Source organism: Lithobates pipiens, unplaced genomic scaffold (assembly GCF_037356315.1).
Source record: "Lithobates pipiens isolate NorthernLeopardFrog02 unplaced genomic scaffold, aLitPip1_a1.2 Scaffold_25, whole genome shotgun sequence".
In the NCBI taxonomy this organism is placed as follows: Eukaryota; Metazoa; Chordata; class Amphibia; order Anura; family Ranidae; genus Lithobates; species Lithobates pipiens.
In genome coordinates this window covers 5689296-5814427 of record NW_027507787.1, presented here as the reverse complement: position 1 = coordinate 5814427, position 125132 = coordinate 5689296, and the positions used below count along the sequence as shown (strand labels likewise).

Below are 125132 nucleotides of genomic sequence, written 5' to 3'. Positions count from 1 at the left end.
TTGTAAAAAAAAATTTTTTTTTTTTTTTTTGTCATTATTCAATCCCTTAGGACAAAAAAAATAAATATTCAATGGGCTCAACATACCCATCAGCAATTTCCTTGGGGTGTCTACTTTCCAAAATGGGGTCATTTGGGGGGGATTTGTACTGCCCTGCCATTTTAGCACCTCAAGAAATGAGATCGGCAGTCATAAATTAAAAGCTGTGTAAAATCCAGAAAATGTACTCTAGTTTGTAGACGCTATAACTTTTGCGCAAACCAAAAAATATACGCTTATTGACATTTTTTTTACTAAAGACATGTGGCTGAATAAATTTTGCCCTCAATGTATGACTAAAATTTAGTTTATTCGATTTTTCTTATAACAAAAAGAAGAAAATATCTTTTTTTTTCAAAATTTTCGCTCTTTTTCCATTTATATCGCAAAAAAAAAAAATCGCAGAGGCAATCAAATACCATCAAAAGAAAGCTCTATTTGTGGGAAGAAAAGGACGCAAATTTCGTTTGGGTGCAATATTGCATGACCGCGCAATTACCAGTTAAAGCAGCGCAGTGCGAAATTGCAAAAAGACCTCTGGTACTTAAGGTATTTATTGGTCCGGAGCTGAAGTGGTTAATATGCGTACAAGACCCAAATAGGCTGGTAATGGGCAGGGAGGGCTACCCATGCCATTTTTCTCAATGATTTTCAACCATATTGCAGGAACCAGATATAACATTAAAACCGCAAGCAGTTTTAAATGGTGTTATTTCCGTTTAATGTCATTTTGTGCAGGGACTGTTCTAAACACGGGAAACACGTGGCACTTCACAGGCATACTACAGACACCCCCCAGGCACCATATTTAAAGGAATATTTCACTTTTTTTTTTTCACTTTAATCGTCATTAAAATCAGTGCTCCCGCCAAAACGGCAGTTTTTAAAAACTTTTTTTTGCAGTGACCCATGTCCCCTGAGGCAGGAGGCAGGTCCCCAAACCCTTTTTAGGACACTATCTTGCATATTAGCCATTAAAATTAGCACTTTCCAATTCGAACGTTCGAGTCCCATAGACTTCAATGGGGTTCTAACGTTCGTACCGAACGCGGGGGTCGTTCGCAAGTTCTGGTGCGAACCGAACCGGGGGGGTGTTCGGCTCATCCCTAACCAAAAGCATGGAGTTTTTTTAGGAGGATGAGGTGGTCAACCGTATCAAAGGCAGCAGAGAGTTTCAGGAGTAGGAGTACAGAATAGTGTCCCTTATGCCGCGTACACACGAGCGGATTGTATGGCGTACTTAGTCCGTCATACAATCCGACGGACAATCCGTCGTAGTTTCCACTGAACGGACTTGACCACACACGGATACACAAACAGTCCGTCGAAAGCTTGCGCGATGACGTGTACAGCACGTACGACGGGACTAGAAATAGGAAGTCCAAGACACAGCAAAGCACCCTTCCACCGTGTAAATCCTTTCTGGGCATGCGCCATTCTTAGTCCGTCGAACTAGCATACTGACGACCGTATTGTCCGCTGAAACCAAAGTACGACGGACAGATTTTTGGAAAAACCGAAATTCTTAGTACTCCGGACTGCACGCTGAAAAAGTCAGCTGAAGCCCACACACGAGCGGATTGTCCGCTGAAATGTGTTTCAACGGACTAAGTATGTCAAACAGTTCGACCGTGTGTACGCGGCAATAGTTTTTGCCGTTTGTAAGATCATTTATTAGTTTTAGGAGAGCAGTTTCTGTGGAATGTTGAGGACGTAATCCAGACTGAAGGGGATCAAGAAGGCTATTATCAGCAAGATGGATGCTCAGGCGACTGTAGACTAGACGTTCAAGAAGTTTGGATAAAAGGGGGAGCAAGCAGATGGGGCGTAGGTTGTTAAGATTGGATGGGTCCAGTGAGGGCTTTTTAAGTATGGGGCTGACAAGTGCATGTTTTAACCACTTCCCGACCGCCGCACGACGATGTACGTCGACAGAATGGCACGGGCAGGCATAAGGGCTTACATGTACGTCCTTGCCTGCCCGCCGGTCGGGGGCCCGATCGGGCCCCCGCCCGGTGCCTGCGGCGGTCGGTATTCGTTCGGGAGCGATCCCGGACGAGGGGAAGGCCATTCATTCATGGCCACCCCCTCGCGATCGCTCCCGACGAATGAAAATGTCCCGTGACATCATTTCCTCTGTAATGTAAACACAGGAGAGGAAGTGATGTATTCTCTCCTCCGTGTCGGTATTTTTCGTTCCGGCACCGAGGAGAGAGGTTCGGTGAGTTGCACCAACACACCACACATACAGTAGAACATGCCAGGCACACTCACACCCCCCCTTTACCCCCCGATCACCCCCCCAATTACCCCTGCCCCCCCAGTCACAGTGACACCAATTGCTTTTTTTTTTTTTTTTTTTGCATTGGTGTCATTTGTGACTGTAATAACTGTTAGGGCAGTTAGGGTTAGCCCCCTTTAGTTCTAATGTGCCCCCCTAACCCCCCCAATAAAGGTTTAACGCCAGTGTCACTAAGGCTGGGTTCACATTGCAGCGGTTTATGAGAACGAATGTGATTCGCACCGCACTGCAGTGCAAATCACATCCGATCTCTGTGCGATTCGAGTTCAGCCATACAGATAGTATGGCTGAATTCGTGTCGCACCCGCCGCACCCGCCGCAAATTTGCACGGGACCCTTTTTTTGGCCCGCAGCAGAATCGGATCGCATGGGTGTTCACACCATGCGATCCGAGTTTGCAGATCGCACTGCGATATGCGAACTGATCTGGGGGTGTCATTAACATTTCACTGACACTCCCAGCAGTTCGCATAGGGCAGTGTGAACTGCCGCCGGGAGGCATGCGATGCGGGAACCCGCCGCGGATTCATGGCGTTCCCGCATCGCTCCAGTGTGAACCCAGCCTAATAAGCGATAGTTTTTCTGATCGCTGTATTAGTGTCACAGGTGACGCTAGTTAGGCAGGTAGGTATTTAGGTTCGCCGCAGCTTTTTATAGCGCCAGGGACCCCCATATACTACCGCATAAAGCCCCCTGATTGCCCCCTAGTTAACCCTTTCACCAGTGATCACCATATAACTGTTACAGGTGACGCTGGTTGGTTAGTTATTTTTTTATAGTTTCAGGGCACCCGCCATTTATTACCTAATAAAGGTTTAACCCCCTGATCACCCGGCGGGTGTCATTTGTGACTGTAATAACTGTTAGGGCAGTTAGGGTTAGCCCCCTTTAGTTCTAAGGTACCCCCCTAACCCCCCCAATAAAGGTTTAACCCCGTGATCACCCCCCGTCGCCAGTGTCACTAAGGCTGGGTTCACATTGCAGCGGTTTATGAGAACGGATGTGATTCGCACCGCACTGCAGTGCAAATCACATCCGATCTCTGTGCGATTCGAGTTCAGCCATACAGATAGTATGGCTGAATTCGTGTCGCACCCGCCGCACCCGCCGCAAACTCGCACGGGACCCTTTTTTTGGTCCGCAGCAGAATCGGATCGCATGGGTGTTCACACCATGCGATCCGAGTTTGCAGATCGCACTGCGATATGCAAACTGATCTGGGGGTGTCATTAACATTTCACTGACACTCCCAGCAGTTCGCATAGGGCAGTGTGAACTGCCGCCGGGAGGCATGTGATGCGGGAACCCGCCGCGGATTCGTGGCGTTCCCGCATCGCTCCAGTGTGAACCCAGCCTAATAAGCGATCGTTTTTCTGATCACTGTATTAGTGTCACAGGTGACGCTAGTTAGGCAGGTAGGTATTTAGGTTCGCCGCAGCTTTTTATAGCGCCAGGGACCCCCATATACTACCGCATAATGCCCCCTGATTGCCCCCTAGTTAACCCTTTCACCAGTGATCACCATATAACTGTTACAGGTGACGCTGGTTGGTTAGTTATTTTTTTTATAGTTTCAGGGCACCCGCCATTTATTACCTAGTCTCACTAGTGTACCCCTAAATTTAGGGGTGTCTACTTTCCAAAATGGGGTCATTTGGGGGGGGTTTGTGCCATCTTGGCATTTTATGGCCTTCAAAACTGTAACGCCCTTAGAAAGCCTGAAGGCGGTGCTTGGTTTTCGGGGCCCCGTACGCGGCTAGGCTCCCAAAAAGTCCCACATATGTGGTATCCCCGTACTCAGGAGAAGCAGCAGAATTTATTTTGGGGTGTCATTTCACATATGCCCATGGCATGCGTGAGCAATATATCATTTAGTGACAACTTTGTGAAAAAAAAAAAAAAAAAAAAGTTTGTAATTTTCCCGCAACTTGTGGCAAAATATAAAATATTCCATGGACTCAACATGCCTCTCAGCAAATAGCTTGGGGTGTCTACTTTCTAAAATGGGGTCATTTGTGGGGGTTTTGTGCCATCTTTGCATTTTATGGCCTTCAAAACTGTAATAGGTAGTGAGGAGTGAAGTCAAATATTTACGCCCTTAGAAAACCTGAAGGCGGTTCTTGGTTTCCGGGGCCCCGTACGCGGCTAGGCTCCCAAAAAGTCCCACATATGTGGTATCCCCGTACTCAGGAGAAGCAGCAGAATTTATTTTGGGGTGTCATTTCACATATGCCCATAGCATGTGTGAGCAATATATCATTTAGTGACAACTTTGTGTAAAAAAAAAAAAATAATTTTTTTTTTGTCATTATTCAATCGCTTGAGGCAAAAAAATAAAATATTCAATGGGCTCAACATGCCACTTATCAATTTCCTTAGGGTGTCTACTTTCCAAAATGGGGTCATTTGGGGGGGTTTTGTACTGCCCTGCCATTTTAGCACCTCAAGAAATGAGATAGGCAGTCGTAAACTAAAAGCTGCGTAAATTCCAGAAAACGTACCTTAGGCCGCGTACACACGCGCGGACTGTTCGCCCAACCTTGTCCGCTGAACAGTGTTTGGGCGGACAGTCCGCTCGTGTGTGGGGCTTCAGCGGACAGTTTCAGCGGACAGTTGGCCGAACAAGGTCTTACGGAAATTCCGAAAAACTGTCCGCTGAAACAAGGTTTCAGCGGACTGTTCGCTCGTGTGTAGGCTTGTTCGGCCAACTAAGTCTCGCGCATGCTCAGAAAGGATTTCCACGTCGGAAGGTTGCATTGCAGTGTATAGGACGTCGTATTTTTCGTCCCGTCGTACGTGCCGTTCACGTCATCGCGCACGGTTTCAGCAAACTGTTCGTCCGTCGTGTGTGGCCATGTCCGTCCATGCTAAGTTTGAGCGGACTGTTCGCTCAAACTGTTGGACGGACAAAGTTGGGCCAACAGTCCGCGCGTGTGTACGCGGCCTTAGTTTGTAGATGTGACAACTTTTGCGCAAACCAATAAATATACAATTATTTACTTTTTTTTTACCAAAGACATGTGGCTGAATACATTTTGGCCTAAATGTATGACTAAAATTGAGTTTATTGGATTTTTCTAATAACAAAAAGTAGAAAATATCATTTTTTTTCAAAATTTGCGGTCTTTTTACGTTTATATCGCAAAAAATAAAAATCGCAGAGGCAATCAAATACCATCAAAAGAAAGCTCTATTTGTGGGAAAAAAAGGACGCAAATTTTGTTTGGGTACAACATTGCATGACCGCGCAATTACCAGTTAAAGCAGCGCAGTGCCAAATTGTAAAAAGACCTCTGGTCATTTACCAGCAAAATGGTCCGGTCTGAAAGTGGTTAAAGAATTGGGGAAGATGCCAGAACAGAGGGAGAAATTGAAGATGTGGGTTAGAGAGTGTAGAATAGAGCTAGAGGGTGAATGTAGCATTTGCAAGGGAACAAAATCCAGTGGACAGGTAGTGAGATGGACGTTAGCAAGTAATTTAGCCACTTCATCTATAGTGATGGAGTTGAAAGAGGGAAGTAATGATTGTAGCTGTGGACATGAGGTGTAAAACATGGAGGGTACCTGAACAGTAGAGATCTCCCCGCAAATTGTATCAATCTTCTGTTTGAAGTGATTGGTGATCTCCTGGGCAGTGAGTGAGTGGGTGGGTGGAGGCAGTGGAGGGCGAAGTAGAGAGTCGAAGGCAAAGAAGAGTTGATGTGATGATAAGCTTTTAATGAGAGTAATGAAATAGGTCTGCTTGGCTTTAAGGAGGCTGGAATTTTATTTTTGGAGGGCAGATTTATACTGGCTGAAGTCTTTCTGGGACTTTGTCTTATGCCACAGGCGCTCGAGAGCACAGTGTTTTTTCCGACTTCTAGTATCATTCATCTGTTTGCCAGGGTTGAAGGGGACAGGGCCTGATTCTGTGTATAGTGAGAGGGGCCAGTGTGTCTAGTGAGGCTAGAAGTGAAGTGTTGTAGACAGTTGTGGCTAGGTTGGTGCAGGACAGAGGTGCGTTTTTGTCATAGAGGTGGTAAGTCGCAGAGTAGAGAAGAGTAGGGTTGAGATGGTCAATGTTTCTATGGGTAAACTTTCCGTGTATGGAGGGTGAGGAGGTGGAGGTGAGGGAGAGAGTGAAGTTAATGAGGTAGTGATCAGAGAGAGGATAAGGATAGTTGGAGAGGTTGCATGGAGTGCATAGGTGGGAAAAGACGAGGTCAAGGGTATTGCCTTCAGAGTGAGTAGGATCTTGTATCCATTGCTTCAGGTCAAAGGAGGAGGTTAGACTGAGAAGTTTGGAAGTTGCAGAAATGTTAGTATTAGTAGGGTTTTTGAAGTCCCCAAGAATGATTGTGGGGATTTCAGAAGAGAGAAAGTAGAGTAGCCAGGCAGAGAAGTCATCAAGAAAGGATGATACTGGACCAGGGGGCCTGTTGATCACAGCTATCCTTAGAGAAACTGGGTAAAAGAGATGACAGCAGCGGTGGCAAGGAGAGACAGCTGACAGGGAGCAGAGGGATCATGGATGGAGCACACCAAGGACTGGGGAGGTGAGGGGACCCATCAATAGACAGAAAACTCCTAGGAATTTCTAGGACTCCTGGGATCAATGGCAATGCTGGGGGAGACGGGGGTGTGATCAGTGGCAATGGTGGGGGGTTGATGGGATAAGTAACAGCGGTGGGGGAATGGGATTAGTTAGGAGGCAGTACATTGTGGTCATAAGTGTGTGCAGCCTATAGCATTAGGGTGCGCACCTCAAAGCTCAAGCACATATATGTGTATGCATATACAGTATATACTGGTGGTGTCAGTAGAGCAGTGGGTGGTGTCAGTAGGGCAGAGATTCATGTCAGTATGGCAGTGGATGGTGTCAGTAGTTTTTATTTGTATTATTTTATTTATTTATTTTTTCAATAATTTACATTTTTTGTACAATTTTTTTAGGAGCTTAGGGGGCTTTGGTGAAATATCAGGGGTTTAAACAAGGGGAATCTGGGCCACCATAGGCTGCTCCAAAACCTAAATTTTGCTGTGTTTGAATCATTTGGAGGTGGACTTACTGTTGTGTTTCGGATCATTGCCCTGCTGCATAACCCAAGTGCAATTGAGCTTGAGATCACGAACTGATGGCCGGACATTAGGATTTCCTGGTAGAGCTCAGAATTAATGGTTCTATCAATTATGGTAAGTCGTCCAGTTCCTGAAGATGCAAAGCAACCCCAGACCATCACGCTACCACCACCATGTCTGACTGTTGGTATGATGTTCTTGTTATGAAATGCTGTATTAGTCTCATGCCAGATATAATGGGACCCACACCTTCCAAAAAGTAGCATTTTTGTCTCATCCGTCTACAGAATATTTGCCTAAAAGTGTTTGGGATAATCAAGATGTTTTTTGGTAAATGTGAGATGAGCCTTTGTGTTCTTTTTGGTCAGCAGTGGCTTTGGCCTTGGAACTCTCCCATGGATGTCATTTTTGCCCCAGTCTCTTTCTTATTGTTGCATCATGAACACTGATCTTACTGAAGGCAAATGAGGCCTGCAGTTCTTTAGATGTTGTTCTGGGTTCTTTTATGACCTCCTGGTCATAAAACCGAGTCGTCTTGGAGTAATTTTTGTAGGCCGGCCACACCTGGGAAGGTTCACTACTGTTCCAAGTTATCTCCATTTGTGGATAATGGCTCTCTACATGGTTCACTGAAATTCCAAAGCCTTATAAATGGCTTTGAAACCCTTCCTAGACCGATACATGTACATTACTTTGTTTCTAATCTGTTCTTGAATTTTTTTAGATTGTGTCATGATGTGTGGCTTTTTGTGAACTGTTAGTATGCTTCACTTTGTCAGACAGCTTCTATTTATGTGATTTCTTGATTTAACAGGTCTGGCAGTATCCAGGCCTGGTTTTGGCAAGTGAAATTTTACTCAGCTTTCCAAAAAATTGTGGTTAATCACAGTTCATTCATGAGTTAGTATGGGAGGGGGCAATTACTTTTGCACAGCACTGTATATATTTTTTAAAAATTGTCAATTTTGGTTTCGGTTTTGGTCAAGTGCATCCTGAATTTTTGGTTTTGGCATCAAAATTTTAATTTCTCTGCACCACTAATGCGGAATGTATGATGACAGGTAGTATGTTTAGGAATGGAGAGTGTAGTATATGATGGCAGTTAGTATGCTCAGGAGAGGAGTGCGGAGTGTATGATGACAGGTACTATGTTCAGGAGAGGAGAGTGGATTGTATGATGACAGGTGCTATGTTCAGAAGAGATATGAAGACAGATACTAATCTTCTTCAAATCCATTTCCAAACAGTAGGGCATGCTTAACAGCAAGCACAAATGCAGAACAAGAATTTTGTTCTTACACACAGGAGATTAAAGCGGGAGTAAACACGCACTTTTTTTTAACAACAAAACTTGCAAGGCAAAGGCATAATGAGCTAGTATGCTCATTATGAAATATGCGCATACTAGCTCATTATGAAATACTCACCTTAGAACGAGGCGCCGGTATCTCGCCCATTCCACGCCGAGGGAGCTGACATGTTGCCTCAGGGTGTCTTCCGGGCATCGCGGTGCCGGCACTGTGAGTGGCTGAAGCCGCGATACGTATCTTTTTTCCGGCAAGGTCTGGCAGTTCTGCCGGACATCAGCCGGGTCTTAACCGCGCATGTGCCTCATGACGTTAGCGGCTGCATTAAACGTAAATATCTCCTAAACCATACAGGTTTAGGAGATATTAATTTTTACTACAGGTTTATTTTAGTCTTACCTATAGGTAAAAGTAAAAAAAAAAGACTATACAACCGCTTCAAGCAAAGCATGCCTTGCTTAAGCTTCCGAAAAGACTAGTTCTCTTTGCAGCACTAACCCCGCCAATAACTAGACAGCTCTTCTGGGAGGACTTATCTTCTGGTGAGGAATTCGGAACCTCCACTTACAGAATTTCTAGGACTCCAACCTGCTTACAGAAGTGGATGAGACCGAGCTGTCCCTTACAAACAGGTTCCCTTATCTGTGTACTCACTTCCCAAACCAGGGCCCTTTTGTGACACAGATTGTGCTATTTATAGCATATCTGTATTCAAAATGTCCACCAAAATCTTGGCACAGGCTCTTCCAAGATGGCACACAGAGCTCATGGCACACATTAGGTTCTGCGTTTTACACATTAAGTTCAAGGACACAAAGTTCTATGCTGGGCTTTCGTCAGCATGAGTAGTTAGCCGAGGTTCACACCTACCCTGTTTCCCCAAAAATAAGACCTAGCGTGATTGTCGGTGATGGCTGCAATATATACCCTACCCCCAAAATAAGCCCTAGTTAAAATCCTTGTAGGTCTTATTTGCAGGGTAGGGCTTATTTTCGGGGAAACAGGGTAGGGCTCATTTGGGGGGGTAGGGCTTATATTGCAGCCATCACTGACAATCACGCTAGGTCTTATTTTGGGGGGAAACTGGGTATGCAGCGTGGGATACGCCGCAATCCCTGTGCATTTCCCACACCGCACTACAATCGCATTGCCCTTGCGCTCTGTTGCGGGTGTCAATACAAAGTTAACAACGCCCCAAAAGCAGGTCAAACACAGTGCATTTGCCTGCACCGGAATGCACCAGATAGCATGGTATAAAACAACAATGAATGGGCTCAAATTGCACCACACAGAATCGCATGTAAATTGCACAGGAATGTGGTGCGATTCACATGCTGTTCATAGTGTGGGCTAAGCAGCATGTGACCGCTTTGTTTACTAATGAAAACAAAAAGAAAAAGTGATTTAATGATAGGATCAGTGAATCCCCTGCACTGCTATATAAGGGAAGCCATCCCAAACTACCTGTCTGCATAGTCCTGCCCCGTTCTAACTCTTGATTCTTGTATACTGATTGGTTTGCACAAAAGGTATAGCGTCTACAAACTAATGGGATATATTTATAGAATTTTTTTTTCACTGCACCCCTCCGATTGCTGTTACAAAAGAGTAGACCATTGGTTAAAGAGCCAACCACTGTCCTTTTACCTGGGGGTGGAACCGCCCCTCTGAAAAATGCCACCTAAAGCAAATGCTTTGTTTGCCTTGTGGTTGACATGCCCTTGCAGTGAAGCTCAAAAGGAAATTCGTTTCTAGGTGTATTTATGACAGCTCAGTGGATATTTTTCTGTTTTTATAGGCATGTTACTCTTCTCTAATGCTTTCAGTGACTCACAATTAAACATAGTGCATGTTAATGCACATTACATGCGTTAGCAAAATGTGTTGCCAATGCAAAAATTCCTTCTGGTTCAGTGGGGCTCTTGCTGGTCACTTTTGGCCCACTAGGCCAAAATAACTCGTCTTATTTACTTCCTCTTGTTATACTTCTATATGTGAAATATTCTGATCCAGGCATACCCCAATTTTAAGTACACAATGGGGTTTATTCACTAAAGCTGGAAAGTGCAAAATATGGCTCACTTCTGCATAGAAACCAATGAGCTTCTAACCCTGGCTTGTTCTATTAAAGTGGTTGTAAACCCTTACAAACCACTTTGACCTACAGGTAAGCCTAGATTAAGGCTTACCTGTAGGTCCAAGAAATATCTCCCAAACTTATACGGTTTAGGAGATATCTGCCCGAAGACAGGCACTGCTGTCTACGGAGCATGCGCCGTAGACAGCGGCGCGCAGGCGCACTGAGCGTGGCATCCTCGATAACGAAGATGCCGCGCAATGCCGTGCGTCTCGGCTCCTGTGCGCAGGCGCGGGAGGGACGTCATCGCGGCTTCGCCGAATGACAGCAGCGGAGCTGCGAGACCCCACCAACAAGATGGATGCGCCGGACTACAGGGGACAGCGGTGACTTCGCTGGCTCCTGTGTCAGGTAAGTGACACATAATGGACTACTATGCGATGCATAGTAGTCCATTATGCTTTGCCTTTGCAGGGAATGAAAGAGGAAGTAAACTCATCAGGGTTTACTTCCTCTTTAAGCTTTGGTAATAAAACCTGGAAGCTCATTGGTTTCTATGCAGAAATGAGCCTGATTTTGCACTTTCCAGCTTTAGTGAATAAACCCCATTGTGTACTTAAAAGTGGGGTATGCCTGTACACCATATCTTGTTAGATTAGTTCAAAATTTTCCTTTCATAATAAATGAAAATGTAAGATGACTCAGAAAACTCCAATTCAGCCAAAGTCCACCCATGCACCTTGTTCAAATATATATAAGAAGAAACTATTGCTTGCACAGCTAATGTCACCATTAGGGATGAGCCGAACACCCCCCGGTTCGGTTCGCACCAGAACTTGCGAACGACCCCCGCGTTCGGTACGAACGTTAGAACCCCATTGAAGTCTATGGGACTCGAACGTTCGAAATGGAAAGTGCTAATTTTAACGGCTAATATGCAAGATAGTGTCCTAAAAAGGGTTTGGGGACCTGCCTCCTGCCTCAGGGGACATGGGTCACTGCAAAAAAAAGTTTTAAAAACTGCCGTTTTGGCGGGAGCACTGATTTTAACCACTTCCCACCCGGCCAATGCATATATACGGCCGGGTAGGAGCCGTCTACTCCTGATAGGACGTTCAGGAACGTCCTTCAGGAGTAGCGGGATCGCGCGCGCGCGCGCCCGCGCAGCGGCGCGATCCCGATGTGCTCGTGTCACCCGGACACGGCACATCTCAGATCGGCAGGAGGGCTCTGTGATTGGCCCTCCTGATCACATGACGGCCGTGTCCAATCACGGCCGTCATGTGATGTAAACAAACAGCCGGTTGCTAGGCAATCGGCTCTCCTCTCCTCACACGGAAGTCACCGCTGAGGAGAGGAGAGCAGAACGCTGCAGCCGGCTGATGATCAGTGAGTATGGGCTGCTTTTTACAGCTTTTTACTCACTGATCATCAGTGTAGTGTAAACACACAACACACCACACAGTACAAACACAGTCCCCACATATGTCCCCAAAACACACATGTCCCCAAAACATACATGTCCCCAAATAATAAAAACACATGTCCCTAATAATAAAAACATGTCCCCCACATATGTCCCACTAAAATCACATGTCCCAATGATTATCTGCACACATATGTACGTGATCACCTGCACACATATGTACATGATCATTTGCGTACATATGTCCGTGATCACACAAACCAATTATTATACACTTAACAGAATTTTTTTTACCAAAAACATGTAGCAGAATACATTTTGGCTTAAATTTATGACAAAATTTGATTTTATTGGATTTCTTTTCAAATAGAAAAAAGAAAATATTGTTTTTTTCCCAAATTTCCGCTTTTTTTGCGCTTATATCGCAAAAAAAAAAAAAACGGAGTCGTGAATAAATAACACCAAAATAAAGCTCTATTTGTGCAAACAAAATGATAACAATTTCATTTGGGTACAGTGTAGCATGACCGCGCAATTGTCACTGAAAGCGCTAGAGCGCTGAAAGCTGAAAATTGGGCTGGGAAGGAAGGGGGTGAAAGTGCCCTGTATTGTAGTGGTTAATGACGATTAAAGTGAAAAAAAAAAAGTGAAATATTCCTTTAAATATGGTGCCTGGGGGGTGTCTATAGTATGCCTGTGAAGTGCCACGTGTTTCCTGTGTTTAGAACAGTCCCTGCACAAAATGACATTAAACGGAAATAACACCATTTAAAACTGCTTGCGGTTTTAATGTTATATCTGGTTCCTGCAATATGGTTGAAAATCATTGAGAAACATGGCATGGGTAGCCCTCCCTGCCCATTACCAGCCTATTTGGGTCTTGTACGCATATTAAGGGGAACCCCATACCCATATTAAAAAAAGGAAATGCGTGTGGCCCCCAGGCCCTATATACTCAGAACAGCAGTATACAGGCGGTGCAAACAAGACAGGGACTGTGTAGGTTTGTTGTGTTAAGTTGAATCTGTTTGTCATTTTCAACCGGTACATTTTTAAAGTGTAGCTCCAGTCAAAAAAACGATTTTTAAGCTTTTTGGAAAACATAGGGAAGGGTTATCACCCCTGTATAATTTGTTTTGTCGTCCATCTTTTTTCATCTCACTTGCTGCTGTCTCCTTGCGTTTGCAAGTAGGAGATGTTTGTAAGTTGGATGTTTGAAAGTAGGGGCCTGCCCTATATTATAGCGGTATGTACTGGGTACAGAGCACGCAGACAGCACGCACTATCTCCTAACACTACTGACTGCAAGCTCTATTATTAACCACTTGACCACTGGGCACTTAAACACCCTTAATAACCAGACCAATTTTCAGCTTTCGGTGCCCTCACATTTTGAATGACAATTACTCAGTCATGCAACACTGGACCTATAGGAAATGTTTGTCCTTTTTTCACACAAATAGAGCTTTCTTTTGGTGGTATTTAATCACTGCTGGGTTTTTTATTTTTTGTGCTATAAAAGAAAAAAAGACCGAAAATTCTGCGAAAAAATGAATTTTTCTTCGTTTCTGTTATAAAATTTAGCAGATTAGTCATTTTTTCTTCATAAATTTTGGCCAAAATTCATACTACTACATATCTTTGGTAAAAATAAGTACAAATTGGTGGATATTATTTGGTCTTTGTGAAAGTTATAGAGTCCACAAGTACTGAAGTACTGACGGCCTATTTCCTTTTTTTTTTTTTTTCACAAAATTGTCATATTATCAGGTTATTTCACACACACAGCATATGCATACCACAAATTACACCCCAAAACACATTCTGCTATTACTCCCGAGTACGGCGATATCACATGTGTGAGACTTTTACACAGCGTGGCCACATACAGAGGCCCAACATGCAGGGAGCGCCATCAGGCGTTCTGGAGCACCCAGGCCAATTCTGACATTTCTCTCCTACATGTAAAAATCATCATTTATTTGCTAGAAAATTACAGAGAACCCCAAAACATTATATATATATATTTTTTTTTAGCAAAGACCCTGGAGAATACAATGGTGGTCGTTGCAAATTTTTATCTCACACGGTATTTGCACAGCGATTTTTCAAACGCGTTTTTTGGGGGGAAAAAACAGTTTTGTGCTTAAAAAACAAACAAAAAAAAACAGTAAAGTTAGCCCAATGTTTGCATAAAGTGAAAGATGAAGTTATGCTGAGTAAATAGATATCAAACATGTCACTCTTCAAAATTGCACATGCCCGTGGAATGGCGCCAAACGTCGCTACTTAAAAAATCCCCATAGGCGACGCTTTAAATTTTTTTTTACTGGTTACATGTTTTGAGTTGCAGAGGAGGTCTAGGACTAGAATTATTGCTCTCGCTCTAACATTCTCGGCGATACCTCACATGTGTGGCACATGCGAGCACATGGGGACATGGGTGCTTTAATTTTTATTTTATTTTTTTATTGTTCATTTTACTTTATTTATTTTAGTTTGACATTTTTTTCCCCAAAAATATATTTTTGATCACTTTTATTCCTATTACAAGAAATGTAAACATCCCTTGTAATAGGAATATGGGGTGACAGGTCCTCTTTACAGTGAAATCTGGGGGGTCAATATGACCCCACATCTCACCTCTAGGCTGGGAAGCCTGAAATAAAAAATAAAAAAAAGATTCTGGCTTTGATCGTACTGGCGAGTTGGTAAAAGCACCGGAGGGCGGTGAGGGGTGGGGGGCGTCTATGGCTGGGTATTTCAGGGTATCACCGAGTATGGCTGGGTATCTCTGAGTATGGCTGGGTATGGCAATTTATGGCAGGGTATTACAGAGTATTGGTGGGGTATTGGCGGGGTACTACAGAGTAATAGCAGGGTACTGCAGAGTATTGGGGGGTACTACAGAGTAATGGCAGGGTACTGCAGAGTATTGGGGGTACTGCAGAGTAATGGCGGGTACTGCAGAGTATTGGGGGGTACTGCAGAGTAATGGGGGTTACTGCAGAGTAATGGGGGTTACTGCAGAGTAATGGGGGGTACTGCAGAGTAATGGCAGGGTACTGCAGAGTAATGGGGGGTACTGCACTGCAGAGTAATGGCAGGGTACTGCAGAGTAATGGCGGGGTACTGCACTGCAGAGTAATGGCGGGGTACTGCAGAGTAATGGCAGGGTACTGCAGAGTATGCACTGGTATTGCAGAGTATTGGCAGGGGTTAAATTCGGTGAGCAGCGATGTGGGCACTGCAGATGCAGCCCACATCGCTGCTGACACCGATCTCTTTCCCCTCCGCTGTACCGATCGGTACAGAGAGGGGAGGGAGGAACCGGCGTCATAACATGACGCCGGTTTGTTTCCAAGTGATCACTCCGTCATTTGACGGAGCAATCACGTGGTAAACGGCCGCTATGAGCGGCCGTTTACCGTGATCCGTGATGCGCCGGGTCCTGTGGATGCACGGATGCTCTCGAGTGCACCTCGGGGCACGCGAGAGCAGAATTCTGGGAGGCCGTTAATTAACGGCCTCTCAGAGTTAAACAACCGCCCTGAAGCCGTTAATCGGCAATGGGCAGTTGTTAAGTGGTTAAAGCTAGATCACTAGCTATATAGGTGAGGTGAATATAGTGGTGTATACTGCAGTCAGGGCACAGACAACAACCACTACACAGCAGCAAGATAGGGAATCAGCCAAAAACGATCGGTGTGTACTGTGTTGAAGGTACACAGAACACCCACTGCTTCAGATGCTAAGTAACACACTACACGAGGCCGCCGTCAAAGGCGGCCTTATATAGTGTGGGGCGTGCACTACACAGCCTGAGCTATGATTGGCCACAGGCAGGATGCCTGTGGCCAATCATGGCTCTCCTCGCTGCCGGCGCTGCGATTGGCCAAGCATGCGGGGTCACAGTGCATGCTTGGCCAATCATGGGGCAGCAATGCACTGCGCCACCGCAGTGCATTGTGGTCCGCGCGCGCGTCACTCGAATTTTGACGCGAACGGCCCAAACGTTCGGAATTCGCCGAACAGCCAATGTTCGAGTCGAACGTACGTTCGACTCGAACACGAAGCTCATCCCTAGTCACCATATCTTTCTGTTCAGGCACACAGCACCACCTAGTGTTCTCTACAGATAATAGACTGCAATAAGTGTAAGAAATAACAGAAAGTAAATATCTCCATATGGGCTAATATATACAGTGGCTATAAAAAAATCTACACACCCTTGTTAAAATGTCAGGTTTCTGTGATGTAAAAAAATGAGAGAAAAATAATTTCAGACCTTTTTTCACCTTAAACCTCTTCAGCCCAGGACCATTTGGCTGGCAAAAGATCGGAGCACTTTTTGAGATTCGGCACTGCGTCGCTTTAACTGACAATTGCGTGGTCGTGCAACGTAAATCCCAAACACAATTGACATCCTTTTTTCCCCATAAATAGAGCTTTCTTTTGGTGATATTTGATCACCTCTGGGGTTTTTATTTTTTGCGCTATAAACAAAAAGATTGCAATTTTTTTTTTAAAAACGCATTATTTTTTACTTTTTGCTATAATAAATATCCTCAAAAAATATATAAAAAATAATCTTTTCTTTAGTTTAGGCCGATACGTATTCTTCTACATATTTTTGGTAAAAATATCGCAATAAGAGTTTATTGATTGGTTTGTGCAAGTTATAGCGTCTACAAAATAGGGGATAGTTTTATGGCATTTTTATTAATATTTTTTTTTTTTACTTTTTTTTTTACTGGTGGCAATCGTGACTGCGACATTATGATGGACAGATCGGACACTTCTGTTGCTATTTTGGGACCATTCGCATTTATACAGCGATCAGTGTGATTAAAAATGCATTGATTACTGTGTAAATGTGACTGGCAGTGAAGGGATAAACCACTAGGGGGCACTGTAGGGGTTAAGTGTGTCCTAGGGAATGATTCTAACTGTAAGGGGAGGGGCTATCTGTGACACAACGCTGATCATCGCTCCCGATTACAGGGAGTGATGATCACTGTCAGTGGGCAGAACGGGTTTCTTACTTTAGCATTTCCACGTTCTTTTTCTCTGTGGGATGATCGCAGGTCCCGCGATATTGATGTCCACAGGGATACCCGCGATCTCGATGTCCGCAGGGATACCCGAAATCTCGATGTCCGCAGGGATACTCGTGATCTCGATGTTGGCAGGGATACCCGCGATCTCGATGTCCGCAGGGATACCCGCAATCTCGATGTCTGCAGGGATACTCGTGATCTCGATGTCGGCGGGGATACCAGCGATCGTCTCATGGAGAGGAACTCACGGAGCTTGCGGCGGGAACGCAAACCACTTCTTAAAGGGCAACGTACAGGTACGTTAACATGCCTGTACGTCCCCTTCTGCTGACGTATATTGGCATGAGCCAGTCGGCAAGCGGTTAATGTGACCTATGAACTGTACAACTCAATTAAAAAATAAACTAAAATCTTTGAGCCGGAGGAAGTAAAAATAAAAAAATAAAAGCAATGTATTTGCATAAGTATGCACACCCTCTTATAACTGGGGATGTAGCTGTATTCAGAATTAAACAATCACATTCACAGCTCATGTTAAATAGGAGTCAGTACACACCTGCCATCATTTAAAGTGCCTCTGATTAACCCCAAATAAAGTTCAGCTGTTCTAGTAGGTCTTTTCTGACCTTTTCTTAGGCGTGGCAAAAGCCATGGTCCACAGAGAACTTAAAAAGCATCAGAGGGATCTCATTGTTAAAAGGTATCAGTCAGGAAAAGGGTACAAAAGAATTTCCAAGGCATTAGATATACCATGGAACACAGTAAAGACAGTTATCATCAAGGGGCGAAAATATTGTCACAGCAGTGACATTACCAACAACTGGACATCCCTCCAAAATTTATGAAAAGGTGAGAATGAAACTGGTCAGGGAGGCTGCCAAGAGGCCTACAACAACATTAAAGGAGCTGCAGGAATATCTGGCAAGTACTGGCTGTGTGGTAAATGTGACAGCAATCTCCAGTATTCTTCACATGTCTGGGTTACGGGGTAGAGTGGCAAGACAGAAGCCTTTTCTTATGAAGAAAAACATCCAAACCCAGGTAAATTTTTGCAAAAACGTATCTGAAGTCTCCGAAAAGCATATGGGAAAATGTGTTATGGTCTGATGAAACCAAGGCTGAACTTTTTGGCCATAATTCCAAAAGATATGTTTGGTGCAAAAACAACCATAAATATCACCAAAAGAACACCATACCCACTGTGAAGCATGGTGGTGGCAGCATCATGCTTTTGGGCTGTTTTTCTTTAGCTGGAACAGGGGCCTTAGTCAAGGTAGAGGGAATTATGAACAGTCCCAAATACCAGTCAATATTGGCACAAAACCTTCAGGCTTCTGCTAGAAAGCTGAACATGAAGAGGAACTTAATCTTTCAGCATGACAAGGATCCAAAGCATACATCCAAATCAACAAAGGAATGGCTTCACTAGAAGAAGATTAAAGCCTAGCCAGAACCCAGACCTTAAACCCATTGAAAATCTGTGGGGAGATCTGAAGAGGGCTGTACACAGGAGATGCCCTCGCAATCTGACAGATTTGGGGTGTTTTTGCAAAGAAGAGTGGGCAACTAATGCCAAGTCAAGATGTGCCGTGCTGATAGACTCATACCCAAAAAGACTCAGTGCCGTAATAAAATCAAATGGTGCTTCAACAAAGTATTAGTTTAAGGGTGTGCACACTTATGCAACCACGTTATTTTATTTTTTTCTATTTTTACTTCCCTCCACCTAAAAGATTTCAGTTTGTTGTTCAACTGAGTTGTACTGTTTATAGGTCACATTGGAAAAAGTTCTGAAATGATTTATCTTCGTCTAATTTTTTACATCACAGAAACCCAACAGTTTAACAGGAGGGTGTAAACTTTTTATATCCACTGTACATTATATATATATATATATATATATATATATATATATAGATATATAGAGAGAGAGAGAGAGAGAGAGAGAGAGAGAGAGAGAGAGAGAGAGAGAGAGAGAGAGAGAGAGAGAGAGAGAGAGAGAGAGAGAGAGAGAGAGAGAGAGAGAGAGAGAGAGCTGGTATATATTTAAAATATGATCAGTCCTGATGTACTCATTTCTTGAGGCCATAAAATGCTAGGACAGTACAAATACCCCCAAATGACCCCTATGCATATAATTTCCTGACTTCCTATCACACCTCTTTCAAAAAAATGCGAAAATGCAGAAAGAAAATGAAGAAGTATTATTTTTTTACATAAAGTTGTAAATTTAATAAGATGTTTTTCACCCACATCATGGGCATACTTTGAATTAAAATACAAAACACATTATGCAACTCTTCTTCAGTTTGGCGATACCATGTGTAAGACTTTTTCACTTTTTGAACTGATTACTTAGCAGATTTTGCATCTTCTCTATCACACATATCAACCAATTGTGTCAAAACCAATGTACTGTAATGGTCACCTCTGTGCAAGTGGTCAGGGAATATAGCTTAGTGTAGCATCACCCAGGCCCAGTTCCTATAAGCCAAGGGAGCCTAGCTTACTTGCATGTGGCTGCCCCAAGGAATGCCATGTTCACTGGCCATTTATCTCGCAGGAACATAATCAGCAAACTGGCAATGGATGAGTCCAGGCAACTATAAGAAACATGGTCAATAAACAGGCTAGGGTTAGCTCAGGCAGAGACAACACTGCACTGTTGTGGTAGTGATCAGGAACACTGTAACTGGTGTAGTGGTGATCAGGGACAATATGATGTGGCGATCATCGTGAATACTGAGACTGGCGTGGTGTAGCTCAGGGACACTGGGAGTGGACAGCAGTGATTAGGATTACTGACTGGCAGTAGTGATCCTGTGACATTGTACTGCTATGGCAGTGATCAGAGATGATGGCTGGCGGCATTGACATACAGTGATATCAGAAGAGCCAGCCATTGTACATGATCATCGCCACAGCGGTACAATGTTACTATATTGACACTCCACTTGCTCTGGTGACAGTATGTAAAAAGAAAAAATGTTTTTTTACATATTTTCTCCAGAGCAGTGTCATGTCACCATAGTGACACTGTACTACACTGAGGGGGGTTTTCAGGATTTTTTTTAACACTAAGATTATTACAGTGATGATAACTGTATAAGAAATCAGTAACACTGTTCAAAGGCTTCATTCATGAAACCTGTTTACTACAGTGATTCTATGATTGGTCACAGCTATCACATGCTACAGGACTGATGTGATTGGCCCTGGTACCATGTGATCACTGTGACCAATCACCGAGATCTCACAGTAGTAAACAATTGTATCATGAAGGCAGCCTTGTTTACTACTGTAATAGAGAAAGAGACAGCGCCCTATAAATGCAGCAATAAAGTTGCTCAAATTTATTAAAAATGGTTAAAAAACACTCACATTAAATTAGTGGTGTACAGGCACATCAGGGATGTAATGTTTCATCCGTATGTCCATGGGGGCGACTCACAGGGCTGTAAGGCAGGGTTCCCGGCATCTGACTTTTTGACCGATGGTTGGTGTTTTGGTCTATTCCATATATTTCCTCGGAATGGTCAGAGCAGTCGGGGTAGTGCTGGTAGCTGTGGTGCCTTTGGTCCGATGTTCAAGGAGTCAGTGTCCTCAGGAGACGGGCTGGGCAAAGCGGCGCTTCGGAGCATGCATGCATCTTTCTCTATTCCATTGTTTCCTAGAGCTACTTCTTGCTTTAAGACTGGCAGCCCTTTAGGGTACAGCCTGTACTGCTGATCCCCCTCACGGACCACTTTGATGATCTACAAAGACCCTGAACTTCTCATCGAGGATACTGGTGTGTGGATATACCCAAAACTCACACAAAAATCGATATACTTTGGCTATATAAAGACGACCAATTTTTTTTATTTTTTTTTGTTTTTTTTTATTTTTTTATACTAACATTTTGTGATCATATTACAAAATATTTTTGGGATCCCCAGCGAGCGCCATATTACCCTCCCTTGTTTACTACTGTAACTGCTGTGATTTATCACAGCAATCACATGGAACCAGGGCCACTTACAGTGGCCAGCTGCAACAAACTAGTGATCTGCTTTCTCCAGTGGACACAGCAATCACAGAATGCACAGCTGCACTCCCCGGGGTGCATAGTAATTTATTCTCACCAATAGAATGCTTTAACATATCTAAACGCATCTAGCATTATGCTCATTATGAATGAACACATTGTATTTACTGAGAAATATACAAAAAACAAAACAAAATACACGGTGATCTGTGAATGGTGATAGGGCCAAGCAAACCTGCATTTAGGAGGCAGAGGGGATGCCATTCTGCAGAGCACACGGAAAGTTACAACTATCACTATTGTCAGCAGCCTCTCTGTATGAGATATGCAAACTTATATTGCTCCAAGCTTGACCAATGTACAGTGCCTTGAAAAAGTATTCATACCCCTTGAAATTGTCCACATTGTGTCATGTTACAACCAAAAATGCAAATGTATTTCATTGGGATTTTTTCATGATAGACCAACACAAGGTGGAACATAATTGTAAAGTGGAAGGAAATGATAAATGGTTTTCAAAATCTTTTACAAATAAAAATCTGAAAAGTGTGGCATGAATTTGTATTTAGCTCCCCTGAGTCAATACTTTGTAGGACCACCTTTTGCTGCAATTACTGCTGCCTTTTTGGCAATGTTTCTACCAGCTTTGCACATCTAGACAGTGCCATTTTTGCCCATTCTTTGCATAATAGCTCAAGCTCTGTCAGATTGGATGGAAAGTGTCTGTGAACAGCAATTTTCAAGTCTTGCCACAGATCTCAATTGGATTCAGGTCTGCACTTTGAGTGGTCCATTCTAACACATGAATATGCTTTGATCTAAACCATTCCATTGTAGCTCTGGCTGTATGTTTAGGGTCGTTGTCCTGCTGGAAGGAAAACCTCTGCTCCGGTCTCAAATCAAGTTTTGCAGACTCTAATGCCACGTACACACAATCGGTTTTCCAGTCGGAAACTGTCGTTCGTACACAGGATCACACCAAAGTCAGATAGTTAAGAATGCAGTAACGTACAGCATGTACATCGGGACTAGAAAAAGGAAGTTTAATAGCCAGTAGCCAATAGATTCTGTCTCGTACTTACTTCACAGCATGCGTCGTTTTTGGTCCGTCAGCATACAGACAAGTGGTTTTCCCGATAGGAATTGGTTTCATCGGAAATATTTAAAACATGTTCTATTTCTAGGTCCGTCAGAATTTTTGTAAAAAAGTGTGATGAGGCATACACACGATTGGAATATACAATGAAAAGCTTCCGTCTGACTTTTTCTGTTTACTTTTAAGATTGTCCTGTATTTGGCTCCATCCATCTTCCTATCAACTCTTACCAGCTTCCCTGTCCCTGCTGAAGAAAACCATCCCCACAATATGATGCTGCCACTACCATGTTTCACAGTGGGGATGGTGCGTTCAAGCCGATGTGCAGTGTTAGTTTTCCACACATAGCATTTTATCAGTAACGGCCCCTGCCATGGAAAAAGAGGATTTTAACAGGAATTCCAACCTTTTATCTGTTGGATATTTAAGCATTTGTACATTGTCTACTGGGCAAGTTAGACTTTTATTCACACTGGAAATCGCAGTCTCAACTGCTGGCACATTCCATTTTTTGCAGAATTTTTTCCTCCATGGAATAGAGAGCTGAGAATCTCTTTGGAGGTAGAAAGTGCTTATCCGGGTGACCCCATTCAGCATAAATACGTTTTTTTACTAATGCATGTATAGGCAAAAAAAAGGAAAAGGCTGTGAAGGTTTTAAGGAACCTAAAGAAGAAACAGAACTTTCAGCTGACTCCGTTAGGGGTAGCTTGAAAGAGGAACGAATCATCTCCATAAGAGATTGTACCAGCACTTTCTCAGTTTGTGAGGCCGAAGAGGAGTAATCGGTTTGCTTTTCCTCCTGATCGCCTGAGGGTAATATCTCACCCTGTACCCACTGTTCCCTTGATAGGGGGTCTGAGGTGGGAGAGGGGGATCTAACACGCTTCCTATCCCTTTGGATGGAGGATGCGATTAAAGCCGCTAATCTTCCTTCTAGGCCCTGCAGGAAGGAGGAAAATGCATCTTCAGTCACGTATACAGGGGCTGAGATGTGAAAAGCAGCTGCACCACCAACCGGTTCCAAAGACTCACCCTGGCTTGCCAGAATTAGTATTTCAGGAGAGGATGGCAGTGTGGAGGCACGACTGGAGTTCCCAGTGCCTGGGGGTGGAATTTTTGGTACCCTGTTTGTGGTGTATTTTTTGGAAGTCATAGTGCTAAGCACAAAAGCATAGGCACTAAGTAAATGCACTATTTGCTGAGCAATATTCTAGCAATACAATGCCACTATATAAAGTTCAGCTTGGTGCTGAGTAACAATGTATTTCCTGTACTGGAAATGCCTGCATACATCCCTTACGTGCCCCAGCTCTCTTGTGACCTGTGTGTCAGACTTCCATCTCTTCAGTTTATATCTGATAGAGATCTTTGTTAATGAAGCTTCTGTTTTTAAAAGCCTCAGGTGCGAACTCTACTCGCGTCCCCAGCACCTGCGCCGTGTTCTTCACATGGACGCTACGTCCCGCACACGCCGCAGACTGTGCAGACCCATAGAAGAGGAGGCCCTGTCCTCATATGTATAGATAGGGCTGGGGGATACCACTGTTTGTACCTCCCAACCCCATTAGTTCCCTCAGGGGGAGAAGAACATGTGCTTTGACCTGAAAAGGTGCTGCAAACTTTGTTCCGGATTAAAAAATCCCTCCTGCTGTTGCTGAGACCACACACCTGCTATTTTAGCTGGACACTGAGCTGACTGAGAAGCAACATATCAAGGTATGTGCATTTACCCCCTCTAGTGGAGCTTTAAAGGCATGACAACATTTTACTCATGGAAGAAACAACCATAGGCAAACTTTTTACAGTTCCTAGGCTTCTTCCCTTACCTTATCCTCACTGCAGGATGCTTCTGTAACAGACAGATCCAAACTTCACCCATTACGGCGGGCTGCGTTTAGCAAACCTTCAAGGACCGAGTCCCTTTTATAGGGGTTCCACTCCCTTGGACCTGTATTAGCACCCCGCCAGGAAAAACTTTATTTAATGCAGCATGAACAAAGCCCTGGGTCCAGCCCTGCAAAGTGAGGCGTTACAGGCAAAATCTTGTGCTTTGTATACGAGGCCCAGGTACCATCCACCTTGACCTCAGTGGCACTTTGGATGGATCTGGTCTATGGAGGCTATTTAAATCCATCAAGGATCCCTCCTGGAGCTCCTCAGAACACATCTTCACTCGTGACCAACACCTTAGACACTGGTGAAAAAACTAAGGTACTCCTTGTAGGAGGAGGGGTTATATAGGTAGTGAACTTCCTGTGTTGGGTATAACAGTGTCCATCACCTGAAGGTGCCTATATACCCACATAGTGATTACTATGGTGCTTTGTGTCCCATCATGTATAATAAAGAAAGTAACATTTTGGTCTCATGTGCCGGGAGCACCTTCTTCCACGTTTGCTGTGTCCAACACATGGCTTCTCGCAAACTGTAAACGGGACTTCTTATGGCTTTCTTTCAACAATGTCTTTCTTCTTGCCACTCTTCCATAAAGGCCAGGATTTGTGGAGTGCATGACTAAAAGTTGTCCTGTGGACAGATCCTCGTGCCCGAGCTGTGGATCTCTGCAGCACCTCCAGAGTTACCATGGGCCTCTTGGCTGCTTCTCTGGTTAATGCTCTCTTTGCCCAGCCTATCAGTCTAGGTGGACAGCCATGTCTTGGTAGGTTTGCAGTTGTGTCATACTCTTTCCATTTTTAAATGATGGATTGAACAGTGCTCCATGAGATGTTCAAAGCTTGGGATATTTTTTATAACCTAACCCTGCTTAAAACTTTTCCACAACCTTATCCCTGACCTGTCTGGTGTGTTCCTTGGCCTTCATGATGCTGTTTGTTCACTAAAGTTCTCTAATAAACCTCTGAGAGTCTCACAGAACAGCTGTATTTATACAGAGTGTCATGGTTATGCAATAGAGTTGGTCTGCTTACCTGTTTCCATGTGTTCATCTCTAGAGACCAGCCGACCCTCACCTGACTGCTTTTGTAATCCATCCTCTGGCATGACTCCACCCTTGCTCCTATCAGAGAACTCTATATTAACCTGTGCACTGCAGGCCAACCCTGCTGATCAACCATTGTGTATTCCTTTGTGTGTTTAGCTTCCTGTTACCTGCCGTGTGCTCTTCTGTTGTTCCGTTACTGACTTTGGCATGTCCTTGACTATCCCCATTTGCCTGTGATCCTGACCTATTGGCGTGTCCCTGACTATTCCTGTCTGCTTGTGGCCCCGACCTTGGCTTTATCCCTCACTATCCCTATCCTCCTGTTGCCTACTGTGGGTGTGAGCTGGGGGACCCTGGGGGTCGCGACCTGGATCCAGTTGCAGCCAAGTCCATCCTCACCACTAGTGGCGTTAGCGAACACCTGCTGGCTCTTAGACTCTGTGCCCCAGGGAATCTTACGCTCTAACCCCAGTGGGATCTGTCTCCCGTCCGCAGCAGTCAGCTGTGGTGCACTCCTGGTGCACTCCTGATCCCTACGGTGTGCATCTGTCACCTCGCCTCAAGGTGACCTGACACAGAGATTGATTACACACAGGTAGACTATTTACTAATTAGGCGACTTCTGAAGGCAATCGGTTCCACTAGATTTTAGTTAGGGATATCAGAGTAAAGGGGGCTGAATACAAATGCACACCACACTTTTGCGATATTTTATTTGTAATAAAAAAAATTGAAAACCATTATCATTTTCTTTCCGCTTCACATTTATGTGCCACTTTATGTTGGTCTGACAAATAAAGCCCAAATAAAATATAAGTTTTTGGTTGTAACATGACAAAATGTGGAAAATTTCAAGAGGTATGAATACTGCTCATGGTAATCTAATGAAAACGAAATTCAGAGAAGGGTTACCCAGTTGACTTGATTGAGGAAGCGTTGATCTCTCAAATGGACTTGCCCCTTAAAATTACAACTGACAAGGTGAAGCAAACTGAGAACACGGCCAGATTTGTAACCACGTAACCACAAGTACAAGTCATCTCTATTGTCATTCGTAAGCATTATAACATTATAACATTTTATTATTAGATCAGCACATTGCCCGCCTTTCCGCAAATTACTTTTAGAAAAAAATTTTTTTTTATATATCTCCCAGTAAAATGGTAACCCTGAACAAGAAACCTTTGCTCGATATATGATCGTACTTTGACCATAAGATAGGTGTCTTTCAAAGAATGCACCATTTAGTGTCAATATATTTGGTAAACATAAGCTATACATTGTGCTATAATTTATCAGATATTTGTCTTGCAGACTCTAGATCAGGGATCTCAAACTTGCGGCCCTCCAGTTGTTGTGAAACTACAAGTTCCATGAGGCATTGCAAGGCTGACCATTACAAGCATGACTCCCACAGGCAGAGGCATGATGGGACTTGTAGTTTCACAACAGCTGGAGGGCCACCAGTTTGAGACCCCTGCTCTAGATGAAGATTATCCCAACTTACCTTTGAGAAGCCAACATTTTATCAATACAGCTATTCTTTCATGCACTTTGCGATACATAAAAGTATTTTAATAAACCATGAGCCTGTGTTCTGGTGTTTTGTAACAATATAATGTTCACCATTTTATTTTTTTAAATAATTTACATCACTTTATATTAGTAAAACGGTTTAAAATTGCCAGTGAACACAAAAATGTTATTTATTTATTTATTTTTTTAAACAAAAGTTAAATGTGCATCTGGTTTTATGCTTCTCATTTCATGAGACACTGCCTAGGAAGAAATGATACATAGGCTGCACTTGGCACAAGATGAATAAACAGCCTCAGACTTGGACTGTAAACTGATTTAATTGTACATCATATTTTGACATATCTGTAAAATTGATATAAATTTCAAGCACAATATAAGCACATCACTATTGTTTTTTCCTTCAACTTATTGGAACATGACACAAAATATTTTCAGCATTACAAAGATTGGCCACAGCATGATATGGGAGTTAATATGTGTGCAAACAATGTAAAAACATACAAATAGTGGATTGCTATTTTAGAAACTAACATTATAAAAACACATTTAATAAAAAGATTGTCATTTCTTTATGGCCATTATTATAGGTTTGTCTGAAAACATACCAATCCTATTGTAAATAAAGAGATGCAGTTTGTACAGAAACATTGCTATTATAATCCAATAAAAAAAGGCATTACATGCATGGTGACTTAAAAAAGATTTTGGTGACAAGAATACATCTTCCACTCAGGATTTGTTGAATTCTAGGCCTAAAGCATTCTGGGACTGAACAGCTCTCTATTCTTGTCCATACATTATAGTCACTGCCACTCTGATCATCAGAACACAGGGAGAGTTATTCCTGAAGATGGAGCAGAAATTTGCATTCATACCTAACCTATCCTAGAATCTGGGCAACTTCTCTCCACTTTCATGGCCCACCATATCCACCTATTTTACAAATAGGACTTATTTGTAATTATTATAGGACTTATAGGTATTTTCAATTACCTGGGTATGTATGGTTTTCCACTCTGCCTGTAATTAAACTTGACTGCCATTTATGTCTACACTAACCTGTTCCAGGCCATCACCTGACTGGCTGCTATGAAGCATACAACTACCATTTTGTGCTCTAGTAATGTGTGTATATGTATATGTTTCAATGACTTGTATATCATGCCTTTGGGGTCTGGTAAATTGTTAACTGTTTTCAGATGTTGAACTAGAGTCAAAATTGTAAATGCTGTCTGCCACCTTTATGCTGATTACTCCCCATGCCCTGCCATGTCCAACATCCTACACCAGGACAAGTCACCCCCAATAGGGGATACAAATTGCCACAGAGGACACTGCTGTCACGAGTAGTGTTCCCGACTTGTTTTGTCTAACCCTAAAAAATAAAAGGGAAGTGAGGAGAAATCTCCCTAATGGCAGCCCTGGCAATAAAATGTTGGCAGAGCTTGTAACCCTTCCGCATTCTATTCACAAAAAAAAAGGAGGGAGCTGAGCTTTATTCACAACATCAACTTGTGAAGTACAAAATGATAAGTAAGCCTGAGTGTTGCCATAAGGATTTTCCCAGTTAGACATTTTCCAGAAACAGAGGACTCTATGCGATTTCATCCGAGAATAGTTGTGGCCTATGCACTACACTGTCAATGTTTTAAGGAGAGAGAACGGCATTGAAGAAAACTGGCTGTTTTGTAGACAGAGTAAAAAAAACACAATATAATTAGCTGAACAATCTAATATAAAAAGAGATATGCTAGTAAAACATGTTCCAATGGTGGGGCTTTACTAAAACTGGTGCACACAGAAATTGGGACAGCTGTGCATAGTAACCAATCAGCTTCTATTGTAAAAGCTGTAGGGCTCTTTCACACGGACGTGTCCGTGCACAGAGCGCACTCTGCTCAGCGGGGGATCGCTCCGTCGATCCCCACTGAGCAGGCAGGTGACATGTTCATCTCTGCACACTGTGTAGGGATGGACCTGTCAGAGCGTCGCTCTCCCCTATGGGGGGATCGGATGATGGACCGTAGAGTCCATTGTCAAACGATCCGATGATGGATGGAAAAACTGTTTTCCTCTGTCACACTTTTTCGGATCGGAGCAGGTTGGATGTCAGTGGGCATATCACCGCTGACATCCGACACTCCATAGAGGTCTATGGAGCGTCCGTTCAGGTCCGCCTAACAAACTGACAGGCGGACCTGAACGGATCGTCTTTGTGAAAGAGGCCTAATTGAAATTGAAGGTAGAAGCTGATTGGTTACTATGCACAGCTGTACCAGTTTTAGTAAATCTTTGTGAATGTATCCATTTACAGGGATCTGACTATACACATAATTTCTCTACACGTCAAGAAAAAAAGTGTAAGACATATTTGTTTTTATTCAATGAACCAGGGCAAAAACAATAACGGTGCTGATTTACAAAGATCAGTAATCTACTGCAATTAATGCTAAGCCATCCATTTACCTGACTGCAGTAACCTGAAATCTAACTGCCTGTTCTGGATTACAGCACATTGTAAATCATCACTGCTTCTGGCATTGATTTACTGGAGTAACAATTGTGGAGGACAAGGTCATGGTTCAATAGTCAGATGTCAAAATGTTTCTTTTCATATATTATAGGGTACCCAACTCAAGGCATGTCCATGCTTCAGCAGAAAACGTGAAGGGGAAAAAAGCCAAGAAAACATTCAGGATGAAGGACATGTACTTAGTCACTGCCATTACAAAGCTTCAGTAGGATTTTCCTGTAATCTCCAGATGTGTCACCCTATAAAAGAGAAGGAAAGCTGTAAAAATAGTTTCTATGGCGATTATCTCAAAAATCCCTGCAGGATATAGATACACACACACACACACACACACACACACACACACACACACACACACACACACACACACCTTAAAAATCCCTTTTCTTTCCATACTATTATTATTTTACATGATTTATATAGCGCCAACAGTTTACGCAGTGCTTTACAATGTATAGGGGAGACAACACAATTACAGTACAGTGCAATACAAAAGGTACAGGAGGGCCCTGGTCATAGAGCTTACATTCTAAAGGGAGGAGGTGGTGGTACAAAAAGGTAATAGCTGCAGAGAATGATTCGATGGGTGTGCCTCGGGGACAGTTGTTGTTAGGTGGGTGTGGGATAGGCTTCCCTGAATAAATGAGTTTTCAGGGATCTCCTAAATGTGGACAGGTTAGGGGCTGAACAGATATACTGGGGCAGGGAGTTCCAGAGGATGGGAGAGGCTCTGGAGAAGTCTTGAAGGTGAGCATGGGAGGAGGTAACAAGGGAGCTAGAGAGCAGGTGGTCCTGGGAGGAGCGGAGGGGACGATTTGGGCGATATCTGCAGATTTAGTTGGTGATGTAGCTGGATGTATTAGACCAAGTACAGTAGAGAAAATTTATTATTTTCAACCCCAGGGATGACAGTTCCTAAATAATTATCATTAAATAAGGTTCATAGAACAGACTCACAATGTACTGTATATACTCGCGTATAAGCCGAGTTTTTCAGCACTTTTTTTGTGCTGAAAAACCCCCCTCGGCCTATCCTCGAGTCTCACTGTGCCCATCTGCAGCCTCATGCACCTGATCTCCCAGTGCTGTGACATGCAGTCTAGTCGGCAGCCGTCCAGTGTAACGAAGTCCCGCCTTCTCCTCGTCCGTGACAGACGGAACACTGACTCACTGCTGGGAAACGGAATCAGTGTTCTGTCACGGTCGAGGAGGGGCTCTGTTACACTGGACGGCTGGTGACTAGACTGCATGTCACAGCGCCGGTATTCTGGAGATCAGGTACATGAGGCTGTAGATGGACACACTGAGGCATGCAGATGGCCACAGTGAGGCATGCAGATGGGCACAGTGAGGCATGCAGATGGGCACAGTGAGGCATGCAGATGGGCACAGTGAGGCATGCAGATGGGCATTGCTGACCCTCTTTTCCACTCACAGTAGCTGCTACATTTCTCACCCTAGGCTTATACTCGAGTCAATAAGTTTTCCCAGTTTATTGTGGTAAAATTAGGTGCCTTGGCTTATATTCGAGTATATACGGCAATTGAAATTTTGAAACATGATATAATTTAAAGATAAGGACTTATTCTGCATATGCCTTTATGAACTATGCTTTACCATCAATTGCCATGCAGCTTCTGAGTTAACAGAAAAGGACATTTGCAGTTACTATACAGTTCTAGTTTTTACACTGCACTGCTGTGTGCCCACTGCAGAGTAATGTGTTAAAAAGGTTGTAAACCTCCACAGGTAAGTTGTACCTATAGGTAAGCCTTATTCTAGGCTTACCTATAGGTATTGTAAATATCTCTTAAATGTTCGCCGTTCAGGAGATATTTACTGTTTATTGTGCTGATGATGTCATCGTCATATGCGTTCTCAAGGAACGGCCTCCCATGCTGTTTTTCAGGGCGAATGTGCCACGCATGCACGGGAGTGACTTCACATGGCTCCGGCCAGTCACAGAGCTAGAGTCCACAGCCCCAGAAAGAAGACGGGGAGAAGATGTATGCAGCCTGTAGCGCGGACGATGATGCATACTAGCACATTATGCCTTTACTTTGGAGGGAAGAAAAACCCACCAGGGTTTACTTCCCCTTTAATATCAATGTATACAAAGGTCTTACCGTGATATCTGTGTACAGTGACTTGCCATACATCCTCTTGTACTCCTGGCGGATATCCAGCAAATCTACTTCGCTACGGGATACCATGATACGAATCAGGGTTTTATCTTTTGTGCCAGCACCCTGCACACAAAACAAAGATAAGTCAGGTTAAAAGTTTTCCTTACACACCACTGACAACATGACAAAACCATGGCATACTATACTATTTTCCACACAGCACTGCCACATTTCTCATTTAACTCAAAACGGATTTTATTGGTACAAAGATACACAAAGTCCATCACAGAATCAGCACAATATACATGTTCAAGCAGCATACAGATAAAGGCACTTTTCACTTAGCAATGTCATGCACCACAATTGTTATAAGTTATCTCCCTATTTTAACAGCATACCACATGCAAAAATCAGTACGGTTCATTCGGGCCACAACCCCTGTGCCACCTGACCTGCCCTTACCACGTCAGGTGTTGTATCTCTATAACGCCATATTCCCCATTATATCTCCCCTTACACTTCCTAAATAAACAACCTACCCATAACCAGCTCCAGGGGTGACAGCCCGGGGGTATCAAGCCAGGGACCCCATAGTCGTTCAAATCTTCCCGCCCGGCCCCTGTGTTGATAAATGTACTTTTCCATGCTTAACATGTTCCCCATCTGAGTTATCCATTCCTTCAACCTCGGGGGGTCGCTCGCTCTCCAGTGTTGATGGATAAGTTTACGTGCTTGAAAAAGAGCTCTACCTATGGCCTCCTTAAAAAGGCACCTCCAATGGGAGATCGTCCATTATACCCAAAAGGCAAACCTTTGGATCCTGTGGCATCTTTACCCGGAAGGCCCCATTGAGAGTATCAATGACCCCCGACCAATATAAATGCAATTTGGGACAGCGCCATAGCAAATGAATGAGGTCTCCCCTGTCCCTGGCGCACCTGGTACATAGGTCCCCCTCCCCAATCCCCATCTTATACAGTCTAACCGGCGTGCGATGCACCCTCATTACAATGTACAGTTGTGATGATCGCTGTGCCGTGTTCAGCGAGCAACCCTGCATTGCCTGTAGGGCCTCAGCCCATTGGTCCTCCTCAAACACTCCCACATCCCTTTCCCATGAGGCAATTACCCTTGCGTGGAAACCAGGCATAGATGCATTTAGTAACATACTGTATGAACTGGATATAAAACCCTTGAAACTGGTAACTTCTGTCACATAACGAAAGATTGGGGTGGGAGATTGTATCCAGGGACTATTTCCTGCCTGTGCCTTAACGGCATGTCTCAGTTGCAAATAATAGAAATACATACCCCGGGGGACGCCATATCTTTCCCTCAACTCTGCAAAAGAGAGCAGTTTACCCCCAGAAAAAATATGAGTCGGGAGAGTGACTCCGTATCGTCTCCAACGTTCAGCACAAGTCAGACCAAGCAGCTCCCCATAATACCGATTATTCCATATCGGACTATACTCCGTGAAGCCCTCCACATTTTGTAATTGACGTGTTTTATTCCATATTTTTTGAATTAGGGCATACGTTGGGAACAGCTTGTTAGACTTGGCGAACGATAAGGTTTCCAGGCCGGCCACTACCCCGCCCGAGCCCGTGATGTGTTTTAGGAGAGCAGTGGTGGGATCACCCTCCCCTCCCCCAGTCTCCCGTCCGTTTGCTATGGCACGGGCAATATGTTGCAGCTGTGCAGCTAAATAATAAAGCCACGGGTTGGGAAGGGCCAGCCCTCCCGCCTCCTTGGGTTTCTGAAGCTGTTCCAGTCTTATTCTGGGAGGTTTGTTAAGCCAAATGAATGCTCTAAATAAGGAGTTAATAATTCTAAACATTTTAAGTGGAATTACTATTGGCGTGTTATGTTAAATATACAATAATTGTGGCATAAAAATCATTTTGATAAGGTTTACTCTGCCTATCAGCGACATTTTCAATTTAGCCCAAACTTTCGTTTTATCTCTAATCCTACTCAATAACGGGGAGAGATTCAGTGGTATGTATTCGCATGGCCGTGGGGTGACCCATATCCCAAGGTATTTAAATTTTATAGCAACCGGGATATCGTGTAGTGTGGGATCCTGAGGGGAGGAAGAATCTAGTAACATAATGTGTGATTTGGTCCAATTAATCACTAGACCTGAGAACGACCCAAAGTTCTTAACCACTTTCATGGCCTCAACCAGGGACCCAGACGTATCCCCCAGTAGCAGCATGGCATCCTCAGCATATAACATTCATTTTTCATGCAGCTGCCCATATTTAAAACCCATTATCAAGGGGTTACATCTCACCAAGGCTGCCATGGGCTCAATGGCAATAGCAAAGAGTAAAGGAGACAGAGGGCAGCCCTGTCTAGTCCCTCTAAATAAAGGAAAAAGGAGCTGACACCCTTCCCGCTTCCCTTATTACTGCAGAGGGGGAATTATACAAAAGTTGTACCCATGATAAAAAGCCAGGTCCAATCCCAATAGGTACCTCCATTCAATGCTATCAAAAGCCTTATGGGCGTCTAGCGATAACAGCGCCCTGTCTCCCACATTGTCTGCGCGGGACTGCACATTAAGAAATAAGTGGCGGAGGTTGATTGCCGTAGACCTTTCAGGTATAAAACCCGATTGATCCGGATGGATGATAGAGGAGATCACAGTATTTAGTCTCGGGGCTAGCACTTTGGCAAGAATTTTAATATCATTCTGTAAGAGCGAAATCGGCCTATACGAACCGGGGTCTAGCGGGTCTTTCCCTGGCTTGAGAAGCAGTATAATGCTGGCTCTTCTCATTGACTCCGGGAGGCAGTGTGACTCCCTTGCTAAGTTTAGGGTGCAGAGCAATTGAGGCAGTAGTACATCTCCAAACTGTTTATACACCTCTATCGGAATGCCGTCATCCCCCGGGGCTTTAGAATTGGGGAACGAGTTGGTAGCTATCAACATTTCCTCTATCGTAATGGGCGCCTCAAGAAATTCCACCTGGGGCTCCGCTAAGCACGGTAGCTCTATCCCCTGTAGAAATTCCCGAACCTCCTCCATAGTACAGGTCAACTTGGACTCATAGAGCTCAGAGTAGAAGGCCACCAACTCCTGCATCCACATTTCTCATTTAAATAAAACATTTTCTTATGCATAGCTAAAAAGCTACTAGATCAGGTTCCTGTATGGATAATATAAAGGTTCATAAGGGAGCTGTTAGATGCTAATAAATAGTTGAATATATCTGTGCTCCAGTGAAGGATCTTTGTTTGGAATATCTTTGTGCGACTTACCTTCATTGCCTTGTAGAGTCGTTCTGCAAAGAATGCTGGTGTGTTTTTAAGGCATTTTACTGAAAAAGACAAAGTATGCTCAGTCAGTATTCTGAATAGAGTTCTATGCTAAATGTGTCATGGTTATTATAGCCATATAGCGTTATCCGGGAACCTGAAAACGTGTATATGCCACAACAAAATTACACGTTGTAAATATTCAGTATCTATTTTATTACCAACAGGATTTATATTGTTGAAGCGCAAAAAAAAAAAAAAAAAAAAAAAAACAACAGGTGACTACTGCTATTTACAAAGAGACTGTCACTGGGGGGCATTTAGAGGTGCACATACCTGTAGCAGTCCCCCCAATCCTTTCTGCCATGGCCAAAAGCTGGGTTCTTCTGCCAGGTACAGATCTAACTTCATACCAGCAGCAGATCACAACCCTACCACCCTTGACAGAGACTCCTCTACTTCATCTGTGCATCAGTAACCCTTTGAAAACGCTTATATTACCAACCCATGAACCTAGATTTTATATACGATTTAATACACATTTTAAATGCAATTCTAAAACTACTTTATTGGCCATTTTACCGATGGACATACAGGTGCCTCGTACAAAAAAAAAAAAAAAAAGTCCTATATTTTTCATACTGTAGTGATTGAGCACAGCACAAATAAAATGGAAGATTATCTTTGAAAACACAACTTTGATAAACTAAAAGCTTCATTCAAATGCAGCATGATCCTTTATGCAGAGGCACATATTCGTGGATAATGGATATTCGTCCATTAAAAAAAACAAATATTATATGTATTATATCAGTAGAATATCTTTAATCTAACAGTGTGTCCAATGATCATACCTTACCTTGAGAAAATAGACAATATGATCATGAAACAAATAAATACAACAGCAATGAATGGTAAGAAAAAGTCTCACACTAAGGGCTCGTACACACAGCCTTTAAATGGCAACGCTTGGCTCCTATTCCTGCTACCAGCCAAGAGTCTCTGTAAACACCTGTACTGAATGTGGCTCAGTACAAATGTGTGCTGCTTCTATACTGTATGTAACGTTCAGGCTGCTCTGAATGTGGCTCAGTACAAATGTGTGCATCTTCTATACTGTATGTAATGTTCAGGCTTCTCTGAATGTGACTCAGTACCAATGTGTGCAGCTTCTATACTGTATGTAATGTTCAGGCTTCTCTGAATGTGACTCAGTACAAATGTGTGCAGCTTCTATACTGTATGTAATGTTCAGGCTGCTCTGAATGTGGCTCAGTACCAATGTGTGCTGCTTCTAATGCTGATTGTGATGTTCAGACTGCTCTGGCCATTTACATTCAGTGGCCGTCTGTACAAGCCCTTACAGAACATTAAGCAACATTCATAAAGCCAGCTCCGGGAAAACAGAATTGTCCTTTTTTTGTCAAAACTACATTTCTCTTGTTCTAATACTGATAATTTGGACACTGTTGCAGTGTCTATGCTAGATCCAAACAAGATATTGCTAGGGGGGGGTTTCTATACATAGACAGAAACTGCACATATAGAAGTGCCATAGCCAACAGCAGCCTCTGGTGTTAGATAGAAGCTTCAGAAGTTATAACTGCGAGGAGAGATTAATTTTAAAATAAAGATATAATGGTCTATAGCTTATACAACAGGAATGCAAGGACTAATAGCCAGCATACAAATGACCTCCGTGTTCTAGTCACATACACGTTTTTCATTACGAAGAAAACATGAATCTTTTGAATCAGTGCTGGCTTTATAAAGGCCACTCAACATGTCACTACAAACACTGCAAAATGGATCCAAAGTGACGTGAGTGAGCTCGGAATTACCAGATATCTTCAGGAAGCTTAAACAATTAAGGAAAAAAGGGAGAAACAATCCACATTAGCATCAACAAAAGCTGTAAAGAGATCAGCAACAGCACCAATAGAAGTAACCAGAGCGCACAATATAATGCTGATATTATAAAGAAAGGTAACAGTCTATAATAAGAATTGTATAACAGGTAAACACAGGACAATGTAGTTATAAAAGACACAAATTCCAGACATATGGCCACAAGCTAAGCTTGACTGGCATTCCACTGCTCTGCAGAGTATTCGGGAAGTCAAGTGGCAATGTATAGAACTAGGTCAAGCCACTTACCTACAGCAACCATTCCTCTCTCCAGATCCCCAGACATTTCCCGGCAGATGCTCTTCTCCAGCTCTCGGTTGTACGTTCTCTGGTATTCATAACACACTAAAATAAAAATAACATTCATTAGTTTTATACATGCAATATATATTTTATACTATATAAAAGTGATAATTGATCATCATTGTTCAAAACTGGATTGCTGAGGTCTAGTGTGTTTCCCCTAAAAGGGCCAACAATCTAAAAGATCACACTCATTTAAAATAAATGTGTCAAAAAAGAAAAATACCCTCACCCATCGCCCTCGTTCTGAGCCAAATACTCTCTGGTGCTTATACCTGCTCTGATTCCTAATTAAAAAAAGAAAAGCACAGTATTTCTGGGTATAGGGCAATATGTGACATGTCTCTCTACAATGGTTCTGGGCTCCTCCCCTCTGCAGAGTTCCCTCCTAGCAAGCCGCTTGCTATGAGGGCACTCGTGCGTGCTCTCTCCCAAGCCTCGTTCTGTATGTCCAGAAGATGCACAGACCAGGGCTCAGCCCCACTCCCTCACTAGCTTCCGCTGCTGTCTCTCAATGTCTGCCAATGAGGAGGCAGAGAGCAGCAGCTCTTTTGCACACTGCTGTATTGAGATCAAGCTCAGGTAAAGTATTTGTAATGTATTGCTAAGGTAAGTGTTTTGGGGGGGGGGGGGGGGGGGGGGGGGGGTGCACGCAATGATTATTTTTTTTTGCCTTCATGCATAGAATTATTATTATAACACAGGATTCATAGGGCGCCAACAGAGTTTGCGCAGCTCTTAACAAAATGAAGGCAGACATTACAGTTACTTTACAATTTGGTATAAGAGTAATCTGAGGGCCCTGCTCATTAGAGCTTACAATCTAAAAAGGAAGGGTCAATTGATACAAAAAGGTAATAGCTGTGGAGGATGAGCTGATGGAGAAAGTAAAAACGTGTACTAGTTAGAAGCAGGATAGGCTAAATTTAAAGAGAAGGATTTTTAGGGATTGTGTATAGATGGATAGATTAGGGGACAGACAGATTGGGATAGGAAGTTCCAAAGGATGGGAGAAGCTCTGGAGAAATCAAGGGGGCAAGCATGGGAGGAGATGGCAAGGGATCTAGAGAGCAGGAGGGCTTGGGAGGAACGAGGAGTGCAGCTTGGGTTGATATTTTATGACTAGGTTAATGATGTAGCTGGGGGCAGAGTTGTGGGTGGCTTTGTAAATTATTGTTAGTACTTAGAATTTTATTCATTGGGTGAGTGCCAGCCAGTGGAGGGATTGGCAGAGAGGGATGGGGACACTGAATGGTTGGTAAGGTGGATGAGTCTGACAGGAGCATTCATTATGGACTAAAGGTGGGATAGTGTTTGTAAAGGCAATCCAATGAGTAAGTTGCAGTAGTTGAGGCGAGAGATGACCAGGGAGTGAATTAGAAGCTTGGTGATGTCATTGGTTAAAAAGGGGCATATTCTAGAGATGTTGTGGAGGCTAAGGCAGCATGATTCGGACAGGGATTGGCTGTGGGCCTGAAAGGACAGTTCAGAGTCTAGGGTTACCTATAGCACGTGGGGATGTTGTGCCATTGATCTTTACAGAGAAGTCAGGGGAAGGGGGATGCGGGGGTGGAAATATTAGGAGCTTGGTTTTAGATAGATTCAGTTTGAGGAAGTGGTGTGACATCCAGGCTGATATGTCTGTTAGTAAATCAGTGATGTGTGAGGAGACTGATGGGGTGAGCTGAGGGGAAGAGAGATAGATTTGGGTGTCATTGGCATATAAATGGTAGCAGAAGCCATGGGAGGCCATCAGCTGACCCAGGGAGGAAGTGTAGATCGAGTATATAGTATAGGTCCAAGGACAGAACCTTGGGGGACTCCAACATTAAAAGGGGTTGTAGAGGAGGAAGTGGAATTGTAAGCGACACTGAAGGTGTGCTGAGATAGGCAAGATTCGAAACAATGGAGAGCGCAACCATGGAGACCAAGCAAATTTTGTTTTTTGAAGGGAAGGGGGTGGTTTACTGTATCAAAGGCAGCGAAGAGGTCCAAGAGTTAAGGCCCGTAACACACGATACGAAACTCCGATGGGAAAATTCCTACGACGAGCTGCCGCTTTTTGGATCGTTCGTACGGTGTTTTCAACAGCCAATTTCCCTTTTTCGTCAGACAAAAGCTGGATGAGCAGACTAGTACATTTTTGACGAACAACAGCTCAACGTCTGATTTTCAGGTGGTCAGTACAGAAATGTTCACACAAAAGTCGAAAGTACAAACACGAATGATCGGAATCAAGGAACGACCTGGAAGAGTTTTTACTGTTCGTAAACTAGAATTAACATTCGTGTCAAGACAATTGATGAAATGTTGAAATGCAGCACGCATTCTCATCTTCTTTAATGGGTTAATAATGAAACTGCTTTGCTGGCGATACTGATGTAGTTGTGCCAAACGTATTTTAAAAGGCATTTGCTTTGTAGTGATATAAATAAGATTAATATTACGGCTGTTTGATTTTTTTGGGGAAGTTACCACAACACAATTATCCCTGAGTTTTTAAGATCAAAAGATACAACTATGTTGGTATCCCTTGTTAATATTCTATTGTGTTGTTTTTAATGTAACTGCTTACTCCCAAACTGTCATTTGAAGATCAGAAACGATCTGAAAACTGGCCTCCATCACATCCATCCTGTCCTGTAAGGCCGCGTACACACGCGCGGACTGTTCGCCCAACTTTGTCCGTCAAACAGTTTCGGCAAACAGTCCGCTCAAAATTAGCATGGACGGACATGGCCACACACGACGAACGAACAGTTTGCTGAAACTGTGCGCGATGACGTGAACGGCACGTACGACGGGACGAAAAATACGACGTCCTATACACTGCATTATAACTTTCGGCGTGTAAATCCTTTCTGAGCATGCGCGCAACTTTGTTTGACGAACAAGCCTACACACGAGGGGACTGTTCGCTGAAACAAGGTTTCAGCGGACAGTTTTACGGAATTTCCGAAAAACCTTGTTCGTCAAACTGTCCGCTGAAACTGTCCGCTGAAAGCCCACACACGAGCGGACTGTCCGCCCAAACACTGTTCAGCGGACAAAGTTGGGCGAACAGTCCGCCCGTGTGTACGCGGCCTAATTGTTGAACAGAAGTGGAGAGTGTAAGTCAGTTGCACTGCCTCAGTGTGAACTGACACTAACCAGAGATTTTATCATGGAAATACTTGTTACACACATTTCTACACACTTCCACAATGTAAACTGTGCTAGCCTTCCATAGGAAACCAACATTTTAACCAGCCTTTCTCCTTAAATCCCATTAAGTCCCAGAACATTTTTCTTCTTTTTGTCAATGTTTTGGTGGTACACATTATATCCTCTAGGTTGTGGAGGCTACTCTAATGTATTATACATTTTTTTTTTTTTTTTTTTTTTTAGAACAGGACTTTAATTTGGTAGCAAATTTGGATAATTATATATATTTTCCTCATTTTTTATTGAAAATAAATAGTATAAAAATGATGAATAAACATGCATTTTTCTGTAATTATTTCCAATGCAACATTTACTTAATTTAAGCAGCCCCGTATGTTCACATAATATAATCAACAATGTCTACCAATTGAAATGATATCAAATAAGTGTGACTTAAGTAATGTAGCAGAATGGTAAAGCTCGAAAATTACCATATGCATTTTATTTTGCATCCACCTACACCAATGTTGGGGGTTATTACTGCATCTACTTACACCAATGCTGGAGTTATTTTTGCGTTCCATTGATACCAATGCTAGGGGGTTATTTTGGAAAGCGGAGTTGTTCAGACTTCCCTTTTCAAACCCATCTCAGCCACAGCCACCTACCAGTGCGGAGCATGTGTCTTAGCTTACTTCATTGACTCAGATTCACGCACTTTCCACTTCTGTTCAACAATTACAGGACAGGATGGATGTGATGGAGGCCCGGCCAGCCAGAGTTGAAGTTCCAGTAGCTCACACAGGCCCTGGGCCATCCGGATCATCTGTAGGTAACACCAGTGTACCACTACCTCTGGCTGTTCCTTCTCCCATCTATCTCCTGCCCATTTCATTCCTGCTAATCTGAAGAAAGACATCTTGGAAGGCAAAGATGTCAATTTGGCATCCCTGCTCATAGCGTCACTGGACGTTGTTGAGGACAAGGCTTATGCTTGCGGGGAAGTCTCGTGTTCCTCAAAACCGTGATCCTAGGCTTAACTGCAAGCTGAGCATTGCCAAATTTGTCCTCTCTTTTGGTATCTACAGGGAAGTTATTTGTGCAACCAGTCCCGGTAGATGAGAGGAGCTGGACCTTTATCTCCACAAGGTGGTAGATCTGGACCACAAATATGGTGGTTCCACATTCTACGATTACCACCGGTCTTTTTTCGGCTAAGGTCGCTGCTACTTGGGAGCAGTTTCAGTTGGTCACATTTTGGAGCAACATTGACACTGAGCTGTTCTGTAGGCATTTTGCCAGTCAAAAATCTCCAACTTGTGCCAACTGTCAATCATCTGCCCACACTGCTAACTGGTGTCCTAACCAGTGGTTCTTCCACAGGGTCTTCTGGTCAGACTCAAGGCTCAGCTGTGTAACAATTTTAACTACATGGTCTGTAATTACAACCAGTGCAGACTTCTCCATATTTGTGCCAATTGTTTCAGTGCACACCCCAAGTCTGCCTGTCCCATCAAGGCATCCAGTTCCTCATGACTGAGCCAGGTTAATATACCTAGGTTAGAGTTCTGGTTGATCCACCACCCTTCCCCAGCTCTTATGCCCCCTACACTTGAGCGGATTTTCTGTCGGAAAAAACTTGGATGGTTTTGCCGAAGGAATTCCGCTCAAGCTTGGCTTGCGTACACACGGTCACACAAAAGTTCTCTGAACCTTCGACCGTCAAGAACGCGATGACTTACAACACTACGATGAGCTGAGAAAATTAAGTTCAATGCTTCTGAGCATGCGTTGAATTGTTTCCGAGCATGCGTAGCAGTGTTGTACATCGGAATTTGTACAGACGATCGGAATTTCCTCTGATCTCAATCTTTTGCTGGCTGGAATTCTGCCAGCAAAAGGCCAATGGAACATACACATGGTCGGAATTTCTGACCAAAAGCTCACATCCGACTTTTGCTGGCAGAATTTCTGATTGTGTGTATGGGGCTTTAGGCATTTTCTTGTTGAAGGCTTTTCTGAGAATTTTCACACAGGCCTTTGGCATCGTTTGAGTGTGCCAATGTATTATCTGCTGCCTGCAACGCTCAGTTAGTAGATTAATTATTGCAGGACGAGTTAGCCAAGGGTTTTGTCATTGGGCCTTTTGTGTCTTCACCACTTAGCATGTGGAGGGTTAACCCCATTGGTGTGGTTAAAGGTGAAGCCAGTTCCACCTTTAGCCCTGTTGAGATTGGATTAGGCGCACTCGGGGTGCAGGTGTCTATCCTGTAGATGTATCACTGTCAAGAAACACGCTCAGGACGTACAAGACAGCATGGAGGTGTTTCTGTGGCTTCACGTCCCTCTATCCCTGCAACTGGGTGGGGGATGTTAACTACATGATGACTTTCATGGCCTATTGTCATGACAAGTTGTCACTGTCATTTAAACAACATTAAGCTATATCTTTCGGGTATTCAGCACTTCTAACTTCTCCATCCTGACAGACCGTCCTTTTTTGCAGCTCATCCTATCAAAGCCAAGGTATCCAGAAAACGCAGGGGAAACTAAGGGTGACACATTTGCTTATCCCCGGTCAGTTGTTCTGTGAACTAGCAGAGTTGTTGTCCCTTTCACCCTTTGGGGTGGATCCCAGCCTGGTCCTCACGGCAGCTGTCTTCCTCAGTTTCTTTGGTTTCCTCAGGCCTGGGGAGGTGTCCCGAGCTGGACTTAATGCACCAGTACTTATGAAAGGTAGTCTTACCAGGTTACCTGATCATTTTGCACTTCAACTCCCCAACAACAAGAACCAGCAGTTAGGGCAGGGTTTTGTGATCAATTACTACAAAACCAACGCTGTCTGGTGTCCAGTCAAGATCTTGGATCAGCTCTCCTCCATGTTTGCAGCAGCTCCTTGTGATAGCCCATTGCTTCCCTTCCCCACACAGACTTACTTCCAATCAGTTTATCTCATATGTTAGGATTCAGATTGCAAATTTGGGGTTGGACTCAAAACAGTTTTCGGGTTATTCTTTGAGGATTGGGGCAGCATCCGCAGCTTCCAAACAAGGGGTTCCATCCCATGCCTTCAAATGCATGGGAAGCTGGCAATTGTCTTGTTAGTCGGTACATTCCTGATCCCCATGTGGAAGTCAAACGTGCTTTTGCTACTTTGTTGGATTAATTATTTGTCATGTGTTACATTAAAATTCACATCACTGTACCTGTTTGGTGTCTCTTTTTGCCCTCTTTAAAAAGGTGACCATTGAACACCTCAGGTCGCCATTGGTTGGGGTTACGTCTCCTCCAGTATCCAGACTCTTGACTACAAGTTAAAAGGCTAACCATTGGCTAGCCTGCATTTGTAGGAGGAGTCGGCGTCATATAATCCCCCCTCCTCCCCTGCATACTCGTCGGCCAGCGTTTCGGGGTTCCCTCCCACCCATTCCCCATTTTTTCCACATTCCATACTCAAGGTATGCCCTCTTTTAAGCATACTCTCAAGGGCGACCATGGCACACCTCAAGTCGCCATTGGTTGGGGTTGCGTCTACCCCTGTATCCAGACTCTGACTACAAATTACCACAAATAAGGTTTTAAATAAGAATTACAGTTATTCTTTATTTGTCAAAACAGGGGTGCTTCTAATTACCTGCATTCAGATGTGCTCTGCTGCGTGTACAAAGAATGGCATTAAATTTGGACTCATCGGTCCCCAGACGTTTTTCTCCTGCAGCATACAGCTCCTGTAAATGCATTATTAACCTGTTAAATACTTACAGTTGTGTTCATAAGTTTATATAGCCCTGGCAAAATTTGTAAGATGTGGCCATGTTTTTAAGGCCCCTTGCACACAGGATGTCTAGCCCCTGTGCTTTCAATCCCGGTATTTGAATGCACCCAAGGATGCACAGGTGCACAGCCTATGGTAGGCTGAAATACGCTGTGGCTGCACAAGGCTAAACTTTGTAATGAGTGGTACTCTCAATTAGCACACTATGGCATCCCATACATTAATTAGTCCCTGAAAGTATGGTTGGCCTAAACGCAAGTACCATTAACCACTTGCTACCCAGGCCAATTCTGATACTTCGCTCTTACGTGTAAAAATTATTTTTTTGCTAGAAAATTACTCAGAACCCCCAAACATTATATAGAAACCCTAGGGAATAAAATGGTGGTCGTTTTAATTTTGCACAGTATTTGTGCAGTAATTTTTCAAATGCATTTTGTTTGGAAGAAAAAAAAAAGCCAGTAAAGTTAGCATAATGCGAAAGATAATGTTACGCTGAGTAAACAGATACCCAACATGTCACGCTGTAAAATTAAAATTTAAAAACACCAGTGGAATCGTGCCAAACTTCAGTAACTAAACATCCCCATAGGCGACGCTTTAAACATTTTTACAGGTAACCCGTTTACAGTTACATAGGAGGTCTAGTTCTCGAATTATTGTTCTCGCTCTAACATTCGAGACGATATTGAATGTTGTAGTTTGAATGTTGTTTACATATGTGGGTGCAACCTACATATGCATTTGCTTCTGTGCACGAGCACGCGGGGACGGGGGTGCTTTAAACGATTTATTTTTTATTGTTTATTTTACTTTTATTTTTTTATTTTGACACTTTCTTTTTTTTAAATGTAAACATCCCTTGTAATAGGAATAGTGTGTGACAGGTCTTTACAGCAAGATCTGGGGTCAATAAGTCCCCAGAGCTCGCCTCTAGGCTGGGAAGCCCGAAAAAAACCCCCCAAAAAACGATCCTGGCTTCACAGCCAAGGTGGCGGCATTTTTTCAAATGCAGAGGGTGGGCGTGACGTCCTAACATCGTGCCGACCTCTGAATGATCATAGAGACATCCGGCCCGTCGGATTCTCTATGGTAAACTTCCAGAACGGTCCGAGTCCTTCTCCCATTCTCTTTTAAAGATCGTGCCGGGAGAAGCACCAGATGGTGGCAGGAGGGGCGACATCCCCTCCCGCTGCCTGTAAGTATGATCAAGCGGCTGAACAGCCACTACTATTGTTCTGACAGTGCAGGGAATTGCCAGCTCTAAAAGAAGATATCTAAATAATGGCCATAACTGCAGGCATCATTCAGATATCCCCCACAGAATGTCGACAACGTCCTATGACGAGATATAGAGATAGAGATAAAATATATATATATATATATATATATATATATATATAATCACAAAAAGGGTGGATCAATGAGCAGCCATGGCATCTGGACTGCTGTTGAGCCAGCTAACGAGCTACAAAGGATACATGGCTTCTCTGCTCCCGCTCAGCTGCCCCGCTCCCAAAGAACAGCAATCGATGGATAATGGTCCCCTCAAAAGTGCAGGGTCGCAGGATGCCTTTTTAGAACTCTTCTTTAGTTCAGGCTGAAGAAGAGTAGGACTTCTCGAAAGGAGTCCTGCGACCCTGCACTTATGAGTGGACCACCATCCATTGAGTGCCGTCCTTTGGGAGCGAGGCAGCCGGGAAGCCAGGCATCCTGTGTAGCTCATCACCAGTTAGCTAGCTCCACAGCAGTCCGGATGCTATGGCTGTTCATCCACCCAGCCTTCCCAGGATTACTGTGCGATGCAGTGGGCTTGCTTTCCCTTGTAATATATGTGCTTTTTATATAACCTTTGTAAGTATATACTATTTCGTTGTTTTACTAAAGCCTTGGATTTTACTACTACACTAGAGGTCTGCGCTGTGTAAATATTTTTGTTTCAGAAGTTTTAAGGGTTCTCTATGTGCAGTTTACTCTATTGTAGGCAGGCTACTTTGAGGATCAAAGCAATTCTAAAGATCTACTGAATGGCAGCAGCAAACCTAGTGTAGACAGGGGATACTAAGGCCAAAACACCCTTGCTTGTAGTACAGATGTGATGCAGTATTGCGTGAAAACTAGCTTTTCATGTTACATACTGTTGTTGGTCTTTATGGGAGGGGGAATATTACTTGTGTTGTATGATGCTCACCTGTACATCGCGTTGGACCAGGGACATGTCTACATTACTGCTCTCATCTCTGTTGCCCTGTAAAGAAATAGAGCAAGTTCCCAATTTAAAAAAAAAACACAACTTGATATTGTAACAAAAAAATAAAATGTAATATTGTGCAGATTACCAGTTCTTAGATAGTGGCTGAATTCATATTTTCAGCCTCTTTTCCTTTATATTCATCCAATAGTCCTGCTAATAGCACAAAGTCTGTCCCTGGGTGCTTCACTCATTCCCTTACTTATATATCTATGGAGGGAGCCATAGATCATGTCACACAGGCTGAACTTCAAGCATGTCTGCCTTTGTTCATTTCCATTACATGGAAAACCGGGGGGGGGGGGGGGGGATTAGTATTTTACACAAAAAAAACAATATTGTTTAATACTTCCAGTTCAACTCACATGAGATGACAATGGCACTGTATTTTTGGAAATCAACTGGTATTTTTTATATTTGCTAAAAATATTTTTTAGCCTGAAAAATCAAAATCAAAATGCAACCACCACATCGAAGGACTATATATTACATTTTTTGTTCTGTTTAAAAACGAAACCCCTCAAAATCGGTATACTGGCTATCCATGCAGTCCTGCCGCACACACATTAATTATATGGTTGCCTGACAAGGGGAGGATTATGATTTTGAACAATGAAATCCCTGTGTATAGCTTCCTTCGATATTGAATTACAGGCTCTCATTTGACTAATTCCATCATATCAAATAATTATCTCACTGCCTTCTTCAGCGTATGAACAAACAAGAGGTCTTTCCTGGGCCAAGTGTTTGTGCTTATGTCCAAATTCGGAATAAAATGTGATGGTGCAAGGGGCATCTGCCCTCGAAGGTCTAGGTGTAATAGAGTGGCCCCTCTCCAATAACACAGGAAAGCTGCAAAGTCAGAAACGCATATTGTAGATAGATGGTTAGACAGACATCCAGAGATCACCAGGAGTTCAGCCATTATTTTAGTATTCATCTTCAGTGCGGCCAGTAGTAATTTCTTTTGGTGTGGGAGGGGGGGGGGGGCAGCAAACAATGCCACCCTCCACCCTGGTTGGTCAGGTCTGGTACACTTACACCATCTATGGTGGGCAGCGCTTCTCCTGGGCTTCAGCGGCGGCTTCCCTTACTCGGCGGCGACAGCTTTTGCTCCATGGGCATTGCGGCAACTTCTGTTTCCTCTCTCCTCCTCCGCAGCCAACCGGGACTCTTCTCTTTTTAGCCAATCGGAAAATGGGTCTCAGACCTGCTTCTGATTGGCCGGATTGAGGATCAGCGTTTCAATAGTGAATATTCATTTGCTGTTGTAACACCTGGGTGGGCTCCTGGCGCAATGCCCTGCGCCACAAGCTCACCCTATTTTAAAGCCCATTAGAGCCTCTGGCCCCGCTGCTGTAATTCACGCGCCCGGCGTCCTGAAAGGGGCCAGACGCATGAATAGGGGGTGGCGGTGTCCTGTCAAAATAGCGGCCATGGACAGAGCATGGGGTGGTGGCTCTGAATAGAGGGGACGGAGCTCCGGTACCCCTAATGGATGGGCTGCCATTGTTCATCTCATTGATCTAAATTTTACCAAAGCTACATGTAAGTGTTAGGCACAATGGTTCTGCACTTGAAACACTATGCTAAAAACTACAAAGGCCTACAATTATAGCTGAGCCAATGATATTATGGACTCCGTAAGAACACCAAAACCAGTCACCAATGCTGATATGATACAGGATATAAAGTAGTCATCTCTGCTATTCTGGGGTGGATGACATGTCATTCTAGAAAGAGATGCAATAAATACCATTTCTAGATTTTCTCAGTTAATAAGCAAATTGTACAATTACCTGACACAGTGAAACAAGTAGCCGCTCAAAGTGGCCAGAAGTATCACTCTTCAGTGCTTGCTCCAGGGTCTTCTTAAACTCTGAAGAAGAAACACACAAAAAATAAAGTCAATTGTCATATAAAACTCTGTTTTCAAACTGAGAATGTAAGAGATTCAGATGCAACATGCCATTAGCCTTTCTGCTGTCCTCATTTATGGCCAGGCTTTAAAAGGACACTGTCACTACAAGGTTGATACAGAAATGAAACCTGCCTGGAAAAGATGCTATATACTTACCTTTCTGGCAGTCCCTGTGTTCAGACTCCCCTGCAGGAATTCAACATTTCTAAATGTGTGAATACTTGCTCCCCCTGCTGCATGCTGTATATGGATCCCACTGGCTCATACGTCATTGCAGGACGGGATGAACCACAGCAAAGGAAGGGGACATACCCAGAAACCTTGGCAAAACAAATATGCAGAGCCTGCCAAAATGAATGTCCTATGAAAATTATCAGGAGTATTGTCATCACATAAGATCAGTAATAGGGTGACGGGGAGAGCAAGGATCCATCCCATAATTCTAGCTGTACAGAGATAGCTGTGGAAGAGAAGCCCCTGTTGGTAGAGCAGGCAAAGCTGTTAGTGGTGGGGAAAAATCTTGGATGGTGACCACATGCACGCTGTGAAGAAGTCTGGGGAATGTCTTCTGGGTACTCACCAGGTGAATGGTGGCTAAGCAACGCGTTTTGCAGGGGATCGCCATTCTCAAGCCTTACGTGTCTCCTAGCAACCATCCCCAGCCTCTTGGCTACCCAGAAAAAGCTCCCCAGGCCTCTCCACAGTGTGCACAATTTCAGACTGTAGCCTCACCTTGCTGTGCAGCCACCATTCAGGATTTTACAACACTGTTGACAGCTCTCTCCTCCTCTGACAAGAGTTGTTTCTCTGCCATAGCCATCCCAGTACAGCTAAAGCTATGGGCTGGATCCTCGCTCTCCCCACCACCCTGTAAGTGACCTTATGTAGTGACACTACTCCTGACCATTTGAGGATATTCCTTGCATCAGACGTTGATTTTTTTTATCTGGTATGGTTTAATAGGCTTTCCCCCAGCCATCTGATAGCCCTGGGTTGTGGGACTACCCTTTTCACCTCCATCTTGTCATCTTCCTCAACAGTCTGATTGCACCAATCTATTGCTTTTGCAATATTGTGATTATACCCAGAAGTGGAATCTGAAGACATGGCTGCTAGAAAAGTAAGTATATAACATCTGGTTAGATGGGCACAGTGTTCATAGAGAGCAAAGCACTGATAATGATAATTGCATGTATCGTCACTGTATTTATAAGATATAATCACTCACCTGTTTTGTATACACTGTTGATTTCATGTATCTGCTGATTTGTCCGAGATGAAAGAATTTCAATTAGACATTCCTCGTCTGTACCAGCACCCTGGTGGGAAAAAAAAAAAAATAGTGACCAATTCTGTGCACTGAATTTCTGCTATATTCACAGGACAGAGATTGCCACTTACTTTTATTGCTTCATAAAGCTCATATGCATCATACAAAGCTGGTGGTTTCATCATAGCCAGGATTGTCTTTTCAAAGTTTCCAGAGATCTCAGACTTCAAGTCCTTTATCAAATCCTATCAACAAAGATGTAATAATACAGTTTACAGGAAAATGTAAAATACCTCTAGAAACTATGAATTTATGCAGTTACTTTGCCTTACAAAATAATTAAAAACCAATCACCCCACAAGTAAATATTGCCACACTGAGCGACCACCCCATTGTTGACAAACCAGTACAACAAAGCTGTGATGATTTGGGGAGCCAAATGCTTCTATACGGTCTATGTCTAACCTAACCACGCCAATTGAGCTGGAATATCCTGGGAATTACCATTTTAACCACTAACTATTTACTGGATTGCTGTAAGTTTTTAGCAACCTTTTCGCAAAATAAAATAGTTTTACGGTTTTACACTATGTGGACCCCTTTTCTCTTCCTAATTAGTCACATCTGAGGAACATCAGAGGTTTGTTTGGCCAGTCATGTCAAGTTACCTTCCTTTCCGGTCTAACCACTGAGGGATTCGCTTTGAGTGCTGGATCATTATTTAAACGCCTGTCTAGACTGCTATACCGCGGAGTCTAGAGATCTGGTAAGCTCACATCCTGTTTATTATCACGGTGGAGGGTGCACATCCATCTAAACAATCACATTTCTTTGGACATTACTACAATGAACTTTTTTTTTTTCATCTGCCACTATGCACTTTAGTGTTCAAGCACTATATGGACTATTTTTTTTAATGATTTACTTTGAACTTCATTTGTTTAGCACTGCAATTTTTATTATGTACGGTATGTCTTTGCACAATTGGTTTTGTAGTGATATGGCAAGCAGATTTTTTCACTTAGGTTATTATCACCGGCACAGAAACATTTATCTTTTGCAATATATACACACACGATCTACACACACAGTGGGGAAAATACAATTTGATCCTCTGCAGATTTTGTAGGTTTGACGGGTCTATAATTTTTATCATAGGTGTATTTTATATGATAGAGTCTGAATATCAACCAAAAATCACATAAAACACATAAAACAAATTCTATAAATTAAGTTGCGGTTCAGTGAGTAAAATAAGTATTTGATCCCCAAGAAAAACATGACTTGTACTTGGTGGAGAAACCCTTGTTGGCAAGCACAGAGTTAAGATGTTTTTTGTAGTTGTTGACCAGGTCTGAACACATCTCAGGAGGGATTTTGGTCCACTCTTTACAGATCTTCTCTAAATGCTTAAGGTTTCTTGGCTGTCTCTGGGCAACTCGCAGTTTCAGCTCCCTCCATAAATTTTCTATAGGATTAAGGTCTGGAGACTGGCTAGGCCACTCCATGACCTTAACTTGCTTCTTTTTGAGCCACTCCTTTGTTGCCTTGGCGGTATGTTTCAGGTCATTGTCATGCAGAAGACACATTCGCCACCCATCTTCAGCATTCTGGCTGAGGGAAGAAGGTTCTCATCCAAGATTTTACAATACATGGCCCCAACCATTGGCCCCTCAATGCGGCAACGTTGGTCTGTACCTTTAGCAGCGAAACAGCCACAAAGCATCATGTTTCCACCTCCGTGCTTGACTGTAGGGATAGTTTTCTTAGGGTCATAGTCAAAATTGTTCTTCCTCCAAACACGGCCAGTCGAGTTAATGCCAAAGTGTTCAATTTTGGTCTCATCTGACCACAGGACTTTCTCACAATCCTTCTCTGGATAATTTAGATGTTCATTGGCATGACTGTGCATGTGCCTTCTTGAGGAGGGGGACTTGCAGTGTTTGGAGGAAGAAAAATGCTGGATATGACCCTAAGAACACCATCCCTATAGTTGAGCATGGAGGTGGAAACATTATGCTTTGGGGCTGTTTGTCTGCTAAAGGTACCGACTTTGCCGCATTGAGGAACCAATAGATGGGGCCATATACTGTAAAATCTTGGATGAAAACCTTCTTCCCTCAGCCAGAACACTGAAGATGGGTCATGGATGGATCTTCCAGTATGACAATGATCCAAAACAGAGCCAAGGCAACACAGGAGTGGCTCAGGAAGAAGCACATTAAGGTCACGGAGTGGCTTAGTCAGTCTTCAAACCTTAATCCTACAGAAAAGTTATGGAGGGAACTGAAACTTCACGTTGCAGCGACAGCCAAGAAAAATTAAGGATTTAGAGAAGGTCTGTAATGAAGATCAGACCAAAATCCCTCCTGAGATGTGTGCAAAACTGGTAACCAACTATAAGTAACTTCTTACCACTATGCTTGTCAACAAGGGATTCTCCGCCAAGTTCCAAGTCATAGTTTGCTTATGGATCAAATACTTATTTTACTCAGTGAACTGCAGCTCAATAATTTATATTATATATATATATCCATATCCACAATGGGACTGATGTCACTGGTGAGGTATGACATTGCTCAGTGTCTCCGAGTCACCAGCTAGGATTCTCTGTACCCCCCCCCCACCTGGAGATGTCTACTTACCCCACTTCACCTCCGGGAGACCTTCCCACAGCACCTTCAGAAATTGCTAAAACAAATCCCTTAACACCTCCCCTGGGGGCCCCTGAAGGGCTGCAGGCTCCAGATTTTGTGTCACTTGGCTTTGCCCTCCCAGATCTAAGTCCCCCCCCCCAAAGCCCCCTGACTACCCCCTCCACCCTGCATGCTATGCCCTGCTGCTGAGCTCCTTTCCCATTACAGCACTCTATACTGTTCCTCCTCCTAAGGGCTGAAATCACATTCCTTTACAGCACAGCCAGTTAGCCATGATCTGCTCAGGGTGCATCTGCCTACTGCAACTACACCGCCATTCCGACCAGAGAATTTCACAGGTCAGAAGGGCAACATAAAAGCCAGATACACCCTGTGAGGCCTGACTGTGTGTAAAGCAATGTGATTTCAGCCCTGTGTAGTGTGGGTGAGGGCTGTATACAGTGCTGGTATAGGAAAGGAGCTCTGCCAAGTGACCTGCCAGGCGTCCCTGTCCTCTGATGTAAAGAGGAACTCTAGGAACTCAAAACTCTTGTTTACAAACTATTTTATTTGGTACAAAAAGCTTTGACATATGCCATAGAAAGGTATAATACAGGTATTTTACACAAAAGATAAAATAAGAAAAACTTTTTGATATATTTGTGTTTTAGTATTTTGAAATTATATTATTGTACATTATGCATATTGTAAATACATAACTCTACTAATGCTTTTCTGATATATTGTTATTCAGCGTTGAAAAAAAGATTGGTATCATTTTGCCATGGTTCCCATTTTTTGTTATAGAAATGATTAGTGTTCAACTCTAGTAGTTGGGGGGGGGGGATTAATGGTGTGACTAACTATATACCTTATTTAGGAATTAAACCAAGTAACATATATATTGAATCATGCAATATAATGAGTCTACACAGAAAATATAACAAGCACTTAAAATTGTAGCAAAAGGCACTAAATAAATATTTGGTTATCCAACTTGGATGTGTTCCATAGTCATGTGGATCTATAATCTAGTTAAAAAAATGTATATAACCTGTTGTGTTTGGCAAGTAGTACCACCAAACACAACCCATTCAAGTGATCGGGAACACGCTGCAAATGCAAAGTAATGCGCACAGCTTTGGAATCGGGCAGCAAGCTCTCACCGTTTAAGACAAACCTTCAGGAGGCAACATTGCATCCAAGCTACCTGTTAAATGTGTCTGAAAAGCGATCCACTGCATATCACTTTTTAGCCCTTGTACACACGGTCGGAGAATCCGTTGGAATGTGTCCTATCGGACCGTGTCGTTGGATAATCCGACTGTGTGTGGTATGCATCGGACTGATTCCGTCGGAATATCCGTCGGACCCAATTTTCCAACATGTTGGAAATATTTCCCGACCAACTGGTTTGATCGGACATACTCCGATCATGTGTAGAGAATTTTGATCGGACCAAGTGCCACGCATGCTCAGATCAAATTCCTACATCAAAGCTATTGGCTACTAGCCTGAACGTAGTCCCATCGTAACGAAATTACGTCATCACGTTCTGAATGATCGGATTTTTCGACAACTTAGTCCGACCGTGTGTATGCAACAGTTTCGGACAAGATCCGACGGACAAAATCCCACGGACAAAATCCGACGGATTTGGTTGTCGAAATCTCCGACCGTGTATACAGGGACTTAGAGGGGTAGAAACACACTACACATGTAAAGAGCCCTAAAAATAATGTGCCTAGCAGTCATTGTTATGTGAGACCCATATCTGGATGTTGGGCCTTTGCAGGGGAGTGTAGTGAGGTAAAAACCCATGTACCTGATGGGAATTATGATAGCAGCTGTATTATTTTGGATTCCTGATACCAAATACAAATTTTAACATTGGACTCCGTGAACACCAGCCTAAATGTACCATTTGCATAGCTTACAGTTTGATAAAACAGTTATTGCAATATAGATGCGAAGAGACAAGACTAACTTCAGAATTACCTTTCCATAGGCAGTTTTGAAGGACAAGCTGATCTGCTGCCTCTGTTTGTTTGACCGGCTTCCCAGACATTCAATGATGGCCTTCTCATCGGTTCCTAACATTCCAAGGGTTTGATTAGACACCAGTTAATGTGACATGACACTGACCTACACTCAGTTTGTACTGTACAGTGCCTTGAAAAAGTATTCATACCCCTTGACATTTTCCACATTTTATAATTTTAAAAAACGTAAATCTGTTTTATGTGATAGATCAACACGAAGTGGTAGATAATTGTGAAGTTGAAGGAAAATAAAATGGTTTTCATTTTTTTTTTTTACAAATAAATATCTGAACAGTGTGGTGTGCATTTGTATTCAGCCCCCTTCACTGCTCCATGAGATGGTCAAAGTTTGGAAAAGGTTTATAACCTAACCTGCTTTAACCTTTTCACTGCCAGGTCCGTACGGACCTACTGAAGTGCCTGCAGGTGGCCAAGTCTGTAGCCACTAACATCCACCTAAAACTACTCCCCCACTCCCTTACTAGCCCCTTCACCCCCCCCCCTCTCCCCCTCACATGATCCGACCCCCCCAAGCAAACCCCATCCCCTGCAGCTACCATCATTAGCCAGCATCCCTCTTCCACTCCCGCCGGCTTCAGGTGCTGCATGGGGCTTAGGGGGGGTCCAGATGTATCCCCCCCCTTCATTCTAATCACCCCCCCATACTGCCCCTGCACCCCCCGGTCCATGGCCACGCCGAGCGGCATTCCTCCTTCCTTCCCACGGCTTCTCCCTGCACTCATCTCCACAATCAGTCAGGCTGGGGAGTGTGGCAGTGGGGGAGCGTGGGATGAACATGGGGCTTGGTAAACATGTGTTTACCAAGCTCCCCCCTGTAGTAGAGTGTACAGAGAGATTATATCCAAACAAGGTGGAGATAAATTGGGATACTTACTACATAGCCTCAAGGCCAGGTCCAGTATCCACCACAGAAGACAGGGGTAACAGGCATGATGTCTCCTCCGGGGGTTGAGACGGGGTAACCCTGCAAGGATGGAGAACAGTGCCCGGAGCCCATCACGGTGGTCATAGCATGATCCAATAGACTGTGTGTGCACGAAAAGTACATAATGTTCCTGGAGAAAATGTGTCAAAAAGGGATTAATTAAATGTGTAAAACTAATGTGGCAAAATATCTGTGTTCTCACAATGGGACTACATGAGGGGATGTATGTGAAATAAAACCAAGTAGAGGGTAAAAAAAAAAAAAAAAAAGCATACCAAAAGAGGATGGCTGATCTCCCAGCGAAGAGGATAACCTGTGTGTGGGATCAGTGTGTGCTTCCTTGTGATTGAGTCAAGCAAATGAACCACTGGCTGCTCCAAGGCTACTATATACTCCCATTCCCAGGGAGGGGCCCCGTCAACGTCATGCCTGATTGGCCAATTTGCACCAAGGAGGTGGAGAGGAGATTCCAAGCTGCATGTGGAGCAGCCATCAGCAGTGAGTCTCCACCCATCTCGTGCGTGGCTAAGGATGGTAAAAAAAAAAAAAAACATTTAAATTAACGTCGATGACACCTTCAATTGTGGCATGGAAGCATGACACCGATCAGCAGGAGGCCAAGCCATGCCCCATGCTTTGACGCCGCAACTGGTGGTATCATCGACGTTGATTTAACTTCTTTTTTTTCATCCTTATCCAGTTTTGGTATTTTTTTTTTTACCCTCTACTTGGTTTTATTTCACATACACCTCCTCATGTAGTCCCATTGTGGGAACACATATTTTTACACATTATTTTTACACATTTAATGAATCCCTTTTTGACACATTTTCTCCAGGAACATTATGCACTTTTCATACGCACATGGTCTATTGGATGATGCTGTGACCACCATGCTGGGCTCCGGGCACTGTTCTCCATCCTTGGAGAGTTCCCCTGTCTCAACCCCGGGGGGAGACATCATGCCTGTTAACCCTGTCTTCTTTGGTGGATACCAGACCTGGTCTTGAGACTGTGTATAAGTATACCAATTTATCTCCACCTTGTTGGGATATAATCTCTCTGTCCTCCCTTATTCTAAGGGCATTATCATTAACCCCGTCCAATTCCTTTCCAGTATATTACTTCATAACACTCCTGATGAATGGCTGTAATGCCAGAAAACGCGTTGAGTGCCACTAGATGCCCAAAGGTATCTGTTCTTAGAATACATGTTTTTTTTATTTATCTTATCATGTACATTTATTATGTCTAATTTATATTTATATTGCATGCTATGTAGCAGCATATTTAGTGTAAGTCATGTGACTACCTATACATTTGATACAATATTTTTCTTCAATGTAATAATAAATCATGTACTGTAACTTCAACTTTATGTTGTTTTTGTCCATATGTGACATGGCGGTCGCCTCATTTAAAGTCCCACAGCTCTCTTTCTATAAACGAATTTCGGGATGGAGGTTGCCATGTGTGGTATTAGTGTGTGTGCCAGGTCACATCCAATTTACTGTTTGTATTAGAGCGGGCACAAGCAGCGATCACTACAGATCGCTCCTAGGTGTCCCACTGACAGCTGATACATAGTAACATGTGAGGTTACTATATATCAGACTGTCATTTTATGAATGAGGAATCTCTATACCGATTCCTCATTTTATTCAAGTAAAGTGCTGCAGAGAAAAGGACTTTGTCTCAAAAAGAGATATGGGTGTCTGCTTAGACCTCTGATATCTCACCAAAGATTCCTCCCCCCAAAAAATTTTTTGTGGGGGGACAGCAATTCCCCCGCACTCATCCCTCCTCGGCTTCCTTGGGAGAATTCGGGAGGGTTTGGGGTGCCATGCTCTGTGCCCCGAGCCCAACCTTTTTCAAGCCAATTAGAGCCTCAGGCTCTAATCATGTGGTTTAAACATTGTCCATGTCTTTTGGACTCCAGCAATGTAACTCCGCTCTACACCCTCTGTCACCTCCAACATGAGGTCTCACGTGGTCTCTTATTTATATGATCCAGAATACTGCATGAGAAAAACCAACTCCCCTGCTTGTCATCATAATGCCAACTATTTTTCAGTCAGGTACTCAGGAGAGGAGACCTTGCCACTGGCCGATCCAAGACATCGTTTATCTCAGGGTAATTCAACCAGTAAGTAAAGAAAACTGTAGCAGAGATAAGGTAAAGGAAATGGAACAATCTAGAAACTTATGATGTACTTTAACATCTTACCAAATCCTTTCATGGCCTTTCTGAGCACCTCTGCATCTCTGAGGGCATCAAAGTTTGGTGCATCGGAAATGGTACCCTTTCCAGCCTAAACAAAAAACAGAAAATTTGTCAGGTCATCGTTTTATCCATGTTATCAAAGCAGCATGCTACAATGGGAGGGAAATTACATGATTGCCTGCTTATCTATATACATAGAAAACCAGGTAATAGAAAGTGCATCCACTCCATATACAGAAGAAATAGTCTCCACATTGCACGTCACCAATGAAGAGACTCGCCCTTTGATCACCAGAAATTAACAAAATCTCTCATGCAGACAGCAATAAAATAGCAGTTTCTGTTACAAGGAACAGTTAAAACCGTGGCAGTTTTTTTTTTCTAATTGGGTGCCTTCTGGGAAAATTTATTTTACTTCCTGTGTGATCACCAAGGCTTTTTTTTTCCAGCGGGAACGCGGGGGAACACAGTTCCGGCACCTCCAGCACTGAATGCATGTAATAGAGTGGGGTGTGCTGGAGGGTCTATTGATGTTGGCTGCTGGGGGATCTATTATCACTTGTGGGGATCTGATTTTGTGTGAGGGTCTATTATTGCTGATGGGGAGTCTATTGTTGCTGAAAGGCATCTACTATTGAGGGAGAGGTCTATTTTTACTGGCTGCTGGAGGATCTATTGATGCTGGCTGTTGGGAGATCTGTTGCTGCTGGGGGGGGGGGGGGGGTTCTAATGTTGCCTGGGTGGATATTTTGTTGTGGGTGGTTCACTGTTGCTGCACTGAATCTATTGTTGTTGGGGTGGAGTCCATTGTTGCTGGGAGAGTCTATTGTTGTGTGGGAATCTATTGCTGGGAGACTATTGTGTGTGGATCTATTGCTGGGAGACTATTGTTGTGTGGGGATCTATTGCTGGGAGTCTATTGTTGCTGGCTGGGGGATCTATTTTACTGCTTTTCTTTTTATCATTAACATGTTCCATACAAAAGATTAAGCACCACAAAATGATACTTGGTTCTGTATTCTCTAAAAGGGTCAGTACTCGTAGGTGGGTAAGGGGTGGAATCAAGGGACGGTGGTCAGAGGTGGGTAGGGGGCAGAGACAAGGGGTGACTCAGACGGGGGGAGTTCTTGCACCTATTCTCAGATAAAAAAAGCCCTGGTGATCACATATGAACATGACATGAAGTGAGACATGAGACATGAAGTGAACCTCTGTTATGGGGACACAAACAAACAATAACTGGCTGACAAGAGTTTCAAGCTGAAATCGAAAAAAAGGATGAAGTCATTCTCCACTTTACATAAAAAAAAAAAAAAAAAAAGTCTAGAAGCAGGGGCGGACTGACCACTGGGCCACTCGGGCACTGCCCAAGGGCCCCATGCCACTAGGGGGCCCCCCCATCAGGATTGCCAGCCTCAGTAAACCAGGGACAGTATGTAAAAATTTTTTTTTTTTTTTTACATCAGTCTCTGAAATGTCCCTTACCGACATACTTTTGGTCTAAAAATCCAGAGATTATAGCTGCCCCACCTCTCCAGTACCTTCTCAGCCAATAGAAACATGTCTGTGTATACTGTGTGATTGTATACTGTGTGGCCCCATAATCTCCTATTGCCCGGGGGCCCCATGAGTTGTCAGTCCACCCCTGCCTAGAAGGTATACTGCTGCTAATATTTTGACAAATTTACTGAATATCTGTATGAATTCTACTTAGTGTTTTATAGGCAGAGAACAAAGAAGATCGTCTGATTTAACTCTGTTTTATGGTTTAAAGCAAAAATCCACTTTGTTGAAAAGTGCTAAGACATTAAACCGTTCAATTCTCTAGCTGCTCGATTTTCTTTCTTGCAATTATTGCAACAACAACTCTGTTTACAGACAGGCTTTCCAAGAACTCACACAAGCCCTTGGGAACGTCATTGGCTGTTTGTTCCAAAAATCTATGGTAAAGATTAAATAAAATGCCAGGCATCACCTGAAATGCTTTTATGTTTTGGTATAATATTTGATAATACAGTACCTTATTGGGATTTTATGTGATAGACCAACGAAAAGTGGACATAATTGTGAAGTGGAAGGAAAATGATAAACAGTTTTTAAATTTTTTTACAAATAAATGTGAAATGTGTGGGGTGCATTTGTATGGAGCCCCCCTGAGTCAATCCTTTTCGGAACCACCTTTCTCTACAATTACAGCTGCAAGTTTTTTTTGGGGATGTCTCTACCAGCTTTGCACATCTAGAAAGTGATATTTTTGCCCATTACTCTTTGCAAAATAGCTCAAGCTGTCAGATTGGATGGAGAGAATCTGTGAACAACAATTTTCAGGTCTTGCCACAGATTCTCAATTGGATTTAGGTCTGGACTTTGACTGGGCCATTCCAACACCTGAATATGCTTTGATCTAAACCATTGCATTGTAGCTCTGGCTGTATGTTTAGGGTCGTTGTCCTGCTGGAAGGGGAACATCCGCCCCAGTCTCAAGTCTTTTGCAGACTAATGCCCTGTACACATGGTCGGACATTCCGACGGAAAATGTGCGATCGGATTGTGTTGTCGGAAAGTCCGATCGTGTGTGGGCTCCATCTGACTTTTTCCGTCTGAATTTCCGACACACAAAGTTTGAGAGCTGGATCTAAAATTTTCTGACAACAAAATCCAAGCGTTTAAATTCCGATCGTGTGTAGACAAATCCGACACACAAAGTGCCATGCAAGCTCAGAATAAATTACGAGACGAAAGCTATTGGCTACTGGCCCGTTTATAGTCCCGACCAGGGGCGGACTGACCATTCGGCCACTGCCCGAGGGCCCCGGGCCACTAGGGGGCCCCATCAGGGTTGCCAGCCTCAGTAAAACAGTATGTAAAAAAGGGACAGTATGTAAAAAATTTTTTTTTTTTTACATCTGTCTCTGAAATATCCCTTACCAACATACTTTTGGTCTAAAAATCCAGAGATTATAGCTGCCCCACCTCTCCAGTACCTTCTCAGTCAATAGAAACATGTCTGTGTGGCCCCATAATCTCCGATTGCCTGGAGGCCCCATGAGTTGTCAGTCCGCCCCTGGTCCCGACATACTTGTTTTACGTCGCAGCGTTCTGAATGATCGGATTTTCCGACAACTTTGTACGACCGTGTGTATGCAAGACAAATTTGGGCCAAAATCCGTCTGAAAAAAATCAAAAAATGTTGTCGTCGGAATGTCCGATCGTGTGTACAGGGCATAATTTTAACTGTATTTGGCTCCATCCATCTTCCCATCAACTCTGACCAGCTTCCCTGTCCTTGCTGAAGAGAAGCATCCCCACAACATGATGCTGCCACCACCATGTTTCACGGTGGGGATGGTGTGTTCAAGGTGATGTGCAGTGTTAGTTTTCCTCCACACATAACGTTTTAATTTTAGGCCAAAAAGTTCAATTTTGTTCAAAGTTTAGGATATTTTTTTTTATAACCTAACCCGGCTTTAAACTTCTCCACATCTTTATCCCTGACCTGTCTGGCGTGTTCCTTGGCCTTCATGGTGCCGTTTGCTCACTAAGGTCCTACAGGGCTGCACAGAACAGCTGTATTTATAATGAGATTAAATTACACACAGGTGGACTCTTGTTTACCAATTAGGCGACTTCTGAAGGCAAATTGGTTCTACTAGATTTTAGTTAGGGGCATCAGAGTAAAGGGGGCTGAATACAAATGCCCGCCACACTTTTCAGATATGTGTAAAAAAAAATTGAAAACCATTTATCATTTTCCTTCCACTTCACAATTATGTACCACTTTGTGTCGGTCTATCACATAAAAATCGAATAAAATACATTTACGTTTTTGGTTGTAACATGACAACAACATTTAGACAATTTCAAGGGACTGTAGTTCCACACAACAAAGTGATTCTAAAGGAAAAAATTTATTTTAAAAAAACAAAAACAAACATGTGATACCTGCTATGTGCAATGGTTTTGCACAAGAGCAGCCCTGATCCTCCTCTTCTTGGGTCCTGCGCTGGCGCTCTTGGCTCCTCCTCCCTGCTGAGTGCCCCATGGCAAGCTGCTTGCTATGTGAGCACTGGTGCAGGCCCACTCCCGAGCCACATTCTATTTACACACAGCACAGCTGAATGAATGACTGACTTGTATAGCGCTACCTATGCAAACGAATGGCCTCAGGGTGCTTTGCCACCGGTGTCCATCTGCAGCTTTTTAATGCGGTCCATTAACCTGTAGGGTCCCGACGCACTTACAACATTAACATACACATATATTATGGCCAATTTTTTTTTGGACAGGGTCTAATTAACCTACCAGCATGTCTTTGGAGTGTGGAGGAAACCCACACAGGCACAGGGAGAACATGCAAACTCCAGGCAGATAGTGTCGTGGTTGGGATTTGAACCAGCAACCCTATTGCTGCTAGGTGAAAGTGCTAACCACTACACCACAGCTCAGCCCCTTCACCTGCTCTCTCCTCACTGGCTCTCTCCTCACTGGCTCTCTCCTCACTGGCTGTGAATTACAGCTACAGGAGACAATGGCTCCTTCTGCTGTATCTAAGCAAATATGGAGAGAAAAAAAAAAAACTTGAGACTTTAGAACCACTTTGCTAGGGTTGTAGTATTTCATATACCAAATACTGGGTAATTCCAGGAAACACTGGCATACCAATCTACAGTAAATACAAGAAGCAGCTAGTGAACTGGATAAACATATATACACACACATACATACATACATACATACATACATACATACACATATATATATCCTGGAGGGGATTGTTTTAATCAACAAAACTAAAAAATTTCACTTTTTGAATCAAAGGTTTGGACAAATAAAAGGCTATTGTGTGCAGTGACAGTATGTTGATGGCACATAGAATGAATTGGTTGCTACTGACAACAAATTAAAAAAATACATACCTTAAGTGGGGGAATAGAAGGGCTCACTGATGGCTGAGATGGGTATTGTGGTACAGAGGGATTAACTGCTGGAGCCTGTGGATAACTTGGAGTTGGTTGCTGACCAGGGTATGTTGCTGGTGGCTGACCAGGGGCTGGTGATGGCTGTCCTGGGTATCCTGTATCAAATCCAGGCATCCCAGGCTGTGGCGCACCCCCTGGAGCAGGATACATGCCAAAGCCTGGTGCTTGAGGCTGCTGTGGTGCCCCATAGCCGCCACCGGGTGCAGAGGGGTAGCCACCGCCGGGTGCAGAGGGGTAGCCACCGCCGGGTGCAGAGGGGTAGCCACCGCCGGGTGCAGAGGGGTAGCCGCCACCAGGAGCAGATGGGTAGCCGCCACCAGGAGCAGATGGGTAGCCGCCACCAGGAGCAGATGGGTAGCCGCCACCAGGAGCAGATGGGTAGCCGCCGCCAGGTGCAGATGGGTAGCCGCCGCCGCCAGGTGCAGATGGGTAGCCGCCGCCGCCAGGTGCAGATGGGTAGCCGCCGCCAGGTGCAGATGGGTAGCCGCCGCCAGGTGCAGATGGGTAGCCTGCTTGTGGTGGGTTCATGTCTCCAAACCCAGTTGGTGGACCTGCCTAGAATTTAAAAAAATAAAATAAAAATAAAAGTCAATATATTGTTGTTAGATGACAATGCGGTATTAAACCCAAAACCAAAAATGTATTATATTGCAGCTAACCAATCCTTAGATGTGGTGGCTATATTCGTTTTTTTAAAGCTCCCCCCCCCCTCTGTTTTTACCTGGTGATCTGACCAGTAACATGCCTTCTGTATTAGAGAGCTTCCACTCTAGATGAAGGAGCATAAGGCCACCTTTGGAAAGCAGTACTGTCAGTCTAAGGGGAGGGGGAATGTTAGATGGACTAGCAGGTTTAAATACAGTAACAAAATTGAAGCCAAACTCCATCTCACACTGCGTTACACAAGTAGTTACAGCAACAGTTTTTATTCTTTTGGGATAAAGGTTTAACATGAATATATACAGTATCTCACAAAAGTGAGTACACCCCTCACGTTTTTGTAAATATTTTATTATATCTTTTCATGTGACAACACTGAAGAAATGAAACATCGCTACAATGTAAAGTAGTGAGTGTACAGCTTGTATAAACGGTCTAAATTTGCTGTCCCCTCAAAATAACTCAACACACAGCCAATAATGTCTAAACCGCTGGCAGCAAAAGTGAGTACCCCCAAATTGGGCCCAAAGTGTCAATATTTTGTGTGGCCACCATTATTTTCCTGCATGGCCTTAACACTCTTGGGTATGGAGTTCACCAGAGCTTCACGGGTTGCCACTGGAGTCCTCTTCCTCTCCTCCATGACCTCATCACAGAGCTGGTGGATGTTTTTAGAGACCTTGCGCTCCTCCACCTTCCATTTGATGATATCCCACAGATGCTCAATAGGGTTTAGTTCTTGAGACATGCTTGGCCGGTCCATCACCTTTACCCTCAACTTCTTTAGCAAGCAGTCGTTGTCTTGGAGGTTTGTTTGGGGTCGTTATGTTGGAATACTGCCCTGTGGCCCAGTCTCCAAAGAGAGGGGATCATGTTCTGCTTCAGTATGTCACAGTACATGTTGGCATTCATGGTTCCCTCAATGAACTGTAGCTCCCCAGTGCCGGCAGCACTCATGCAGCCCCAGACCATGACACTCCCACCACCCCGTTTGACTGTAGGCAAGACACACTTATCTTTGTACTTCTCACCTGGTTCCTGCCACCCACGCTAGACACCATGTGAACCAAATAAGTTCATCTCGTCTCATCAGATCACAGGACATGGTTCCAGTAATCCATGTCCTTAGTCTGCTTGTCTTCAGCAAACTGTTTATGGGCTTTCTTGTGCATCATCTTTAGAAGGGGTTTCCTTCTGGGATGACAGCCATGCTGGCCAATTTGATGCAGCGTGCGGCGTATGGTCTGAGCGCTGACAGGCTGACCCCACCACCCCTTCAACCTCTGCAGCAATGCTGGCAGCATTCATACATCTATTTCCCAAAGACAACCTTTGGATATGACGCTGAGCACGTGCTCTCAACTTCTTTGGTCGACCATGGCGAGGCCTTTTCTGAGTGCAACCTGTCCTGTTCGACCACTGTATGGTCCTGGCCGCCATGCTGCAGTTGTTTCAGGGTCTTGGCAATCTTCTTATAGTCTATGCCATCTTTATGTAGAGCAACTCTTCTTTTTTTCAGATTCTCAGAGAGTTCTTTGCCATGAGGTGCCATGTTGAACTTCCAGTGACCAGTAAGAGAGTGAGAGCGATGACACCAAATTTAACAAACCTGCTCCCCATTCACACCTGAGACCTTATAACACTAATGAGTCATGTGACACCGGAGGGAAAATGGCCAATTGGGCCAAATTTGGACATTTTCACTCAGGGGTGTACTCACTTTTGTAACCAGTGGTTTAGACATTAATGGCTGTGTGTTGAGTAATTTTGACGGGACAGAAAATTTACACTGCTTTACAAGCTGTACACTCACTACTTTACATTGTAGCAAAGTGTCATTTCTTCAGCATAGTCACCTGAAAAGACATAATAAAATATTTACAAACATGTGAGGGGTGTACTCAATTTTGTGAGATACTGTAAAAGCTGATCATGTTAAGCATTACTTTCAGTGGTAAATAATACATTAACTGATACATTTGCAAGAAGGCATGTTCTGTTAAAAAAATAAAAATAAATAAAAAACACACACGCACACACACACACACACACACACACACACACCTAAGAATTTGTAAACTGCAATCTAATAAACGTTTGCGTTTGGGATTAATACTTTAAAATTAAAAGATACATTATTAAGACTATAGGGCAAACATATTGAAATCTCCTTGTGTAAAAGGCAATGATAATGTTTATTTACACATACAAATAGATTTCATAAACATTTAAACCACCTCAGTTAATTTCTTCAGTTAAAAGCCATCTGTACTGAAGAACATATGATTTGTGTTACCAGCGCAAAGAGAATAGGTATTGCGATTAAATCTGAGTGAGAGCTTATGAGCCAGGTGGGCTAGCATTTTTTGTTTGTGCATATTGCTGGGGAAGAACCTGTGTGTGGGGAACCTTATTTGTTATGGACTTCCCATCTTTCTTTTATTAAAAGTGGTCTACCAGGCCCTTAAAAGCCCTTGTACACACGGTCGGAGAATCCGTCGGAATGTGTCCTATCGGACCGTGTCGTCGGATAATCCGACTGTGTGTGGTATGCATCGGACTGATTCCGTCGGAATATCCATCGGACCCAATTTTCCAACTTGTTGGAAATATTTCCCGACCAACTGATTCGATCGGACATACTCCGATCATGTGTAGAGAATTTTGATCGGACCAAGTGCCAGGCATGCTCAGATCAAATTCCTACATCAAAGCTATTGGCTACTAGCCGGAACGTAGTCCCATCGTAACGAAATTACGTCATCACGATCTGAATGATCGGATTTTTCGACAACTTAGTCCGACCGTGTGTATGCAACAGTTTCGGACAAGATCCGGACAAAATCCGACGGATTTTGTTGTCGGAATCTCCGACCGTGTGTACAGGGGCATAGGGTTCTTGCTTTAAATGAACTTACTTAAAAATGCATCTACCACTGTACCACCATGTCACCATACTAAGTAGCGTTTTTTTTTTTCTCAGAAACAATATGGAGAAAGGTACAATAAAAAGGTATGGTGTTGATGGGCTTTGGGCGATAAAATGCAGCTTGCTTTTGACATCTGTTTGGGAGGATTCTACGGTCATTCAGCATTCATTGCAGGTATACTGGATCTGCAGTTGACCTCCATTTGACTTACGTCAAGCTGCTTTTGCATTCCCAAAGACGATAGAGAGAGAGTTCTGACACAAACAAAAGCCTGTTGGCACTTGCTTTAGACCATATCACAAGAAAACATATCAGAGAACCATTGGTGTTATCCTGCATACAGGTGAAACTAACGTATTTTAGTTGATCTTTAACATAAAAACAGAAAATTGTATATTCACTTTTCTGTAATGTTCCTTTCCCAGCAGCATACATTGGGTTGTGGCTTTGCCTCTCAACCTTATAGGACCGTTATTCTATAATGCTTGGCAAAAAGAATTTGGCTGCACACCACCGCTGGTCAAAAAAAGTGACTGCCACCAGGACATAGTACACAGACATGAAAAAAGGTTGAAGTGTTTCAGACTAACATTGTGCTTCTTTAAAACCAGGCTATAATGCTTTGCAGGATCTGACCGTAGCCATCAACTTTAGACCCCATTCACACCTGAGCGTTTTGTAGCTCGAAGCCTGAAGCTACAAAATGCTAGAGGGGAAAAAATCTATTATTCTCAATGGAGATGGTTCACATCTCCACTACATGTCGCCTGAAGCCGAACGCCTGAAGCTCAAACAAGTTCCGGACCATTTTTTGTCGCTCGAATTGAGCAGATTTGGGCGTTTTTCTTTTAACATTGGTGACCTTTTGCCCTGCACAAAATCGCAGTAAAAACCGCCGTGACTCGCAGTAAAAAACGGCAAAAAAAATGCGGTAAATTCATGTGATTTTCTGATTAAAAACGATACGTTCAGGTGTGAATGCAGCCTAAGGGTGGGTCCCTGTATGCTGCCATGAAGATGCACCAGGAAAGCAGGAGAATTAAGGACCGGTAAGTATAACATTTTCCGTTTTCCTGGTGCATGATGGCAGCATACATTGGGATTGGGAAATAACTCGCCAGACTGGAGGGTGCACAGATAGATATGTTTTATAATGACAAGTATTAGGACAAGCCCCATACAACAGATTTTTTGAATTCCACCATGGTCAGCTGGGCCAGATTCTCTCCCTCGCCTCTCCGGAGCATTACAAATGTGGGCACCCAGCTTGCGGCTTCACAGCCGGGTGCGCACTGTTCATGCACGTGTTGCGCAGTGCCTCCCCATTGGTCAGGCAATCTTCTGGGACCTGTGACGTGTCTCAGAAGATTGCAGGGAGGGAGGGGGAGAGGAGAACGTATACTCAGACTGCCTAGGTGGCTCCAGCAGAAGAGGGGGCAGGTACCTGTCATAACTAGATACCTGCCCCCCCCCCCCCCCCCCAAAAAAAAATGCATTGCCAAATGTGGCATATTTGGGGAGAGGGGGTGGGGGTTGGGAGAAGTGCTTAAAGTGGAACTTCCCCTTTTGAACCTGAGAATCCAAAGAACCTGTGCAAACAATGTATGGGTTTTCGTATCTCCCCCACCTTTAAATGGACTCCACTACCACTGTGTTGTCCAAACGCATGAGAACACTTTTCAGTGATTTACAGCGATTTTGTGGACGACAACAAGGCCTGAATGGCTGCCCTAGGTACTAGTATATTTGACACCACTCTGAGCGTTAAAACCCCATCAGCCCCAGGATGCCTGGTCTCAGTAATGGACTCCTCAGCCACGAAGGCTGGTGTCTGATGTGACCACCTCAGCCTCCAGAGGCACAACTGCTTGAGGAATGAGAATTGGAATACTCAAGTGTGCCACTGCCTGGGCCATTGGGAAAGTGTAAGTTAGGTAACCCAACATGCTCAAGCATGCCCTTGTTGGCAGATATCTGACCTTTAGTACAGACATTACTGTATGTATTATCCAATCTACTTTCTGATGAGGAATTTGCAGGGTATTGGCCTGAATATCCAATAGTGCCTAAAAAAAAAAAAAAAAACACATTCTGTGCAGGGCATAACTGTCTCTTCTTCCAATTAAGGAACCATCCAAAGCTTTGAAGAATGAGCAATAGCAATTCTCAATGCTGTACCAGCATTTCTTGACACTCTGCCAGGAGGCAGACATCGTCCAGGTAATTATGTACAACCCAATGTATGCTGCCAAGATGCACCAGGAAATATATTTACATATTCCAAAAGTTAAGTGTCATAAATGTTTATGTGTACTAGTATAAAGCATCTTTTTTTTTTTAGAAGGCTGATATCAGCTCTGGTAAAAGATGAGAAACCTAGGTGCAGAACTCACCATATACTGCTGAGGGTTGTACTGCTGAGAGAAGCCCGACACATCCAGCCCAATGGGAGCAGGGTTACTGGGCACTCCCCAGGGGTTGTTTCCTGCCATATGGAAATAAGCACAGAAAATGCTGGTTAATGCAAACTGCTTCAAATATAATGGCATGTGTATATAAAAACCATATACAGTATATATATATATATATATATATATATATATATATATATATATATATATATATATATATATATATATATTTGCATCCAAACCTCCTACAGAGCCAACACAGTGTGCCTACTGATTTCATACCTCCCGACAAATTCTTACTTTGAAAATGGGTGTAAAATAGTAGACTGGTATTTACATCCCATGTAATCCTTGGCACACTGTGATGTCACTAAGGGGAATAGTGGATGCGGTCACATGATTTGCACCCACTTTCCAAACAAATTCACAACACCCATTTGTTATTGTAGCCTATAGAGAGGACAGGTTATGTACAAAACACCTCATCTCTCAATCAGAACCCTAGTCTGCTTGCTTCTCTTATGGCCAGGTGCTGAATGAGGCCATCAGCATTGTACTGGTGTGGGGAATGTTCAGGAAGGAAGGCCAATTTACTACAAAGTAGACATTAGGAGGTGCAGTGGATATAAAAAGTCTATACACTCCTGTTAAAATGTCAGGTTTCTGTGATGTAAATAAAAAAAAAAAAAAAAAAAGAAAAAAAAGAGACAAAAATAAATAATTTCAGATTTTTTCCACCTTTAATGTGTCTTATAAACTGTACAACTCTACTGAAAAAGACAAAACTGAAACCTTTTGGGGGAGCTTAAAAATAAAATAAAATGTGGTGGTTCTAGAAGTGTGCACACCCACTTATAACTGGAGATGTAGCCTTGTTCAGTTAGGCAAATCACATTCAAGTGCCTTTGATTAACCCTAAATAAAGCTCAGCTGTTCGAGTAGGTCTTTCCTGACATTTTCTTAGTCGCATCCTACAGCACAAGTCATGGTCCACAGACAGCTTCCAAAGCATCAGAGGGATCTCACTGTTAAAATGTGTCAGGAGAAGGGTACAAAATAATTTCCAAGGCATTAGATATACCATGGAACACAGTGAAAACAGTCGCCATCAAGTGGAGAAAATATGGCACAACAGTGACATTACAAATAACTGGTTATCCCTCCAAAAGATGAGAGGAAAACTGGTCAGGGAGGCTGCCAAGGGGCCTACAGCAACATTAAACGAGCTGCAGGAATATCTGGCAAGTACTAACTGTGTGGTACATGTGACATTCTTCATATGTCTGGGCCATGGGGTACAGTGGCAAGACGGAAGCCTTTTCTTAAAGCGAAAAACCATCCAAGCTCGGCTAACACATCCGAAGTCTCCCAAAAGCATGTGGGAAAATGTGTTATGGTCTGATGAAACCAAGGTTGAACCTTTTGGTCATGATTCAAAAAGATATGTTTGGCAGAAAAACAACACTGCACATCACTAAAAGAACGCCATACCCACAGTGAAGCATGGTGGTGGCAGCATCATGCTTTGGGGCTGTTTTTCTTTAGCTGGAACAGGGGCCTTAGTCAAGGTGGAGGGAGTAATGCAGTAAAAAGCTGCAAATACCAGTCAATATTTGCACAAAACCTTCAGCTAGGACATGAAGAGGACATGAAGAGGAGCTTCATCTTTCAGCATGACAACCACCCAAAGCATACATTCCAAATCAACAAGGGATTGGCTTCACCAGAAGAAGATTAAAGAAGTTTTTAAAGGCAAGGCGCACTCTACTAGGGCTGTAAGTGCTTCTTGGGCAGTGCATCACCAGGCCTCCCTGGCTCAGATCTGTAAGGCTGCAACTTGGTCATCAGTCCACACATTCACCAGATTCTATCAGGTGGATGTCAGAGGGCAAGAGAATATCGCCTTTGGGCGCAGTGTACTGCAGGCTGCAGTTTAGGTCCTCCGGTCCATGGCGGTCTATAATTATGATCTGTATCTCCCTCCCCTCAATCTGAGCATTGCTTTGGGACATCCCACTATGTAATGAAGCTCCTGTGTCCCGTGATGTATGATCAAGAAAATAGGATTTTTATATACAGCTTACCTTGAGAGTACATCACGGGACACAGGGCTCCCGCCCCTCTTGGGTTTTAAGTGGTTTCCTATTGCTTTGCTACAAAACTGAGGTGCCTCCCATATGGGAGGGGTTATATAGGGGAGGAATTCTCCTTAATTGGGGTTAAAGAGGAAGTAAACCCTGATGAGTTTACTTCCTGTTTCATTCCCTGCAAAGGCAAAGCATAATGGACTACTATGCATCGCATAGTAGCCCATTATGTGTCACTTACCTGACACAGGAGCCAGCGAAGTCGCGCTGTCCCCTGTAGTCCGCCGCATCCATCTTGTTGGTGGGGTCTCGCAGCTCCGCCGCTGTCATTCGGCAAAGCCGCGATGACGTCACTCCTGGGCATGCGCACGGGAGGTGACACGCGTGGCAGCTCCGTCGCTGAGAATGCCGCGCTCAGTGCGCCCGTTTTCAGGCAAATATCTCCTAAACCATATAGAGATATTGCTTGGACCTTAATATAGGCTTACCTGTAGGTCAAAGTGGTTTGTAAGGGTTTACAACCACTTCAACCAGTGTCCAATCACCAGAGGTGCCTATATAACCCACTGTGTAATGAGCTCCTGTGTCCCGTGATGTACTCTCAAGAAAAGGATTTTACATGTAAGCTGTATATAAAAATCCTATTATATCCACTGTATGTGCCACTTAAAAGGGGTGTTCCAGCGGAATTTATTTATATTTTTTTAAAGTCAGCAGCTACAGTGCTTGGATACTTACCTGTCCAGGGTGCCCACGATGCCCCCCCCCCCCCCCCCCCGAGGCCGATCTGTCCCTCGTATCATGTCCCGGTGCCACCATCCTCACTAAAGGAAACAGGCAGTGGAGCCTTGCAGCTTCACTGCCCATTTCCTACTGCGCATTTGCGGGTTGCTCTGTGCTTTATGAATGGGGTGCGTTGTGTTCTGGGACACACACAGTTCCCAGAACACGCCACGCCCCATTACACAGAAGACAACGCGAGGAGGTGAAGACTGAAGATCACAGTGAAGTAGGAAGAGGCACATTAGGAAGATCTGCCTAGCAACAGGGGTTTCTGGTAAGTTAAAAAAAAAGTCTTCAAATTATTATTATTATTATTTTTTTTTAAAGAATATTAATGCAATTTGTTTTTTTTTTTTTTTTTAGGGTGGCCCTCCACTTTAATAATGCAGCGAAACCCCACAGCCAGGAAGTCAAAGGGCTTCACAGGAAACATTCTTTAGATCAACTAGTTTCAAGCTTTTACCTGGCCAGTACCACACTACCTGTATTTGGCCCCTTTCACATTGTCGGACCGTTCAGGTCCGCCTGTCAGTTTTGACGGCGGACCTGAACGGGCGCTCCATGCTAGTCCATGGAGCGACGGACGTCACCGATGACATGCCCGCTGACATCCGACCAGGTCCGATCTGCTAAAATCAGACGGATGCCCATACGTTTGCATCCGTCCCTGACGGATCGGATGAGATCTGATGAAAACGGACATGATGTCCAATTTCATCAGATCTCTCCATAGAAACCAGCGGCGTTTGACAAGCCCCTCCCCGCTCAGTGAGCAGAGAGGGACCTGTCATCCGACGGCTCAGCGGAGATCAACGGTGAGTTCTCCCACTGAGTTGGCGGACAGAGGTGGACTCCGTGGAAGCGGATCCTCCTCGTGAGAATGAGGCCTTAGAAGGCCACCACTCAGGATGAAGAGCAGCCAGCAGTAATGTCAGGCGGGGGTGGGGATTAAATGTCCCAGCAGATTTTAGAAACACTAACAAACTGAAGTCAAACTCCAGCTCACACTGCAGTTACAGATATAGTATTTTTCCTTCTGGGCTAAAGATTTTACATGAGTATATAAAGGCTGATCATTGTAAGCACCCGACATTGGTAAAATGGTTTGTTTCAAGGCTGATACATTTTCAGGAGAGCTTGTTCTGTTGAATAACAGACCTACTGACCAGATCAAAATAGAAGAAAGAAAGCCTAAAAAAGTAAACAAATGCAGCCACCACATCTAAGAATTGGTAATAAATGTTTGCTTTGGAGTTTAATATATCTCTTTAAATCATTGCCCTCAGCTCCTGTCGACCCCTGAATACTATATTCATATCTATCTCGAATACACAAAAAACGCACTTTAACAAAAGTCCAAAAAAAGAAGTCAACCTTGCCAATAAACTAAAGTCTTAGGGCCACGTTCAAAAACGCACTGCAGTTGCAAACTGCAGAGGGTGTTAAGTTAACGACAACCCAAACGCAGGTTGCAAATACACAGAGTTTGCCTGCACTAGATTCAAAAGTACCATGCGATCCGGTTGCAGTGAGTTTTCAAAAGTAGCGCATTGACTACTTTTGGTGTGGTGCGATGAGATTTCAGCCCATTGAAAATGAATGGGCTGAAATCACATCCCACATAACTGCACATTTGTGTAAAATTATTAAAGATGGGGCTGTGTCAAGCAAATAGATAGGAAATATGTGAAGCTTTAACACCCCTTTCACACTGGAGGTATTTTTCAGGCGCTTTATCACTAAAAATAGCGCCTGTAAAAAGCCTCATCTGCAATCCCAGTGTGATAGCCCGAGTGCTTTCACACCGGGGGGGGGGGCTGGGCTGCGCTGGTAGGACGTCAAAAAAGCCCTGCAAGCAGCTTCTTTGAGGTGCTCCTAAAGCGATCCTGCCCATTGAAATCTAAGTGCCTGCAAAGCTTTTAACCCTTTATTCGGGCACTAATGGGGGTTAAAAGCTTTTCGGGGGCCCACTAGTGCCCGAAAAGCGCCAAAAAAACAGTAAAGCGCCACTAAAACTAGCGGCACTTTACCACCATCACCCGGGTGCTGGCAGTGTGAAAGGGTGTATGTGTATGTATATATATATATATATATATATATATATATATATATATATATATATATATATATATATATATATATATATATATATATATATATATATATATACACACACACATACACATACACACACACACACACAGTGCCTTGTATCGGCCCCCTTGAACTTTTCAACCTTTTGCCACATTTCAGGCTTCAAACAAAGATATAAAATTTTTATTTTTTGTGAAGAATCACCAACAAGTGGGATACAATTGTGAAGTGGAACGAAATCTATTGGATTTTTGAAACTTCTTTAACTAATAAAAAAATGAAAAATGGGGCGTGCAAAATTATTCGGCCCCCTTGCGTTAATACTTTGTAGAGCCACCTTTTGCTGCGATTACAGCTGCAAGTCGCTTGGGGTATGTCTCTATCAGTTTTGCACATCGAGAGACTGAAATTCTTGCCCATTCTTCCTTGCAAAACAGCTCGAGCTCAGTGAGGTTGGATGGAGAGCGTTTGTGAACAGCAGTTTTCAGCTCTTTCCACAGATTCTCGATTGGATTCAGGTCTGGACTTTGACTTGGCCATTCTAACACCTGGATACGTTTATTTGTGAACCATTCCTTTGTAGATTTTGCTGTATGTTTGGGATCATTGTCTTGTTGGAAGATAAATCTCCGTCCCCCAACAGGTTTTCATCCAGAATGGTCCTGTATTTGGCTGCATCCATCTTCCCCTCAATTTTAACCATCTTCCCTGTCCCTGCTGAAGAAAAGCAGGCCCAAACCATGATGCTGCCACCACCATGTTTGACAGTGGGGATGGTGTGTTGAGGGTGATGAGCTGTGTTGCTTTTACGCCAAACATATCGTTTTGCATTGTGGGCAAAAAGTTTGATTTTGGTTTCATCTGACCAGAGCACCTTCTTCCACATGTTTGGTGTGTCTCCCAGGTGGCTTGTGGCAAACTTTAGACGAGACTTATTATGGATATCTTCGAGAAATGGCTTTCTTCTTGCCACTCTTCCATAAAGGCCAGATTTGTGCAGTGTACGACTGATTGTTGTCCTATGGACAGACTCCCACCTCAGCTGTAGTTCTCTGCAGTTCATCCAGAGTGATCATGGGCCTCTTGGCTGCATCTCTGATCAGTCTTCTCCTTGTCTGAGCTTAAAGTTTAGAGGGACGGCCAGGTCTTGGTAGATTTGCAGTGGTCTGATACTCCTTCCATTTCAAAATGATCCCTTGCACAGTGCTCCTTGGGATGTTTAAAGCTTGGGAAATCTTTTTGTATCCAAATCCAGCTTTAAACTTCTCCACAACAGTATTACGGACCTGCCTGGTGTGTTCCTTGGTCTTCATGATGCTCTCTGCGCTTTCAACAGAACCCTGAGACTATCACAGAGCAGGTGCATTTATACAGAGACTTGATTACACACAGGTAGATTCTATTTATCACCATCAGTCATTTAGGACAACATTGGATCATTCAGAGATCCTCGCTGAACTTCTGGAGTGAGTTTGCTGCACTGAAAGTAAAGGGGCCGAATAATTTTGCATGCACCACTTTTCAGTTTTTTATTTGCTAAAAAAAGTTTAAAATTATCCAATAGATTTCGTTCCACTTCACAATTGTGTCTCACTTGTTGGTGATTCTACACAAAAAATTAAAATGTTATATCTTTATGTTTGAAGCCTGAAATGTGGCAAAAGGTTGAAAAGTTCAAGGGGGCCGAATACTTTTGCAAGGCACTGTGTGTGTGTATATGTGTGTAATATATATATATATATATATATATATATATATATATATATATATATATATATATATATATATATATATATATATATACACACACATACATATATATACATACATATATATATACATACACACACACACACACACACACAGGAGTCGCTATGGGGTGGCTTTTGGGGCTATAGCCCCGAGTCTCTGCAGGGGGTGGCTCTCTGGGGACCCCGATGTAAGGAGGAGGCTCTCTGGGGACCCGGATGTAAGTGGGGGGCTCTCTGGAGATATATACTCACACGTATATTACATGTGTATGCCCGTCCAAGTGTATGACTTTCTTTACTACACTGCTATGAGCTCTAGCCCCAGATTTTTTGTAGACCTAGCCCCTGTAGGCGTGTAATTATATATATATATATATATATATATATACACATACACACATATACACACACACACACACACACATATATATACACACACACACACACACACACACACACGTTTGCTCTACACTGCACATTTGAAATGGGTGTGTACAGAGGGATGAAACAATGGGCGATTGGTTAGCTGTATCCTTCACTACAGTATTCAAGGCATGACAGCTGTGAACCCCAAAGTGACGTAATACATGCAGCTTCTGTGTCCATTAGTCGCCAGGGGAACGCCCAGCTAATTTATCTGAAAGCCGTTTGCCAGCCGTTAAAAAATAAATAAATAAATAAATAAATAAATAAATAAAAAAAAATCGATACCACGCTCACAGCTGCAAGGTACATTAGGAGACAATGGATTAAGCATTCACATGATTTAGGAAAGGTGAATATACACTCACCAGTGCCACACAATTTATTGGCTATGGTACAGTTAAAGAAATCTTGTCACTTTCAGTTTTACAATAATCTTATAAGATAATGCGATTCTTGTCTGAACCCCAGCCGGTTCCCCACATCGCATGAGTGTAAAATGGGGACTAAGGCCTTATTCACACCTATGCAATTTTTGTGTTTTTTGCATTTTGCAGATTCTCTCAGCAACTATCTTCATTTCAGCATATGCACGATGCCGGGTGTGTACACTGCACTGTGCATAAGCTGCAGTCAGTGTACATGTAGCGGCAGCTCCTGAAGAGCAGGCGCTATGCGCTTTTCAAAGTCAAGGTTATGCCTAAACTGCAGTTTGGTTTGGGCACAACTGTCTAAATTCGGACTTCAGCATCAGTCTGACTGGACTATGAGATGTTCAGCCTGGCCACAGGGGGCACTGTCTCTTCTGGGAGGTATGAAACTATGGTCTGGTTAGGTGCTTAAGTTACTCTTGGAGCCCGCCCAGTGAGAGTGGCGCTCTTGCTGTGCTTTCAGGGAGAGGGTATTTAAGATGCAGACGTCACATGTTTCGGTGTTCCGGTCCAGAAGGATGTACTGACTTCATGGTCCTAGTCCTCCTGACCAGCCCCCAGGAAGGCTATGGCCTGGGGTGAGGATCCACCCGATCTTGATGTCTCGGGGCTGGCTAGCCTGAGGCAAGGAAACTAAAGGAGGATTCTGAGGTGGTTGGGTGCCGTCTCCGGTTTGGGAGAGACCCATTGACTTCAAACATTCCAGGGGAGGACTCTTCAGAAGAAGACCACGTACAGGTTGGTTTCTTAGTAAGAGCCTTGAAGGGCTGAAGTACCCAAGAGAATCCAGTCTGGTGGATATTGCCAAGCTGGCTGAAAGATCCAGCTATCCCACGAGTGTTCTTCAAGTTTAGTTTTCCTACGTGTTCTACAACGTCTGTGGCAGAGACATTATCTTGTATGTTCTACAACAACGTCTGTGGCAGAGACTTGTTCCTGAGTTAAGCACCTTGTTGGCTGCTCGGCCTTGTGAGAGAGGGACTGTCCAACTTGAGTGATCATCCAGTTGTGAATGGCTTTTCTCTGGATGCAGTCAAAGTAAGCAAGTTCTTCAACATTTGACTTTGATACTAAGAGTACCTGAACTTCCTTTCCAACCCTCTGATCTCAATTTAAGAGACTGTTTAATTGTCTACGTTTTGCAAATAAAATCCATTCAAGTGGATTTGTTGTCAGTCTCTCTAGTTACTGGGCCATCTACCACGGGACACCCCTAGATGTGAAGTGTGGAGAAAAGAAGGTAACTGTAAGCCCAAATCTAACCAGCAGCTCCTTCGGGGGTAGTGCTACATACAGATTACAGGTTTAAAAAAAAAAAAAAAAAAAATAGCAGCAGTTTTTTTTTGGCAAAAGAGACTTTGTTTTCTAGAAAATTGTTGCATTTTAGAGGTACTTCCATTTAAATTTCAATCAGCAATTTGATCCCTCAGCCAATACTAACCTTTACACTAATATATTCAAAATTCAGAAAAGAAAGCATTTTCTACTAAAAAATTCTAAAACATGACATTTTGATAAAATGTCCAATACAAAAGCAAAAAATTAAATGTAAAACCCAACTATAATCATTACACAATATAAGTAAATACACACAACATTGCAATATGAATACAAGGTGCCCAATGCCTTACCTGTAGGGATAGGGGGAAACCCGCCCATTGAAGGATAACCAGGATAACTCATGGCTTTAGAGATAACGCCTCAACACCTGAAGAGATAACATCAAATGTTACATGCGATATTAAATACCTTCAAATGTCACGTGTATAACAAGCATTATACTATAGGCCTAATTTAATCGATTATGTTGATTTGTTGTTTCTGCCCTAACCAGGGTAGACATACAGAAAACATTGAATCTTCCTTTCTTACTTCCTCAACATCTAATGACCTCTGTTAGTTTCGTAGTCTGAAGTGCCCCCTTACTCTGGTCATTGGTAAAGTGCCCCCTATACATTGATGGCTGATAAAATTAACCTTTACGTTGGTGGTCTGCAAAATGATCCCCTAAAGTTGTGGTCAGTAACTGGCTCCATTCATTGGTGGTCACTGAATTTCCCTCTGAATGTGGTGATGAGTGAAGTGCCCCTTTGTGTGGCAAGTAAGGTCCCCGCATAAGATGAGAGAAGGTGCTGCCGCTGGCTTTGGGGTTTTTTCTCGCAACCAGTGTGGCTCCAAAGACATTTACCCCTAGGTTCTGCGTCATGTCATCAGATGACATGGGATTTACTTTCATTACGGAGCTACCAATGTATTTAGCAGGTTGGCAGTCGTGCAAAGGTCCCTCAGAATCTGTGGGCCCTAAGCGGCTGCCCCCAACCACTCCAATTTATAATCTGCCACTTAGCTGAGTAAACTCCATGCAGGTATCCAAAGACGGGTCCTGAGAGATTGGGTGAAAGTTCTTTGATGTCTGCAGGCACCGTAAAGGCCCAAACACTTGATCAGACTTTTTGACAACAAACATGCAAATTGGCTGTTTTGGAGCAACATCCGACCGTGTGTACGCTCCATCGGACAAAATTTCGGTTTTCATCGGGCTTTTGTTGGCTGTGCGAACGACAAACTTTCTGGCAACAAAAGTCTGATGGAGCAAAGTCTGATCGTGTGTACAGAAAACCATAGGACTTTTGTACAAACACGCATGCTCAGAACCAATGCAAAAGATCAGAAAACAATACAGAAGTTGACCAAAGGTGGCGGTAAAGAGCAGAAAAACCACGTGATTTGGTGAAAGTTGGCTGAAAAAGTCCTGCCGTGTGTATGCATTACAAGTTCACGGCCAATGCCCTTTGTACAAAAATCCACAGGAAAGTTTGTACAAAGTCCGATCGTGTGTATGAGGCTAAACATGCAAATTAGCTGTTTTGGAGCAACATCCGACCATGTGTACGATCCATCGGACAAACTTTTTTGGTTTTCATCGGACTTTTGTTGGCTGTGCGAAGGGACAAACTTTTTGACAACATAAGTCTGATCGCATGTACAGAAAACGATCGGACTTTACAAACACGCATGCTCAGAGCCAATGCAAAAGATCAGACAACAATACAGAAGTTGACCAAAAGTGGCGCTGGAGTAATTGAACGTCCTCTTTTGAAGTGATGTCAGTACATTGAAACGTCATTATGAGGCTTAAGACTACCAAGGCTACATACAGCAGAGATAACCCCACATTCACAAGCCTCATACACACGATCAGACTTTGTACAAACTTTCCCGTGGACTTTTGTACAAAGGGCATTGGCCGTAAGTTTGTATTGCATACACACGATCTGACTTTTTAGGCAACAAACACGAACATAGTGACGTTTCAACGTACTGACGACACTTCAAAAGAGGACGTTCAATTACTCCAGCGCCACCTTTGGTCAACTTCTGTATTGTTGTCTGATCTTTTGATTTAGTTCTCAGCATGCGTGTTTGTACTTTGTACAAAAGTCCGATGGTTTTGCGTACACACGATCAGACTTTGCTCCACATTGGACTTATCTTGTTGAAAAGTTTGTCCATTCGCACAGCCAACAAAAGTCCGAAGAAAACCGAAAAAGTTTGTCCGATGGAGCGTACACACGGTCGGATGTTGCTCCAAAACAGCTAATTTGCATGTTTGTTGTCACAAAATCTGATTGTGTGTACGGGCATATAGAAGCATTTACTTTCTTTATGCTCATTTAAAAGAGCAAACCAGGCAAGATACGGTGCGACTAAAGCCTCATACACACGAGCGGACTTTGTACAAACTTTCCCGTGGATTTTTGTACAAAGGGCATTGGCCGTGAACTTGTATTGCATACACACGGCAGGACTTTTTCAGCCAACTTTCACCAAATCACGTGGTTTTTATGCTCTTTACCGCCACCTTTGGTCAACTTCTATATTGTTGTCTGATCTTTTGCATTGGTTCTGAGCATGCATGTTTGTACTTTGTACAAAAGTCCTATGGTTTTCTGTACACACGATCAGACTTTGCTCCATCAGACTTTTGTTGCCAGAAAGTTTGTCCGTTTGCACAGCCAACAAAACTCTTATGAAAACCGAGAAAGTTTGTCCGATGGAGCGTACACACGGTCGGATGTTGCCTTAAAACAGCTAATTTGCATGTTTGTTGTCAAAAAGTCTGATTGTGTGTATGGGCCTTTATAGCACTGAGCAAGAGAACCAGTCATATTCTAGAACACAAAGTTTGATAGGTCCACAGAGAATCCAAGGCTTAGGCTGGCTTCACACCTATGCAAATTTGATGTGGCTTACACGCATCCAATTTGCATTACATTTTAAAATACGTTCATTTGAATGAGGCTGGTTCACATACATGCATTGCATTCGCACTCCACATTGCCCAAAAAACATGTGCGCTTTCTGGGCATTGCGATGCGAATTGCAAGCACATATCTTCTATGGGAACGCATTTGCAGATGCATTCCTTTGTGAACAAGATAAAATCCTGACCCGATACTGAGGCAATCCTGATCACAAACTGATGTGAAAGGCTGAACAACTACTTTGTCAATTAGCTGTGAAAACGGAGCTTCAATGCGCGCTGCACATGTCTGAACCCAGCCTTAAAGGGGTTGTAAAGGTTTGTTTTTTATTTTCTAAATAGGTTCCTTTAAGCTAGTGCATTGTTGGTTCACTTTCCTTTTCCTTCAATTTCCCTTCTAATGCCGCGTACACACGACCAGACTTCGAGGGACTAGGTCCGACGGTCTTTCGCCAGAGTTCCGACTGACTTTCTGAATGAACGGACTTGGCCACACACAATCACACCAAAGTCCAACAGATTTGAACGTGATGACGTACGACCGGACTAGAATAAGGAAGTTCATAGCCAGTAGCCAATAGCTGCCCTAGTGTCGGTTTTTGTCCGTTGGACTAGCATACACACGAACGGATTTCTCGGTCCGGCGGAAAAATGTAAAGCATGTTCTATTTCTAAAGTCCGCCGGATTTTTGGCAAGCAAAGGTCCAATGGAGCCCACACACGATCGAATTGTCCGATGGACTCATTCCGTCAGACCTTTGCTGTCAAAAAGTCTGGTCGTGTGTACGCGGCATAAATGTTTTTTTCTTTGTCTGAATTTCACACTTCCTGTTTCTCCTCAGTAAACTTCACACCATCATCCGAGCGGTGTTTAGTCAGCCAGAACAGCTTACTGAGGAGGAACAGGAAGTGAGAAATTCAAAGAAAACAAAGAAAAAAAACATTTAGAAGGGAAATCGAAGGAAAAGGTAAGTGAACCAACAATGCACTAGCTTAAAGCGGTAGTAAACCCGCATTTTTTTTTTTTTTTTTAAAACCTGCAAAGCAAAAGGCATAATGAGCTAGTATGCACCGCATACTAGCTCATTATGAAATACTTACCTTAGAACGAGGCCCCGACATCTCGCCCGATCCACGCCGAGGAAGCCGACATGCTCCCTCGGCGTCTCTTCCGGGTATCGCGGCTCCGGCGCTGTGAGTGGCCGGAGCCGCGATATCGTCACTCCCGCGCATGCGCGCGGGAGATTTAAATCCGGCCGGACGAGCGCTGCCGGATTTTCGCGGAGAGAACCCCCTTGTGCGCATGCGCCGCTGCAGTCAGCGGCGCATACCGAGGGGAATATCTCCTAAACCGTACAGGTTTAGGAGATATTTTTTTTACCTACAGGTAAGCCTTATTATAGGCTTTCCTGTAGGTAAAAGTTAAAAAAGTGGGTTTACTTCCACTTTAAAGGAACCTATTTAGAAATTAAAAACGGATCTTTACAACCCCTATAAAGTCCTACAGGAACCACCAATAACAAGCAGGCGGCATGAACGGGTGGTTCCAGGACACAGCTGGAGCCATAATCCAGCTTCCTGGTTTTGTCTGCATTCTCCATATCTGTCATTACTTGCAGACACTCCTTGCAGCTCTGCTCTGAAAAGGCCTGGCGATGCCTGTGGGCCTAATGCACTTAGGGAGTGATCCTATGAAAATAGCTACAACAGCTGCCAACAACACTCCACTCCCACACACAAGCTTTGCAAAACACACAAATATCTAACCTACCTAGTTACCAGCAAACTTTCCGGGAAGAGAGAGCGCACGCTATACACACCCCTAAGATGTTCCCTTGTCTGGGCTTCATGAAGAATTTATAGACCATAAAATGATCAGTTATAACCACAGATCCTTCCATACACTTTGTATGCAGGAAAAGCAGTGGTAGAAAAGGAAACAAATACAATGATTTAAAACGCTGGAAAACTAGTTCTGTATAATATAGACACGTGATCAAAGGCAGGGGTGGACTGACAACACATTGGGCCCCCGGGCAATAGGAGATTATGGGGCCACAGAGTATACACACACACACACACACACACACACACACACACACACACACACAGTATACACAGACATGTTTCTATTGGCTGAGAAGGTACTGGAGAGGTGGGGCAGCTATAATCTCGTGATTTTTAGACCAAAAGGATGTCCGTAAGGGACATTTCAGAGACAGATGGTGAAAAAAAATTTTTTTTTACATCTGTGTCCCATGTGGGAGATTTCTCTTCGCTTCCTGTCCCACAGCCAAACAGGAAGTGAGAGAAAATGCCTGCAAATTAGGCAATTCCTTGCCCCCCCCCCCCCCATTGGAAGATTTCCCCTCTATTACATTTCTGGGGACATCCCAAAAGTTGGGATTTTCTTTTACTTTCAATGATGATGGTAAACATGACAAATAGAGAAAGTGAATCTCCCGAATGGGAGCACAGATAGCAATAAAAACCTAATAGGTGTTCTAATTCCTCTGACTTTATCCAGAACTGGAAAAAAGTTTTGTCTTTAGTTTTACTTTAACCCTGAAAAGCCCACACCTTTGAATCGCAAACATTGTCATTACATGCAGTTGTGCCCCCCTTCAGCGAAGGTACTGTCCATAGAAAGTGACATGGGGTAGAACATTTGCCATGGCCACGCATGTGTACAGCCTTGTCTGTCAACTTACAGAGGGCCTATTATTCTGCCCTCCAGCTGCTTACGTGAATGAGCCTTTAGAGAGATTTACCCAAACTTTGTCACATTGGATCAGGAGAAGACTAGAACCCGTCAGATTTGAATTGTGTGTCCCTGTTACAGGTTTTCACTCATTTCTATCTGTGGAAACCGCTGCCAGCAGGACAGGAAGGAAGGAAATGTTCTCTAACAGCGCAGTAAATACAAGACAGGAGTTCTAATCCTTTCCCACTTTGTCCAAAATCTATGAAAACTGTTTTTGGCTTTAAATATGCTTTAAAGTGGATGTAAACCCTCTCCTATACCCAGTGAAGTGAACAGCCTCAGATAATACAGAGATGGAACAAATCTCCCTGCATAAGTTTTACATGTATATCTGCTGTCTTCAGCTTTCTATACCCTATAGAAAGCACACATTGTTAGAAAATGTTCTTCCTGTTTCAGCAGTGGGAGGGGAGTCTGGGCTTACACTGCGTGTGAGCTGATTGGAGGAAAGGCACACACCCCTCCTTCCACATAGGCAGAGGAACAAAGAAACTTGCAGAGCTGTACTGTGAATAGACAAGCTCTCTGCTCATCGGTTGGAGAACTTGTCAGAAGTTATCATGCTGATAACAGAGCAGCAGAAAGACACAGGGCTTTGGAGAGAGATAGGTAAAAGCTACAGATATGTGTGCCCAGGTCAGATTTCAGGAATGGGGTTTACATCCACTTTAAATAATAGCTTTATTTATGAATGTCTATACATCTGGCCAAAAGGAGAGGAAAAGAGGGATTGGATTCTGAAAGAGGCACCATTTGGATCTATCCAACACTCAGGCTTCTTAAATCCACAACGTATCAGAAGTCTCACAACTACAAATAATTCACCAGCCTTCTGCCCCCTTGGCACCAGTCAGTGCAATTTCATGTGCCGTTTGCCGAAATATGTGCGACCGACAATGCAAGTCGCATATGAAAGCACCAAAAATAGTGCCGGAACCTTTTCAAAGTTGGTGCAAGTTGGAGTTGCACCAATTTAAACAGTACTACAGCCAGAAATAGGGTGAGACGTCATGCAACTTTTATTTGACAAGTCGCACCGATGTGAACGGGGGCTAAAACTAAATGGATGCCAACTGCTACTACCGATATCACTTAAAAGAGAAGTATGGGTTTTATTTTATTTTTTCCCCCCCATTTATACTTACCTAGGTGGATGCAGCATTGGTCCAATGCTGTATCTGTCCCCCAGTGCCTCTGAAATGCAAACCGAGCGATCGAACATCACCAATCACTCGGTTTGCAGAGCACCATGAGCAAAGAAATGCAGACTGTCAGTCACAGCTCTCTGCTCTTCTCCCTCCCCACTCACTGGAGCGCTGAGCAGTAGAGGGGGCGGAGCGACCGTCTCCGGCACTCAGCAGCTCGCCGACAGGCTGAGATGGGTATCAGTCCAAGTGCTTGGCGGATCCAGACTTTATTGTAGGGATGGACAGATTTCAGCTCTCTGCTGAAAACGGGTCACTGGAGTGCAAAACTAATTGCACTCCTGTAATCCATAGGAGAGGCCCAGCCAAAACGATCTTTGGCCAGACTTCTCCTTTAAGCCTAATACACACGATCAGCAAATCAGACGAAAAATTCTGCTTTTGAGTCGATCGTACAATAATAGAAGAGCAAGACCACTCGGAAACTAAAGAATACATTACAATACTTCCAAAGTTGTAACACGCAGACAATCATTTTTCTGAGATTTCTCATTCGTGTGTAGGAGGCTTAACACATACTAGATAGATAGATAGATAGATAGATAGATCTGTATATGTCAAAGTTCAACACTGTTATCAGAACTGAAGATAAAACATTAAACTCTTCCTGTGACATCCATTGCTACTGAGTAGCATTATATCAACGTTCTTTCTGGAGTGGAGAGATTCTGGAACTACATAAAAGAGGTCAAAGATCGACGGGGTGCGGAACATTTTTATAAAAAGATAACCTAGCAAGACCCTATTAAAAAGTAAGGATTGACTAAAAACAAAAAAAATAAAAAAAATATATAATACAAATATCACTGTAAAAATAAACACATAAACTACCTTTTTAGATCCATTGTCAGGGCCATACAAATTTTTCATTTCATTGTCAGATGGACCAAAAAAAAAAAAAAAAAAAAAAATCCATAATCAATGTATGCCTAGCTTTACTTACCAAAAATTGAAGAGACCTTGTCACCAACTAAAAATGCAGATTAGTGCATTGAAAAATCAAGTATTCAAATGTCTACTTGCGTACTTTGCCCCGGCTTGAACATTTTTATTATTTACTTGCAGGCATCCCTTTCAGGTCTAACAAGTTCAGAGCCACGGAACTTGTTAGACCTGAAAGGGATTCCTTCCTTCGCTCTGCTGGGTGCTGCCTCTGAGGTCTGCGAGTTCATTCCAGGAAACAAAGGAGGGTTGTGGCCCTGGATGCAATGCATGTCAGGCACAAGGTTGTACACATGCATGGCCAAGGATGCAATGCATGCCAGGTACAAGGATATATACATGCATGGCCCAGAATACAATGCATGCCAGGTACAAGGTTGTACACACGCATGGCCAAGGATGCAATGCATGTAAGGTACAAGGTTGTACACACACATGGCCCAGGATGCAATGCATGCAATTTACAAGGTTGTACACACGCATGGCCCAGGATGCAATGCATGACAGGTACAAGGTTGTACACACGCATGGCCCAGGATGCAATGCATGCCAGGTACAAGGTTGTACATACGCATGGCCGGTTCAAGGTTGTAAACACGCATGGCCAAGGATGCAATGCATGTAAGGTACAAGGTTGTACACACACATGGCCCAGGATGCAATGCATGTAATTTACAAGGTTGTACACACGCATGGCCCAGGATGCAATGCATGACAGGTACAAGGTTGTACACACGCATGGCCCAGGATGCAATGCATGCCAGGTACAAGGTTGTAAACATGCATGGCCCAGGATGCAATGCATGCCAAGTACAAGGTTGTACACACGCATGGCCCAGAATGCAATGCATGCCAGGTACAAGGTTGCATACATGCATGGCCAAGGATGCAATTCATGCCAGGTACAAGGTTGTACACACGCATGGCCCAGGATGCAATGCATGCCAGGTACAAGGTTGTACACACGCATGGCCAAGGATGCAATGCATGCCAGGTACAAGGTTGCATACATGAATGGCCAAGGATGCAATTCATGCCAGGTACAAGGTTGTACACATGCATGGCTATGGCAAACATTATACCCCATGTCACGCTCTATGGACAGTATCCTCAATGAAAGCAAGCCATTCAAGTGAATAGGGCTGCAAAGGCGTGGAAAGCACATGTTTGTGATTCAATGGTGTGTGCTTTTAAGGGTTAAAACAGTGAGGTGACATATTGTCTTCCAGCTGTCAATTACCCTGTGAAAAGCATTCCACCATGGATCACTCTTCAGAGAGGCAACAAGGGCTTCCACAAGTGCGAATGACTCTGAAAGAGCTGAAAGCAGTAGTAGCAATATTTCCTTTCTCTATGTAAAAGGCTTTGGCTGGACATATCCTTTGATGATCACGTGTCTATATTGTACAGAACTAGTTTTCCAGCATTTAAACTGTAGGTTTCCTTTTCTACCACTGCTTCTCCTGCATACAAGTGTATGGAAGGATCTGTGGTTATAACTGAGGAGTCTATGAATTCTTCATGAAACCCAGAACTGGGGACATCTTAGGGATGTGTATAGAAGGGCTCATTCATAGTATGTGTGGTGACTGGAGTCTTTCTGCACTTGATCAATGCCAGTCACTGCACGGGCACATAGAAAACAAGCCCATTACCTACCCTCCTTCCACTACAAACCTCTTCCTCCTAAGCTAAAATAGCCCCATAACAAATTTCCCCCTCCCTTACTTCCTGAAATGAACTGGCAGACCTCAGAGGCACCACCCATGAGAGCGAGGGAAGGAAGCCCTTTCGGGTCTAACAGGTTTAGAGTTACACTGCAAGTAAATAATAAAAATGTTTAAGGGTAAAAAGTAGGCATTTGAATACTTGATTTTTCATTGCACCAATCTGTATTTTTACAAGTTGATGGCAGGGTCTCTTCAATTTTTGGTAAGCAAAGCTAGGCATTAGAGCTGCACCATTGTGGCCAAAATGAGAATCACAATTTTTTTTACTTATAATAAAAAGATCACAATTCTCTCACCATTCTCGAGATATAAAATCTTTCATTTTAGACAAAAAAAAAAAAAAAAAAACGCTAACTTTACTGGTTCGTTTTTTTTTTTTTTTTTTTTTAATTAAAGTAATTTTTCAAAAACAAAATTGCATTTGAAAAGATCGCTGTGCAATACAGTGTGACATAAAATATTGCAACCAACATTTTATTCTCTAGGATGCCTACTAAAATATATAATGTTTGGGGGGGGTTCTAAGTAATGTTCTAGCAACAAAAAAATAAAAATAAATAAATAATAAAAAAAGATTTTAAACTTCACCAACAAATGTCAGAAAAAGATTTAGTGTCTAAGTGGTTAAACTTCCCTCATTTACACACCAAAGTCTATTCCATTGACAAATTGTTACAGTGTTTATACTTAAGTTCAACTGATAAAGAATGTTTTGATTCTTGGCAGGTTTTTCTCTTCCTTTCTTTTGATGGCTGTGGCTTCAGAAGAGCCGAGAGAATTCTTTGCATAGAAAGAATTTTGAAACACTTAAGTCAAGATCGTGATAACGATTCTTGACGATTAATTGTGCAGCTCTACTAGGCATAAATTGTTCGAGGTTATTTTTTGTTTTTTTATTTTTTTAATCATTCAGTGGTCTGATCGAAGAAAAAAAAAAAGGAACAAATTCCCCCATTCACAAATATGAGGTGAATGGACGAATCCTCCCCATTAAGGTATTATATGAGAGCAGAACTCCTACTCATTCAGAATACACTGATCAGCACTGCAGAAAATTAGCTGCATGCACTGATCAAAGGAAAATTTACCAGCAGCCCCGCTCGAAAAATAAATTGTTCATTAAATTGACCCCTCTGGAAATGGGAATGACCATAGATGGATCGAAATTCTGCAGGCCCCTGCTGAACTTTGATCTATCTATGGCCAGCTTTACTTTCCTCTTTTTCCTAAGGCTTCATCCACAGGGAGATACTCAAGTATACATATGTGCCAGTGGCGGCCCGTTCATAGGGGGCGCCCGGGCGCCGCCTCCCCCAGGCAGTCAAAAAAAAAAAAAAAATTATTTAAGCATGTCACTTTAATTTTTTATTTTTTATGTCCTTGTGCGCACTGTGTGCCGGGCGCAGTACAATATGGGAAGCGCCACATCTATGCAATCACGAGATTGCAGACGCGGCGCTTCATTTGCCTCAAAAAAACTCGCTCTGTGGCGCAGTCGATCACGCCACAGCTTCCGGCGCGATGGAGTGGCCGGCCGAGATTCATTGAGCTGCAATACCGACGTCACTCAAAGAAGTGACGTTGGGACTTGTGTGCTCAGTCCAGCGCCCCCCCCTGAGCAGATCACAGCAGATAATGGGAAGCTGTTGATGTTCAGACTCTCACTCAGAATAGAAGTCATGGTAAGTAATAAACATTATATATTAGTGAATGGTACTTATTCTCTGTGGGCTGCTAAAGGAGAGAAAACCTGCCACTTAACAAAAGGAAAGTTTTCTTTCATGTCCTGACAGAGCCTTTGTTATTTGGCAGTTTTATGTCCGTTATCAGCACTTAGGTAAGGCAGGAGATAAAAGAGACTCTATGGAGCTATCAGTCAAAACACTTTACTCTGAAAGGGAGACAATTCAGCACAAACAGGAATCCCTTAAAAATGAATGTGTGCAGCTCTCATTTTTTACTAACAGAGTTTTAAGCAGGGTCCAAAAAAATTTGTTTAAAAAGTAAAAACTCCGTTTTTTTTTCTTGATAAATCCCAGCCTAGGCCAGAATGATGTAGCAGGACCTGGCACATGTGCAGACACGTCATATGACTCATGTGCATGTTTGACATAGACACCCATAACCAGTTTGTATGAAAATTCATATGTGCATGGGGATTTGTTGCATGCATACAGGGTTGGTGCTAGCCTATGTTCTGCCCTAGGCAAGACCAGCTACTTACACCCCCCCCCCCCCCCCCCCACCAGATAGAAGGGGTTGAGTGGGAGGAGGAGGGCTGAGCTGTAGCCCATGATCGTGATATGATCTCATACTACTACACAGAATGTGCTGCCTGGTATATGATGTACAGAGCCCTGTGTATAATGTGCAACCTGATATATGATGTGCAGAGCCCTGTGTATAATGTGCAGCTTGATATATGATGTACTGTACAGAGCCCTGTGTATAATGTGCAGCATGGTATATGTGGATTCTATAAAAGGTGTGGTTTGTGGGGAAATGGGAGGGGGTCAAATGTGGAGGGCGGGGTCTTCCACCCCCCCCCCCCATCCTAAAACTTCACCAGCCACCACTGATCTGTGCAAAGGGCCGTCTTTACCTAGGATGCCCAAGTGTTTTTTCTTGCATCCCCATTCATGACTATTGGGATGTGGCAGTTGCACAGACAGCCGTGCAGGTCCGTGTCCCCAAATACAGTGTGTGTGTGTGTGTGTGGACATGCACCTACAGCTGCATGGCTGTCAGATTGGGACCAGCAACTGTGTTTGTGCATCCCAACAGATGTGCCATTAACTCCATACCTCTTGCCCATGAGGTATTAGCCACACTTGACCTCACTAAACTCTCAAAAGGTATTTTCTGTATCCCTTCCTCCTCTCAGCCTGTAGCGTGCTCTCTAAGCCCTTGCACACACGGTCGGAAATTCCGACCACAAAATCCGTCAGATTTTTTTCGACGGATTTTGGCCGAAACTGGTGTTGCATACACACGGTCGGACAAAGTTGGCGGAAGATCCATTCGTTCGGAACATGATGACATTTGTTCGTTACAACGGGACTACGTTCAGGCTAGTAGCCAATAGCTTTGGTCTTGTAATTTGATCTGAGCATGCGTGGCACTTTGTCCGACTGGAATGCTCTACAAACGACTGGATAAAGTCCGATCGGATCATGTTGTGGGAAAATTTTATATCCAGCTCACAAACTTTGTTGGTCGGACATTGACGGAAAAAGTCTGATGGAGCCCACACCCGGTCGGATTATCCGAAAACACGGTCAAATCGGACATTTTTCCGTCGGAATTTCCGCCCGTGTGTACAAGGGCTTAGACACAGGCTCGCCCTCCTCACGTACAATGCAGGGTTCATAGAGCCACATAATGCGGGACAACCTCCAAGAGCTTTAAAACAGAGCTGGAGCCTACTGGAGCCAGGAGTAAGGTAAGTGATACAGCATACCTGTGAACCTGTAGATTAAAAAGGAGAAGTTCACTTTTTGCAAAAAAAAAAAATAAATGCACATTTTTTTTTGCAGGTAAAAAAAAAATTTTTTTTTGGGGGGGGGGGGTACCTGTAAAGCATTGCACCAGTGATCAGCAGATTGCTGGTGCCATGCAGGTCTCCAGCAGATCTGTCAATATGCCCGCTTCCCAGTACATCCCGTATGGGTAAGCAGATACAATCTGACAGGCAGCATGAATGAACTACCATGGTGCTCCATAGGCCCGTGATATTTCATTGAAAAATTTGTGCACTCCTTCACACATCTCCATGGAAATATGCGGCTCTCTGAATGTGGTGATAAGTGTTATATCACTGAACCCATGAAGAACAAACCAAACCATTGCAAGCAAGAATCTGCACATACACTGCTGAATCATGTGACCCCCAGATATCTCAGCTCAGACCCTGACACAAAAGATTTGGATATTTCATATATTTGTCAGTCTTTTGTACGAATAAGAACCCTAAATATTTACATTGTATACGTCTATAAAAAAATAAAAACTCTTGGGGGCAATCACTTTACAGGTTGTTCATGGACAAGGATGACCATCCTTATCCTTGGACACCAAGCTATTCATTTCAACACTCTTCACATGAGATTACATGTGCATTAAATGTAGCAGCCTCAGCAGATTAAGAGCTGTCACTTAGGCCCGGCCATATGCAGTTTGATTTGAACCATTAAGCTCCCGTACACATCAGGCTGCTTTAACATGTCAAATCGCCGCCTATTGCCGGCAGCGGCACCATCCGAACCGGTGCAATGCCGACTTTGTGGCGCTGCGCCTATTCCCAAAAGTACTTCCTGCACTACTTTTTGGGACTTCAAAAGATGTCAGTGCAGGAACCCGTACAGATATCTCTGAAATTGCTCCTGAATTCGGACTGAAATGCGAGTTTGAAATTTCAAACCCGCCTTCAGCGTGACCCTAGGCTAAAGTATATAAAATAAAAAAAAAGTAGAAGTCAGCAGCTACAAACACTGCAGCTGCTGACTTAATAATTGGACACTTGCCTGTCCCAGGGTCCAGCGATGCGGGGGAACAAAGCTCCCCCTCATTCCCGCTCTGCGAGCGGCGCCGGCATTCTTACTGTGGGCACCCGGCTGTGGCTTCACAGCCGGGCACCCACTGCGCATGTGCGAGCAGCGCAGGGCGCCGCACTTTTATCTGGGACACGTGACAGGTCCCAGATGACTGTGCGGCGCGATGGGAAGTGATGTCACCAGCCCGGGCACTGAAGAAGGCAGACTACGAGGGACCCCCTAGCAACAGGCATTTAGAGGCGAGTAAAAAAATTTTTTTTTTCCAATTCTTTTTTTTTTTTTAAGCTATTTGTTTTTTTTTTTTTGGTGGCAACACCACTTTAAGGCAAAAAGTTTAAATAGAGTTGAGGGGATTAGAACATTTATTCGTTTTGGTTGCTGTCTGTGCCCCCATTAAGAAGATTCTATTTGTCCTGTTACCATTGAAAGTAAAAGAACCCCAAATGTTCGGTTGTCCCCAGAGAAGTAATAGAGGGGAACTCTTCCAATGGGGATACCAATTCTGGTGACCTGGGGCCCCTTCAAAGAATTTCCTTAAAGGGGTTGTAAAGGTAAATGTTTTTTCACCTTAATGCATTCTATGCATTAAGGTGAAAAAACATCTGACAATGCCTGCGCCCCGAGCCCCCCCCCCCCGTTTTACTTAACTCACCCCTCGAAAGTCCCGCGCTCGTCCCCTGACGTCCTTTCCACCGTTCAGCATGGCCGCTGATTGACTGGAGTGGATGGATGGAAAGCAGCGCAGCCATTGGCTCGCGCTGCTGTCAATCACATCTACTGACGCGGAGCGCCGGGCCGTGTGATACAGCGAGCGGCTATAGCTGCCGGCTGTATCACGGGAGCGCGCCCGCAGATGCTTCTCACCAATGCGAGGGAGCTCGCATGAACGTGAGAAGCACCTGCGGGAGGAAGCCGAGACAGCCGCCGAGGGACCCCAGAAGAGCAGGTTCGGGGCCACTCTGTGCAAAACGAGCTGCACAGTGGAGGTAAGTATAACATGTTTGTTATTTAACCACTTGCCGACCGCCGCACGCCGATGTACATCGGCAGAATGGCACGGGCAGGCATAAGCACATACATGTACGTCCTTTGCCTCCCGCGGGTCGGGGGCCCGATCGGGCCCCCGCCCGGTGCCTGCGGCGGTCGGTTTTCGTTCGGGAGCGATCCCGGACGAGGGGACGGCCATTCATTCATGGCCACCCCCTCGCGATCGCTCCCGACGAATGGAAATCCCCGGTGACATCACTTCCTCTCCTGTAATGTAAACACAGGAGAGGAAGTGATGTATTCTCTCCTCCGTGTCGGTATTTTTCGTTCCGACACGGAGGAGAGCGGATCAGTGAGTTGCACCAACACATCCCACACACAGTAGAACATGCCAGGCACACTCACACCCCCCCTTTACCCCCCGATCACCCCCCCAATTACCCCTGCCCCCCAGTCACAGTGACACCAATGTCATTTTTTTTTTTTTTTTTTTGCATTGGTGTCATTTGTGACTGTAATAACTGTTAGGGCAGTTAGGGTTAGCCCCCTTTAGTTCTAATGTACCCCCCTAACCCCCCCAATAAAGGTTTAACCCCGTGATCACCCCCCGTCGCCAGTGTCACTAAGGCTGGGTTCACATTGCAGCGGTTTATGAGAACGAATGTGATTCGCACCGCACTGCAGTGCAAATCACATCCGATCTCTGTGCGATTCGAGTTCAGCCATTCGCCGCACCCGCCGCACCCGCCACACCCGCCGCACCCGCCGCAAATTCGCACGGGACCCTTTTTTTGGCCCGCAGCAGAATCGGATCGCATGGGTGTTCACACCATGCGATCCGAGTTTGCAGATCGCACTGCGATATGCGAACTGATCTGGGGGTGTCAGTAACATTTCACTGACACTCCCAGCAGTTCGCATAGGGCAGTGTGAACTGCCGCCGGGAGGCATGCGATGCGGGAACCCGCCGCGGATTCGCGGCGTTTCCGCATCGCTCCAGTGTGAACCCAGCCTAATAAGCGATCATTTTTCTGATCGCCGTATTAGTGTCACAGGTGACGCTAGTTAGGCAGGTAGGTATTTAGGTTCGCCGCAGCTTTTTATAGCGCTAGGGACCCCCATATACTACCGCATAAAGCCCCCTGATTGCCCCCTAGTTAACCCTTTCACCAGTGATCACCATATAACTGTTACAGGTGACGCTGGTTGGTTAGTTATTTTTTTATAGTTTCAGGGCACCCGCCATTTATTACCTAATAAAGGTTTAACCCCCTGATCACCCGGCAGGTGTCATTTGTGACTAATAACTGTTAGGGCAGTTAGGGTTAGCCCCCTTTAGTTCTAAGGTACCCCCCTAACCCCCCCAATAAAGGTTTAACCCCGTGATCACCCCCCGTCGCCAGTGTCACTAAGGCTGGGTTCACATTGCAGCGGTTTATGAGAACGGATGTGATTCGCACCGCACTGCAGTGCAAATCACATCCGATCTCTGTGCGATTCGAGTTCAGCTATACAGATAGTATGGCTGAATTCGTGTCGCACCCGCCGCACCCGCCGCAAACTCGCACGGGACCCTTTTTTTGGTCCGCAGCAGAATCGGATCGCATGGGTGTTCACACCATGCGATCCAAGTTTGCAGATCGCACTGCGATATGCGAACTGATCTGGGGGTGTCATTAACATTTCACTGACACTCCCAGCAGTTCGCATAGGGCAGTGTGAACTGCCGCCGGGAGGCATGCGATGCGGGAACCCGCCGCGCATTCGTGGCGTTCCCGCATCGCTCCAGTGTGAACCCAGCCTAATAAGCGATCGTTTTTCTGATCGCTGTATTAGTGTCACAGGTGACGCTAGTTAGGCAGGTAGGTATTTAGGTTCGCCGCAGCTTTTTATAGCGCCAGGGACCCCCATATACTACCGCATAAAGCCCCCTGATTGCCCCCTAGTTAACCCTTTCACCAGTGATCACCATATAACTGTTACAGGTGACGCTGGTTGGTTAGTTATTTTTTTATAGTTTCAGGGCACCCGCCATTTATTACCTAGTCTCACTAGTGTACCCCTAAATTTAGGGGTGTCTACTTTCTAAAATGGGGTCATTTGGGGGGGGGGGGGGGGGTTTGTGCCATCTTGGCATTTTATGGCCTTCAAAACTGTAACGCCCTTAGAAAGCCTGAAGGCGGTGCTTGGTTTTTGGGGCCCCGTACGCGGCTAGGCTCCCAAAAAGTCCCACATATGTGGTATCCCCGTACTCAGGAGAAGCAGCAGAATTTATTTTGGGGTGTCATTTCACATATGCCCATGGCATGCGTGAGCAATATATCATTTAGTGACAACTTTGTGAAAAAAAAAAAAAGTTTGTAATTTTCCCGCAACTTGTGGCAAAATATAAAATATTCCATGGACTCAACATGCCTCTCAGCAAATAGCTTGGGGTGTCTACTTTCTAAAATGGGGTCATTTGTGGGGGTTTTGTGCCATCTTGGCATTTTATGGCCTTCAAAACTGTAATAGGTAGTGAGGCGTGAAATCAAAAATTGACGCCCTTAGAAAGCCTGAAGGCGGTGCTTGGTTTTCGGGGCCCCGTACGCGGCTAGGCTCCCAAAAAGTCCCACATATGTGGTATCCCCGTACTCAGGAGAAGCAGCAGAATTTATTTTGGGGTGTCATTTCACATACGCCCATAGCATGTGTGAGCAATATATCATTTAGTGACAACTTTGTGTAAAAAAAAAAAAAAAAAATTTTTTTTTTGTCATTATTCAATCGCTTGAGGCAAAAAAATAAAATATTCAATGGGCTCAACATGCCTCTTATCAATTTCCTTAGGGGGTCTACTTTCCAAAATGGGGTCATTTGGGGGGGTTTTGTACTGCCCTGTCATTTTAGCACCTCAAGAAATGAGATAGGCAGTCGTAAACTAAAAGCTGCGTAAATTCCAGAAAACGTACCTTAGTTTGTAGATGTGACAACTTTTGCGCAAACCAATAAATATACAATTATTGACTTTTTTTTTACCAAAGACATGTGGCTGAATACATTTTGGCCTAAATGTATGACTAAAATTGAGTTTATTGGATTTTTCTAATAACAAAAAGTAGAAAATATCATTTTTTTTCAAAATTTGCGGTCTTTTTACGTTTATATCGCAAAAAATAAAAATCGCAGAGGCAATCAAATACCATCAAAAGAAAGCTCTATTTGTGGGAAGAAAAGGACGCAAATTTTGTTTGGGTACAACATTGCATGACCGCGCAATTACCAGTTAAAGCAGCGCAGTGCCAAAGTGTAAAAAGACCTCTGGTCATTTACCAGCAAAATGGTCCGGTCTGAAAGTGGTTAAAAAAAAAAAAAAATTCACTTTACAATCCCTTTAATTTGCAAGGATTTCCTCTCACTTCCTATTTGGTTATGGGACAGGAAGTTTGGGTAAATCTACGCAATGGGACACAGATAGTGGGGAAAAAAAAAAAAAAGTGACTGGGGTTACAATCTTTCCATGCTCTATCCAAAAAAATAAATAAAGTTTGCCTATAGTCCAACTTTAAAAGTTTGGGAATTTTTTTTTATAAGTTGGTGAAAGGGTCTCTTCAAAGAGCAGAGTATTTTTGGTACATGCCTATGATGTGAGTCAGTACCATAGTACAGAGGTCTATCTGTATGGGGTTATAAAGAGGAGAGGCCTCCATGACGGCCAGTGTAACATGTATTCATGACTCACCACCACAAGGTTGTATAAGCAGACGCAGATCAGAGGAGGTGAGGATAGAAGAGCATTGCTGGTAAAAGTTAAACTTACTGTAGCCACCCTTTGCATACAGGGCGTCAATTTCTGAAAGCTAATCTGCAGAAAAAGACAAGGATTGCCAGACTTGTAACAACTTTCCCTAAAAATATACACGTGACTGTCAGCTACTGGATGCTTCTGGGTACAGGAATATCAACATTACCCTCCATAGCTACTACCTTCACAATGTAACGATCGATTCCTCCAAACCAAATACCGCACCCGGTGCCATATAATCCAACACCTCCCAGAAAGAGGACTGAACTCCAGCATAGGTACAGGTCTTCCTGTATCAGGGTAAGGTCCTTCCTTGTGGAGGACAACAGACACCCGTTGCACGTTTTTGTGTGTCACTCTTGATGTGTGTCCACTTTTTTTGGCACCGGGTGGAAGTTTTTGGGTGTGTTTTGCACACCATAGGCTTTTTCAATAAAAAACAAAAAATAAAAAAAACACACAACAGGTCTTCCTCTACGCAGATGCATACAACAGCCCACACCGTCACATGTATCATTTCAAGTAAAGAAGTTATTTATGAAATCATCATTTGATGAAAGATGGTTTGCCTGAGAGATTGGTCACAAGTCTGGCAATCATTGTATTACGTCTATGGGTAATGTAATGGTCTATTACAGGGATATGCAATTAGCGGACCTCCAGCTGTTGCAGAACTACAATTCCCATGAGGCATAACAAGACTCTTACAGCCACAAGCATGACAGCCAGAGGCAGAGGCATGATGGGACTTGTAGTTTTGCAACAGCTGGAGGCCCGCTAATTGCATATCCCTGGTCTATTATATGTATTTACAACATTACAAAGTCTCATATCAGTAATCTATCACTGCCATTGGCTTCCCTCGATTTTACTTTCCTTTTCCCTGGATCCTCAGTATCATATAATTCATTACAGAGGAACTTTAGTCCCCTGATAAACGTGTCCATTCCCTCCTCTTCCACGGCGCCATCTTATCTTGTGAGTGTGCCAAAAATATACTTTCCGTAGTCCGCTCTGTGCTAAATTTGGAAAGATCTTCACCCTCTATGTGCACTTCCCTCCAATCCACCCCTCCTTCCATCCACTACATCAGGGAGCGGACCTCCAGCTGTTGCTAAACTACAAGTCCCATCATGCCTCTGCCTTTGACTGTCATGCTTGTGGCTCTTAGCCCTTGTACACACGGTCGGAGAATCCGTCGGAATGTGTCCTATCGGACCGTGTCGTCGGATAATCCGACTGTGTGTGGTATGCATCGGACTGATTAAGTCGGAATATCCGTCGGACCCAATTTTCCAACATGTAAGAAATATTTCCCGACCAACTGGGCCGATCGGACATACTCCGATCATGTGTAGAGAATTTTGATCGGGCCAAGTGCCACGCATGCTCAGATCAAATTCCTACATCAAAGCCATTGGCTACTAGCCTGAACGTAGTCCCATCGTAACGAAATAACGTCATCACGTTCTGAAAGATCGGATTTTTCGCCAACTTTGGCCGACCGTGTGTATGCAACAGTTTCGGACACAATCCGTCGGACAAAATCCGACGGATTTGGTTGTGGAAATCTCCGACCGTGTGTACAGGGGCTAAGAGTCTTGCTATGCCTCAGGGAAATTGTAGTTCTGCAACAGCTGGCGGTCCGCTAATTGCATATCCCTGCACTACATGAATAGTCCTGTTTTTTTGTTTTTTACGCTTATTTAAAAAAAAAAAAAAAAAAAAAAAAAAAAAAAAAAAAACACGTTCAGCCCTGACCCCCATGCACATCACTCGCCTATGCAAATCACATGCAAAGTGCTTGCTGTACCTCCAAGGATATGCACGTCATATATACAGGAGGCATAGTCCCACATCATTGGGAGGTGTGCCGGTGTGGTGTTGAATACTGTCCCCCCATCACATAGTGTCTGCCCTGTACTGCGCTTGCTCAGTACGGAGGACAAGGAGAAGCCGAACATCTCCAAAGATAAACGGCACCTGCGCAGTGAGTCCAGGTTCAAGCCCCACCATCCAAGTGGACATAGAACTAGAATAAAAAATAGCCAAGCGGAGCGAGGCCGTGCCCGAAGCGAAGCGAGCCCGCGAGGTGCCCTGTTACTATGTGCCACCGTAAGTCCACTTGGATGGTGGGGCTTGCACCTGGACTCAGTGCACAGGCACTGTTCTTCGGAGACTTTCGGAATCTCCTTGTCCTCCGTACTGCGCAAGCGCTGCACCTGCGCAGTATGGGGCGGACGCGATCCGATGGCTGGACACTTTTTGACAGAACACCGGCTGAACCCAGAAGAATGGCTAGGCCTCTCGATGACATCACAAGCAGCATGGCAGTGCTAATCCGAGGGTTGGCAGAAGACAAAAAGATCTCAGTGGGACAACATTGAATCCTCTGGGTAGGTAAACAAAACATCACCCGGTAAGTAAAAATAAAATAAAAATTATAATATAATGAGGAGGGTGCAGATGAAGATCTGCTTTAGGCCCGGTTCACACTGATGCAGTGCGGTTCCCACGCGTGATTTGGACAGTCAAATCACATACAATCCTGCAGCAGTGCGATTTGAGCTATTCATTCTGTATGGCTCAAATCGCACCAAAACTGTGAAGGATCCTTTTTTTGCCGCACCAGATTCTGCAAATCGCACTGCCTTTTGCAAACCGATTTCGGGGGGTGTCCTCAACTTAACACACACCCGCAGCGGTTCACATGAACGGGGTGCTATATTTATGCGATGCGAAAACCGCAAATTTTCTGCAAAAACCACACCGCATCAGTGTGAACAGGGCCTTAAAGAGGAGCTGCACCTTTAAAAACAATATTAAAAGCCAACAGCTACAAATACTGCAGCTGCTGACTTTTAATAAATTGACACTTACCTGTCCCAGGGTCCAGCGATGTCGGCGGCAGATGACGAGCGATCGCTCGTCTCTCTGCTGCCCCCGCCGCCATCCTCTGTCAGGGAATCGGGAAGTGAAGCATTGCGGCTTCACTGCCCGGTTCCCTACTGCGCATGCGCGAGTCGCTACTGGTCCCCGCTGTGTCCTGGGAACTGTGTGTTTCCCAGAGCACAACGGGGGGCGGGGCATCTGCGGCGAGCTTGTCCTGGAAGTGGGTGCAGTTACCTGGATTATCCAGGTATCTGCACCCCCCTCCCCCCTGAAAGGTGCTGATTGTGGCACCGGAGGGGGAGAGGGATCAGATGAGCGGAACTTCCACTTCAGGGTGGAGGTCCGCTTTAATGTATGATCTACACTTTAACACGGCACACTTTTTGTATGGATATCTCCCATGGGAGTTGTGTAGTCCGACATGCTGGGAGACAATCTTTCCATTGCTATGTAGATTACTTTCCGCTGTGGTGTTGAAATTTTGGATTTTCCAATCACTTTCTGTCCTAATGACCGTAGTGACCAGGGCAAATAGAGCCAGTAAATCTCCCTAAATACCGTACCTTGGCAACACTTTGGAGAAATGTTTAAAAGGAGTGTCAGCACTGAGACGGATTCACCACCAGGCCATTTCAGTTACAGCGATCAGTAAGGCTCTGTTCACACCCAGGCGGCATTTCAATTTCAGGCAGAAAGTCACGTGATTTTTGCTGCGATTTTGTACAGGTCAAAAGGTAAAAAGCAGAAAACGCCTGTTATCTGCCATAAAAAAAAAAGAAGCTCCTTTACTTTTTTGAGCGACGGGCGTTTTGCTTCAGGCGACAGAACGCTCAGATGTGAACAGAGGCCATTGAAATGAATGGGATTTGTCGTGTGGCGTTTTTAGAGCTGAGGCTTAGGCTCGGTTCACACTGCTGTGAATTTGTTCCGTTTTTTTGTCCTGTGTGAGGTGCGAATTTCCCGCAAATTTCAGGAGTTGGATTGATGTTCTAGCCAATGGAATCATAATGTGAAAAAATAAAAAAAGGGGTTAACTTCACGGTTTTTGTGGAGAGTAGCGTGGTGAAATTCGCACATATCTGAACCAACAATGCCATTCCAGAACGATTTACATTGATGTCTATGGAGACTAAATCCGCAACGCAACGCTGTAAACTTGCAAAAGACCCTTTTATCTTATCGCATCAGTAGAGGAATCGCAACGCATGCATGTGAACGTCCGTCACTGAAATAATGACGTTATGGATGACATGCGAATTTACAATGTTTTTGATGCATCGCACTCGTTATGAACTCGCATCAGTGTGAACCGGGCCTTAGGCCTGATTCACACCTATGCATTTTAAGTGCTTTTTTGCATTTTGCAGATTTGCTCTACAGAACGTGTTCCATAGGAAAACATGTTAAATTGGCTGTATTGCAAATCTACAAAATGCAAAAAGCACTAAAAATGCACAGGTGTGAATCAAGCTTTACTGCAGAAAAACTTCCAAAAACGCCTAGATGTAAACAGAGCCTTAGGGGTTTAGAATATATAAGAGAGACAGTATTACCTCCCATTCCTTCATCCCAAGGGATTGGTACTGATATGCAAGGAATCTGCTGATACATGTAAATGACTGTTTACTGTATTAGTGGTGCAGCTAAGGTGATCAAATTCAAATCTAATTTCAAAGCCATATTTAAATTGGTATATAATATATATAAAATTAAATAAAACCTAAAAATAGTATGCCTCCACTTTGTGAAATTTGTTAAAAGAGAAGTTCGGCAATGAAAAAATAAAAATAAATAACAGATCAAACATTAATACTCACCTCGATAGATGCTGCATCTGTCTTCTGTTGATCGCTCAGTTCTCAGTCTTCAGTGAGCAGAGAGCCAGGGACTGTCAGTCAGCGACTCTCTGCTCTGCCCCTCCAGTGCTCACTGGAGCACTGGGCTGTGGAGGGGGTGGGAGTGGTTGTCTTGGTCTACCAGCAGCTTCCTCACAGGCTGAGCCAGCTTCAGCTACAGATATTTGGGTGGATCCAGACTGCAAATTCAGGATCTCTCTGGACTGGCTCAGTGACATCAGCCGACAGCAGGATTTATACAACAGGTCACAGGAGTGCAGAACCCGTGATCCTCAGGAGAAGTACAGCCAAAAGAGCTGTGGCCCTACTTCCCATTTAAGCAATCAGCTCCCTGCAGTTACCCATATGTATACTTAAAATTAAAATCAAGAAAATCAGGGATTATCCACAGGACTTCCCCTGCATGAGAAGCCAACTGTCTATATAGCCCACGATACCACCAAACTGGTGTAGATTACTGTACCAAAAAAGTAACTGTAGAGATTAAAAAAATGGAAAGGCTCCCAAAGAGAAAAGTAGGTACTGTAGGGAACACTATTAGTTTGACTTAAAAATAGCTTAAAGACCGCTGCACAAATATGGTCTGACAGAAAGTATTGCAACGACCACCATTTTATTCTCTAAAGGTGTTAGAGAAAAAAAAAATATATATATTATAATATATATATATATATATATATATATATATATATATATATATATATATATATATATATATATATATATATATATATATATATATATATATATATATATATATATATATGTATATGTATGTGTTTGGGGGTTCTAAGTAATTTTCTAGCAAAAAAAAGAAAACTGTTTTTAACTTGTAAACAACAAATTTCAGAAAGAGTGTCGGTCCTTAAGTGATTAAAGGATATGTTTATCTTTCCCGGCCACGTCATTCGTTCACAGATGGCTTGTATTTCTCAATGAATTACAAGGGTGCTGGTTAGTTCATTGATTCTTCCTGGACTGAAGTAACTGCCTGCCTGTACGATGTATGGGCAGACAGCTACACAGACAGGTCTGCAGGAGCCCGAGGTTGTGCCCGTGACCTGCTGATCGCGGGTGCAATGCTGGCGTTCGGCTGAACGCGTACGGATTCACTCCCACAGCTCAGTGTGAATCTGGGCTCTAAGAAACCTTGTTTGTTTTTAGTGGGTCAAATCAGTGTTCATTTTCGACTGCAGTGAAAAGAAAACAAAAAAGGCGCATGATGGAAAAATGTTCTCAACCAAACAAATTTCTAACAGTGTCTATATCATTTACTTCCCATAAAGTCCATTAATTCCAAAATCAAATGTTAAATGCAAAACAAAATCTTTTGAACGGCTTTCAAATGTTCTGTGAATTTTTTGTACAAATGTTCCTTAAGCCCCACACACACTATCAGATTTTCTGCTGATTTTTTCCTTCAGATTTACCAAAACCATATGAGGTCAAACCTTATGCCGTGTACACGTGGTCGGACTTTCCGGCAGAAAAAGTCGGACGGAATCATTTCATCGGATATTCCGATCGTGTGTGGGCTTCATCTGACTTTTTTTTTTCTAAAATTCTGATGGACCTAGAAATAGGAATTGATTCAGTCGGAAAGATTTAAAACATGTTCTATCGGGAAAACCGTTCGTCTGTATGCTATTCCAACAGACCAACAACGACGCAAAGGCAGCTATTGGCTACTGAACTTCCTTTTTCTAGTCCCGTCGTACGTCATCGCATTCGAAACAACCGGACTTTGGTGTGATCGTGTGTAGGCAAGTCCATTTCAGCGGAACTCCATCGGAAAGACTGTCAGAGTTTATTCTGATGGGAAAAAATTGTGTGTACGCAGCATTAGGAGTTTCATTTTGTATGCAATCAGGCAGGCCCTTGCACTACACGGCTTTGGTAAATCTGAAGACAAAAATCTGCTAGTGTGTATGGGGCTTAAGACTTTTCGTTTGGAATCCTATCCATCTAGGGCAGGGGTCTCAAACTGGCGCCCCTCCAGCTGTTGCAAAACTACAAGTCCCATAAGGCATTGCAAGGCTGACACAGTTGCAAGCATGACTCCCACAGGCAGAGGCATTATGGGACTTGTAGTTTCGCAACAGCTGGAGGGCCGCCTGTTTGAGACCCTGGATCTAGGGGGTTCCTGATTTACGAACGGAAGGTGGCGCTGGCGGGCACATCGGAAAACAATGTTGGAAAACGCTGTTCTGCGCATGCGCGTCCAAATTACGAACAACTCCAACTTAGGAACAAACAGGCCCGTTCGCAACTCGGGGACCCCCTGTATAGTGCTTCTTATCTCAAAGAAGAAAAACTGGTGCTTTGTTGCCCTGTTGCATTTACTGCTGGCTGCACTGTAAACTGCAGACAGACAAAAGGAAAACAAAACACTTCTTATCTGCATTTATGTAGCAATATTATTACCACAACACAGACTTCTGTTTATTGATAAATAACGTTACATTTCAATGTCCTTTAGAAACTCCTACCTGACAGGTTTGGTTTTCTGGCAGAACAGACTTGACAGGAGCAGATAAAACGTTCGGTGTCTGCCAGCTCTTCTGGTATGTGGACAAGATTATTGGGAATTTCACTGATACAGCCAAGTCACATAAACAGAGTCTTTTGCTACTCGGCACTTCCTCCCGTTCTAATGCCAGAAGAAAACGTGTAAGGAAATAAGGCCTTTATTACATCGCACCTTTTAACAGCGATGACGGGGGAGTTACTAAAATTGGAGCGAGCGGAATTTGCAGCTGTGCATAGTAATCATTCAACTTGAAAAGACAGAAGCTGACTGGTTGCACAACTGCCTTAGTAAATTACCCTTACATCAACAACCATATTCTTCCATGTATTACATGTTAGAAAATGGAAGTATATGTAAACCTGATTTATGACATTTGAGCTGAGCACATTTCTGCAGTGTTTTCTTATCTCTCTTCAAAGTCCCGAGTCCTGTGGCTTCCTTCTTCCATTATCAGCCCGATAACGTCTGACAAGTTCTCTGACACAGGAGATAAAAGCAGCCTGAATTTTGTGCCAGGGTGGGTGTTATAAAAAGATTCGCAGAGAGCTGCTTTACTCACAGGACAGCTCTGAAAGTCTCTGCCTCTGTGGGGGGGGGGGGGGGGGGGTGCCTTTCCTCCAATCAGCTGTCTCACAGTCTATGGCAAGAATCCACACCCACAGGTGAATCAGGAAGAGAAAATTCAAATAGGATGTGCACTTTCTAAACAGTATATACAGATAAAGACAGCGGATATATATGTAAAATGTATGTAGGGAGATTTGTTTCATCTTTGTGTATCATTATTATTATTATACAGGATTTACATAGCACCAACTGTTTGTGCAACGCCTTACAACATGGGGGCAGACAGCACACTTACAATACAAATGAATACAGGAGGGATCAGAGGGCTCTGCTCGTTAGAGCTTACAAATCTAGAAGGGAGGGTCAAGTGGAAGAAAAGGTAATAACTGTGGGGGATGAGCTATAATTGTTAGGCGTGGGTAGGGTAGGCTTATCTGAAGAGAAGGGTTTTCAGGGATCGTCTAAAAGCTAATAGAGTAGGAGATAAATTGGACAGATTGGGGTAAGGCATTCCATAGGATTGGAGAGGCTCTGGAAAAGTCCTGGAGGCGAGCATGGGAGGAGGTGACGAGGGAACTAGAGAGCAGGAGGTCTTAAGAGGAATGAAAAGAAGAGAGTAGGATGATATTTAGAGACTAGGTCAGTGATGTAGCTGGGGGCTAAGTTGTGGAAGGCTTTGTAAGTGGTTGTTAGTATTTTGAATTGAATTTGTTGCATGAGCGGAAGCCAGTGGAGGATTGACAGAGAGGAGTAGCAGACAGAGCTATTGGTAAGGTGGATGAGTCTGGCAGCAATATTCATGATGGATTGAAGGGGGATAAAGTATGCCAGAGGTAAGCCAATGAGAAGGGAGTTGACCAAGGAGTGAATTAAGAGCTTTGTTGTGTCATTGGTTAGAAAGACGTATTTTGGAGATGTTGCGGAGGTTGAGGCGGCAAGATTTGGACAGTGATTGGACGTGGGGCTTAAAGCGGGAGTCCGCCGGGAGTTCCGCCGTTTTTTTTTTTTTTTTTTAAAGCCAGCAGCTACAAATACTGCAGCTGCTGACTTTTAAAATAAGGACACTTACCCGCCCAGCGCGCCCGCGATGTCGGCACCCGAAGCCGATCTCTCGATCGTCTCTCGGGTGCTGCCGCTGCCATCTTGGTTATGGGAATCAGGAAGTGGAGCCTTTCGGCTTCATTTCCCGGTTCCCTACTGCGCATGCGCAAGTCGCGCTGCGCAATAAGGATGGTCCCCGCTGTCTCTGGGATCCATGTGTTTCCCAGCAGGCAGCGGGGGACTTTCGGAAAGGGGCGTTCCTTTCTGCAGAATCTACGCCGGAAGTGGGTGCAGATACCTGTACTGTACAGGTACCTGCACCCCCCTCCCCCCTGAAAGGTGCCAATTGTGGCGCCGGAGGGGGGGAGGATTCCAATGAGCGGAAGGTCCACTTTAGGGTGGACCTCCGCTTTAAAGGAGAGTTCAGAGTCCAGGACTACACCTAGGACCTTGGCATGCAGGGATGGGCTTATAGTTGTGCCATCGATTTTGCCAGAGATCAGGGGAAGGGGCACATGGGGGGGAGAAAGAATTATAAGTTTGGTTTTGGATAGATTGAGTCTGAGGAAGTGGTGTGACATCCAGACTGATATGTCTGTTAGTAAATGAGTGATATGCAAGGAGACGGAGGGAGTGAGCTGAGGGGTAGAGAAATAGATTTGGGTGTAGTCAGCGTAGAGGTGGTTTGGAAGCCATGGGAAGATATCAGCTGACCCAGGGAGGAGGTGTAGATTGAAAATAGGAGAGGTCCAAAAATAGAACCTTGGGGGACCCCAACAGAGAAAGGAAGAGGAGAGGAGGAAGTAGAGTTGTAACAAATGTTAAAGATGCGGTTGGATAAGTAGGAAGAAAATCAGGGAAGAGTACAATCACGGAGACCAAAGGCATGGAGTTTTTTTTTGAGGCGGAGGGGGTGAGCTTGTCAAGGGAGGATGCCAGTTCTCCTTTAGCATCAAAACAGGAACATCTGCCAAGTTTGAGAACTGATTACCCAGCTCATCGATCAAACTCTGATCAACCCTCAGACATTAATTGCAAGTTATCTTCCTCCTCAATTCTATCTGATTTATTTGTGGCTGTAGATTGTCATTTATTTTGTTGAAACATCTTTTTCTGTAAATATTTTATTTGCAACAATTTTGACCTTTTCAATATTAAAACCTTATTTTGAAAAGTGTTAACCTTGTCCCTAAAGATCTCTTAATGCAAGCTAGAACAAACCTGTCTCTTGAAGAGTGCTACTGTATAGGATAAAGCCTGTGGTGACAGTGTGTGTTAGCCGATTATTCTACAATCATAATTGTAATGCTAAATTGATGGAAGTTCTGACCCCTTCCTTATCACAGGTCAGTGGTGGCAATTAAAGTAACAATCGCGGTCAGGCTGCTGGCACCTAGATTGTGGTCCCGCAGGCTGGAAAATCTGTGCCGGGTGCAGCTGAGAGTGGCATTGTTACGTAAGTGACAGCATGGTGTGAGGTTGGCTGGTCCTTTGTCATGAGTTGGAAAGGAGAACAGGGATCTGACAACCGCGAGTGGAAGCCAGTGGGAGGGACTAAGAGAGGGGTAGCAGACACTGAGCGGTTGGTAAGATGGATGAGCCTAGCAGCAGCATTCATGATGGACTGAAGGGGGGCTAGCCTGTGTAAAGGTAATCCCGTGAGCAGAGGTGGACTGACAACTCATGGGGCCACCGGGCAATAGGAGATTATGGGGCCACACAGTACACACACACACACACACACACACACACACTGAAAAGGTACTGGAGAGGCGGGCAGCTATAATCTTGGGATTTAAAAAAAAAAAACACTGATTTTTACATACTGTCCCTGGTTTTATTGAGGCTGGTAGCCCTGATGGGGCCCCTTAGTGGCATGGTGCCCTCGGGCAGTGCCCGAGTGGTCAGTCCGCCCCTGCCTGTGAGGAGGGAGTTGCAGTAGTCAAAGCGAGAGATGACCAAGGAGTGAACTAGGAGTTTTGTGGTGTCATCTGAGGCTGTTCACTTCACTGTGTATATGTGATCCGTTACATACACTTTAAGCTAAACACAATGTCTTTTTAAGGCCTCATGTACACGGAGCTTAAAGAGGGATCCCACCAAAAAAAAAAAAAATATTAAAAGCCAGCAGCTATAAATACTACAGCTGCTGACTTTTAATAAATGGACACTCACCTGTCCCGGGTTCCAGCGATGCCGGCAGCCGAGGCCGATCGATCGCTCGGCCCTCGGCTGCTGCCGCCACCATTCTAGGTGAGGCAATCAGGAAGTGAAGCGAATCGGCTTCACTTCCCAGTTCCCTACTGCGCATGCGCGAGTTGCGCCGCGCAATAGGAAATCTCTGCGCTGTCACTGCGACCCGTGTGTGTCCCAGCAGACAGCGCGGCAGGGCAGGAAATGGCGTAGACTCCCATGGGAGTCTATGCCCGGAAGTGGGTGTAAATACCTGTCTTTGACAGGTATCTCCACCCCCCTCCCCCCTGAAAGGTGTCAATTGTGACACCGGAGGGGGGGAGGGATCCGATCAGCGGAGGTTCCACTTTAGGGTGGAATCCCGCTTTAAAGTGGTTGTAAAGGTAGACTTTTTTTAATCTTAATGCATTCTTCTGTGTGCCGAGGTGTAAAATCCCTATAGCTTTCTGGACCCGGGGAGCCACACATGCCATATACAGAATGGATGCCAATATAAAAGTGAAAACCTGTACACAGCCATGCTTGGTAACCTCCTATGGCTTTTTGCATTAGCATTTACACAAGCAGGCATATAGTGTCACTTTCACATTCAGGGAAAAGTTTTATATACGTATACGTGGGCAAATCCAGATTCAGAAGCCTTCTGTGTTTACCTGAGCATGGGCACATACAGCAATTTAGTTGTATTGGTGCCTATACACAGAACATGTGGCACCCGTGTCAATGAGACCTTATATACTCTCAGCAATTTCTTGTCCTGTGTGAATGCATACAAACAGTTCAGTTCTGCAGAGTGAAGTCCCATACACACCATCAATTTTTTTGCTGATGATTTTTTCCTTCATATTTACCAAAACCATGTAGTAGAAGGGCCTGCCTGATTGCATACAAATTGAAACTCCTAAGGTTTGACCTCATATTATACGGTTTTGGTAAATCTGAAGGAAAAACTCAGCAGAAAAACTAATAAGTGTCTATGGGGCTTAACACTCCCATGTAAACGAGGGTGGGCACATTCCACAAGACATCCTGCTATACAATATAATCTGGCACTTCACTGAAGTTTTACCTGACTCTGGCGAGACAGAAGAACCTGGAATTACAGGGATTTCTCATACAACATGGGGCAGAGAAATCTGACTAAACACATGCATTGTTACCAGTGGCGTATCATAAAATGAGTGGGCCCATTTGCAAGATAAAAATCGGGCCCCAGGCATCAATAAAAAAAAAAAAACAAATAAAATGCGGCATGCCTTGGAAAACTGTGGGTATGGTTTAAAATTGCGTGAAATATCGGGCGTGGTTTAATAGTCTGAGATTACTTACAGAGGGGATAGGGGTGTGGAGTGTATGGCGGTGTATATTTTGTCTAGGAGAGGAGTGCGGAGTGTATGGCGGTGGGTAGTATGTGCAGGGTAGGAGTGCAGAGGGTATGGAGGTGGGTAGTATATGTAGGTGAGGAGTGCGGAGAGTACAGAGGTGGGTAGTATGTGCAGAAGAGGACTGCGGAGTGTATGATGGTGGGTAGTATGTGCAGGTGGGTAGTATGTGCAGGAGAGGAATGCAGAGGTTGCGGCGGTTGCAGTATGTGCAGGATGGTGTTAGTAGGACAGTGGACAGCGTCAGTAATTCTTTATTTTTATTATCTTATGGAAGGTGTCAGTAGAACAATGTCCAATTCAGAAAAGGAAGGGGCTGGTAAATGACACATTTACTGGCCTCTTCCTTCGCTCTCATGCATCCTCCACAACAGCAGGCGGCGGGAGAGGAGAGATCCGACTGCAGGGGGACTGGGGGGTGGAAGAGTAACACACAGCAGGGTGGAGGAGGATAGAGGGCTGGAGGAGTAAACAGGGGCTGGAGGAGGTGGGTACGGTGGACATTGGGGGTATGATCGTGGGGCACTGCGGTGGGGTACAGCTGTGAGCACCGATCTCCCTGTATGGCATTTCAGCTGACAGCCGTGAGAGGGAGGAGGAGAAGAGGCTGTCTGAAAAAAAAAAAACCATACAGGGAGATCGGTGCTTCCAACTTTTCTCCACCACACCGATCATCCCTGGCTGTCAAGGGACAATCATCCATGTGTGCAGGGATACGCCAGATTGTTACTGGACTGCACATCATGTATAGCTGCAATCTGATGCACAATATCCTATGAACATCCAGACAAGAAAGCATAAAAATAGGTCGTCTGACTTTTTGGTGGTGCCTTTATGGACTCAACTAATATCGAATGGCTTTTCGTTTGAGTGTCGATGTCTTGATTGTCGCAGAATGACCGTTCTAATTTTTGATTAACTTTCAAGGAGTCAAGGATTAGAAATTCATTAGTTCCCATGCCAACACATGGCGTAGGCCCTGGGCATTGTGAATAATGAGGATGGGCGTAATCGTATGTCTATTCTATACTACATAGACTGAGCCTTAAAGTATAACTAAAGGCAAAACTTGGTTTGTCCCCAGAAAAATAGGAGGGGAAATCTTCCAATGGGGACACTAGTTCTGGTGACCTGGGGGCTCCAAGAAATTCCCTTAATTTGCAGGGATTTCCTATCACTTCCTGTTTGGCTAAGCGACAGAAAGTTAAGGGAAATGTATGAAATGCGACACAGATGGCGGAAAAAAGTCTGGCAGAGGTTATAACCCTCCCTTACTCTATCCAAAATCAAAAGGGAAAAAAAAACAAAAAAATAAAACTTTTGCCCATAGTTTTACTTTACCTGCAGCTGCCAACATTAACAAAGAGCTGCACATAGCAATCAGTATATGTTGTGTCACAGATGACTGTCAAAGACTGCAGGCACAAAACTGAGAATGGTCTGGAGCTTATCACATGCTATATGTCAGAGCATGTATGTGAGGTTGGAGGCCAAACACATGCTGCAGTCAGACATAGGGTACATGAGACCACTAGAGATCAATGACATTCCAGACCCTTTTTAAATCAACGTGATTTGTTATTAGGACGGACTGCTGGGGTCAGCACAAGTACCAGACAGTATGGTTTCATTAAAGGAGAAGTGTATGAATAATTAAAAAAATAAACCAACCTGCCGATGCACCAGTGTGATGCTGCAAGCTGTTCCCTGCCAACTCTAGGCCTGAGAACTGAGTGATCACATGACCACTGATCGTTCAGTTCTGGGTCTGCTCTGGTCGGGCAGGGAGTGGTGACTGTCAGTCTTTGCTCTCTGCACTCTCATGCACTGGAGAGGCCAGGCTGGGGGAAGGAGCGGCTGGCTCGGGCTTTCAGCAGCACACATCTGGGTGGATCCCGATATTATTGCTGGGATCCTTCCAGAGTCTGCAGTGGCGATGTGACATCAGCCGAGAGCAGACTTTAGACCAATGTAGGCTGACTCGGTCACAGGAGAGCACAAATAAAATGGACTCCTGTCACACATAAAAGAAGTATGACCAAAAAAAGCTTAGGCCATACCTCTCTTTTATTCAATATAGAGAACACGTAGGTTTGCAAATGATGCCATTTAACTTATACCTTTTACTGTTCAAACTAGTTTTTTTTCAGAGGTCTGTCTGCATAAGTCATAAAAAAAATTGCTAATCATTTTGCCTGACACAAAAAAAGGAAGTTATAATAAAGTCCTCATAGCATTGGTCAGAATGTAACCTTTGGTCCAGTTTCCTCTGCTGTTCAGCTATTAACATAATCTGCTTTTACAAAATAAACAGCCAGGAATTAAACGCTTTGCAGAGTAAGATCACAAAATCACAAAATTACAAATCGCATTTTGTGAGGCTTTACCTTCAATGAGTGTCTGATTATTAAAAGTCAGCAGCTACACTTTCTGTAGCTGCTGATTTTTAAATGGGTGGAAGTCCGCCTTAAGACATCTCTCATAGGAAATCGTTGATTTACACATGTCATGTGCTCCCAAAGTCGGAGCGTATAACGTACCAGTGTGAACCCAGCCTAAAAGGTGGCAATTACCTGTGAGAAGAGCATGGGCAAGCTGTGTACAGTGGGGGCAGCAGGCGTTGGGCTGCACCTAGCGGGTGTACCTGAAATTTCCCCATCTGCTAATGTTTCCGTTTCTTCAATAAGAGAGGGGGCTCATTGGAGGGATTCAATCAAGAGCTGCAATGGCCCCATGCATGCCTGGTATTTGCTTTTCTCCTCTGAATGTCAGAACTCCTGACAGGGCAAAAGCTGCTTAAAATATGTGCCTAAAGCCATGTATTGCACACGTGTTTAGGCGCGTCAAGCGTTTGGGTATTAAACCACATGCAGACCGGGCCATAGCCGAAAGACGGCTACAGCGTGGTTGGCTTATTCTGGGTGGACATCCTCACAAAATCACGCTCCTGTGCGCCCCCTTGGGTGCGCACCCGGGAACATCCGTGATCACGGTAAATGGCCGCTGATATGACGGAGCATCACTTGTAAACAAACTGGCATCATCTCATGACGCCGGTTCCTCCCTCCCCTCTCTGTAGCGATCGGTACAGTGTGAGAGGACAGAGGGAGAGATTGTTTGCAGCGTTGTGGGCACTACAGATCCAGCCCACAGCGCTGCTCAGTGCCAATACTTTGCCAATAAATTTTAATAGAAACAAAGAATTTGTTTTGTTTTTTACTGAATTTTCAGTCTTTTTTGATTTAGAGCTCAAAAAAAAAAAAAAAAAAAAAAAAAACAGCAGTGATTAAATACCACCAAAAGAAAGCTCTATTTGTGTGTCATATGGGTACAGTGTTGCAAGACACTTATATGACAAGTAATTGTCAGTTGGTCATTGAATGACAATTGTGTGTAATCGTCATTTAAAGTGCGAGAGCACCGAAAGATGAAAATTGGTCTGGTTAGGAAGGGGGTTTAAGTGCCCAGTGGTCAACTGGTTAATGGATTGCAGCAGCCAGATTCTTTATTTATTTTGGCTACTGGAATGCATTAAGGCTCAAAACTTGCCTAGACACCTCTAGTTTCTTTTCCACTCTTCAGATACAAAATGTATTATATGACAATTCTACAGAGATACAGTTTTCCTTTACATATATTTTTTAATGCAAGCAGTGTATGTAGCTCTGAGCAGGGCCATGCAGGTAGTCCCGCTGGATCTGGGCTGAAGGTAAGTAGTTGCCCTAATTAGGCTAGGTAAGCATATGTGAGGGCCAGGAATGCACAATTAGCACATACTCAGGAGTGTCATTAATGCTTAATGGCACCCCCATACAATCGGCAAAACTAATTTTTGTGGAGCATTTTTGAAAAAGGGGGGTTGGGGGCTTCTTCCTGTATTTTTTTTTTTTTTTACAGGTACAGCAGCTTATTCAAATGAATGGACGGCTGTACCCACATGAACCTAGCCTCAAGGTGCACTTACAAGGGGAGGGGAGAATTATCGTAGGACAATTCCACAAAGCTACAGTTTTCTTTTAACCACTTGAGATCCCCGCTATAGCCAAATGACGGCTACAGCGCGGATCTCCTTTTCCGGGACGACGTCAATAGACGTAGTCCCGTGCACGAGCGTCCTGTGCGCCCCCTGAGGGGCGCGCGCGCTCTGTGATCGGCGAGTCTACGAGACTCGCCTGATCACCGATCCGTGCAAGGGGTCGATCCCGACCCCTTATCACGTGATCAGCTGTCAGCCAATGACAGCTGATCATGTGATATAACGGAGCCGGTGATCGGCTATTATTCCTCCTCGCGCTGTCAGCACGAGGAGAAAAAAAAAAAGCCGATCACCGGCGGCCGTGATCGGGACATCAGTCCCGATCATGGCCAGCCCTGCTAGTGCCCACCTGCCCCCTGCCAGTGCCACCCAGCAGTGCCCACAGTGCCCCCCAGCAGTGCCCACAATCTGCCTCAACAAAGGTGCTGCACCCCAGTGCCACATATCCGTGCCCATCAGTGTCATCTACCAGTGCCCAGCAGTGCCGCCCATCAGTGCCCATCAGTGCCCATCCGTGCCACCCATCTGTGCCACCCATCTGTGCCACCCATCTGTGCCCATCTTTGCCCATCGGTGCCGCCTTATCTGTGCCTATTAGTGCCGCCTTAACTATGCCTATCAGTGCAACCCATCAGTGCAGCCCATCAGTGCCCACCAATGCAGCCCATCAGTGCCCACCAATGCAGCCCATCAGTGCCCACCAATGCAGCCCATCAGTGCCCACCAATGCAGCCCATCAGTGCCCACCAATGCAGCCCATCAGTGCCCACCAATGCAGCCCATCAGTGCCCACCAATGCAGCCCATCAGTGCCGCCTCATCAGCGCACTTCAATGAAGGAGAAAAATGACCCGTTTGCAAAATTTTATAACAAACTATTAAACATGATTTTTTTTTTTTTTTTGCATCTTTTTTTGTTTGTTTAGCAAAAAATAAAACTCCCAGCTGTGATTAAATACCACCAAAAGAAAGCTCTATTTGTGGGAAAAAAATGATAAAAATTTCATTTGGGTACAGTGTTGTATGCCCGCGCAATTGTCATTCAAAGTGCATCAGTGCTGAAAGCTGAAAATTGGTCTGGGACTGAGGGGGGTTTAAGTGCCCAGTAAGCAAGTGGTTAAATACAAACAGTGTAAGTAACTGGATTTGACTTCAGGTATCAACCTCTTGCAGTGCTTGTACAGCAGAGCTTACAGGTATACAAGGAGCCAGTCAGTTGTGCCAATGTGCTAACAGGGGACATGCTGACAGGAAGAGAGAGGAATGACAGAGATAAACTCATCAGTCTGCTACTTCTCTTTTCACTGTCCATTCACAGGCTGGAGAAAAGAACCTGTAAGCTGGCCAAAATGGTGTCAACTATGTCTGATTCATCAGAAACTCAGTGGGTGGTCCAGTTGACCCCCCTCTCGCCCAGCATCCCTTGACTGAAAGATTTGAAGAAGTTAGGTGGAAAATTGTCATCCAAACAGTGGCTGAAACCCAAAGCTACCCAAACCCAATGCCATTTAAATTTAAAAATTTTGGGGCGGACACCCATGCAGTTGTTTTCAACGTTTTTATAATGCCTGCCATTCTTTTGTTTACATTCAGCTGTCAGCAGAGAATCCCGCTGACAGCTGATGAGTCATTGATTGTTAAGAATGCGACAGCCGCCCGCTCCTTAACATCCAACTATACAACCACTTTAACAAACTGAAAAGTCAAAGATTACTGCCAGAGAAAGATTACTGCCAGTCCTTCTGTTTTACCGAGTCATACCACACAGTGTAAATGTTTGTATAAAATGATGCCTTTAAATACCTTATTTCAGATTGCTTTTGTTCGGTCAGGTGATCACTTTGGCCACTCTCCTCCCCCGATCTAAGGGCTACAGAAGGAGAGGCTGAGATCCCCCTCTGACATCAGCCGGGAAGTTACATGACTGCTGTGCTGTCCGCTCAGCCCCTCCCGCTGTAGCCCTTAGATCAGGAAGGAGAGAGGCCGGAGGTCCTGTGATCGAACACAAACGATCTTAAATAAGGTACTCAGTGGCAGTGGCATAATTTTATGCAAACATGTAGTATAGCTTGGGAGAACAGAGGGGCTGGCAGTAATCCTCCTTTGACTTTACTGCCAGCTACTAATAGTGGCAGGAGGGGAGGGGTGGGGAAGAGATCGCTCACACACAGTAGCTGAGAGGCAGGGAGGGGGGGGGGGATAGAGGAGAGCAGTGGGATGATGAAGGTACGAAAACTGACAACGGTATCATGGATCAGCAGCTATGATTACTGTGGTCAGCTCACATAAGGGGACAGGGACAGGCAGGATCAACCAGGTTTTTTTACAGTGTAGAAAGGGACAGATTAGACAGCATAAGCACTATGATGTTTAATAGGCTATAAAGGGACCAGGATTTTTTTTTAAGGTTACAAAATCTTTAATGAGAAAAAAAAAAGCGAAACACATAAAAAAAAAAACGCGTCAAAAACTCAACAGTTGCGTTTTTGGTGCGGGTCCATTGAAGTCTATCACACGCATTTAGCCATTTGCCTGGAATTCAGCTTTAGAAATCCTGTGTGCTTATGACAGCACAGTATGCAATTCTCCTTCTGGTAGTGGAAATGCTTTTCAGCATGAAGGCCGCTTTGTACCTGTCCTAGCCCGACTCCACCTCCCCTCCCCACAATGGTATGCCAACCAGCCATAGGAAAGTAGCTGTCACGCTGCAGGATCATTCTGACTCTGTTAGGAACAAGCCCGCTGTACTGTATTTGGAAGAGAAAATAAACAAGACTCAAGGAAAAAAAGAGAGAGAAAAAAAAAAAAAAAAAAAGAGTTTGGCTCTAGGTCAGGTTTCCCCTCCAACAGGAAAATCCGCCTGTGAGGTCACAATATGACTTTATATGGCTCTGCTGCACCCAGCACTAGGAAAAGTCTGGAGGCAATAAGCAGACGTGTAATAAAAGTGGGATGTTTGTGAGCAAAGATCAGTACTGTACAGTACATAATACAGCTGTGCAATAATACAACCAATAAAAGTAATGGAAAGAACCCCTAAACAACTTATGTTGTATAATCAATAGATGAAAAAAAAAAATAATAATAACTTTTTGTATAGAGTACTATATGAGAGATATGCAGGAGACGCTTGGGACCTAAACAACGTATTTGTTTTGTAATTAAAATGGATGTAATACCATAACCCCGTTTTTCTTTCTTTTGAAAAGACTAAAGCTGCTCATACACACACAGATTTCTTCTCGCTGAATGTCAGAAATCTAACAGTCCCCCCTATGCACATTAACAGCAGGGATTGATGAATCTCCCCTACATCTGTTCTGAAAAAAAAAAAATGTTGAACCCGGCAGAATATCAAATCATGTCACTTCCTGCGATGTGGAATCAGCTGTGGCAGAAAACCACACGCACTGCGTCATCGCTGACGTCATCTCCCCACACGCGGTGCGTCATCGCTGACGTCAGGACACTGCATGTCAAATTCGTAGACCAACGGCCACGTTGATACACCCCACACTCAGCCCTACTAAGCCACCCACCCAAGTCTTGGATTTCACACTTATTTTTAGCACTAAACTGAGCTTATATAGCAAAATACTGTATTTTAAAATCCGTCACACTCTTTTCATGTTGAATTTTAAAAGCAGCAGTGTTCTGTCAGATTACCAAACCTGTGAGATCTGCAGGATTTCTGCTGCTTTTAAAATTCAACATCAAAACAGTGTCACAGACTTCTAAATACTCTTTTGCACTATATCGGCTGAGTTTACTGTTTAAAATAGGTGTGGAATGCAAGACATGGGTGGGTATAAAAAGATGTTCGCTGCCGCCTTCTGACGGCCGGAGTGCGGGGTGTAGCAAGATGGCTGCCGGTCGAAGAATTTGACATGCAGTGTCCTGATGTCAGCGATGACGCAGTGCGCATGCAGAGCGCGTGTGGTTTTCTGCAACAGCTGATTCCATGTCATAGGAAGTGACGTTGAGCGATATTCTGCCGGATTTTACATTTTTTTTAGAACACCGGCAATTATACTCTGAGAAACGCCTGGGGCTGTCAGAATACGCACAATGATTGCAGCTAATTGGTGCCACTCACCATCCAGCTGACAATTCCCAACTCCTTCCAGCTGACAACTCCCCGCCCATCTCCTTCCAGCTGGCAACTCCCCGCCCATCTCCTTCCAGCTGGCAACTCCCCGCCCATCTCCTTCCAGCTGGCAACTCCCCGCCCATCTCCTTCCAGCTGGCAACTCCCCGCCCATCTCCTTCCAGCTGGCAACTCCCCGCCCATCTCCTTCCAGCTGACAACTCCCCGCCCATCTCCTTCCAGCTGACATCTCTTCGCCCATCTCCTTCCAGCTGACATCTCTTCGCCCATCTCCTATTAGCTGACATCTCTTCGCCCATCTCCTATTAGCTGACATCTCTTCGCCCATCTCCTTCCAGCTGACATCTCTTCGCCCATCTCCTTCCAGCTGACATCTCTTCGCCCATCTCCTTCCAGCTGACATCTCTTCGCCCATCTCCTTCCAGCTGACATCTCTTCGCCCATCTCCTTCCAGCTGACATCTCTTCGCCCATCTCCTTCCAGCTGACATCTCTTCGCCCATCTCCTTCCAGCTGACATCTCTTCGCCCATCTCCTTCCAGCTGACATCTCCTCGCCCATCTCCTTCCAGCTGACAACTCCTTCCAGCTGACAACTCCTTCCAGCTGACAACTCCTTCCAGCTGACAACTCCTTCCAGCTGACAACTCCTTCCATCTTTAGATTTCCAGATTAAAGCCCCTTTGACATGGGATCTGCTTGCTCAGCGGGGGGGATCTCTCTGGTGATCCCTGCAGAGCAGGCGGATGACAGGTCCATGTCCGCTCCATTATGCAGAGTGGACAGTCCCGCTCACCTCTATGAGGCAACCGGATGGAAACAGACTGCCTGTTCCTTTTCATCTGATGCCACCCGATACGCCGGACAGAAGGAAAATAGAACCACCATCCATCTGTTTTTGGCAGACAGTATCAGATGGTGGCGGTGGTCAGCGGACATCCACTGCTCCATACAGGACAATGCAGGGTCCTATCAGGTCCGCTTGAAAAAAAACTGACAAGTGGACCTGATGAGAGACAACCTGTGTGAAAGGTGCCTTAAACATCCTAACACACTGCTGAAATGTACCATAGTGTGTTACACTATACATGGTGTGCTATATCTGATTTTTGTGACATTTTGGTGCACTGGCAGCCCACTGATTTCACAGAGATGCCTTAATGCAACACATGTTAATGCCTGACATAACATACATCAATGCACGCACAATGGAGCACTGCACAAATGTATATGGGTCCTTCTTCTTCAGGGAGGACTCTCTTCCCCAAACTATATTGCAACATTTCATGCTCCCACCTTTGTGGGAACAGTTTGGGGACGGTCCCTTCCTGTTCCAACATGGCTGCGTACCAGTGTACAAAGCAAGGTCCATAAAGACATGGATGAGCGAGCTTGGAGGAACTTGACTGGCCTGCACAGAGTCCTGACCTCAACCTGATGAAACACCCTTGGGATGAATTAGAGTGGAGACTGTGAGGCAGACCTTCTCGTCCAATATCAGTGCCTGACCTCACAAATGCACTTCTGGAAGAATGGTCAAACATTCCCATAGACACACTCCTAAACACTGTGGACAGCCTTCCCGGAAGAGTTGAAGCTGTTATACCTGCAAAAGGTGGGCCAACTCAACTGTAAATGGGTTCTTCCTCTTCAGGGAGGACTCTCCTCCACAAAAAAAAAACAGTGGCCGAGTCACCTACAAAACCCACCACGCTACAATCATATGCATCTAATTACAGGCAGATATCACTGGATGCAAAGGAGTGAAGATCACATACTCTCCAACCTTTGTAACAGAGAGGAACCCCTGAAATAACTTTCTGGGCTCAGGGAACCTCTGATAACAAATGATTATATCTACTACTCCGGGAACCCCAGATTATAATTACTATATCTACTACTCCGGGAACCCCAGATTATAAATTACTATATCTACTACTCCGGGAACCCCAGATTATAAATTACTATATCTACTACTGTGGGAATCCCAGATTATAATTACTATATCTACTACTGTGGGAATCCCAGATTATAATTACTATATCTACTACTGTGGGAATCCCAGATTATAAATTACTATATCTACTACTGTGGGAATCCCAGATTATAAAATTACTATATCTACTACTGTGGGAATCCCAGATTATAATTACTATATCTACTACTGTGGGAATCCCAGATTATAAATTACTATATCTACTACTGTGGGAATCCCAGATTATAATTACTATATCTACTACTGTGGGAATCCCAGATTATAAATTACTATATCTACTACTGTGGGAATCCCAGATTATAATTACTATATCTACTACTGTGGGAATCCCAGATTATAAAATTACTATATCTACTACTGTGGGAATCCCAGATTATAAAATTACTATATCTACTACTGTGGGAATCCCAGATTATAAAATTACTATATCTACTACTGTGGGAATCCCAGATTATAATTACTATATCTACTACTGTGGGAATCCCAGATTATAAAATTACTATATCTACTACTGTGGGAATCCCAGATTATAAAATTACTATATCTACTACTGTGGGAATCCCAGATTATAAATTACTATATCTACTACTGTGGGAATCCCAGATTATAATTACTATATCTACTACTGTGGGAATCCCAGATTATAAATTACTATATCTACTACTGTGGGAATCCCAGATTATAATTACTATATCTACTACTGTGGGAATCCCAGATTATAAAATTACTATATCTACTACTGCGGGAATCCCAGATTATAATTACTATATCTACTACTCCCAGGTGATTAGTGTGAAAGTGGCCAGGAAGAATTCTGTAGATTTGTGGTCCCTGGGTAGAATCCCCCCCCCCCGACACATAACTGATAAGGTCATTGGTGTCAGTGATACTCATAGGGGAGGCAGAACCCCCAACATCCTCTGGAGGAACTCCGTTGGTAAAAGAATACACCAAACAATCAGCCCGTCACTTTGACATCGGCACTTACAATCCAGAGACAAGTAATAGGTTCTATTGTGTACACAATACAACTTGTGACTTCCTCTTCTGAGTAACACAGTTCATCTAATCTAGAAATGGCAATGCTCTGGTAGCCAATAGGATTTCTGCTTCTATTCTGACCAACCTTGGGTAGAAAATCAATGCTAAAACCTGACTGGTTGCTGTAAGGAACACATTCAGGCTTCCCTTCCCTGAGTTTAATAACTTTATATACTATACAAACAAGTGTAAAGCATACTAGTTATAAAGACAAGCAGCCACACCCTCCTGCCCCTCAAATATACTAAATAGGACACACACACACACCTAATATATATATATATATATATATATATATATATATATATATATATATATATATATATATATATAGGGGGGGGGCATCACTGGAGTATGCTGAGCCTGCTGCAGCTGTGCATGGCAACCACTCAGTTTAGGAAATGCAGCTTGTTAAGTGTTGAAAATGAAAACCAGAAGCTGATTGGTTGCCATGCACACTACACTGACCTACACATCTATAGTATATAATAGGTGAACACTGACCTACCAGCTAGCATTGGCCTACCAGGGTTCCTCCCTGTTCTCTCAGCTCTGCCCTGACTGAAGTCATGAAGAAGGAAGGGTATGACTTGGTGTCACACAGAGGAGATAGGAGGCAGTTGTGGTGTCGGTGAGTACAGGGAGAGGTAGTGGAGGAGATAAGATTACACAGAGGTAAGTACACACACATACCTGAGTACACAGCCAGAGCTCTGAGTCCTCACTGTCAGCCCGAGACGGAGCACTGAGGAAGAACACTATGTACGGAGGGGGCGGGGCCTTTCACTGCTCCTTCCATCCTGGCACCCAGTCCGAAACAGCACACACCCCACCCACTGGAGCACACACCCCGCCCACTGGAGCACACATGCCACCCACTGGAGCACACACCCCGCCCATCGGAGCACACATGCCACCCACTGGAGCACACACCCCACCCACTGGAGCACACACCCCGCCCATCGGAGCACACGCCGCGCTCATCGGAGCACCCACCCATTGGAGCACACACCGCGCCCATCGGAGCACACACCCCGCCCATTGGAGCACACACCGCGCCCATCGGAGCACACACCCAGCTCATTAGCGCTTACACCCCGCCCTCAGGCGTACATCTATGACACACACTCATGTGCGGGGTGACGGCTCAGAGTACAGTGACAGTGCGGTGTGATTGTATGGAAAGCGTGACCGGTCTGTGTTATCATCACATGACGCCACGGAAAATGTCCGTTTGAGGAAAAGTAAACAGATGAATGTGATCCTCGGCCCCGCCCCCGGGGCAGACAATTTATTTCAATGGAGCAAAAAATACAACGTTGGCCAGCAGTCAGGCTTGGGGGAGGGGTGCTTGTCACATTTTCTTCAAGGCAAACCGAACACTTTAGCGGCGCACAGCAATCTTTTTTATAGTATGAACTATACATAGATTTTACAATTCACATTTATCATCTAATTACGTTAATCATAAGAGTCCCCCCTTTATATCAGAGTCCACAGAGTTCCCCTTTTACATCTTCCCTTACACTGCAAGGGGGGGACTCTGATGTAAGGGGGGAACTCTGACGTAAGGGCTGCTCTGGGAACCCTGATGTAAGGGGGAACACTGAAAACTAGTGTAAAGGAGAACTCTGATTGAAGGGGAAACAGTGAGAACTCTGATGTATGGAGAGGACTCTGATGTAAGGGGGAACTCTGGGGACTCTGATGTAAGGGGGGAACACTGAGAACTCTGATGTATGGAGAGGAGTCTGATGTAAGGGAGAACTCTAGGGACTCTGATGTAAGGTAGAACACTGAAAACTCTGATGTATGGAGAGGACTCTGAAAGGGGGACACTGAGAACTCTGACGTACGGAGAGGACTCTGATGTAAGGGAGAACTCTGGGGACTCTGATGTGAGGGGGAACACTGAGAACTCTGATGTACGGAGAGGACTCTGAAGGGGGAACACTGAGCACTCTGATGTATGGAGAGGACTCTGAAGGGGGAACACTGAGCACTCTGATGTATGGAGAGGACTCTGATGTAAGGGGGAACCCTGGGGACTCTGATGTAAGGGGGAACACTGAGAACTCTGATGTATGGAGAGGACTCTGATGTAAGGGAGAACTCTAGGGACTCTGATGTAAGGTAGAACACTGAAAACTCTGATGTATGGAGAGGACTCTGAAAGGGGGACACTGAGAACTCTGACGTACGGAGAGGACTCTGATGTAAGGGAGAACTCTGGGGACTCTGATGTTAAGGGGAACACTGAGAACTCTGATGTATGGAGAGGACTCTGAAAGGGGGGACACTGAGAACTCTGATGTACGGAGAGGACTCTGATTGAAGGGGGAACACTGAGAACTCTGATGTATGGAGAGGACTCTGAAGGGGGAACACTGAGAACTCTGACGTACGGAGAGGACTCTGATGTAAGGGAGAACTCTGGGGACTCTGATGTAAGGGGGGACACTGAGAACTCTGATGTACGGAGAGGGCTCTGAAGGGGGAACACTGAGAACTCTGACGTACGGAGAGGACTCTGATGTAAGGGAGAACTCTGGGGACTCTGATGTAAGGGGGGACACTGAGAACTCTGATGTACGGAGAGGGCTCTGAAGGGGGAACACTGAGAACTCTGATGTATGGAGAGGACTCTGAAGGGGGGACACTGAGAACTCTGATGTACGGAAAGGACTCTGAAGGGGGGACACTGAGAACTCTGATGTACGGAGAGGACTCTGAAGGGGGAACACTGAGAACTCTGATGTATGGAGAGGACTCTGAAGGGGGGACACTGAGAACTCTGATGTACGGAAAGGACTCTGAAGGGGGAACACTGAGCACTCTGATGTATGGAGAGGACTCTGATGTAAGGGGGAACTCTGGGGACTCTGATGTAAGGAGGAACACTGAGAACTCTGATGTATGGAGAGGACTCTGATGTAAGGGAGAACTCTAGGGACTCTGATGTAAGAGGGAACACTGAAAACTCTGATGTATGGAGAGGACTCTGAAGGGGGACACTGAGAACTCTGACGTACGGAGAGGACTCTGATGTAAGGGAGAACTCTGGGGACTCTGATGTAAGGGGGGACACTGAGAACTCTGATGTACGGAGAGGACTCTGAAGGGGGGACACTGAGAGCTCTGACGTACGGAGAGGACTCTGATGTAAGGGAGAACTCTGGGGACTCTGATGTAAGGGAGGACACTGAGAACTCTGATGTACGGAGAGGACTCTGAAGGGGGAACACTGAGAACTCTGATGTACGGAGAGGACTCTGAAGGGGGAACACTGAGAACTCTGATGTATGGAGAGGACTCTGATGTAAGGGAGAACTCTAGGGACTCTGATGTAAGGGGGAACACTGAAAACTCTGATGTATGGAGAGGACTCTGAAGGGGGGACACTGAGAACTCTGACGTACGGAGAGGACTCTGATGTAAGGGAGAACTCTGGGGACTCTGATGTGAGGGGGAACACTGAGAACTCTGATGTATGGAGAGGACTCTGATTGAAGGGGGAACACTGAGAACTCTGATGTACGGAGAGGACTCTGAAGGGGGAACACTGAGAACTCTGATGTATGGAGAGGACTCCGATTGAAGGGGGAACACTGAGCACTCTGATGTATGGAGAGGACTCTGATGTAAGGGGGAACCCTGGGGACTCTGATGTAAGGGGGAACACTGAGAACTCTGATGTATGGAGAGGACTCTGATGTAAGGGAGAACTCTAGGGACTCTGATGTAAGGTAGAACACTGAAAACTCTGATGTATGGAGAGGACTCTGAAAGGGGGACACTGAGAACTCTGACGTACGGAGAGGACTCTGATGTAAGGGAGAACTCTGGGGACTCTGATGTTAGGGGGAACACTGAGAACTCTGATGTATGGAGACGACTCTGATTGAAGGGGGGCACTGAGAACTCTGATGTACGGAGAGGACTCTGAAGGGGGAACACTGAGAACTCTGACGTACGGAGAGGACTCTGATTGAAGGGGGAACACTGAGAACTCTGATGTACGGAGAGGACTCTGAAGGGGGGACACTGAGAACTCTGATGTACGGAGAGGACTCTGATTGAAGGGGGAACACTGAGAACTCTGATGTATGGAGAGGACTCTGATTGAAGGGGGAACACTGAGAACTCTGATGTACGGAGAGGACTCTGATTGAAGGGGGAACACTGAGAACTCTGATGTATGGAGAGGACTCTGAAGGTGGGACACTGAGAACTCTGATGTACGGAGAGGACTCTGATTGAAGGGGGAACACTGAGAACTCTGATGTATGGAGAGGACTCTGAAGGTGGGACACTGAGTACTCTGATGTACGGAGAGGACTCTGATTGAAGGGGGAACACTGAGAACTCTGATGTACGGAGAGGACTCTGAAGGGGGAACACTGAGAACTCTGATGTACGGAGAGGACTCTGATTGAAGGGGGAACACTGAGAACTCTGATGTATGGAGAGGACTCTGATTGAAGGGGGAACACTGAGAACTCTGATGTACGGAGAGGACTCTGATTGAAGGGGGAACACTGAGAACTCTGATGTACGGAGAGGACTCTGATTGAAGGGGGAACACTGAGAACTCTGATGTACGGAGAGGACTCTGATTGAAGGGGGGACACTGAGAACTCTGATGTACGGAGAGGACTCTGAAGGTGGGACACTGAGAACTCTGATGTACGGAGAGGACTCTGATTGAAGGGGGAACACTGAGAACTCTGATGTATGGAGAGGACTCTGATTGAAGGGGGAACACTGAGAACTCTGATGTACGGAGAGGACTCTGATTGAAGGGGGGACACTGAGAACTCTGATGTATGGAGAGGACTCTGATTGAAGGGGGAACACTGAGAACTCTGATGTACGGAGAGGACTCTGATTGAAGGGGGGACACTGAGAACTCTGACGTACGGAGAGGACTCTGATGTAAGGGAGAACTCTGGGGACTCTGATGTTAGGGGGAACACTGAGAACTCTGATGTATGGAGACGACTCTGATTGAAGGGGGGCACTGAGAACTCTGATGTATGGAGAGGACTCTGATTGAAGGGGGAACACTGAGAACTCTGATGTACGGAGAGGACTCTGATTGAAGGGGGAACACTGAGAACTCTGATGTATGGAGAGGACTCTGAAGGTGGGACACTGAGAACTCTGATGTACGGAGAGGACTCTGATTGAAGGGGGAACACTGAGAACTCTGATGTATGGAGAGGACTCTGAAGGTGGGACACTGAGTACTCTGATGTACGGAGAGGACTCTGATTGAAGGGGGAACACTGAGAACTCTGATGTATGGAGAGGACTCTGATTGAAGGGGGAACACTGAGAACTCTGATGTACGGAGAGGACTCTGATTGAAGGGGGAACACTGAGAACTCTGATGTACGGAGAGGACTCTGATTGAAGGGGGGACACTGAGAACTCTGATGTATGGAGAGGACTCTGAAGGTGGGACACTGAGAACTCTGATGTACGGAGAGGAC

The 125132-nt window shown here is 44.3% G+C and overlaps 1 protein-coding gene across 1 annotated transcript; it reads right to left on the bottom strand.

The window, feature by feature from the left end:
• Positions 1–27172: 27172 nt before the first annotated feature.
• ANXA11 (annexin A11) lies at positions 27173–120490 on the bottom strand. The gene is made up of 15 exons (XM_077453991.1): positions 120331–120490; positions 77401–77477; positions 68183–68274; positions 62137–62754; positions 57224–57308; positions 54007–54101; positions 49504–49617; positions 49331–49421; positions 47981–48060; positions 46122–46178; positions 43790–43883; positions 36958–37053; positions 34804–34862; positions 31534–31656; positions 27173–29646 (listed from the first exon to the last, which is right to left on the bottom strand). Exons 2-15 carry the CDS (start codon positions 77450–77452, stop codon positions 29587–29589), a joined length of 1716 nt encoding a protein of 571 aa, XP_077310117.1. The 5' UTR covers positions 77453–77477; positions 120331–120490; the 3' UTR covers positions 27173–29586.
• Positions 120491–125132: the final 4642 nt, after the last annotated feature.

Coding starts and splice junctions, on each gene's coding strand:
- ANXA11 (XM_077453991.1), bottom strand. CDS start 77,452: ATGAGTTATCCTGGTTATCCTTCAATGGGCGGGTTTCCCCCTATCCCT. Junction 57,309..62,136: donor CTTCTATTCCCCCACTTAAG/GTATGTATTTTT, acceptor TTTTTTGTTTAG/GCTGGAAAGGGTACCATTTC. Junction 29,647..31,533: donor CACTGTACACAGATATCACG/GTAAGACCTTTG, acceptor TCTCTTTTATAG/GGTGACACATCTGGAGATTA.